The 132259-nt window shown below is 52.0% G+C and overlaps 39 protein-coding genes across 39 annotated transcripts; 20 read left to right on the top strand and 19 right to left on the bottom strand.

The window, feature by feature from the left end:
• Positions 1–3672: 3672 nt before the first annotated feature.
• Positions 3673–4594, bottom strand: B0T26DRAFT_763598 (uncharacterized protein). Its single transcript, XM_060446425.1, has one exon. It carries the CDS (start codon positions 4170–4172, stop codon positions 3765–3767), a length of 408 nt encoding a protein of 135 aa, XP_060304179.1. The 5' UTR covers positions 4173–4594; the 3' UTR covers positions 3673–3764.
• Positions 4397–4685, bottom strand: B0T26DRAFT_747109 (uncharacterized protein; the record flags this gene model as incomplete). Its single annotated transcript, XM_060444795.1, has 2 exons — positions 4397–4528; positions 4665–4685. 2 exons carry the CDS (start codon positions 4683–4685, stop codon positions 4397–4399), a joined length of 153 nt encoding a protein of 50 aa, XP_060304178.1.
• Positions 4686–8892: 4207 nt separating this feature from the next.
• B0T26DRAFT_691416 (uncharacterized protein) lies at positions 8893–9647 on the bottom strand. Its single transcript, XM_060441128.1, has 3 exons — positions 9071–9647; positions 8978–8989; positions 8893–8911 (listed from the first exon to the last, which is right to left on the bottom strand). The coding sequence occupies exon 1, from the start codon at positions 9636–9638 to the stop codon at positions 9381–9383; it is 258 nt and encodes an 85-aa protein (XP_060304177.1). The 5' UTR covers positions 9639–9647; the 3' UTR covers positions 8893–8911; positions 8978–8989; positions 9071–9380.
• Positions 9648–35998: 26351 nt separating this feature from the next.
• B0T26DRAFT_798898 (uncharacterized protein) lies at positions 35999–37473 on the top strand (the record flags this gene model as incomplete). Its single annotated transcript, XM_060446959.1, has 2 exons — positions 35999–36983; positions 37036–37473. 2 exons carry the CDS (start codon positions 35999–36001, stop codon positions 37059–37061), a joined length of 1011 nt encoding a protein of 336 aa, XP_060304176.1. The 3' UTR covers positions 37062–37473.
• A 7388-nt stretch (positions 37474–44861) lies between these two features.
• Positions 44862–46051, bottom strand: B0T26DRAFT_816943 (uncharacterized protein; the record flags this gene model as incomplete). Its single annotated transcript, XM_060447387.1, has 1 exon — positions 44862–46051. A coding segment is annotated over exon 1 (1056 nt), but the record flags the coding sequence as incomplete, so codon positions are not given.
• A 1046-nt stretch (positions 46052–47097) lies between these two features.
• On the top strand, positions 47098–47698 carry B0T26DRAFT_691372 (uncharacterized protein; the record flags this gene model as incomplete). Its single annotated transcript, XM_060441127.1, has 3 exons — positions 47098–47227; positions 47285–47456; positions 47562–47698. Coding segments are annotated over exons 2-3 (233 nt in total), but the record flags the coding sequence as incomplete, so codon positions are not given.
• A 1098-nt stretch (positions 47699–48796) lies between these two features.
• On the top strand, positions 48797–50344 carry B0T26DRAFT_763535 (uncharacterized protein; the record flags this gene model as incomplete). Its single annotated transcript, XM_060446424.1, has 5 exons — positions 48797–49231; positions 49327–49484; positions 49590–49841; positions 49909–50048; positions 50118–50344. 5 exons carry the CDS (start codon positions 48797–48799, stop codon positions 50183–50185), a joined length of 1053 nt encoding a protein of 350 aa, XP_060304173.1. The 3' UTR covers positions 50186–50344.
• A 3475-nt stretch (positions 50345–53819) lies between these two features.
• B0T26DRAFT_632481 (aspartic peptidase domain-containing protein) lies at positions 53820–55476 on the bottom strand (the record flags this gene model as incomplete). The annotated part of the gene is made up of 5 exons (XM_060436448.1): positions 53820–54072; positions 54135–54645; positions 54712–54851; positions 54912–55289; positions 55349–55476. Coding segments are annotated over 5 exons (1410 nt in total), but the record flags the coding sequence as incomplete, so codon positions are not given.
• Positions 55477–56176: 700 nt separating this feature from the next.
• B0T26DRAFT_671452 (uncharacterized protein) lies at positions 56177–57467 on the top strand (the record flags this gene model as incomplete). Its single annotated transcript, XM_060439326.1, has 5 exons — positions 56177–56249; positions 56315–56735; positions 56809–56901; positions 56977–57376; positions 57453–57467. The coding sequence occupies 5 exons, from the start codon at positions 56177–56179 to the stop codon at positions 57465–57467; spliced, it is 1002 nt and encodes a 333-aa protein (XP_060304171.1).
• Positions 57468–58305: 838 nt separating this feature from the next.
• Positions 58306–60533, top strand: B0T26DRAFT_691365 (uncharacterized protein). The gene has a single exon (XM_060441126.1). It carries the CDS (start codon positions 58546–58548, stop codon positions 60367–60369), a length of 1824 nt encoding a protein of 607 aa, XP_060304170.1. The 5' UTR covers positions 58306–58545; the 3' UTR covers positions 60370–60533.
• Positions 60534–61013: 480 nt separating this feature from the next.
• B0T26DRAFT_671450 (uncharacterized protein) lies at positions 61014–63439 on the bottom strand (the record flags this gene model as incomplete). The annotated part of the gene is made up of 4 exons (XM_060439325.1): positions 61014–61107; positions 61277–62519; positions 62592–62830; positions 63414–63439. 4 exons carry the CDS (start codon positions 63437–63439, stop codon positions 61014–61016), a joined length of 1602 nt encoding a protein of 533 aa, XP_060304169.1.
• A 270-nt stretch (positions 63440–63709) lies between these two features.
• B0T26DRAFT_842109 (uncharacterized protein) lies at positions 63710–66218 on the bottom strand. The gene is made up of 2 exons (XM_060447560.1): positions 64794–66218; positions 63710–64740 (listed from the first exon to the last, which is right to left on the bottom strand). Exons 1-2 carry the CDS (start codon positions 65871–65873, stop codon positions 64087–64089), a joined length of 1734 nt encoding a protein of 577 aa, XP_060304168.1. The 5' UTR covers positions 65874–66218; the 3' UTR covers positions 63710–64086.
• Positions 66219–66850: 632 nt separating this feature from the next.
• B0T26DRAFT_631167 (uncharacterized protein) lies at positions 66851–67804 on the top strand (the record flags this gene model as incomplete). The annotated part of the gene is made up of 1 exon (XM_060436326.1): positions 66851–67804. The coding sequence occupies one exon, from the start codon at positions 66851–66853 to the stop codon at positions 67802–67804; it is 954 nt and encodes a 317-aa protein (XP_060304167.1).
• Positions 67805–68281: 477 nt separating this feature from the next.
• B0T26DRAFT_691359 (uncharacterized protein) lies at positions 68282–69713 on the top strand. Its single transcript, XM_060441125.1, has one exon. The coding sequence runs from the start codon at positions 68487–68489 to the stop codon at positions 69612–69614; it is 1128 nt and encodes a 375-aa protein (XP_060304166.1). The 5' UTR covers positions 68282–68486; the 3' UTR covers positions 69615–69713.
• On the bottom strand, positions 69655–71566 carry B0T26DRAFT_691357 (thiol-specific monooxygenase). The gene is made up of 4 exons (XM_060441124.1): positions 71282–71566; positions 70608–71196; positions 70144–70521; positions 69655–70074 (listed from the first exon to the last, which is right to left on the bottom strand). The coding sequence occupies exons 1-4, from the start codon at positions 71416–71418 to the stop codon at positions 69694–69696; spliced, it is 1485 nt and encodes a 494-aa protein (XP_060304165.1). The 5' UTR covers positions 71419–71566; the 3' UTR covers positions 69655–69693.
• A 1668-nt stretch (positions 71567–73234) lies between these two features.
• Positions 73235–74064, top strand: B0T26DRAFT_691355 (uncharacterized protein). The gene has a single exon (XM_060441123.1). It carries the CDS (start codon positions 73239–73241, stop codon positions 73875–73877), a length of 639 nt encoding a protein of 212 aa, XP_060304164.1. The 5' UTR covers positions 73235–73238; the 3' UTR covers positions 73878–74064.
• A 7-nt stretch (positions 74065–74071) lies between these two features.
• B0T26DRAFT_868143 (glycoside hydrolase family 25 protein) lies at positions 74072–75172 on the bottom strand. Its single transcript, XM_060447854.1, has 3 exons — positions 75131–75172; positions 74750–75053; positions 74072–74691 (listed from the first exon to the last, which is right to left on the bottom strand). The coding sequence occupies exons 2-3, from the start codon at positions 74888–74890 to the stop codon at positions 74161–74163; spliced, it is 672 nt and encodes a 223-aa protein (XP_060304163.1). The 5' UTR covers positions 74891–75053; positions 75131–75172; the 3' UTR covers positions 74072–74160.
• Positions 75173–76271: 1099 nt separating this feature from the next.
• B0T26DRAFT_632284 (KptA family-domain-containing protein) lies at positions 76272–77340 on the bottom strand (the record flags this gene model as incomplete). The annotated part of the gene is made up of 2 exons (XM_060436431.1): positions 76272–76967; positions 77044–77340. 2 exons carry the CDS (start codon positions 77338–77340, stop codon positions 76272–76274), a joined length of 993 nt encoding a protein of 330 aa, XP_060304162.1.
• Positions 77341–80360: 3020 nt separating this feature from the next.
• B0T26DRAFT_737647 (glycosyl hydrolase family 61-domain-containing protein) lies at positions 80361–81916 on the top strand (the record flags this gene model as incomplete). Its single annotated transcript, XM_060443477.1, has 4 exons — positions 80361–80661; positions 80732–80990; positions 81058–81407; positions 81891–81916. The coding sequence occupies 4 exons, from the start codon at positions 80361–80363 to the stop codon at positions 81914–81916; spliced, it is 936 nt and encodes a 311-aa protein (XP_060304161.1).
• A 956-nt stretch (positions 81917–82872) lies between these two features.
• B0T26DRAFT_691351 (uncharacterized protein) lies at positions 82873–85890 on the top strand. Its single transcript, XM_060441122.1, has 2 exons — positions 82873–83821; positions 83890–85890. Exons 1-2 carry the CDS (start codon positions 83250–83252, stop codon positions 85523–85525), a joined length of 2208 nt encoding a protein of 735 aa, XP_060304160.1. The 5' UTR covers positions 82873–83249; the 3' UTR covers positions 85526–85890.
• Positions 85891–86549: 659 nt separating this feature from the next.
• B0T26DRAFT_634409 (uncharacterized protein) lies at positions 86550–86996 on the top strand (the record flags this gene model as incomplete). Its single annotated transcript, XM_060436630.1, has 2 exons — positions 86550–86782; positions 86888–86996. Coding segments are annotated over 2 exons (342 nt in total), but the record flags the coding sequence as incomplete, so codon positions are not given.
• Positions 86799–88339, bottom strand: B0T26DRAFT_691346 (uncharacterized protein). The gene has a single exon (XM_060441121.1). It carries the CDS (start codon positions 88226–88228, stop codon positions 87230–87232), a length of 999 nt encoding a protein of 332 aa, XP_060304158.1. The 5' UTR covers positions 88229–88339; the 3' UTR covers positions 86799–87229.
• A 1566-nt stretch (positions 88340–89905) lies between these two features.
• On the bottom strand, positions 89906–90271 carry B0T26DRAFT_737653 (uncharacterized protein; the record flags this gene model as incomplete). Its single annotated transcript, XM_060443478.1, has 1 exon — positions 89906–90271. One exon carries the CDS (start codon positions 90269–90271, stop codon positions 89906–89908), a length of 366 nt encoding a protein of 121 aa, XP_060304157.1.
• Positions 90272–94479: 4208 nt separating this feature from the next.
• On the top strand, positions 94480–96252 carry B0T26DRAFT_634458 (major facilitator superfamily domain-containing protein; the record flags this gene model as incomplete). Its single annotated transcript, XM_060436633.1, has 1 exon — positions 94480–96252. One exon carries the CDS (start codon positions 94480–94482, stop codon positions 96250–96252), a length of 1773 nt encoding a protein of 590 aa, XP_060304156.1.
• A 1109-nt stretch (positions 96253–97361) lies between these two features.
• Positions 97362–97885, bottom strand: B0T26DRAFT_671439 (uncharacterized protein; the record flags this gene model as incomplete). Its single annotated transcript, XM_060439324.1, has 2 exons — positions 97362–97781; positions 97883–97885. 2 exons carry the CDS (start codon positions 97883–97885, stop codon positions 97362–97364), a joined length of 423 nt encoding a protein of 140 aa, XP_060304155.1.
• Positions 97886–98265: 380 nt separating this feature from the next.
• B0T26DRAFT_631921 (uncharacterized protein) lies at positions 98266–98973 on the top strand (the record flags this gene model as incomplete). The annotated part of the gene is made up of 2 exons (XM_060436397.1): positions 98266–98707; positions 98783–98973. 2 exons carry the CDS (start codon positions 98266–98268, stop codon positions 98971–98973), a joined length of 633 nt encoding a protein of 210 aa, XP_060304154.1.
• A 186-nt stretch (positions 98974–99159) lies between these two features.
• On the top strand, positions 99160–100010 carry B0T26DRAFT_100012 (uncharacterized protein). Its single transcript, XM_060433231.1, has 2 exons — positions 99160–99881; positions 99974–100010. Exon 1 carries the CDS (start codon positions 99346–99348, stop codon positions 99796–99798), a length of 453 nt encoding a protein of 150 aa, XP_060304153.1. The 5' UTR covers positions 99160–99345; the 3' UTR covers positions 99799–99881; positions 99974–100010.
• Positions 100011–100249: 239 nt separating this feature from the next.
• Positions 100250–101545, top strand: B0T26DRAFT_671437 (FAD-linked oxidoreductase-like protein; the record flags this gene model as incomplete). The annotated part of the gene is made up of 1 exon (XM_060439323.1): positions 100250–101545. The coding sequence occupies one exon, from the start codon at positions 100250–100252 to the stop codon at positions 101543–101545; it is 1296 nt and encodes a 431-aa protein (XP_060304152.1).
• Positions 101546–102122: 577 nt separating this feature from the next.
• On the bottom strand, positions 102123–102807 carry B0T26DRAFT_631617 (kinase binding protein CGI-121-domain-containing protein; the record flags this gene model as incomplete). The annotated part of the gene is made up of 3 exons (XM_060436368.1): positions 102123–102329; positions 102387–102452; positions 102517–102807. The coding sequence occupies 3 exons, from the start codon at positions 102805–102807 to the stop codon at positions 102123–102125; spliced, it is 564 nt and encodes a 187-aa protein (XP_060304151.1).
• A 1026-nt stretch (positions 102808–103833) lies between these two features.
• Positions 103834–107253, top strand: B0T26DRAFT_99839 (uncharacterized protein). Its single transcript, XM_060448196.1, has 4 exons — positions 103834–104234; positions 104378–105094; positions 105147–106218; positions 106276–107253. Exons 1-4 carry the CDS (start codon positions 104064–104066, stop codon positions 106974–106976), a joined length of 2661 nt encoding a protein of 886 aa, XP_060304150.1. The 5' UTR covers positions 103834–104063; the 3' UTR covers positions 106977–107253.
• A 343-nt stretch (positions 107254–107596) lies between these two features.
• B0T26DRAFT_747080 (uncharacterized protein) lies at positions 107597–107952 on the bottom strand (the record flags this gene model as incomplete). Its single annotated transcript, XM_060444794.1, has 2 exons — positions 107597–107802; positions 107862–107952. 2 exons carry the CDS (start codon positions 107950–107952, stop codon positions 107597–107599), a joined length of 297 nt encoding a protein of 98 aa, XP_060304149.1.
• Positions 107953–109054: 1102 nt separating this feature from the next.
• B0T26DRAFT_691338 (uncharacterized protein) lies at positions 109055–110285 on the bottom strand. The gene is made up of 2 exons (XM_060441120.1): positions 109688–110285; positions 109055–109626 (listed from the first exon to the last, which is right to left on the bottom strand). The coding sequence occupies exons 1-2, from the start codon at positions 109820–109822 to the stop codon at positions 109201–109203; spliced, it is 561 nt and encodes a 186-aa protein (XP_060304148.1). The 5' UTR covers positions 109823–110285; the 3' UTR covers positions 109055–109200.
• Positions 110286–110722: 437 nt separating this feature from the next.
• B0T26DRAFT_624668 (camp-regulated phosphoprotein/endosulfine conserved region-domain-containing protein) lies at positions 110723–110914 on the top strand (the record flags this gene model as incomplete). The annotated part of the gene is made up of 1 exon (XM_060436146.1): positions 110723–110914. A coding segment is annotated over one exon (192 nt), but the record flags the coding sequence as incomplete, so codon positions are not given.
• Positions 110915–111431: 517 nt separating this feature from the next.
• Positions 111432–113514, bottom strand: B0T26DRAFT_763499 (major facilitator superfamily domain-containing protein; the record flags this gene model as incomplete). Its single annotated transcript, XM_060446423.1, has 5 exons — positions 111432–111872; positions 111963–112175; positions 112240–113101; positions 113242–113291; positions 113393–113514. The coding sequence occupies 5 exons, from the start codon at positions 113512–113514 to the stop codon at positions 111569–111571; spliced, it is 1551 nt and encodes a 516-aa protein (XP_060304146.1). The 3' UTR covers positions 111432–111568.
• Positions 113515–114952: 1438 nt separating this feature from the next.
• On the bottom strand, positions 114953–116766 carry B0T26DRAFT_816887 (aspartic peptidase domain-containing protein). The gene is made up of 2 exons (XM_060447386.1): positions 115920–116766; positions 114953–115854 (listed from the first exon to the last, which is right to left on the bottom strand). The coding sequence occupies exons 1-2, from the start codon at positions 116641–116643 to the stop codon at positions 115340–115342; spliced, it is 1239 nt and encodes a 412-aa protein (XP_060304145.1). The 5' UTR covers positions 116644–116766; the 3' UTR covers positions 114953–115339.
• Positions 116767–122574: 5808 nt separating this feature from the next.
• Positions 122575–123496, top strand: B0T26DRAFT_691326 (uncharacterized protein). The gene is made up of 2 exons (XM_060441119.1): positions 122575–122656; positions 122765–123496. Exon 2 carries the CDS (start codon positions 123028–123030, stop codon positions 123370–123372), a length of 345 nt encoding a protein of 114 aa, XP_060304144.1. The 5' UTR covers positions 122575–122656; positions 122765–123027; the 3' UTR covers positions 123373–123496.
• A 106-nt stretch (positions 123497–123602) lies between these two features.
• B0T26DRAFT_633279 (OPT oligopeptide transporter protein-domain-containing protein) lies at positions 123603–125993 on the top strand (the record flags this gene model as incomplete). The annotated part of the gene is made up of 3 exons (XM_060436528.1): positions 123603–123858; positions 123931–125790; positions 125881–125993. 3 exons carry the CDS (start codon positions 123603–123605, stop codon positions 125991–125993), a joined length of 2229 nt encoding a protein of 742 aa, XP_060304143.1.
• Positions 125994–126289: 296 nt separating this feature from the next.
• B0T26DRAFT_737634 (MFS sugar transporter-like protein) lies at positions 126290–128017 on the bottom strand (the record flags this gene model as incomplete). Its single annotated transcript, XM_060443476.1, has 3 exons — positions 126290–126494; positions 126567–126740; positions 126801–128017. The coding sequence occupies 3 exons, from the start codon at positions 128015–128017 to the stop codon at positions 126290–126292; spliced, it is 1596 nt and encodes a 531-aa protein (XP_060304142.1).
• Positions 128018–129812: 1795 nt separating this feature from the next.
• Positions 129813–131912, top strand: B0T26DRAFT_691320 (uncharacterized protein). The gene is made up of 3 exons (XM_060441118.1): positions 129813–130193; positions 130272–130969; positions 131117–131912. Exons 1-3 carry the CDS (start codon positions 129868–129870, stop codon positions 131425–131427), a joined length of 1335 nt encoding a protein of 444 aa, XP_060304141.1. The 5' UTR covers positions 129813–129867; the 3' UTR covers positions 131428–131912.
• The last annotated feature ends 347 nt before the right edge of the window (positions 131913–132259 follow it).

Here is a 132259-nt window from a genome sequence, read left to right as displayed (position 1 = left end):
TGTCACGGCATGGCCCGTGCATGACGTGCACGTGGCCCACAACCACCTATTTCCCCGCGTCCTGCGCGGTCTCTGCCATAGCTTCCTTCTTCATCTTTAGATTCTACGAATTCAGCAATGATTACTGCAGCCCTGTCTCCTTACGTTGACTGAGCCGTGATACTAGCGCTGCCACGGACGCGAAGGGCGAGACCTCGCATTTCCTTGGCTCCGGGATGGAATGGCTGTAAACCCAGTCTCATGACGCTCAGATTCCCTGCCTTGGAAGGCCTCTACTCTGGGCTGCGTTTGTGGCGTTAAGGTCCATTCAGCCCCTCCTAGCGCCGCCACGATACGAATGCGAGACCTCGTATTTCCTTGGCTCCCGGATGGAATGACGTAAACCCAGTCTTACATGGTGCTCAGATTTCCTGGCCTTGGAAGGTCTCCCAGCGCCGCCACGGATGCGAAGGGCGAGACCTGTCACGGCACAGCACAGGTGGGTTCATTGACGCTGGCCGTGTGATGTCACCATTCCCAAAAGCCCAATTAGGCTTAGCGTGTGGGTCACACGCAAACTTCGCCCACAAACCTTTTGGCACCGGTCGCAATTCTCGTGATCCTTCTTTCTTTTTCTTCCCTAGCTTAGTTTTACACTAATTGTGAGGGCCTGGTCCTCCAGGCCTCCCAGACGCTCTGACTAATCAGACGCCAGTTGGGTGGATCCACCCGACCAGCCAGAGCCCCACCTTGAGACGTCCTGGAAGAATCTCGCGAGGGGAGGCTTTTGAGCTTCTTTTCCCTTTTCCCTTTAGTTTAGAATCTTCGTCTATAGCGCCCAATAGAGGAGTTCTGCCCTCATTCCAAGCCGGCCGTGACACTAATTAAATATGGCATATTAATGGCATTTGTCCGTTAAATCCTATTACCCGTGACAAGAACTCGCATTTCGGCTCCATAGATAGAATAAGCGCTAAGGCAACGCTCATATCTCTGCGACTCAAATCTCCCGGCTAGGATTCTCCACTCTCATCCGCGTCTGTGGCGTTAAAGTCATTTCCCAGCCCCCCGGCCCCGCTACGGATACGAAGGGCGAGACGTTGCATTTCCCGACTCCGCAGATGGAATGACCGCACTCCCAGTCTCACATGATGCTCAGATCCCCGGCCTTGCAAGGTCCCCGGCCTTGGAAGGTCCCCGGTCTTGGAGGGTCCCCGGCCTTGGAAGGCCTCTACTCTAGGCTGCGTTTATGGCGTTAAGGTTTGTTCAGCCCCTCCTAGCGCCGCCACGATGCAAAGGCGAGACCTCGGATTTCTGCCACTCCCGATGGAATGGCTCCCAGTCTCATGATGCTTCAAATGAATAATTACCCCAGTAATATCCTCTCGGCACCCTCCGGGTGGTCTCTAATCTGAATCAGAGAAGAGGTTTCCCTCCTCAGCTCCGCCCCCATTATCAGCCTCCGATCCATCCTCGTCTTGTAATTCGGTGACCCTTGGATTAGGGTTCGTATTAGCTCCATTCGTCACCAACTCCCATACACCCTTGGAATGGAACGTTGACATCTCCCCCGCGTTTAGAAGTGCGAGGCCCAAAGTTGGCGGCAGGTCCCCCTGTTCAAGGATAGGCTCTACCAAGTTGCCTAGTGCCTCAGAGCAGAGGTCGGAGATACCAGGAAACTCCTGCTTCATCCTTGTAATGATTGTGGAAAGCCCTTGCTCTTCTTCTTTTGCTGCTGCTACGGTACGTACCCGACGGAAGCGTACAAGCAGGCTGCTCCGAGGTACGAATGCCAACACTCCTTCTCCAAAATGCCGAACCAAGGTGAGAAGGGGTTTGTAGCGAGAGGCAGTGATGGTGAATTTCTTATTGGTAATGCCCAATTGGTGTGCAACGAACGAGGTTAGTTGTGACTGGCGCGTGCTGCCCCGTTTACCCATGAGGTTCTTGTCGATGAGGAATTTCTGGAAGATATCAGAACAGCGAAGGACTCTGAGCTCGTCTAACCGGTTCGCGTCCTGTAAGTTAATGGATTCCCAAATTCGGACCAGCTCAAGGTGGGCCTTGAGGTGTCGCAAGTCTGTGCACTTTGGACCTCCAGCCTCTTCTACTTTTATGTCGCTCCATAATGTTACAAACCGGAATAATGTCGTACAACCCAGCTCCCGGAGCTTGGAAGTAATGGTTGTCGATATCGTCAATGCGGTTTTGTGCTCCTTGCGCCTCATGTAGTACTCTTTGTACAGTGACCGGCAGTGGTTCCACCCATTCTGGCCAAATATATGGCTGAGTAGTTTGAGGACTGCTAAAATCTCGTCTTCTCGGTCGGCCATCTCGGGCTGCTCCAGAACCTTATCGCTAACGGTCTGGACGGCAGAGCAGGGCCGATAGCACTTCTGGTGGATGATAAGGGGATCCTGGGCTTGAAGATTCTCGACAAGCTGGCTAAGTGTGGACACCTCGGCTTTCTTCTGCCGTTTGGCTTTCGGCTTGATACTGGATATAGCAGTTCTCTTGCGACCGCTGCTTGTACCAAGTTCTTCCTCGTTATTATCATCACTATCGTTAGTGTTGATGTCGTCCTCTGATGCTGCGATGCTGCCGTGTGGAGATGCTGCGATGCTGCCGTGTCGAGATGCTGCGACGCTGCCGTGTCGAGATGCTGCGACGCTGCCTTGTCGAGATGCTGCGACGCTGCCGTGTCGAGATGCTGCGACGCTGCCTTGTCGAGATGCTGCGACGCTGCCGTGTTGAGATGCTGCGACGCTGCCGTGTCGAGATGCTGCGACGCTGCCGTGTCGAGATGCTGCGACGCTGCCGTGTCGAGATGCTGCGACGCTGTCGTGTCGAGATGCTGCGACGCTGTCGTGTTGAGAGGGTTCGTTATGCTGGGTACCGTCCCCACGATCGTCGTACTGGGTACCGTCCTGGGATCCTGGAAAGAACCTGTTATTTTGTGATAGCTAGAAACTAATTTAAAATATACATACCGTTATGAGATTCCCCAATTCCTGATTTCCGCGCGCTTCGTAGGAATATATCAATTTCGCGGAGTGCGGTGGAACGATGTTCGGGCTGTAGCGATTTGTAAACGTGGACAAAAAGACGCTTCAACTCTGAGTTGAACTGTTTGAGAGTATATTGGGGTATTTCGCCTCCACCACTCGTTTGCGTCGTTTGGGTTGCTGGATCCATAGTAGGAGTGGTGGTAATGATGGGTAGGATTATGGTTATGGAATAAAATAAAGAAGAGGAAAAGAATCCGCTTGGTAGTTTATGGCGTCGCTCTGAAATGGTAAGGAATGCGCCAAAATATTTAGTGGCTTCAGTGGCTTTAGTGGCTTCCGTCACTACTGCTTGGCCTTGGTTGTCTTAGAAATAACCCCGCCTTTCTTGGTTCTCTCGATGAAAATTGTCGATTTGACCAAGGAGAAAACCCATTTTCCAAACTCCTTTTCGCTCAGAAGTAACCCCGCACCGTTAAAGAACGCGGCGCGGCGACTGTCCTATTCGCGCGGGAAGCCAGGACCGGGAAGCCAGGACCGGGAAGCCAGGACCTGGAAGGGCAGCATCCCCAACACGGGCCCCCGACCCGCATAAAACGCGTTTACGAGAGGGGCGGGCTTGGCGCTGGTTTGCGAGTCTATCGTGACTACGTAGTGCCCTGTGCCTCCGCGCCTCGCTGTCGACGCAAGCGCTCGCTCCATGACCCATGTAGGAGAGCCGCCGCCGACAAGCAACTGGATGCGCATGGTAGGATTAGCCGGCAGTCTGGATCTCAGAGTCTAGGCTAGCCGACGCTGGTGAAGCTGACAGATACGTTTGTCAAGGTGCCGCTGTTGCTGGATCCCCAGTATTTGGAGTGCCAAGACGGCACTTTGGGGAATGGCAGCCTCCGCCACAAGCACTGGGCACCAGCTGCGGCTGCCATTAAAATACGAATTTCTAGCCCACGTCGACCTCTCTCTCCTTGGCCTCGTAGAACTTGTCGACATCCTCCACAACCTTGCGACCGGCAAACTTGGCCATGAGGTCTCGTTCTTCAAGCGCAGGCGCGTCGAATACCAATGCGGCAGGGCGCCCAACAGGGGCAGGGCGTTGGCCATGGTGGGCAGCAGGAGCTGGCCCGAGGTGCCCGAGAGGACTTGGCGCACGATGGCGTCGGCGACGGTCTGGGGCTCGAGCGCCGGCATCAGCCACGGGCTGTCGTTCTGGTAGCCCGTGAACAGCGGCGTGCGCGTGTAGCCCTAGTTGACGACCACGGTGCGCACGCGCGGCGCGCCGTACCGCGTCTTGAGCTCGGCCGCGAGCCCCTCGTAGAAGCTCTGCGACGCAGCGACCGACGCAGCGACCGACGCTACGGTGACCACCATGCCGTAGTCCGCCTTAATTAGTGAGGGCAAAATTCGCGCACGATCTAGTAGTACGTGAACGTGTTGACGTCAAAGGTGAAGCGGATGTCGCGCTCGCTCGTGTCAAGCAGCGTTCGCCCCTGCACCACCCCGGCGTTATTGATGACGGTCGGCGCGCACACCTCGGCGCGAATCGACTACGCTACGGCCGCGATGGTCTTGGGCGACGTGATGTCGTACTTATAGTAGTGGACCGTAGGTCCTACTTAGTGCATATGTCATGAGTACTTATATATACATTATTATTGTAGAAGGACGTAGATTTGGAATAACGTTGTGGTAATGTTCTGGCATTTTGTAAGGCGATAGGGGTAACGGGGTCTCGGGAAAAACACATCACACCGATATGCAGATGCTTTCTCGTAACTGCAATAACAATAACTACATACGTACAGCTAAAATTTAGACTGCAGAATAAGAGCATTCAGGGCTTTCTAATTTAAAGGAGTACGTTCAATTTAATAAACTCATAGAGTTATAAATGAACATTAAAATCGGGTGTGTTCCTTATAATAGGAGCAATAACGTCAAAGACCACATCAACAAATTTAATTACATATAACACAACAAGCACCGCATACGCGTAGATGTCATTTGGATTAATATAGAAGCTTTGTAGGCCCATTTAAATTTGTAGAGTGTATATCAACCGACCAAGAATTCGTCAAGATCTAGAGATATAGTATGACCACGCTTTTCCTTCCCACTGGCCGACGTATTTGTCGCCGTGGAAAGCCTACCTTGGGTTTGAAGGCCCCCGAAAGATGCGTTATAATCTTCAGAAAAAGACCTATCTTATGATCATTTTTTCATCTTGTGGTTGTTCAATTCTGATTTTTGAGAGCTGAAGGGAATACTTTATGTCAGCTTTCTTAATTCTTCAAGTTTCAAAAATTGATGTTATGTATTTCCAGACCAAGTGGCTTGAAAATTTGAAACAAGGTAAGTCCTACGCCCTGTAAGCCGTCTGTAAAGTTTGAATGCATTCTGATCATAATGGCGTCGTTGATGGTGATGCCGGCGTATCCCAAATGCCGGCCCGAACTCCGGGTGTACCTCCGAGCAACTTGCTGGCTAAGATGCTTCGGGCCTAAGCTAATCACAATACCGACGCCAACCACTGGTCTACGCCTTTAGAGACTTCAACGTTCAGACCTTTTTCTCGATTTACTTTCAATCTACTATATAGCCTTCCTACATCCACGTAAGAAGCGAAATAAAGTACCATTCGAAAGCCCTGAAATACGGCTTTCCAACGATACTACCCGCGCTGTTTCTAGTCAAAGATTAGCCACGATGCAGGGCAAAGTGTACCGCCTTCTTATAGTACCTGTTACGATCCTGCTCAAGAGTCCAGGAGGTGCCGCGAGTCTGCTGCAGATTGGCTGGAGCGATCAGGGGAGCGGGGCTCCCCCCAGGGTTGGTGCGGCCAATCCGGAAGCGCTCTGGTCGCTCTGTCGCCCTGACAGAGCGCACAGTGTTACGATCCTGGCTCGTGCAGGAGGCGCCCCGGGACTGGGTGCGGATTGGCGGGTGCCGAGAAGTGGGGTGACCCCACTTCGCAGCCCCGCGGCCAATCCGGGCGGTGCTCAGTCCGCCTGCGCCGCCAAGACAGAAAAGAGCCACTGAGCAGGATGCGGCCAATCGGGAGGGCGCTCAGTTACCACTGCGAGCTCAGTCGGCCTTGGCAGGCTGAGCGTGCTGTGGAGCACTGAGCACTGCGGACGTAGCCAATTGGGGGGATGCTCAGTTAGCATCGAGAGCTCAGTTGGCCTTGGCAGACTGAGCACATAGACCAAGCACTAGCGTAGGGGCGCTGCACTACTTCCTTCTTTGATTATAGAGATAATGCGTTCCGATTACGTTCTGTGACGGCTCGTATGGGGAGTCAAAGATTAAATGCAGTAACGAATGTGGATTTAAAGCCAAGGAAGGAAAGAGGAAGCTATCGCACGTAGGGCGCAGGGAAATGGGTGGTGGTACGAGCCGAAGGCTGAGCACGTGGGTTACGCACAGGGCACACTCAAAAAACAATGCAGCCAATAGAATCAATCCTGTTAAATGAGCCCCAGTGGCGACCGTGACACGGTGGGTCCTGAAAAATTCGGTATAATAACGCGTACGCGCCGCCTTTTAAAAACAATAACCCTCTCCAACTCCATCACAACTCTTTTTTGATCGCGATCGTATTCGTATACTCGCGTATAAACCTACGCACTTCAACTCAATGAGTATCATTTAATCAGGACGAGAAAATACGTGAAGATAAGTACTTTTAACTTACATATCTTTCTTTACCCAAGTCGTGGATCTCAGCATCTCTTGAAGCCGAGATCGTGGTGGTGCGAGCGCTGCAGCATTTCAGCATCTCTTGAGGCCGAGATTGTGGTAGCGCGAGCGCTGCAGCATTTCAGCATCTCTTGAGGCCGAGATTGTGGTAGCGCGAGCGCTGCAGCATTTCAGCATCTCTTGAGGCCGAGATCATGGTGGTGCGAGCGCTGCAGCATTTTAGCATCTTGTGAAGCCGAGATTGTGGTGGCGCGAGCACTGCAGCATTTCAGCATCTTGAGGCCGAGATTGTGGTGGCGCGAGCGCTGCAGCATTTCAGCATCTCGAGGCCGAGATTGTAGTGGCGCGAGCGCTGCAGCATTTCAGCATCTTGTGAAGCCGAGATCATGGTGGCGCGGGCGCTGCAGCATTTCAGCATCTCTTGAGGCCGAGATTGTGGTAGCGCGAGCGCTGCAGCATTTCAGCATCTCTTGAAGCCGAGATCGTGGTGGCGCGAGCGCTGCAGCATTTCAGCATCTTGTGAAGCCGAGATCGTGGTGGCCCAAGCGCTTGATCATTTCAGCATCTTGTGAAGCTGAGATCGTGGTGGCCCAAGCGCTTGATCATTTCAGCATCTTGTGAAGCTGAGATCGTGGTGGCCCAAGCGCTTGATCATTTCAGCATCTTGTGAAGCTGAGATCGTGGTGGCCCGAGCGCTTGATCATTTCAGCATCTTGTGAAGCCGAGATCGTGGTGGCCCGAGCGCTTGAGCATTTCAGCATCTTGTGAAGCTGAGATCGTGGTGGCCCGAGCGCTTCAGCATCTTGTGAAGCTGAGATTGTGGTAGCGCAAGCGCTGCAGCATTTCAGCATCTCTTGAGGCCGAGATCGTGGTTCTGCTGCGAGCGCTGCAGCATTTCAGCATCTTGTGAAGCCGAGATTGTGGTAGCGCAAGCGCTGCAGCATTTCAGCATCTCTTGAGGCCGAGATCGTGGTTCTGCTGCGAGCGCTGCAGCATTTCAGCATCTTCTGAAGCCGAGATCGTAGTAGCCTGAGCGCTTGAGCATTTCAGCATCTTGTAAAGCCGAGATTGTAATAGTCTGAACGTTCAAAGATCTTAATAAAAGGATATATCTTATACGCGATTATATATGGGATTTTTAAATTTAATATTTATAAATTTTAATAAAAAGTGTCATATATATAGGATCCATTTAATATTATAATTTTTTCCTTCGAAAAATCTTTAAACCTAACCCTAAAGCACCAATATACTTCTCTTTTCTTCTCACCATTTCTAATTTTTTCCTTATTTTTCTTCTTCTTCCCATTTCTCAACCTACTTTTCCTTTCTCAAATTCTTTTAATTTTTTTTTCCAAATCCCACTTTTCAACACTTCTCTTTCAACCTATATCACTACCCTTTTCATTAAACCCTTTTTTTTTTCTAACTCATTTTTTCTTCTTATATCTTTTCTATCTCCCTTCTATCTCTAACACTATTTCTTCTCTCTTCTTTCTTCCTCTACCTTCACCTCCCACCTTCTCTCTAACACTATTTCTTCTCTCTTCTTTCTTCCTCTACCTTTACCTCCCACCCTCTCTCTAACACTATTTCTTCTCTCTTCTTTCTTCCTCTACCTTCACCTCCCACCCTCTCTCTAACACTATTTCTTCTCTCTTCTTTCTTCCTCTACCTTCACCTCTCACCCTCTCTCTACCTCCACCTCTTCCTCACCCTCCCCCTCCACCTCTCACCCTCTCTCTACCTCCACCTCTTCCTCACCCTCCCCCTCCACCTCTCCCTCACCCTCCCTCTCCTCCTCTCTCCTTATCTATCTCTATCTTAATCTTTCTCTCAATCTCCTTTTCAACCTCTTTGATGCCTGATTGAGCGAGGGAGCGCCAAGACAAGGTCATATGACCGGCACGTGTAATTTAAGTACATAGGTACATAGGGAAGCGGGGCTTACCCTGACGCGGTTAGACCGCGTCTGCCCCACCAAAGGACCACATTAAGGTCCTCGGCAGGGCAGTGCTCCCGAGCTTCCTCCCTCGATCATCAATTTACCTACCTTTTCACGAATAGCCTACCGCATTCCGTGATCTAGGTGACGATCACCCTTCAAATGGTAGCAGCGACTGCTCCTGAGTAGAGCCAAACCATTTTTTTCTAGCTTCCGCAACGTCTTTTCTTGTCCGGGGAGATTGTTGCAGAAGGCACCTTTTTGCGGCGGGGCGCTTGTCAAACCGTTGCGAAAAGCCTCACGGTCGGGGCGCTTGTCAAACCGATCGCGAGAACCAACCGATCCAATCTGGGGCGCTTGTCAATCCAGAAACAGATCAACCCATCAGCGAGGCGCTTGTCAAATCGCTGGTGGTTCTCCTCTTGTCACGAAATCAATTGGTCCAGTGGATCACATCCTGATTCCGAATCACTCTTTTGGTCACCGGGGCGCTTGACAAACCGGAGGCATCTCAACACCTGGATCCAGCGGCCGCCACGCTTGACAAAGCCGCCAGTTTTTCCAACCCTCCACAGTCGTCCTCTCACACCACGATCGATCTGGTCAATTGTTCATTGCTAAGGTGGTATGGTACAGGGTCCCCACGACTCTGACGATACCTACTGTACCGCAGCGGACCTAAGCACTGACTCCGAAGACATACCATACCGCCAAGCTCAACTCCTGGAAACCCTCGACGAACTCGAGGAGGAAATCTACCTTGAGAAAGCCGGTCCGTCTGGAATTCGACATCGACCATCATTTATTATGTCGGCGCCACCAGAAGGATCCCCTCCTGACCCAGATCTTAACCGGCTGTCCAGAACCTTGAGCTCGGAGCAATTGTCCGATGGCAGCATTGAGTACCGAATCGCCCGGCCTACCGAACTAATCAATGACAAGAAGTCAGTCCAGTGGCTGGCGCAGGAAGTTCGTAACAATGCCAACATGACCAAGCGCGAAGTCAGTGGCATTCACTCTACTATCGACAAGCACAAAGGAGAGACCACTGCCCTACAAGGCTCCGTTAACAACCTCATGCTTGAAGTATCAAGCCTGAGTGGTAGAATAAGCGATATTCAAGTGAGCATGAGAGAGGACATCGATGAAATCCAGCAGGAAATCTCCTTGGTCAGCAATAACCTCGACAAGCTGAGAGACACAGTCAAGTCTAGCAATGACAATATGAGCAAGAGCATGGCCGATATTCTGTCGAAGATAGCAAGCTTGAAGTCAAACCAAACTATCGCGCCAGCTGCTCCGACCCCCGTGGCCAGTGGCCCCGGAGGCGCATCCTTCCCAGGTCTTGCAGGACAGTACACCTTCATTGACGCGGAGGCCCTGGTGCGGTCGATTAGATCCACATCTACCGACACCAATGTCGCCAGCGGAGGCGCAGTGCACAGTTCCAGCCGAATCAAGTCAGATGATATCGGGCAGTTCAATCTCCATGCCAACGACCCAAACAACGAAGGCATCGTGGGATCAGGCAAGGACACCGTGTACACGGACGTAGAAGCATTTATCGACCGTCTCCAGACCTTCAGAGAGGACAGTGAAACGCGAGCAGCCAATGACAAACAGATCATTCAGATCTGGCAGAACCTATTAGCTGGACCTGCCTCGTACTGGTGGACCAACCAAATCACGTCCGCTCAGCGCATGGACATGCGTTCGCGAGGACTGATGTATATGCTCAACGCCCTTAAGGAACGTTTCCCGCCCAATCCATCCATCGCATCCAACAACTTCGCAACCGTCAAGCTCGAATTGCGAGACATTGCTGCTGACGACACCGCGCTGGAAAAGCATGTCGCTAAGAAGATGCGATGGGCTAGACACATGGGGATCCTCTTGCCAGACAATTCTAACTGGTATGGACCTATGATGAATATCTGGGAACAACTCGACAGCAATATTGGTATCTTACTGCCACCCCCAGAGAGCACCCAGACATTCGACTCGTACATGGCACGAATCGACGCCAAACGTACTATCATCGCCAAGATAGCACGCGAAGAACATCCCTACGTCCGCCGTAAAGTCGACACTGTCCACCAAGCTAGTGCGGTCCTATCCAAGAAAGTCGACTTCGAGTCCGCTCGGACCGATCGTTCTTCACGGCATGACTCGTCCAGGGCCGTGGGCTCATCTCGCTCGTCTGATAAGTATGCCTTGAGTCGTTCTAGGTACCCTGATCGTTACAACCGTGACAAATCCAGCGAGAGAGAGCGCTCGCGGGAGCGTGACGGCAATCGTGATCGCTACAAGGACAAACGTGACCGGCGCGACGACCGTCGGGAAGACAAGCGAGACAACTTCCGCCGTGATGGCCGCGACCGGCGCGATGAACATGATCAGCGCGACAAGCGTGACCGTGATGACCGTCGTCAACACGTCAATTTTGCCTCGGAGGTTGACGGCAACGCTGACACGTCCGACCAAGCCCTTGGCAGCGACGAGACTGAGGCTGACATCGTCTGCTCCATTATCGACCGCCACCTCACTTGTTACAAGTGTCACCTAGCTCTGCCTACCGTGCATCAGAAGAAGGCACACACCCGCCTCTGCACGCCATTTAAGGCAACGCAAATGGAAGGGTTCCGAAGCATCTCACCACTAGACCCAGCCCGACGGACTTGTGGGTATTGCCGCAAGGTGTTTCCTTCCAGGAATAAGCTCTTCCAGCACCTGAAGGTTTGCAAGGACGCCAAATCTGGCAAAACGGCCCCCAAGGGTAGCCAAGAGCTGACCAAAAAAATTGCCCAAATCACCAACATGGAGGACAACCCCGACACTGCAAAGCTTCGGGAAGACCTCAAGCCAGAGATAATAAGGCCCTGGGACGAACTTGACGACGACATTGTAGCGTCCGCCACTCTCTCGCCTCCGGCAAAGGTCAAATACACTATCAGGGAAGCACCGCGATCTATCACGGAGGACATTGACCGGAACTTAAGGTCTAGTCACACGCACTTACGCATTCAAGTTAAGGCCAACCCTGAGGGGGACGACTTGGAACTGTGTGCGGACCCTGGTGCTTCAAGGTCGTTTATCGCTAGAGGGTTCCTCAACAACCTAGAGCACTCAATCGAGAAGCGTAAAGGTACAGCCGACGGCGTGGGAGGCCTGACAGGTATGAAGGAATGGGCGACTTTCTCATTCTATGTGCCTGGAGTGGACAAGCAGGGGAACAATGTGATGCTGAAGTTCACGAAGTCCGCATGGGTCATTGAGCGCTTGACGGCCAACTGCCTATTAGCCAACGACTTTATCGACCCACACGGGAGTGTCATCGACTACGAGGAGCACCGGATCCATATACGATGCCTAGACTTCTCGTGCAAGTTCGAAGTGGTACCGCAAGCCAACCCTTGTGTTCGAAAAGTCACCGCCAGGCAGAAGGTTACCCTGCTACCAGGACAGAAAGCCTACGTGCCCGCCCGCTACGTTCCGTTGCCCAAGGGACGAAACTTCCTGTTCGAAGCCAAACATGGAGCCGCCGTCAACGCTATCATGGACCACAAGACCCCGGCTGTGGTGCAGGTTATCAACACCACAGGAGGCATAATACTTATCCCAGCTAGTGCGGTCCTCGGACACATCAAAGAGAACCTACAGAGCGGGTTCTTCGCTTCCACTTGGTCCAATGCTATGAAAGCACTGACGGTAGGCGTCGCTCTCGCATCTGCCATTCCCACAGCAGCCGCAACGAGCACCCCGTCCGCGGCAAGCGACTTCGCCTACACGCCGAACTCAAGCGTCATAATCGGACATCCGTCGATCAACACCGAGTTTAGCATGGGGCCAATGGTACGAGCAATTGCGCAAGGATACGCTCCCAGCCGAGACCCTGAGAACAACACCACGGCGTACCCGAAAGACACGCCTTCCAACTTCGGAACCAACTCTGCAACTCCCTTCTCTGATACAGTGTTCAACCTTATCCAGAATCCGGCAAGCTACGCTGGGCAGTTCGAAGTCACCATGCCTCCTATGCCGGTCCCTGAGGATCTGACGACCCCTATACACACTTCGCCTACCGTTACGCAGTCGACGCAGCAGTCTGACTCTCCCAACTCCTCCGACTTCGCCGTCATAGACCCTTCAACCATCGATCAGATCCCTCGAGGCGTCCAAAAGCACTCCATTCTCGGCCTACGCATGTCCCCGGAATTACCAGAGCGAGTTACCAGCAACGGGGTTCACATTTACGCCCCATCGGACAAAGTAGCCAATGCTCTCGAGAAGGTAGTCACCGACTTTCCGAAGCTGTGGATCAATGAGGGACTTATTACGGTCCCGGAAGAAGACATGATGAAAGTGCCATTGGTCGAAGGTTGGCAGAATCAGAAGGTTGCCAACAGATCCTATCCTCTGAGCCCCAGAGATAGAGAGGTATTGGACAAAGTCTTCGGCGAGCTTCATAATCAAGACCGTATGGAATGGGTACGAGAACCAACGCCGTTCGCCTCACCAGTGTTCGTCGTCTGGCGACAAGTGCACGGGGAAGCCAAGGGACGAGTTGTGATTGATTTGAGATCGCTCAATGCCGTTGCAGTCCCCGACAACTACCCGCTACCACTGCAAACTGAGATCATAGCGTCCTTGAGAGGCAAAGGGTACCAAACCGCAGTAGACGCCACCTCATTTTTCTACCAGTTCGGCGTCTACCCTCCGCATCGTGATCGATTCACGCTCATTAGCCCGAGGGGCATGGAGCGATCTAAGGTTGCACTAATGGGCTTTCGGAACTCCCCAGCTTATACACAGCGATTCATGGATGAACTGTTGTTCCAGCACAAATCATACTGCAGAGCCTACATTGACGACATCATTATCTTCTCCGATACTCTCAAAGACCACGTCAAGCACCTGAGAACCGTGTTCAAACTCTTCCTTAGCAAGAATATCGCCATTTCCCCTACGAAGTCCTTCGTCGGCTATCCCAATGTCGAGCTGCTTGGCTTCCGCGTAGACGGCCTCGGCATGTCCACCACCAAAGACCGAGTCGAAGCCTTCAAGAACCTAGCATTCCCAAGGAACCTGAGGGCCCTCGAGCAGTATATCGGTGGTACTGGGTTCCTCAGGCACCTCATCCCCTACTATGCTAAGCTCGCCGAACCTATGCAGAACCGCAAGACGGCGTTATTGGCAGAAGGGAGAAAGGAAGGGAGAGTCGTGAACGGCAGCCCAGGGAAACGCATGGCCTTTGTCCGGAACACGTACTACGAGCCCACGCAAGCCGAGCTCGAGTCCTTCAAAGCCCTACAGGGGATTATCTGTGCTGAAGACCCGACAATCCTCCACCATCATGACCCCAACCGTCGTCTGTTCATACAGATAGACGCATCACTAGAGAGAGGATTTGGAGTCATGCTCTTCCATTGCAAACCCGGCTACGTATGGACACCGGGAACCCTGATACCATCCGCACAGGTTCAACCCGTGCTGTTCCTCAGCAAGCTCCTGACACGGGCCGAGATGCGATATGGGCCGTCGGAAATGGAGGTAGCCTGCCTAGCTTGGGCAGTGAAGCGGCTTCACACCATGGTCCATGCTGCCAAGGAGGTCGTCATCGTGCTCACCGACCATTCAGCTACGAAAGATATCGTGGAAAAGCGCACGCTGGAGACGACCTCGATTGATAGGGCCAATAGGCGCTTGCTCAACGCATCAGTATACCTGTCACAGTTCGGCATCAAAGTCTATCACCTGCCAGGAAAGAAAAACTTTGTGCCGGACGCCCTAAGCCGTCTGGCAGCAGTCCAAGACCCGCCTGAGAAGCCAGAAGGCGAGGCATTTCTCGATGATGTGTGGTTTGTGCACGCTGAAGCACATATGGATCCCGAACTGCGCGACCAATTCGTGCACGGCTATAATACCGATACCAAATACGCCAAAATCATCAGCGAAATCAAGAAGTCCCCTACCAACGAGGACGCTGGTACCCTTTCGCGCGCCGGATACCCGTTCGTTATCATCGACGAACTGCTGTATAACGTCGCCGTGGATGGAACACGAACCCTTTGCATTCCACACTCTATGGTGAAAACCATATTGGCCTCATCCCACGACGAAAAACACCACTTCGGCATCGAGAGAATGCACTATGACCTACACGGAGTGTCTATCCACAAGAAGACTCACGCAATCAAGAAATATGTCAAGCATTGCCCTGTCTGCGCACATTGCGCAAATAGGAACACCGCAACTCCTGGGGACTATCAGCCAATTCGCCCAGCAGACCCACTGCCAATGAGAGTCATCGGCATAGACTTTATAGTCGAGCTACCGACAATGGCAGCCAAAGGAACTGCGTGGCAAATACCCGGACACGATCACTATGATCAGTTATTGACAGTTTCTGATAAAGCAACAAAGCGCACCCTCCTTATACCCGGATCAGAGAACTACACGGCAGAAGAATGGGGAGAGGCTCTCATGAGGCAGTTGTTGCTATCAGACTGGGGAGTACCACATGCCATCATATCGGATAGAGATGCTAGGTTCACATCAGCATTCTGGCGAGGCATGTGGAAAACCCTCAACACCAAGCTCCTAATGACCACTGCATATCACCCGCAGGGAGATGGGATGTCTGAACGCAAGAACCAGACAGTGGAGCTGGCAATTCGGAAGTACTTGTTCGACCACCCCGACTCGAGCTGGGTGGGCCTACTTCCTCATCTACAATGGAGCCTGAATGCGGCGCATTCAGATCCTACCCGATCGAGCCCTCACGAACTCTGCTTTGGAATAAAGCTCCCTGGACCATTGGACGCTATCACCAAGGCAGCAGAAACAACTGACATCGAGGAACTGCCAGCACTTAGAAACTATTTGCGCGAGGACGCGCAGCTAGCCATGGACTTCGCTGCTGCTGAAGCCAAGCAACACTACGATAGCTCGCACAAGCCCCTGGAATTCAAGGTTGGAGATAAGGTGTATCTCGAGCTTCACAAAGGATACCATTTACCCGGCAAACCTTCTAAAAAGCTATCACAGCAGCGTTCCGGTCCTTGGACAATCAAGCGAAGGGTCGGCCGTTTGGCATACGAACTAGACTTCCTGCCAAATATGAAGATACACCCAGTCATCTCTGTGGCTCATCTGTCAGCTGCCCCTCAAGGCGATGACCCGTTTGACCGCGACGTGCCTCTGCCTGGACCTGTGGAAGACAGCCAGAGCGACTCCGGTCAGGAAGACGGACTACCGTATGAAGTGGAAGCAGTCGTGCAACACCAGAAACTGCGGAATGGGAAGACCAAGTACCTAGTCAAATGGAAAGGGTATAACAATGAGTTTAACGAGTGGAAGACTGAGTGGCAGCTTCGCAAATCCACGGAACTGGTGCAAGAATATTGGTTGCGTCAGGAAGCCGAACAAGATAAGTCGAAGCGACGGGCTGAGGGGGCTAAGGCTGCAGCAAAAAAGGGCACTCGCACAGTCCAGTCCGCGACAGTAGACGGCACCACTGCGACTGCGCCGACTCTCACAAACTCTCCAGAAATTTCGAACGCTGCCGCAGCACGATCTACCGCCCCTAGTGTACCTGCGCCAAAGGCCAATTCCACCATGCGACGAAGCCTCAGACTTGCTACTGCCTGATCGCGTTGGTCCCAGGCAATGAGAGTCCCGTATGGGATGGGATGCAATGACGATGGGATGGGATTACGAGGTTGTAGGATGGGTGGTCAACGAGGACGGTGACATCTTTTAGCGTGCCGGCATTTGATGCCTGATTGAGCGAGGGAGCGCCAAGACAAGGTCATATGACCGGCACGTGTAATTTAAGTACATAGGTACATAGGGAAGCGGGGCTTACCCTGACGCGGTTAGACCGCGTCTGCCCCACCAAAGGACCACATTAAGGTCCTCGGCAGGGCAGTGCTCCCGAGCTTCCTCCCTCGATCATCAATTTACCTACCTTTTCACGAATAGCCTACCGCATTCCGTGATCTAGGTGACGATCACCCTTCACTCTTATCCCATCTCTCTCTCAACTCATTAATTCTCTTTATCTCTTTTTCATCCCTCCTTTCATTCCCTTTTTATTCCTCTCTTTATCTCTTCTTCATCTCTTTTTTTTTTCTTTCTCCTTTTTTCTTTTTTCTAACTTTCTTTTAATTTTCTTTTTTTTTCTTTTACATCTTCTTTCATTCTCCTCTTTATCATCTTTTCCCTCTTCTCTTTATCCTTCTTTTATCTTCTCTTTATCCTCCCTTTATCTTCTCTTCTTCTTCACTTTCTTTTTCTCTTCAATCCTTTTCTCTTCTTATACTCTTCTCTTCAACTTCTTCTCTTTAATTTCTCTTCAACTTCTTCTCTTTATCAATTCTTTTTTCACCTTCTAAATACTTTCTCTTCATCTTCTTTTCTTTCTCAATCTCTCTTTCACCTCTCAAATACTTTCTCTTCAACTTCTTTCAACACTTCTCAAACACTTTCTCTTCACCTTCTTCTCCTCTTTAATCTCTCTTTCACCTCAACTCTTCCTCTTCTCTTTCTCTTCTTTAATCCCTCTTTACTTCAAACCCTTTCTCTTCTCCTTCTTCTCTTTAATCCCTCTTCACCTCAAACTCTTTCTTTTTCTCTTTTTTTTCTCTTCAATCTCTTTTTCACCTCAACTCTTTCTCTTCAACTTCTTATCCTAAATTATTCAACTCTCCAATCCACCTCTTTTTATCTTCCCTTTACCTCCTCTTTCATCATCTTCCTTAACCTTTCTCATCTCTACTTTTACCATCATAACTCTTTTCAATTTTCTCTTTATCTTTTTTTCAATCCATTCCTCTTTTTAACTTCTTCTCAATCAACCCCTATCTCTCTTATCTTAATTCTCATCTTTCTTTTAAACTCACCCTCACCACCACCCCTCACCCTCTCCTAACCCTATTTCTTTAAATCTATCCCTCAACTACTTAACCTCCTTTTTATTCTCTCTCTTATTTTCATTTTTCTTTTCTCCTTTTTATTTTTCTTTTCTTTTTTTCACTTCTCTCTTCCCCTTTCTATTTCTCCAAACTTCTTTTATTTCCCTTCAACCATAAATCTATCTTTTTTTCTATCCATTTTCCAACTCTCTTTCACTTTCCTTTTCCTCTAACAATTTCCCAATATCTTCACTTCTTCCTTAAATCCCTTTCAATTTCTTTTCTTAACCCCATTTTTATATCCTTCCTATAATCCTTTATCTTTCAACCCATTCTTTTTTTACCCCTAACCCTCAACTACTTCACCTCTCATTTATTTTCTCTCTTATTTCTAATTTTTCTTTCTTTTTTTTTTCTTCTTTTTTTTCTCCTTTCTCCTTTCTTCTTCTCTTTTCTCCTTTTTATTTCCTTTCTAACTTTCTTCCCAAACCTCCTTTATTTCTCTTTCAACTATTTCTTTAATCCCCTTTTATTTCCCCTTTTTTCAACATTTCCCAACTCTCTTTTATTTCCTTTTTCTTCTACCTATTTCTCAACTCTCTTTTCTTTCCCTAACTCTCTTCTAATTTTTTTTCCTTTACCTTATTTTTAAAAATTTCTCCTTATACCCACATCACAACCCTTTCTTATTAAACCCCTTTTCTATTTTTTCTAACTCATTTTCTCTTCAAAACTCTTTTCATCCTCATTCTATCTCCCACCCTATCTCTTCTTTCTTTTTTACCTTATCTCTACCTCTTTCTCCCCTCTACTTTCACCTCCCTCTCCACTTCTCCCTCCACCTCTCTCTCCATCTCCCTCTTTATCTCCCTCTCTATCTCAATCCTACTCTCAATTTCTCTTTCAATCTCTCATCTCATCTCTCTCTCAACCCCTATCTCAATCTCTCTCTCAACCCTCATCTCAATCTCTCTCTCAACCCCCATCTCAATCTCCCTCTCAATCTCTCAAACAACCTCCCTCTCTATCTCTCTTTTTATCCCCTTCTTTATCTCCCTCTCAATCCCCTATTTAACTCCCTTCTCAACCTCTAAACCACCCCCTCTCCCCTCACCCTCACCCTCACAACCACCCCTCTCCCCTCACCCTCACCTTCACAACCACCCTCACCACCACCCTCACCCTCACCCTCACCACTACTTACCCTCACCCTCACCCTCACCCCCACCCTCACCCTCACCCCCACCCTCACCCTCACCCCACCCTCACCCTCACCCTCACCCCCACCCTCACCCTCACCCCCACCCTCACCCCCACCCTCACCCTCACTCACCCCCACCCTCACCCTCACCCTCACCCTCTCAACCCTCATCTCAATCTCTCTCTCAACCTCTCTCCATCTCTCTTAATCTCCTAAACAACCCCCTCCATCTTCCTCTCAACCTCTCTCTCTAACCCCTTCTTTATCTTCCATTTATCTCCCTTCTCAACTCCCCAAACTACCTCTCATCCCCCAACCCACTTCCCAAACCACCCCAACTACCCCCAACCACTCTCCACCTTAACTTCAACCCAACACTAAACTTCACTTTAATTACCTCTACCTATTTATAACTTCTTTTTTCTCACTCTCTTTCAATTTTTCCATCTTTTTTTCTATTTCCTCTTTACCTCTATTTTTTCAATTTCTTCAACTTATCCTTTATTTTTTTTTCCTTATCCATTTTCTTATTCTTATTTTCTTACCTTTCACTCTTATTTTCTTTTTTCTTCTTTTATTTTCCACTTCTTTTATTTATCTTCTTTTAACCTTCCTTCTTTAACTTCCTTTAATTCCCTTTATTTCTTTTTACTTCTTCTTTTATCTTTTTTCATTTCACTTTTATCTCTTCTTTCTCTTTTTTCATCTCCTTCATCTTTTTCTTCCTTTTTCCAACCCTTTTTCATTTTAATTTTTATAAACTCTTTTTATTCTTTCATTTTCTTTTATTTTTTATTTTATTTTTATTTTTTCATATTCCCTTTTATTCTTCTTCTTTTCCTCTTCTTTATCTTCTCTTCTTCTTCTTCCTTTTCCTTTCCTTTAATTCTTCTTTCACTTCTTAATTTTTTTCTTCAACTTCTCTCTTCTTTAATCCCTCTTTTACTCAAACTCCTTCTCAACTTTTTCTCTTCTTTCATTCTTTTCACCCTCTAAATACTTTCTCTTTATTATTTCCTCTATATTAATCTCTCTTCCACCTCTCAAATCTTTCTCTTTAACTTTTTCCCTAACATCTCTCAATCACTCTCTTTTCAACTTCTTCTCTCCTTTAATCTCTCTTCACATTAAACTCTTCCTCTTCTCCTCTCCTTTAATCTCTCTCTACCTTAAACTCTTCCTCTTCTCACTCTTCTCTCCTTTAATCTCTCTTTACCTCAAACTCTTTCTCCCCTGTTTCTTCTCTCCTTTAATCTTTCTTTCACCTTAAACTCTTTCTCCTCATCTTCTTTTCCCACCTTATTCAACTTTCTACCACTTCTTTTTATCTTCTTTACTTCTTTTCTTATCATCTTTCTTAACCTTTCTTACCTTTACTTCAACATTCTTAACAATTTTCAATTTCTTCTTCATCTCTTTTCACTCTATCCCTCTTTTTAACTTCTTCCCAATCAACTTTTATTTTTCTTATCTTAACTCTTATCTCTCTTTCAAACTCACTCTCACCACCACCTCTCACCCTCACCCTCACTAACTCCTCTAACCCTCACCTTCACTTCTACCCTCACCCTCACCCCTTACCACTACCTCTCACCCTCACCACCCCTCACCCTCACCACCCCTCACCCTCACCACCACCACCACCCCTAACTCTCACCACCCCTTCCCCTCACTCTCATCTTCACCCTCACCCTTACCACTACCTCTCACTCTCACCACCACCCCTCACCCTCATCCTCTATCTCAATCTCCCAAACAACTTCCCAAACAAACCACTCTCTATCCCCCTCAACCACCCTCTCAACTCCCCTCTCCATCTCCTCTCACCCTCCCTCTCTACCCCCTTCTCCATCTCCCATTTAACCCCCTCTCAACCTAACCCACTTCCCAAACCACTCCTAACTACCCCCAACAACCTCCTACCCACCTCACCTTCAACTTCAACCTGAATCTTTTCATCTTCTTTCTTTACCCTCCTTTAATCTCTCCTTATCTCTAACTTCATATTTTCCAACTCTTTTTATTCTTTTTCCCTTCCTCTTACCTTTTCTCAATTTCTTTAATCTATCCTTCAATTTCTTTTCTTTATTATCCAATTTTTAATCTTCATTTTCTCTTTATTTTCATTCTCTTTTCTTTTTCTTTCATTTTCTTCTCCTTTCATTTCTCCTTTCCTTTCCTTCTTCTTTCTTTTCCTTCTTCTTTCATTTCCTCTTTCTTTTTTTTATCTTCTTTTAAACCTCCTCCACTCAACTTCCCATCAATTCTCTTTCCCTTTTTTTTATATTTTTTTCATCTCTTTTTCATATCTCTTTTTATTTCTTCTTCATCTCTTTTTTATCTCCCTTCTCTCCTTTTCTCTCTTTTTCTCAATTTCTTTTAATTATCTTTTTTTTCCCTCACTTCTTTTTTTCCTTTTATTTCTCTATCATTATTTTCTTCTTTTTCTTCTTCTTATAACCTTTTTATTCTTCCATTTCTCCTTATTTTCATCTTCTCTTCTCCTTCTTTTTTACTTTCTTCCCTTTAATCCTTCTTTCATTTTCTTAAATCCCTCTCTTGAACTTCTTCTCTCTTTCAATCTCTTTTTCACCTTAAACTCTTCCTCTTCTCTTTCTCCCTTTTAATCTCTCTTTACTTTAATCCCTTCCTCTTCTCTTTCTTCTTTCCTTTAATCGCTCTTTCACCTCAAACTCTTCCTCTTCTCTTTCTTCTCTCCTTCAATCCCTCTTTCACCTCAAACCCTTTCTCTTTAACATCTTCTCCCACCTTATTCAACTCTCTAACCCAACCCTTTTTATCTCCTCTTTACATCCTTTACCCTTACCTTTCTTATCCTAACCCTTATCTCTCTTTCAATCTCACCCTCATCACCACCCCTCACCCTCACCACCACCCCTCACCCTCACCACCACCTCTCACCCTCACCACCACCCTCACTCTCATCCTCACCCCAACCCCCAACCCTCACCTTCACCTCCACCCTCACCCTCACCCCTCACTATCACCCCTCACCCTTACCACCACCAACACTCTCACCACCACCCTCACCACCACCACCCTCACCCTCACCCCTCACCACCACCCTTACCGCCACCCTCACTACCATCCCTCACCCTCACCGCTAACCTCACACTCACCTTCACCCTCACCATCACCTCTAACCCTCACCTTCACTCTCACTACCACCCTTCATCCTCCTCACCACCCCTCACCCTCACCACCCCTCACCCTCACCACCACCTTTACTACTACCCTCACCCTCACCACCACCCCTCACCCTCACCCTCACCCTCACCACCACTCTCACCACCACCCTTATCACCACCCTCACCCTCACCACCACCCCTCACCCTCACAACCACCCTCACCCTCACCACTACCCTTAACCCTCACAACTACCCTCACCACCACCCTCACTCTCACCACCCTCACTCTCACCACCACCACTCACCACCACCCCTCGCCCTCACCTTCACCTTCACCACCACCACCACCACCCTCACCACCACCCCTCACCCTCACCTTCATCTTCACCTTCATCACTACCACCACCTCTCACCCTCACCCTCATCACTACCCCTAACCCCACAACTACCCTCACCACCACCCCTCACCCTCACAACCATCCTCACCCTCACCACCCTCACCCTCACCACCCTCACCCTCACCACCCTCACCCTCACCACCACCCCTCACCCTCACAACCATCCTCACCCTCACCACCCTCACCCTCACCACCCTCACCCTCACCACCCTCACCCTCACCACCCTCACCCTCACCACCCTCACCCTCACCACCCTCACCCTCACCACTACTCCTAACTCTCATAACTACTTTCACTACCACCCTCACTCTCACTTGCACCTCTAACCACCACCTCTACCACTCTTACTACTCCCTCTTACCTCCTCTACCTTGAACTTCAACTCAATTACCCCTCTCTATTTATAACTTTCTTTTTCTCACTCTCTTTAACATTCTTAATTTCTTTTTATATTTCCTCTTTACCTCTTTTTAATTTTCTTTCCGTTTCTTCAACTCATTTCTTCAATCTCTTTCTTTTATCCTCTATTTTTCCAATCTTCATTTCTTCTCATCTTTTATTCTCTTTTCCTTTTTTTTCCACCCTTGTATTCTTCAATTCCTTCTTTCTATTATCTATTTTTACAATTTTCATTTTCTCTTACCTTTCATTCTCTTTTCTTTTTCCTTTCTTCTTTTATTTTCTCCTTCTCTTTATCTTCCTTTTAACCTTGCTTTCTTTAACATACTTTTAATTCCCTTTTCTTCTTTTTCAACCTTTCGTTTATCCCTTTTTCATCTCTCTTTTTATCTCTTTTTCATTTCTCTTTTTATCTCTTCTTTATCTCTTTTCATTTTCCTTCATCTTCTTCTCTCTCTGTTACCAACCTTCTTTTTATTCCTTTCATCTTCTCCTTTTTTGATTTTTCCATTTTCCATTTCTTTCTTTTTCTTCATTTTACATCTTTTTTCATCTTCCTTTTCATTTCCGTTTCTCTTTCTTCTTCCCCTTATTCTTCCCTTAAACCTCTTTTTTCTTCTTAAAATCCTTCTCCTCAACTTCTCCTCTTTCATCCCTTTTTCATCTCAAACTTTTTCTCTTAAACTTCTTCTTCCCTTTCTTCTTCCTTTTACCTTCCCAATACTTTCTCTTTATCTTCCTCTCCTCTTTCATCTCTCTTTCACCTCTCAAATACTTTCTCCTCAACTTCTTCTCTCCTTCAATCCCCCTTTCACCTCAATCTCTTTCTCTTTTCCTTCTCCCCTTTAATCCCTCTTCACCTCAACTCCTCCTCTTCTTCTCCGCTTTAATCCCTCTTGACCTGAAACTCTTTCTCTTTTCCTTCTTCTCCTCTTCAATCCCTCTTTCCCCTCAAACTCTCTCTTCAATTTCCTCTCTCACCTTATTCAATCCTCTCACCCACTCCTTTTCATCTTCTCTTTACCTCTCTTTTCATCATCTTCCTTAACCTTTCTTATCTTTACTTTAATCATCTTAACTCTTTCCAATTTCCTCTTCACCCCTTTTTCAATCTATTCCTCTTTTCAACTCCTTCCCAATCACCCCTTACCTTTCTTATCCTAACCCTCATCTCTCTTTCAAACTCACCCTCACCACCATCCCTCACCCTCACCCTCACTCTCACCCTCACTCCTTACCACTACCCTCACCCTCACCCTCATCACCACCCTCACCACCACCATCACCACCCTCACCACCACCCTCACCACCATCACCACCCTCACCACCACCCTCACCACCACCTTCACCACTACCCTCACCCTCACCGCCCCCTTCACCACTACCCTCACCCTCACCGCCCCCTTCACCACCACCCCTAACCCTCACCTTCACCCCCACCCCTCACTCTCATCACCACCCTCACCACCACCCCTCACCCTCACCACCCCCAACTCTCACCACCACCACTACCACCACCACCTTCACCACTACCCTCACACTCACCCTCACCCTCACAACCATCCTCACCACTACCCCTCACCCTCACCCTCACCACCTCTCCCCCTCACCCTCACCCACCACCCCTCACACTCACCACCGCCACCCTCACCACCACCCTCACTACCACCCTCAAACTCACCCTCACCCTCACAACCATCCTCACCACTACCCCTCACCCTCACCCTCACAACCATCCTCACCACTACCCCTCACCCTCACCCTCACCGACCACCACATCTAACTCTCACCACCACCCTCACCACCACCCCCACCACCACCCCTAACCCTCACCACCCCTCACCCTCACCTTCACCCTCGCCACCACCCCAAACCCTCACCCTCACCCTTTCAACCCCCATCTCAATCTTTCTCTCAACTTCCCTCTTAACCCCCCTCTCTACCCTCCTCTCAACCTCCCTCTCAACCCCCTCTCTATCCCTCTCTCAACCTCTCTCTCTATCTTCCTCTCCCTCTTCCTTTCAATCCCCCATTCAACCCCCAAACCACCCCCTCTCAATCCTCCAACCTACCTCCCAAACTTCACCTTAATTACCTCCATCTGCTTATGTCTCTTTTTTCTCACTCTCTTATCTTTTCAATCTTGTTTTATATTTCCTCTTTGCTTCCTTTAATTTTTCAATCTCTTTAACTTCTCTCTCACATTTTTTTCTTACCGTGTTTCTGACTTTCATTTTCTATTCATTTTTCATTCTGCTTTCTCTTTTTCTCCTCTTTTATTTCTTCTTTTCATTTCCTCCTTCCATTTAATTTTCTCTCAACCTTTCTTTATGCTCTTATCATTAATTTCCCTTCTTTTTATTCTTTATTTTATAATTCTCATTATTCTTTTTCTCATTTCATTTGTTTTATTTATTTCCTTTTCCTCTTAATCTTTCTGAACTCTTTTAACTTTCTTTCCATTTCTCTTATTCTTTCCTTCATTTCTTTTAATATATTTTCTTTAATTCTTCGTACCCCTCTTCTTTCTTTTCTTTTAATTTTCTTAAATTCTTTTCAATTTCCTTTAAACTTTTTTCTCAACTCTTCAATTTTCTCACCTTGTCTTAACATCTCTTACCCTTTTTCAATTTTTAATGTTCTTTCTAATTTTCTTCACCTTTCCTTCAATTTCTTTTCCTTTAATTTTTCTATCTCACCTACAATTTTTTTGCCTCCTTTTTGAACTCCCTCTATGCTTACTTTTTAAATTTTTTTTCGATTCCTCTTTAACTCCTTGTATAACCTGTTCATAATTTCTTTTCTGTCTTTCTTTTTTTAATTCCTTTTTCTCTTTTCTTTCCTCTTTCTCTTTCTTTTTTCTTCTCTCTGTTTTCTTCAATTTATTGTTTTTTTTAATCTTTTTTTCTTTTTCTTTCTTAAATTCCACATGTTTCCTTATTTTCTATTTTTCATTTTCAATATCATTTTCGTATTATTCTTTCTTTTTTACTTAAATCTCCTAATGTTTTTTCGACCCAATTTTTTTATTTCATCATCTATGTTACATTTTCTTTCTATTTTTTCATCTTCTTTAATTTCACCATAAATCTTTTTTTTCAATGCTCTTTTTTCTCTTTTCATTTTCTAACCTTATTGCATGCCTCTGCTTTTTGATCATTTTTTACCAACCTTTTTTTTTTCAATTTCTTACAACCCATTCCGCTTCCATCATGCCCTATATGCCCGTTAATCCCACCATTGCTCGGCACATTTCGTTACTCTCTATCCCTCCCCACCGCACCTTACGACCCATCCACCTAATTATCTCATCTCTTTCCTTATCCTTTGCCCATCCCATCCCGCTCTGTTGTAATTTCTCTCGGAAAAAAACCATCGCTTCCTCCCCATTTGCTTCCCAAATCGATACCACTGTCCCAATCAATACTCCGCCGTATTGACATTGCCCGCCCTTCACCCTTTGAAACCCCCCGGTCTCTCCCTTCTTCTCGTACCGCTCACATATCTCTTGCGGCAATCCGCAATCAAAACAACACGAATACTTCTCCCACCGTATTCTCTGCTTCACCCTTTTCACCGTCTCTCGAATCCCCTCTGCATTCCTCTCTCTGCATGCCTCCAACCCGTGCCTACCATATAACACTTCCTCCTTCCCCCTTGCTCGGCACCACGGGCAACCCTTCGCCCATTGCACCAACATCTCTCGTAAATGCTCAACCTCCAATGCCTCTTCTGCTTGCCGCTTCCTCTCGTCCCAACCGTGCCTGCGCCTCTTCGTTCGTCTATGGTATATCTCCATATCTACCTCTGTCATGGCTCCTCCCTGATCTTCTTCGCTTTGTACTCTGCTCCCTCCCTGTGGATCTGCTACTCCCTCTTCCGCCGCCTCTTCTGCTTCTTCCGCCTCTTCTGCTTCTTCCGCTTCTTCTGCTTCTTCCACCTCTTCTGCTTCTTCCGCCTCTTCCTCTTCTTCTGCCTGTTCCGCTTCTTCCGCTTCTTCTGCATCTTCCGTCTCTTCTCTCTCTTCCGCCTCTTCTACCTCTTCTGCCTCTTCCGCCTCTTCTGCCTCTTCTGCCTCTTCTGCCTCTTCTGCCTCTTCCGCCTCTTCTGCCTCTTCTGCCTCTTCCGCCTCTTCTGCCTCTTCCGCCTCTCCTGCTACTATTTCTCTTATACCCTCTGCCTCTCCCTCGTCCGTTACCCAACTTATTTCCCGTGCTCGGCACCGGTAACACGCCTCCTCCCCGTCTTCGCAACCCGCCCGCTCTCTCCGCCCGTCCATCTCTCGGTCTAATACCCCCCGGACGCATCTCTGCGTTTCCATAAACTCCCACATCTCCTTCTCCACTCCCTTACCCTCCGCCTGCTCTGCCGTCTCCTTTACCACTCTGCCATCTCTCCCCTGCTGCACCCCTCGCAATATGATCGCCTCGCTTGCCTCGCCATCTCGCCCTGCCCGCCCGCTCTCCTGCGCATAATCCCGTAACCGCCGCACCAACCCTACGTGTATCACGACTCGGATCGTCGGCGCATCCACCCCCAACCCCAACGCGTTGGTTGCCACAAATACCTGCTGCTGTCCCTCTCGTAACTGCCGTACAATCCTCTTCTTCTCGTCCTGGCTGCCCACTCCCCGGTGGTAACACAACCCCCCCAACCTTTTCGCATACCGGACCGTCTTCTTCACCGTATCGCAATATACGATAATCTTCCCCCGCGTCCCGTACCGCCTCTTCTTCTCCTCCACCAATCTTGCTAATACCTCCTCCTCTTCCTCCTCCGTCGCGTTGAACCGTTGTATTTGGTACTGTACGTTCTTCCGCGTCGTCGCGGCTCGGAACCAATGTACCCCCGTCTCTGGCAACCCAACCAACTGACCGAATACCTGCTCGTCCGCCGGCCGTAATGTTGCCGTCAAATATACCAATTGCGTCTCCGCCTTGACTAACCCACGCAACCCCAACATTCGGGACCGCCAACCGCCCCCGGCCCCCGAATCTAACACGACGTGGCACTCGTCTACCACGATCCGGTCCAACCGTCCCATCGCTCGTTGCCGGTTGACGAAATGCCCGAAACTCTCTCCCACCGCCGACTCCGGCGTTACTAACACGACCGATGCCCACTCGTGTGGCCGCCCGCTGTTCCACTCCACGCACTCGATCCCCAACTCGTCGCAACGGTCCTTGATGTCGCCCCGCAACGATACCAACGGTACCACCACCACCGTCAAACCGCTTGAACAACCCGCCGGCAACATGAACAACATGCTCTTGCCGCCTCCTGTACCCATCACCACCACCACCGGACTCTCTTGTCGCATGATCGCCCGCAATGCCCCTTCTTGTACGCCCCTGAATCTCGCCCCTTTCCCCAACATCTTCTCCAACTGCCCCTGAATGTCCACCTGCCTCATTGCCCTCCATCGCTTGTCCTCTTCCTCTGTCGCCTGCCCGCCTGTCTCCCGTATCTGCCGCCTCCTCCCGCCTCCCTCTCTTATGGCCGAATCGAACATGCAAAACCTATGCCACTCCTGGCTAACCCGCCGGAACCCTAACCGCCTTGCTTCCGTACTAAACAACGACTCGCTGATTGACCGCCCATAAATCCCCTCTCCTATGCGTGCCCCGTGCCCGCTCTGCCCGTGGAATGCGTCTCCTACATCTCCCGCGCCGTCTTTCTCCTCCCCGCCATCCGTCGCCCCGCCATCTGCCGTGTCTGCGTTGTTGACAATATCCATAATCGACTTATCTTTGATGAACCGCCGGTAAATCGCCTTTACCGCATGCCTCCATACCATGATTCCTAATTTTTCTCCAATATAACTCAATCCCACCCGTCCAATCTCTCTTCCTACCCGGTCCGTACCCCATCGCTCTGCCTGCCATAAATGATGATGCTGCTGGCTCATTTGCTGTATATCGTCGCCCGTTGTCTCTTCCCTGCTCCTTTCTTGCCCCTCTCGTCGCCATTCTCGCCCCTCTCGTCGCCATTCTCGCCCCTCTCGTCGCCATTCTCGCCCCTCTCGTCGCCATTCTCGCCCCTCTCGTCGCCATTCTCGCTCCTCTCCTGCCCGGCTCGTACAATACCCTCGGCCCCGGGTTGACCGCTCCCCTATTCTCCTCCTTTTCCCAACCGTACCTTGCGGTCGCCCTGCATCTGTTCGCTTCCTCTTCACCGCCATCGGGAACGCCCATGCGCTTTCTTTCTGCGGCTCCCATATGTACGGGCTGCCCCAATCCGACGACCCGCGGCTTGCGCCCCTGACCACTACCCTCCAAAACGGAACCGCCAACCACACGTAATACGCCACCAACTCGCCCACCTCCCGCGGTAAATACCGGTGGATCACCTTCGCCTTTGCGCTCATCCCCATCGTCTTGTTGTACATCGTCACGAATACCATCAACCCGTCCTCGACAAACAACCCACGCGTGTCCCCGTCCGCCCCGTTCTTATACTGGATCGTAACTAACTCGGTCCCCCGCGCCGGCTGCCCGCCGCTCATGTGCATCAATACCAACAACTGTGCCCGGAACGGCTTCATCGCCTCGCCGTATTCTTGCACCCGGTCCATCTTCCACCGGATGCCCTTGCCCGACCCTGTCCGTTCCGCTTCTCCCCCCCGTCGCTCGCCTTCCTCCCGTCGCTCGCCTTCCTCCCGTCGCTCGCCTTCCTCCCGTCGCTCGCCTTCCTCCCGTCGCTCGCTGTCATCGATAAACTGGCCGCGTAACCGCTCCTCGCTCGCCACCCGCTTGGCCAACCACACCTTGCCGTCAATTCCGCCGAATGCCGCCGCGTTCCGCGCGTCCTCTATAAAACTCCACCCCGCCCTCGTCTCGGCCGCGTTGTCCACTAACCGGTCCCATTCGATTATCGGTATCGCCGTCGACTCTTTTACCACCTCGCCCTCGTCGTCCGTCTCCAACAACAACACTTCCCGCCGTAACTGTGCCCTTGCCGTGTGCAACAACCCGTGTATCATCATCCGCAACGACGACATGCTGATCTGCACATGCCCGTATAACAACTCGTCCCCGTGCCAATCCACCACGCCGTCTGCGTTTGTGTTTGCCCGGATCGCTTTGCCGTACGCCCGCAACCGCAATATCGAATCCATTGGCGACGGCCGGCCATTATATGCTATGATGGTCATGAAACGCTGCACCATCCCCTGGACGCGGTCAAAATGGCTCCGCGCCTTGCGCCTCGCCTCTTGCTCGCTCTCGCCGCTCGCCCGGATCCTGTTCTGGATTTCCTCCTCACGCCCCCGCTTGGCCGTATATAATACCAACATACGGGCCACCGTCACGATTGCCGACAACGTGGGCGTATATATCAACGCGCTCTTCCAACCGTGCCCAACGTGGATCCCCAACACGGCCAACCCGCTGTATAATGCGTTCTGGTACTCGTTGTCGCCCACATCATGGTCTAATAATGAAATGAAAAATGCTAATACGCAACGCTCCAACTGTTGCGTATCGTCGCCGTCTTCGTCTTCTTCTTCGTCGCCGTCGCCGTTGCTGTCTTCCTCTAACCGCATATGCGCCATTGTCACTATATACGCGGCTTCTTGCAATTGCGTGAACTTGTCTGCTTGGCGTTGCGTTAAATGGTATGCCGGTCGTTTGTTGCGGATTCCCCCCTCTTGGCTGGCGTCTGTGGAACCTGTATTATCATTTTGTTCCCGCGCGTCTATCGCTTCGCCCTCCCCTCCCTCGGCCTCGCCCTCCTCTCCCTCGGCCTCTCCCTCCTCTCCCTCCTCTCCCTCCTCTCCCTCCTCTCCCTCCTCTCCCTCCTCTCCCTCGGCCTCTCCTTCCTCGGCCACTGCTAAATGCTGCGTCCGCCACACGTACGCCATTATCGATTTCCACGACTCGCTATACCGCTCCATCGTTTGGCCTTTCTGGCCCGAATTGAACGGCTTCTCGTTCGACTGCCCTCCGGCTTCCCGCCTCTCGATGTAATTCACTGCGGCCGACCCGACCACCTCGGCCCGCGATGCTTTTTGTGCCCGCCAAATTACCCTCTCGATGGCCAATAATACCCTGGCCAACGCTTTTTCTCGGGTTGCTTCGTCCCTACCTGCTTCTCCCTGGGTTTCCCCCTCCCCGCCTGCTTCGTCGCCTGCTTCGTCGCCTACTTCATCGCCTGCTTCGTCCCCGCCCCCCTCTACACCCCCCCTTTTGTCGCCGTCTGCGTTTTGTCCACCGTCTGGGTCTGGCCGCCGCGTCGTTCCTGCCAACCACTCGCGATCGAACCCTCGTAAATGCCGGGGCCAACCCGTCCGCCGGATCCACATATTGGCTGACAACCTGGGCTGGTCGTGGATCAATGCTGCCGCTTTCTTGTCCCCTTCCTCTATTGCCTTGGCCAACTCTTCAAACTGCGTCATAATCACCTTATACCCCGTGGTGCCGACTGGGCTGCTTCCCCTGCCGACCCCGCCCTCCGTATCGGCCGCCGGCACAACCTCGAACAACCGCTGCAATGCTCCTGTTTGCCCGAACCGCTGGCAATACACGCCGTCTACCCACACCTCGCCCATGCCGCCTGCTGCTCTCGCCCCGGCTTTCCCGCCCTGCCCCCGCGGGTTGACCCATCCATGCTCGTCTCGGCAATGCTTCTGAATATCTTGCTTGGTCCGCCGGATGTGTCCGCACCGCGTGCACTTCTTGCCATCGCTCCAAACGGGCAACGGCCTGATCGCTGGCACAACTCCGGCCGGGAACTGGATCCCATGGACGCCGGCCACCAACGTGCCACCCTTCTCTAACTCGCCCGCCTCCTCGACGATGCGTTGGCGCACTTTCTTGGCTATATGGCGGTGTTGCGAATGGACGTGATACGCGATCGATCCTGCCGTTACCGCACTACGATGTTCGCGGCAAATCGCCAAACGGTAATCGGGGGAATGTATAAACAAGTTATTAAACAACTCCATAATTCCGTTTAAATGCCGAATAACCTGAATTGGTGGGTACGTGGCCGGTTGGTTGGTATTGAATTGATTTTCTATTTTCCTTTTACCTCCCTTTCTTTAAATCTTACATTTCATTTCGCCGGGGGATGGTTGGTTTTTTTTTTCTCCCTTCATTTCCCATTTCTTTGCTTTTTTTTTCCCGCTTCCCTGTATTTTTTCGAAAGGTCAACCACTCGGCCCGTGCACTACTGTCGCTGAATCTCCATGTGCATAACCAACCATATGTCTACGGGGCCAATGAACCATGTGTTTAACATCGCGGCCTTGGGTTCGACCGGTCTACCTACGCGCAGCGGGTTTTAACCATTATCTCCCTTCCTGACAAGTCAAACTAATTGACAGCCGGATGCTCGAGCAGTTGGACTTGACTTGGTCCGTGCACCTCGAATCAACCGACCAATCAGCGGCGGCCCATCAAGCAGTTCGACTCGAACTGCTTGGGGCACCGAGTTCGACTCGGATCGACTTCTTGTCGGCCGCTTGGCCCGTGCGTCACCGTCGCCAGAAACACACCTTCTGACCTTGAATCGTCGATGCACGACCAACCGTATGTCTACGGGGTAAATGGACGGCGGATTTGATATTGCCGCACTCGTTTTGGTCAATCTACGTGCGCGCAGCGACTTTTGCCTATCGTTTTCCCTATCAAAAAGTCGAACTGATTGACGGGCTCAATCCTCCACCAGTTCGACCAATCAGCGGCGGCCCATCAAGCAGTTCGACTCGAACTGCTTGGGGCACCAAGTTTGACTGGGGTCGACTTCTTATCAGCCGCTTGGCCCGTGTATCACCATCACCAAAAACACACCTTCTGACCTTTGAATCATCGATGCACAACCAACCGTACGTCTACGGGGCAAATGGACAGCGGATTCGATATTGCCACACTCGATTTGGTCAATCTACGTGCGCGTAGCCACTTTTGCTCATCGTTTTCCCTATCAAAAAGTCGAACTGATTGACGCGCTCAATCCTCACCCAATTCGACCAATCAGCGGTGGCCCATCAAGCAGTTCGACTCGAACTGCTTGGGGCACCGAGTCCGACTCAGGTCAGCTTCTTGTCGGCCGCTTGGCCCGTGCATCACTATCACCAAAAACACACCTTCTGACCTTTGAATCGTCGATGCACAACCAACCGTACGTCTACGGAGCAAATGGACGGTGGATTCGATATTGCCGCACTCGATTTAGTCAATCTACATGCACGCAGCCACTTTTGCCCATCGTTTTCCCTATCAAAAAGTCGAACTGATTGACGGGCTCAATCCTCCACCAGTTCGACCAATCAGCGGCGGCCCATCAAGCAGTTCGACTCGAACTGGTTGGGGTACCGAGTTCGACTCGGATTGACTCCTTGTCGGCCGCTTAGCCCGTGCGTCACCGTCGTCAAAAACACACACACCTTCTGACCTTGAATCGTCAATGCACAACCAACCATACGTCTACGGGGCAAATGGACGGCGGATTCGATATTGCCGCACTCGATTTGGTCAATCTACGTGCGCGCAGCCACTTTTGCCTATCGTTTTCCCTTTCAAAAAGTCGAACTGATTGACGGGCTCAATCCTCCACCAGTTTGACCAATCAGCGACGGCCCATGAAGCAGTTCGACTCCAACTGCTTGGGGCACCAAGTTCGACTCGGATCGACCTCTTGTCGGCCGCTTGGCCCGTGAGTCGGCCGCTTGGCCCGTGCGTCACCGTCGCCCAAAAACACACCTTCTGACCTAAATCGTCAATGCACGACCAACCATACATCTACGGGGCAAATAGACGGCGGATTCGAGATCGGCATGCTTGGTTTAGTCATTCTACGTGCGTGCAGCGGATTTTGCCCGTCGTTTTTCCGGTGAAAAAGTCGAACTGGTTGACAGCAAATCTTGAACCAGTTCGACTCAAATTCGTCCGTGCACGGGTTTTGGGCGACCAATCAGCGGGCGCGCATCAAGCAGTTCGACTCGAACTGGGTGTGGCATAATAGCCAGCGAGATGAACAGACAAGCGAGTTGAACAATTTCCACAACCTCACCACAACTACCCTCAATTACACAACCACAACACTAGGAAATAACAATAAATGAATCGGAAACAGATGAATCAGACGATTCTGCAGCCTCCTTGCACGTACGTGCATTATGGCCAGGCTTGCCGCATACGCCACAGCATCGAATCTTCGTACGAGACCCCCCTGCACCACCACCATTTTGTCGTGTTTCCTGGACCAACTGCCCACCCACAGCCTTCTGATCCAGTAGATCCTGTGCCTCTTGTACAGTAAGTGATCCTCCAAGCCGAACACGTGTTTTCTTGGCTCTCCGTCGCTTACTAAGCCCCTCATTAGCCTTCCGAAGTGCTGAGACCTCTGTACGCAAAAGAGCCACCTCGTGCATCATAGCCATCGTACCTTTAGCTAATCGATCCACAGCAGTCAGCATTGGTGTTGGAGAGCTGCCCTGATGGTTGGAAATTCGAGTTTTGATGAACGCTGACTGTGAGGCAGCCTCTCTCGGGTTTTGTGGCGTTTGGGAGACCCAAGGTAGCGATGTAGTTGGGCTTGTAGCTGGGGGTGTTGGAGTCCGAATACGCACATCCAGCTTGGATATCACCCTCTCTGGATCGTACGGCACAAGGCCGGCTCCAGCAAACCCCCCCTGGATATTCCTTTCCGTAACCGAAGCAAAAAACGCCTCTCTAAACCCACAAAGAAACTCCAGCTTGCTAATATGTGTGATGTTCATCCGCATCAGCTGCTCAATCTGACAGCCGTACGCCTTCTTCAACGGCCCAAAGCAACCAACATCCAATGGCTGAAGTAGGTGTGAAGAGTGCGGAGGCATACAGAGTGTGATGATGTTGTGCTCCCGGCAGTAAGTCTCGAATTCTTCGGAGTGGTGGCTATCGTGGCCGTCGAGAATTAACAGTCGGTATATTCCCTTCGTACGAGATGCTGTGTGAAAATCGAAGTGCCGAATCCAATCCATGCCTTTCTCATTAGTAGTCCAGCCATTGTCGGTTGTTGCGATACGCCAGGTACCCGGAAGGTTGCACTCTTGATACCAGTTAGCAAGGTGATATTGCCCAGCTAAGATAATGAATGGTGGGATAGTCCAGCCTAGAGCATTCACTCCTTGGATGACTGTAGCCCACTCTCGATTACCAGGCTGGGCTTGCTTAGCCCTACCACGGCCATCAGAGGTAGTAACTACCATAGCGGGGATGATAATGCCCATCATAAAGCCGGTCTCGTCGAAATTGTACAAATCTTCGTCAAGGATACCGTACTTGGCCTTCGTGTTGTGCACAAGCGCAAACCACTCGCGAATAACTTTTGGATCTTCGCATTTGGCCCTCTGGTAGTCGTATTTACGCGTAAAACGCGTCCGAAGTTCTGGCTGGCGCTTGACGAAGTTGTGAGCCCAGCGTGTACCGACAGAGGGCGCGTCGCGTTCGCGTAGCAATCGATTGGCCATATCTTCTACGTACGAAAGCCGGGGATGAAATGCGCGCGCACATAGCTCAATGATGTACTGAACAATCGTTTTCTCTTCCAAATCCGTAAGCTTACGCGAATTGGCTGGAGTATCACGTCGTGCAGGTTTGCCGTCGCGTCGGTTGCGTATAGTATTTACCGTGACTTGATATGTTGTTGCTGCAGCTCGAATACTGAGTTTTGGGTCGTTTTGAATAGCCCTGAGGGCCAAATTCACCCTAGCTTCGTATGAAGGAAGAGACATTTGAGTTTGTTGAGGAATTTGGTGTTTTGTAGAGAGGAGGCGCGTCGCGTCAAAAGTGTTCAACCCGCTTGTCTGTTCATCTCGCTTATCACACACGTTACTTGCAAACTTAGTATTTCCCATTGCCAAGTACAGTTTGCCTTCGTGTCTCCTTTTTCTCAATCGCCCTCAAAGGGCATTTTTCACATTGTCATTCATCTTGAGGAGGGAGGTGGCTAAGCCCACCAGCAAAACAGATACCAATCACGATGCTTTGACACGCGCAGTTGGCGCCAGCCGTCAGGCGCAAACGCCACCAAAATGCCTGACATGCGGGGTTGGGGATTCTGACAGGCAGTGACAGCGAAACGCGTCGAGCCCAACGTCGGCCACAACAATCACATCACGGGCCAAAGTACGATCGGGACCACTGTGATGTATACTGCGCGCCTTGGCTGCCAATGGTAGGTGGTATTTCTTGCCTTTAGGATGAATAAAGCTGAGCTACTGATGCGTTGTACCTATAGATCCACGACCTTGAAGCCTTCCGTTTGCGTATCCTTTGAGCACCGTACAAATACATGCTGCGAGCCGAAACCGATAACCTTGCAAGATGCGGCTCCTAGAAAGAGGCGATACCGGCGAGCTCCACTTAACGAACCCGATTCCGAATGACGCGATCCCCGAGATCCCCCGTTACGCGATCCTTTCACACACATGGGGCGACGAGGAGGTCTCCTTCGAAGACATGGCGGACGGTACAGCCAAGAAAAAAGCAGGCTATGCTAAGATGCAGTTCTGCGGAGATCAAGCTTGGCTCGATGGGCTCAAATACTTTTGGGTTGACACGTGCTGCATCAACAAGTCCGACAAAGTCGAGCTTGAGCACGCTCTCAACTCCATGTTTCGCTGGTACCGTGAAGCAGCCAAATGCTATGTCTATCTCGCGGACGTCCCAGCCAAAGAGCATAGTGCCAACAGTAACGGTAGCTTGGAACTGGCTTTTCAGAAATGCAGATGGTTCACCCGTGGATGGACACTGCAAGAGCTTATTGCTCCAACCATCATTGAGTTCTACTCTAAGGAGCGCGAGCGCCTGGGAGACAAGAAGTCATTGGAAGAAGAACTACACGCCATAACTGGGATCCCTCTGAAAGCTCTCCAGGGAAGCCCTCTGTCTGATTTCAGTGTCCCTGAACGAATGACGTGGATGGACAAGCGAGACACAAAGTATGAGGAAGATAAGGTGTACGCTTTATTCGGCATCTTTGACGTACACATACCGGTTATCTACGGCGAAGGATTGCAGAAGGCACTGAAGCGGCTACGAGACAAGATCAATGAGGATTACCTCTGCTTGGCAAAGTTATGGCCCACAGACCCGCGGGACCCGCGTGACGAGAAGGAGCGCATTGAGTTAGAAAAAGGTGGCCTGCTGGTTGACGCTTACCGCTGGGTCTTCGACAACTCCGACTTTAACCGATGGCGCGACTCTCCAGAGTCCCGCCTGCTCTGGATCAAGGGCGACCCTGGCAAAGGCAAGACCATGTTGCTCTGTGGCATCATCAACGAGCTAGAGCAACCCATCACTACTAACGGTGGCAACTTGGCATATTTCTTCTGTCAAGCTACCGACTTGCGCATCAATAGCGCAGTTGCCGTGCTACGAGGGCTGATTTACCTCCTTGCTCGGCGGCAACCCCGGTTCCTCTTACATTTGCCAGAGAATACATACGCTTCTGACGACGCAATGGCATGGGTAGTTTTATCGAAGGTTTTCCGGCAGCTGTTACAAGACCCGAACTTGAAGCAAACTTACCTAGTCATTGACGCACTTGACGAGTGCGCCACTGGCTTGCCGGAACTTCTCAAACTAGTCACCCAGATATCATCTTCCCGCGTCAAATGGGTTGTCTCTAGTCGCAACTTACCTCATATTGAGGAGCAATTAGTTGGCGTCGCTCAAAATTACAAGCTCAGCCTCGAGCTGAACGCCGAGTCCCTTAATACTGCCGTCAGCGCATATATCCGCTACAAAGTCCGAGACCTATCGGATAAGAAACACTACGACAAGAAAACAAAAAGGCTTGTGCATGCACATCTTTCTTCTCATGCGAACGGTACATTCCTCTGGGTGGCGTTGGTCTGCCAAGAACTTGCCAACCCGAAGGTTAAGAAGTGGCATACCTTGACAAAATTACGCTCATTTCCCTCGAGTTTGGATGCTCTCTATGCGCGGATGATAGAACAAATTCGTTCCTCCCAAGATGCAGACCTCTGCAAACAGATTCTGGCCATCATCACGATTGTTCGCCGTCCCATCAGCCTTCAGGAACTCACTGCTTTTACCGAGATGCCGGTTGACAGTTCGGATGTTCTGGACTCTACTCTCATCGAGATGCCGGACGACGGTTCTGATGATCTGGAGTCTATCCTGAACGAAATACCAGACTACGTTGTAGATGATTTAGAGCCGTTAAAAACGATTATCAGGCTCTGCGGTTCATTCTTGACCCTTCGAGAAGGGATCATCTATTTTGTCCACCAATCTGCCCAGGATTTTCTACTCGGCAGGCCTAATAAGGAGGCATCTCGAAAGGCATTCAACTGGGTCTTCCCTCATGGGATAGAACATGTCAACCAAATCATCTTCTCACGATCGCTCAATGCGATGTCTGCGGTCTTGAAGCGCGATATATACGGCTTGAAGGAACCGGGGTTTCTAATCGACGGGGTTCAAACGCCATCTCCAGACCCACTGGCTACAGTACGGTACTCGTGCGTTTTCTGGGTTGACCATTTCTACAACTCAATTTCCGATAAGGATGTGCCGCAAAACGACATACTGGATGCAATCCAGACCTTCCTTGAGCAGAAGTACCTTTACTGGCTCGAAGCTCTTAGCTTACTCCAAGCTATGTCGGAGGGTGTCATTGCCATAAGACAGCTTAAGCTCCTACTCGTATGTATAACTTACTACCGTCAGAGAACTATACTAATAGAGATGCAGGAACATGCTGATCAGAGGCAGCTAACGGCTTTTGTTCGAGATGCACATCGGTTCGCTCTCTCCAACAGATGGATAATCGAGCAAGCTCCTCTCCAAGCGTACATATCAGCCCTCATATTTGCACCAGCTTCCAGTCTAGTGAAAAAGAAATTTAAGGCGGAAGAACCTAGCTGGATCAGTACGAAGCCAATAGTAGAAGCGGACTGGAATGCATGCCTGCAAACGCTAGAAGGCCACAGCGGCTCAGTTCAGTCAGTTGCCTTCTCACCAGATGGCCAGCAGCTCGCATCGGGTTCAGAGGACCATACCATCAAGATCTGGGATCCCGCCTCAGGGCAATGCCTGCAAACGCTAGAAGGCCACAGCGACTCAGTTCAGTCAGTTGCCTTCTCACCAGATGGCCAGCAGCTCGCATCGGGTTCAGAGGACCATACCATCAAGATCTGGGATCCCGCCTCAGGGCAATGCCCGCAAACGCTAGAAGGCCACAGCTACTCAGTTCAGTCAGTTGCCTTCTCACCAGATGGCCAGCAGCTCGCATCGGGTTCACGCGACCGAACCATCAAGATCTGGGATCCCGCCTCAGGGCAATGCCTGCAAACGCTAGAAGGCCACAGCCATTCAGTTTATTTAGTTGCCTTCTCACCAGATGGCCAGCAGCTCGCATCGGGTTCATACGACAATACCATCAAGATCTGGGATCCCGCCTCAGGGCAATGCCTGCAAACGCTAGAAGGCCACAGCGGCGAGGTTGGTTCAGTTGCCTTCTCACCAGATGGCCAGCAGCTCGCATCGGGTTCATACGACGATACCATCAAGATCTGGGATCCCGCCTCAGGGCAATGCCTGCAAACGCTAGAAGGCCACAGATCCTTAGTTAATTCAGTTGCCTTCTCACCAGATGGCCAGCAGCTCGCATCGGGTTCATACGACGATACCATCAAGATCTGGGATCCCGCCTCAGGGCAATGCCTGCAAACGCTAGAAGGCCACAGCCATTCAGTTGGTTCAGTTGCCTTCTCACCAGATGGCCAGCAGCTCGCATCGGGTTCATACGACAAAACCATCAAGATCTGGGATCCCGCCTCAGGGCAATGCCTGCAAACGCTAGAAGGCCACAGATCCTTAGTTAATTTAGTTGCCTTCTCACCAGATGGCCAGCAACTCGCATCGGGTTCAGGCGAAACCATCAAGATCTGGGATCCCGCCTCAGGGCAATGCCTGCAAACGCTAGAAGGCCACAGATCCTTAGTTGATTTAGTTGCCTTCTCACCAGATGGCCAGCAGCTCGCATCGGGTTCACGCGACCGAACCATCAAGATCTGGGATCCCGCCTCAGGGCAATGCCTGCAAACGCTAGAAGGCCACAGACCCTGGGTTAATTTAGTTGCCTTCTCACCAGATGGCCAGCAACTCGCATCGGGTTCACGCGAAACCATCAAGATCTGGGATCCCGCCTCAGGGCAATGCCTGCAAACGCTAGAAGGCCACAGCCATTCAGTTTATTCAGTTGACTTCTCACCAGATGGCCAGCAGCTCGTATCGGTTTCAGTCGACAGAACCATCAAGATCTGGGATCCCGCCTCAGGGCAATGCCTGCAAACGCTAGAAGGCCACAGCGATTCAGTTCGGTCATTCACCCTCTCGGAAGATAATCTAGCGAGTAATAGATATAGTTGGGGGCACGACCAAACTTGGATTAATTGTAATGGCCGGAATGTAATATGGCTATCACCAGAATACCGCCCGGTTTGTTCTGACGTCCACGGGCGGATGATGTCTATCGGCTGTTCATCTGGACAAGTCTTTACAATTGGCTTTTCCCAAGATGTTTAGTACAGTACTTTTTAGCCATCTCTACTTCATCCTCTTTATTTCTTTTTCCTAGCTTGACACCAGAAGGGTCCGGGAGGATGGGTTGCTTTATAGAAACTATAGAAATTCTATTGTTTTCCATTGATATCGAGATGACTCACGTAGTTTTCTTTAAGAAGGCAAGATCAACAGGTTCAATTCTCTTGACGTCACATATGATGTGACGGAGGCGAGTTTGTGTCAGATGGAATGGCCTAGAAGGTGCTGGAACCTACTGTGACGGCGGTCAACAGCAGCTAGGAAGAAAGTCGCTAGTATTGCTATACCATTGTCTAAGGATTCTAAGATAAGGAAAAGAAAGGAAGAAATTCTACAAAGGTGTGATCCCGGGCGCGGGGAAGTGGTGGTTGTGCCAATCATGCACGGACCAATAGAGTTCGCGCCCCACCAGGGCCCTAGTCCCGATTTGGGATAGTGCCGGGTAGCGTCATGGCGGGGTTCGGTGCAGCTGGGCGCCGACCGTGACATCACCCCCCCCTTTCCGATAGGGGCTCGCCCTCGAGCCCGAAAAGGAAATATAAAAACAAAAAAAATTGTGGATAAGCCTCTTTCACTTCCTCTTCGTTGCTCGGCTTGTTCGCACTCTCCCTGCTTCTACTGCCAGATTGTCATCGTCGTGGGGAGGGTCTACCAAGTCTCGCTCGCAGGCCTCGCGCCACTGCTGTAATCGTTTTGGGGGGCCTGCATTGTCTGGGTGTTGGTTGTGGAAATCGGCCAGCTTCAAGGGTGCGTTCTTGAACCCTGACGCGTCATACCAGGTAGGATCGGGGTCCCAGCCACGCCACTCGACCTGGTACTGTAGCACGCCTCGGTTTATGCGGGAAGTGATAACTTTCTCTACTTCCCACTCTTCTTCGTTATTAAATAGTTCCCCAGGCGGGTTCTCGGCAGCCTGTCCCGGCACGGGATTGTTTGGGTACTTCCTTAGCCGATCCGCGTGAAATACGGTAGTACCTTTCCATCCCTCGGGCACCTCCAGTTGGTAGGAATGCCCCACCATCTTCTCGATCTTATAGTGCCGTCGAGTAAGCGGGTAGTCGAGCTTGTCGCTAGGGCGGTCCGTTGACCATGACTTTTTAATGATCAAGACAGAGTCTCCGGGGCCGAAATCCGGCTCTCTCCGGTGCCGGTTGGCCTGCTCTGCTTGCTTTTGCTGCGCGAGGCGCATGGTATCTCTAGCGAAGTTGACGTATCCCTGGATTCGGCGGGCGACGTCCCGGGCCTCCTGGCGATTCAGGCACTCCTTATGAGTAACAGGTCCGTCGAAGGCCGTTCTAGCGCTCCAATCGAATGGTAGGTTCATTGGGAAGCCCATAAGGACTTCATGAGGAGAGAGTCCGGTGCTATCATGCGGTACGGATCCTGCCACTGCGTCCATAGCGGGCATAGCTCGTGACCAATTATCTTGGTAGTGATTGACGAAGGGTCTCAATCGTTGATCGATATATTGGTTCATAATTTCCGCCTGCCCGGCGCTCTGGGAGGGCCCGGACGAAAAGAGCTTCCACTTGATTCCCAGTAACTTAGACATCTCGTCGGTGAAATCTGCAGTGAATTGCGGCCCCCGATCTGATCCCACTTCCATAGGGAGGCCGAGGATCCTGTAGGGTCCCTCGTAGTACATCAGGGCCGCGTCTCGTGCCGTAGCGCTCCGATGACAAGGGACGCACCATGGTTGTTTACTTAGTCGATCGACTATGACGAGGATGTTGTCGAAGCCGTACTTATCCTTAGGCTGGCTCTTGAAGTCTATCACCAGGGATGTCCAAGGGCGGAAGGGGATTGGTAGAGAGTGTAACAGTCCCGGGGTTTTATCTCGTGGGTGTCGTGCTGGGCGACAGGTCATGCAGTTAGCCACGTACTGTTCCGAGAAGGTTCTCATCTTCGGCCACCAGTAATAATAGTTCAGGAGTTTGAAGGTCTTATTACGGCCTGGGTGCGCGGTAACAATCCGCCCGTGTATTTCCTTTAGGAGGAGTGTTCGGAGGTTGTCTTTTTCTGGAACCACGAGTTTACCGTGGCAGGTGACGAGTCCCGTATTTGAGAGGGCGAATCCCGAGAGTCCCAGCCGGGCCTTCTCTCTCCAGATACTTAGCTCGGGGTCTTCGCGGTTTGCTGTAATGACCTTGTCGATAACGTCTACGCCAGACATCGGCGGTGGAGGTTCGTCGTCCTCTAGGAGGGAGATGCTAGGGTTTTCCAGTAAAGCGTCATCTTTCTGATCTTCTTCCGTGGCCAATACGCTAATTAGTCCTCCTTCGAGGTGCTTGAAGATCCTTAAGTGACGCTCGACTTCTCGTTTTTCCTTCTGTGTAACGAGGTCTTCTGTTTTACGGGAGAGAGCGTCGGCTGCCACGTTCTCTTTCCCGGGCCTATAGGTAAACAAGACATTATACTTAGATAGGTTATCCTGCCAGTTCGCCTGTCGCTGGCCTAGGTGTCGCTTTTCCGAGTAATATTTGAGGGCCTCGTGATCCGTAATAGCCAGAAATGGGCTTTGGAGACCTTGCAGCATAGTCCTCCAGTTCTCTAGCCCCCTCACGATTGCCATCAACTCTTTATCTTGTATAGGATAAGTATGTTCTGATCCTTCCAGGGTTTCCGAGTAATAGGCGACGGGGTGCTATTACAAACCACTCGACTGTTAGGGTCGTCTGTCTGTAAGGGAGCACGGGCTCCACAGAATGCTGGGGTTGGTAATTATGAAGATAGAACAAAGGGCAAGCTCCTATCGCACGGGTAATACAGTCAAATCGGAATGCCACTCAAAGTGTATGAGTGCAGTGAATGTGTATTGCTTGCTTGAAGAACCAAGCAAGAACTATCTAAGACCGTGGGTACGGTCATCGTATTTATCTAATTGCGCAACCAATCAGGGTTCTCCCTTACAGTGCTCAGTGCCTCCGGGGCGCTCAGTCTTCAAGGACGACTGAGCTCTCAATGGTAACTGAGCACTTTCCTAATTGGCTGTTCTTCCTGCTCAGTGGGTCTTCCCAGTCTTGGCAGCCGAACGCACTGAGCGCCGCCTGATTGGCCGCACCGAGCTCATGTGGGGCCCATCCTGCCCGCCAGTGCTGCCCAATCAGCAGTCGGCTTCCAGCGCCTCCTGCAGACTTGAGCCAGGATCGTAACAGGTGCCACTCGCCATCCCCTCCTTTCTGAGAGAGCACTCCTGCGATCACGCCATTCGAGGCATCTGTTTCCATGCGGGTCTCCGCGTGGAAATCGAAGTATCCAAGTAGTGGCGCAGTGAGTAGAGAGTGCTTGAGTTTTTCAAATGCCTCCTGGCAAAGGTTAGACCAGACGTACGGCTGATTTTTCTTTGTAAGGTCTGATAGTGGCCTAGCGATCCGGCTATATTCTCGGATAAACCGGCGGAAGTAGTTGCAGAACCCTAGGAAGGACTGGATCCCTTTTACCGTAGTAGGTTCCTTCCAATCTTTCACGGCGGCCGTTTTCTCCGGGTCGACGCGGACTCCATCCTTACCGATAATGAATCCCAAGTAGCGTGTTTCCGTAACATGGAACTCGCACTTCTTAATATCGGCCTGGAGTCCACACTCCCGGAGCTTAGCGAGGATCTTCTTGACATGTTCCTTGTGTTTTTCTAGCGAGTTTGAGAAGATTAAGATATCATCGAGGTACGCGCTACAGAATACGTCAAGGTAGTCCACCAATGCCGCGTTAATAACCTTTGGAACGTGGCCGGACCGTTGGTTAGGCCGAACGGTAAGACACGATATTGGTAGGAGCCATACCTACTCTGAAAGGCAGTAAGTTCGACATCGTCATCGTGAAGGCGTATTCGGTGGAAAGCTTGACGGATATCGATTTTAGTGAAGATCTTCTTACCCGCTATCCGTTCTAGCGTTTCGTCGATCAACGGGATAGGATAACGTATTACAAACCACTCGACTGTTAGGGTCGTCTGTCTGTAAGGGAGCACGGGCTCCACAGAATGCTGGGGTTGTAATTATGAAGATAGAACAAAGGGCAAGCTCCTATCGCACGGGTAATACAGCCAAATCGGAATGCCACTCAAAGTGTATGAGTGCAGTGAATGTGTATTGCTTGCTTGAAGAACCAAGCAAGAGTTATCTAAGACCGTGGCTACGGTCATCGTATTTATCTTATTCATGTAACCAATCAGAGTTCTCTCTTTGCGCTCCGTGGGCCCCGGGTGCTCTGCTCACAGAGCACGGAGGCCCCGCAGAGCGCCCGCTCCGTCCGCTCTGTTGGTCTTAGCACCTAATCGAACAGAGCGCTACCTGATTGGCTGTACCGAACCCCTGCGGGGCCCGGCCCGCCTGCCTGCCCTGCCCAATTAGCAATCGGCTTCCAGCGCCTCCTGCAGACTTGGACCAGGATCGTAACATAACGGTCCTTCCTTGTAATCGAGTTCAGCCGCCGGTAGTCGACACAGAAGCGGAGCCCTCCTCCTGGCTTTTCAGCCATTAGGATAGGTGCTGCCCAAGGGGCTGAGCTAGGCTCGATGAAGCCTTTTTGTAGGTGCTCGGTAATATACACCCTGCAGGCTTCTAGTTCTTCCAATGACATCTTATAGAGAGGACTATAAATTAAGTCTTTCTCAGGTGTCTTGCCCTCGAGGAGCTCTATCCGGTGGTCGGCCTTACCGGGGCGATGTGGTGCCCGGACGTCAGACTCGGCCTTACTAAACACATCTAGGAAATCGTGGTAGACCTTCGGGACGGTTGTTGTGATTTTTTCTGCGAGGTCTTCTTCATCCCTGGGTAGTAGCTGCTCCCTACGGTCTTGAATGTAGCAATCTAGCTCGTATAAAGACATAACGTGGATTGAATCCCTCGACTTGCGGGCCGTCCGAAGGAATGATACGGCTCCCACTGTCGCCAAGTCAGGCGTACGCTCCTTATACCAACCGATCGCGTCCCTTTTCATCTTGTAGGGGCCCCTAATGTCGGACTCGGGGTATAGAGATGCGATCGTGATCTTGGGTAGTCGGGGAGAAGGTTGTTTCCTCTCGGTCTCCTCGACATCGGGATCTGGGGTAAAGACTTCCCTCTCCATACGATCTAGCTGTCGTCGTATTGGGTTGCTCGCGAGGGACCTCGTAGGCTTCTTCTCAGTAATGAAGTACACGCGTTGGGGTGCTTTGGGCTTGGGCTTAGGCGGTTCGACTGGGATAGCCTTGAGTCGCTCGAGTTCCTCAATCCTTTCTCGAACGCTCCGTCTATCCCGCCGCCTCTTATCTTCGGCATCCATGGCTGCTTGCCTCCTGATCATATCCTCCTGATAGTCCTGGCTCTTGAGTAGTTTCGTCCTTCCAACTGATATGTCTTTCCAGTGACTAGGGTCGATTTCCCAATCGGTAGGGAATAGCAAGCGCCGTTCCGCGCAATCGAGCCAGATATTGTGGTAGGCGAACCAGTTCTTGCCGATAAGGAGGTCGTGCTTCATCTCTAGGACGATCATCCACTCGTTGTGTATCGTTCGTCCTTGAATCCGGAGATGGCCCCTCACCAACTGGCTAATTTCTTGGGTGGACTTGCCGCGGTAGTCTGAGACACCTCTCTTGCGAAAGTTGTCTAGTTGTTCTGATTGGAGATGCTTCACCATTTTCTTAGCGAGTTTAGGGCTTATGAATATATACCCATCTGCTCCCGTATCCATCAGCACGTCAGAGGTGGAAAGAGAAAATCCATTGTTGGCTATAGTACAGTCGCAGAGGAAGGACCCTCCTCCGATGAGGGGACCGATATCGAAGAAGCCATCACTCAGGGCCTGATCGGCTCGCCGTTGCGGTGTCGTTGCGGTTGGGAAAAGATACGAGCCATGTGCATAATTAAAGTGGAGACACAGCCAATGTACCCCGAAACCCCCTGTAACTAGGCTTTTCCTAATTAATCATAGTCCCGTGTGACTTCCGCCCTGTCTTCCCGCAATTTTTTGACCAAAATACAGCCACGACAGCAACCCACCTATCGTCAAGATGCCCAGAAGACCCCGCATCAGGGCAACCGCAGTAGAGTCTCCTGCTCCTGAGGCCTCTATTGTTGTTCAAGCCGATGACCTACCCTCTGACGACGGCCTGCAAGCCTCCGATGACGGCCCTACTTCCGAGCCGACACCTGACGCGCCTTCGTCGACCCCGCGTACGAGGCGGAGGAAAATCATCTACACAACCGAAATGCAGGCGAAGATTATCGAGTTATTCCGAGACGAGGCTATCGCTGGAGCGTTCCGTATCAACAAGTTGACCGAGACGCGGCCGGCATTCCAGAGGATCTCTGTTACAATGGAGGAATCCTTTCCAGACTTCCACTGGTCAGCAGAGAAGATTAGGGACAAGTACGATAACGAGAAGAAGCGATTCCGAACGATCAAGACCTTCCTTAACAAGTCAGGTGCGAAATATAACGAAGAAGAGAGGATGGTGGAAGGCTCTGTGGAAGTCTGGAATAATTTCCTTTTGCAATATAAGGATGCTGGATGGCTTCGGACTGCTCGGTTTACTCTGTCAGACTATGAGACGATATACGCCAACCAGTCTGGTCATGGCCGTAACATTATCCGCGCGAGTAATGCCTTTGGCCCCTCTACTACGACGCCTGACGACGAGAGCGAGGGCGAGGGCGAGGGCGATATCGAGGATGCCATGGTCCTGAGTACGAGCTCAGCTACTGATGCTAACTCTCGCCAACCCTCTGTGGCGCCTGTCACGGCCGGCTTGGAATGAGGGCGGAACTCCTCTATTGGGCGCTATAGACGAAGATTCTAAACTAAAGGAAAAAGGGAAAAGAAGCTCAAAAGCCTCCCCTCGTGAGATTCTTCCAGGACGTCTCAAGGTGGGGCTCTAGCTGGTCGGGTGGATCCACCCAACTGGCGTCTGATTAGTCAGAGCGTCTGGGAGGCCTGGAGGACCAGGCCCTCACACCAGTCTCCTTAAAGCAGGACAATGCGACGATTGGTCTTATCAAGGTCAGATCTCACGGCAGCTCCTCCCGACGTTTCCAGAAAGCTCTAACGCCAGTCAAGGAGAAGCTTATTGCGTTGAACTCTTGTTACGGATTCATCACCATGTACGGCTTGCCGGAGGGCCACAGGCAGGGGGTGAGGTATCCGAAACACCTCAAGGGTCACATCACAGTTTTCCTCAACAACGTGCAGGAGTTCATGACCAACGTCCTGCCCCTATCTACTCCTGAAGGTTAGGCTCCTAATAAGTGCTACTTTATAGCCTAACCCAGAGCGGCAAAATCATTACAGTCATCTTCTCTCCAAATCACTACGCTAGTTGTCTAATAAGGTTCAGGAATAAGAGCAAGGACCTTCGGGTTCAAAGTTATTACAGGAGTTGAGGCAATATCCAAGACCTTGCCGTGCTCTAGAGCGCGCCGTTACCATAGTTATGTTAATTGAATTAGTCTTATTGCAGAGCTATATTTACACTATATCCTTTAGAAATTACAATACATTTTGAAGATCCGCTATGTGCTCGCGTTATACCAATTAAGGGTATTTGCTAGGCAAAAAAATTCTATCTAGCACCTAGTCCCACATCCCGAATAGCGCGAGGATGAGGAGAAGGTAGCGGCATCGTGACGTCAGGCAGACACTCCCGTTGGGTGCACTGGGCTTACTGCGTATCCGTTGTGGTAAAGCAGACTCCTAGTCTTCCGGGGACGACAGCTGAGGTAAGTTACCTATGGAGACTGACATGCGTGGCCGTTTCCAGGAACCAAATCTTCTCACCACCAGACTTGACAGATTCTCCGAAGCGATTACACACCGAGTGCAGAATAACAGGCGCAACGAGTTCCGCTAGGCGCAGATGTACGCAACATCAGCCATATACCCCTGCCCACTGGGTCGATGTCTCGGCACCCAACAGATGGCAACCGAGACGCAGATGCCGGGTTGCTTTCATATTTAACTAATTCCTCCTTGTTGGCGGTAAGTGTTTGGTCATCAGGCCAATTCGCCACATCTGTTTTCGGGGCTACCTCGGTTCGCCCGTGTCAACCAGCAAGGTAGGAGTCCGTTATACCCATTTGCGGCAACAGGGCGGCCCAACTGTCTACTCTGATGTTTCTAGAACATGCAGCGACCAAAACATGCTTCGGAACGATAACTGCCGGTGTCTCTTCGCCCCCTTCTCTTCCTGCCGACCCCATATACTCATATACTGGGGTCAATAAGCCAAAAAAAATAAAGTTGGGAGGCCTTGATTGCGTATGTTGCTAGAACAGAGATTAAATGGCGCAGGGCCCGGACCAATAGGAACGATTCCATAAACGACATAAATAAGGTGTATCATTAACACCCGGCAGGTGGATAAAAGCGCCAAAAAGCATTCTAGCCTTCTAGGCGCGTCGCTCGGCAGCGCTCGCCGAGAGCGACTGTCATTATAACCGGATGCGGGCCTCCCCACTCCATTCCTGTTTTCCATCATCTTGGCCTCCTTTCTTGCCTTCAATCATTCTTTTCAAGTTCTGAACCTCGAGACCGTCACCGCACAAGTCTTTGTTCGAGAACCGCCCTGCCAAGATGAAGACCTTCACCTCGGCTCTCGCCATTTTGGCCGCCTTCCTGGTCGACAACTCATATGCCGGCCTCCGCTTCCCCTGCTCGACTCTCACAACCCAGCGGCTCGACCCCGCGGCCCAGCCCGGCGCGCTGCCGTCCGCACATCTGCACATGATCGTCGGCGGCAATGCATTCAACGCCACCATGTTGGGCGATGTTGGTGAGAGGGCCACCTGCACGACGTGCCAGATGGCCGATGATTTTTCCAACTACTGGGTTGCGCACATGTACTTCAAGGACCCCAAGAACGGCACCTACCATATTGTCAAGCCGAAGCCGGTGCAGCCGCTCTTGGGGGGCTCCAACGGCGCCCAGGGCGGTCTGACCGTCTACTACACCCAATTCGACCTGTCGAAGGACAATTTGGCGAAGCAGCCTATCAAGGCGTTCCCTCCTGTAAGTTTTTCAGTTTGATGTTTTCATCTTCCCTTTGGATGCTGGAGATATCATTTATTTCATGTTTGCATTTTGCGGACTGTTAAAATTCGTAGGGTTTCCGCATGACGGTTGGCAGCCCCACCGTCACCAACAAGCCGCACGCTGGCCTCAGCTACCAGTGCATGGCCGGACAGAACCGCGGCACGATTGTGTCCGACTGGCCCAAGGGGAAGTGCACCAACGGCATCTTCACCACCCACCACTTTGCCCCGTAAGTCAAATCAAATCTCCGTCCATCTAGTACAGTTTTCGCTCTGGAAACGAACCTGGGAACCCCCATCTCCTCACCAGAAACCTTACTAACAGTACGGCACAGATGCTGGGACGGCAAGAACCTCGACAGCCCCGACCACCAGTCGCACATGTACAACACCGTCACCAGCGAGGGCTTCACCAACGCCCCCACCTGCCCCGCCAGCCACCCCGTCCGTGTGCCCCAGGTGACCTTTGAGATTGAGTGGGATACCCCCGTGTTCAACTCCCTCTGGGACCCGGCCAAGGACAAGAACCCCTTCATGTGGTCTTTCGAGGGCACTGGCGCGGGTACTCACGCTGATTACATGTTCGGGTATGTGATTCCTTTCTCTCTTCTTTTTGTTTCGGGATAGTGTTAGCTAACGTGTGCCCCACAACAGATGGAAGGGAGACGCCCTTCAGAAGGCCATGGACAAGTCCGAGTGCTTTTACGACGGCTGTGGCGCCATCAAGAAGCAGGCTATGAGCGTGGCCGGCCAGTGCACCGTCAAGAACTTTGTCAATGAGAAGATTGACGGTTGTATGTGGACCCTACCCCCTTTTCCCCTTTCTGAAATGAAGACAAATACTGACTTACTCCACCTAACAGGGTCCAAGTACCTCCCTGGCGCCGAGGCGGCCATGAAGGCCAAGGTTAAGAGGGAGTTCAAGGCTTAAGCGGACGTCGTGTTTCGTTCGTGGTTGCGTGTTTTCTTTTTTTGGACATGTGGTTAGCTTTTACCAGTTCTCTTCGGAGGGCCGCACATCATGTTCGTGAGAATGTATCAATGTCACTACACCCCCATTGAAAAAGTTTGTGTGCACAGGCCACCCAACCAACTTTTCCAAATTGACCTTCAATCTTCAACGATCAATTGCGCGCTCAATTTACTAGCTATGAAGATAATAAATACATCAAAATGGAGCTCAGAGGCTGTGCTTTAATATTTCGTATACCGTCGGCGTGGTACTAACTATAAAAGGTCTCGAATAAAGCCCTAGTTAATAGCTACCCACGCCTCCTTAACCTACACAAGGGCGAGTACTCTATCAGCCTCATTATCCTTCAGGTCCTTAAATTTAGGATGCATTTCATACACCAGGTCCTTTAAAAGTTTCTAAACGTACTCAATAGGGTTCAAATCCGGGCTATAAGGAGGCTAATCAATTGGCTCGATCCCGTACTATTACAAACCGCTCGACTGTTAGGGTCGTCTGTCGGTAAGAGAGCACAGGCTCTGCAAGGTTGGGTCGGTTTAGTAACAATGAAGAATGAACAAAGGGCAAGCTCTTATCGCACGATAATCACAGTCAATCTGGAATGCTGTGCAAAGTGTATTGTAAGAGAAGGCAGGTACGCCTGATCAAGGTGGTCACAATGGAAGCAAGTAAGCTGAGCAATGACTGGTATTGGCGTGAGACTTCAACCTGGCCTAAGCTAAAGAGATATGCGAGGGCCATGGTCTAATATACTTAAAGGGGTTATGAGTCATCCTTGCGTAGCCCTGGTGGCGGTGGTGCGTGGCCCTAGTGGCGATAGTACGTAGCCCTAGTGGCGGTAGTGCGTAGCTCTGGTAGCGGTAGTGCGTAGCCCTAGTGGCGGTCGTACGTTGTGGCCACGCAGGTGGTTTCCTTACACTTGCCTATGGCATCCATCTATCCCAATTCGAAGAGTCTACCCAATACGAGATCGACAGTCTAATCGCCCGGGGAGTATTCGAATTCGTCAAGCAAGGCCACAACCAAGGCCTACGCATCTTCAAGTCCCGCATCGTTAACGAAGTCAAGGGCAAGAATACCACAACGCCCTACGAAAAATCCCGCCTCGTTATCCAAGGCTACGCAGACGACGGTAAGGAGTCTATTCTATACCAGTCACCAACGATCCAACGGGCTAGCCAACGCCTTATACTGGCACTGGCTCCTTCGCTCATGCAACGCAGTATGGTCATCTGGCTACGGGACATTACGCAGGCCTACGTTCAATCAGGAACCAACCTCAACCGCTAAATCCTAGCCTACCTACCTAAGCAGATCCAGGACCAGTACCCCGAAGGCACCGTAATGCGAGTAATCAAGCCGTTATACGGCCTGGCTGAGGCAGGGACCCACTGGTGGACTACCTATCATAAGCATCACTTAGAGAGGCTCCAGATGATGACATCTACGTACGACCCCTGCTTGTTAATTTCCAATACGGAGAACCCGGAATTTGCCTGCATCGAGATGCAAACCGACGATACGATCGGCCTGTCAACTAAGGCTTTTTCCCGTGTTGAGGAAGAACAACTAAAAGAGGCCGCATTCAGTGCAAAGCCTAAGCAGATCCTGAATTCAAAGGAACACTAGCATACAACGGAGGGATCGCTACGCTTACCAACGATACGATCGCCCTACGGAAGAAAGGCCAGGCCGGTAGGCTACGACCTATTAACTACAACGCAGTTGACGACAAGCAACAATACGTTGAGCAGCGAGCCCGCGGCGTGTATATCGCTTCCATCTGTCAACCTGAAGCCTGCTTCGACCTATCAACCGCAGCGCAACACCAAGAGCCTACGCTAGATGACTTTAAGGCCCTCAACCAACGTATTAAGTAGCAAGTTGATAACCAAGACCGAGGCCTAGCATCTATCCCCCTAGACCTACCTAACGCAAAGCTCTTCGTCTTCGTCGACGGATCCTTCGCTAATAACCGTGACCTCACATCACAACTCGGCTTCGTGATCATTCTAGCCAACGAGACCACAATCTATACTCAATTCACCATTCGTGGTAATATCATCCACTTCTCCAGTACTAAGAGCAAGCGAGTCACACGTAGTATACTCGCTTCCGAAGTCTACGGTATGGTGGCAGGAGTGGATATGGCCTACGCACTAACTTCTACGATTCAAGTCGTCACTACGCACCTCAATCTACCAACCGTCCCTACGGTTGTCTGTACAGACTCATACTCGCTATACGAATGCCTTGTCAAGCTAGGGACAACAAAAGAGAAGAGGCTAATGATCGATATTATGGCCCTACGGCAGTCGTACGAGCGCCGTGAGCTACACGAGGTCAGGTGGATCCACGGCGACGATAACCCCGCCGACGCCCTGACCAAGGCCGTACCGAACCGGGCCCTAGAACGGTTCATCGACGGTAATAGCCTTACGTTCCGTATGGAAGGGTGGGTCGCCCGGTAAGGAAGACCCGGGTGGAAGCAGTGATCCCGGGGGTGTAGATAGTGGCAGTTATATAAGGGCAGCTTTCCAGCCTCAAAAGAGAAAACTGCCAGTGTTGGAATTTGTCAAGCAGAAGGGCCTCGAAGGTTCTAGATAGAGACTTCGCCACCCACTTCGCCACCACAATAGTAGTGTAAGAAGGGGCTTTCTGGCACTGCCAGAAAGCTAGAGAGAAGAACACACATCTACAATCCATCACTTGAATCACCAGCTTTCGGCGTACAGTTACGCCCTGTTGATTCCAGTACCGGTACCCTGGTGAATCCAACAGTAGGGAAGTGCATCGGCCACTAGAGACAACTAGCTGCTCTCCTTCAAGTTGTTGCCTATAAATCCGAGAGGTATAGAACTCGTAACGAGATGATAACGGCTATGCTCACCATCGCAATGCACCACTTTAGGACGATTAGCCTGGAAAAGAGAGAGAAATTCGGAGGCAATGAGATAAGAAAAGGCCCAGCCAGCTCCTACTAGTTATATTTAAATTTCATAAATCTACTCGTTAGTTACGGCTCGTGGGCTAAACACTTATTGCGCAAACTCGTACTTATAATACGCTATACGGTGATATATACGACTCTTTAATTCTTCTCCATCGTAGAAGTAAGCGGCGATGGAGGAGAATAGCTTTCCTCCTCTCTTCCGTCCCGCGATAGTAGTGAACTTATCGTAGACGCAGTACCTTTATTTATCTTATCCCCGAGACCTTCTATCCTTTGCTGCGTAGGCGCGTCGCTACCCGGGAGCTCATATACGCCTCCCGGACTCTCTGCCACCGTTGGAAGAGGTCTTCGCACCTCATTCCCGTCGAGCTCTTTATTTGGTCGGATCAGAGTTTCGTGACCGTCCAGCTCGCCAATAGACAACGCACCAGTGATACCCACTATCCCTGAGCTGAGTCTAGCGTGCTCGGTTGATGACGTCGATTCTGGCTGGTTCGCGGAGATATCATCTGCGGAGAATGGCATTGATCCCTCTGGCGTTGATGCTTGTCGCGATGGAGAATTAAAGACCGGACCCTTGAGCATAGATTCGTCAGGTGGCGGGTCCCGCGCCGTCACTGCGAAGCCAGCGCTCAACCACTTCCTCCGTTTCCGAAGGATTATCACGATGACGCTGGCGATAACAAGAATTCCAGTAACCACGGAAGCAGCCACGATGCCCGCAATGGCCCCGCCGCTTAGGCCGGACCTGTTTGAAGAAGGCTGGACGCTGGTCAGGTTAGAGTCTTCGAACTCTGTAGAAGGGATGGTTATAATGGTCTGCTTTGCACCCTGGTCCCAAATGCATGCCGATACGTTGAATGTCTTGCGCTCATAGTCAGCGGATAAATAGCTAGAAGATTGCTAATTAGTCACAGCCAATCTAGTGAGCCGTTTGTGTGTTCGTTCACGTACGCTTCCTGCAAGAACGTCCGTCCAAGTGTGTACTGCCCCGGATTGTTGGCGCGTCGTAAGGGAAAATAATAAGTGCGGTTGTCGACGAGGGGATAGTCTGCCGTAAGGTCAAATGCGTCGTAAGGGAAGGTTATCGTCGCTGTATCTCCCCCTGACTTCACGTCTGAAAGCCGAAAGGACACTTCCGCCTTCGAGTCGAGCAAGGCGGCTCTATGTGTGTCGTTTACCAAATATAATCCAGACTTGCTGTCAAGTCTAAGACCAAAGGCCTCTTCAAAAGCGTCGCAAGCATCCGCCGGAAGCCATATGTGTGGATCTGTCGAGTCAATGAAGATATCAATGGGACTGGAGAGCAACGTGGCAGAAGTTGACCCGCTATAGCTAATGGATTGAAGAGCGACCACGAGATCCCGAGTAACATCATCTACCATGGTAAATGAGACGGTGTTCTCTTTGAACCGAGACGTGTCGTAACCCGAAAAGATTAACTGGGCCAAGACTTTCTTGAGGCCTAAGCGGACGAGAAGATTTCTGTCAACCACGAGTAAGAGGTTCGCCTCGCCGGGGATGCGCTTACGATACTTTGCACCAGCCGTGTAACTCCAACTAAGGCTCGGTATCTTCTTCTCGTCTTTGAGTGATGTAAGGAATGAAGGCGACGAGTGGTTTCCCAAAGTGCTAAAATTGATGGGTTGGTTGTTGAGCCCAAAGATGCCACTGCAAAGTTCGAGTATTAGTGTCAATAGAGGAGAGAACTAAATATATCCTGGTCCCTACAGGTAAAATGGCTCGGGTGTTGCAATGCCGCCGATATTTTGGTTGTCGAAGCTGGGTCCCTCGAGCCCAATTCCCAAGTGCTCCAGACCGAACTGGGCTGTCTGGTTGTATCCTAAATTTGCTTCGAGACCGACCCCATTTTGGTTGATTCCGTAGACACCCACGTCATGCCAGCTTGAGGTCTGTGTGAGATTGAACAAGTTGCCTCTGGACACGGCACAGTCTGGACGGACAGCTGTGAAAACCGAACTCGAGCAAGCAAACTCGGATAAAGGAACCAACGAGTGCGGGGAGGCCGTCGAGACTAGCGTTCTAATGTATTGCTCTGGGGTACCGACGCGAATGTCGAAGCTGCTCCAAGGCCCATCATTGCCGTCACTAAAAATCAAGTCAGCAACGTCGCCAGAAATGCACTCCGGGTGGATGGGCAGAATTACAAGTATTGACTTGGGGAAATCACGAGAGGCCCTGGCTGTGTGTTTTGGGAGGAAGACATTGTGATTGAAACTGCAATCACTAATAATATCGCAAGAGACATCATTTTGTGGTGAACCACAAAACCCATGCAGAGAAAACGGATAATTAATCTTCAATTAAGGCTTATGCTCGGGGTAGGATAGAGAACGGGCACTGCCACCCACGCCAGCTTCTGTCCCAAGCTAAGAAGTAACATAGAATAATCGACAATAATCATTTTTACTCTGGAAGAGGACTGTTAATGAAGATGATATCAACTTCACCCGTTGTGTTGGCGGTTATTGGTCAATGATCCTGTTCCTGCGCTTGCCTGATAACCTGGAAGTCTATGACGTGAGATAGGACATGGGGTTTGCTCTCGTTCACCCTGTAAACGTCACCCCGCAGTCTTGCTTCTAGATTCTTAGGTCTGATCATTCCTCGTGGACCAATGAACGCGCGCATGTACCGTGACATCGTGTCTTGGACCATTTGGGGAAAGCTTGCCACCACTAATTAGAGGCTCGAAGATTTGGTATTGCTACTCCTTCCATGCTTCCTAGTGCATCATTGCCAGAAAAGGAATACGAGTACCAAAAACAAGATGCAGAAACCAGAAACAGGAAAGGGGAACTGGCAGTTGACGTTTTGTGGCAATAGCTACAGAGAAATTAAATGCAAACCCATTTGCGCTGATGCCCGAGTTTTTGTCCAATCTTCTATTCATCAATGCTTCAATCGCTCGTTTTCTTTCACTCGTTATTATTGCGCTCGTTTAACCCCAACGTTGCTAATCGGGATCCGCAGCCATGTTGCAGACTTGGAGAACTTTAGCAGCATTCGGGCTGCTAGTCCAATCAGTCAAGGGACGGCGCAACGGTGGTACGTTATGGCTGCTGAATATCTTCGGTGCTGAGGAAGAATGACCAACTCCCGATTGCCTATAGTCGATGTCCAAGTCATCAGCACCACGATCTTTGATCCTGTCTGCACAGCCAATGTCACAGTCTATGACACCACCTCTGTGAAGATAAGTCACTATGTGGACGTCGTGTGTACTGTGAATATCACCACAACCAACACCGTCTCGACGTACATCATTGAGGACATCACAACTACTCTACTATACTCCGTTTCGGTGACTGAGACCGACTCGGCAACAACCACAACTACTGAGGTAGACTCAGTGACAATCACAAACACAGAAAAAGGCTGGGTGACGGTAACAAACACAGCCACGAGCTCTACGACCATCACCAACACGGAGACCACCACCTCCACAGTCCCGGCGACAATCACAACATATACCACTACCACGCGCACCATTTTCTCCACTACCGTTGACCCGTGTCCAAGTTCTTGTAGCATGTACGTTCTCCCAAGGCCTTCCGCTTCTGGCTGTCGCTTGATGATTAATTAACCTTGAAATGTCCACTTGTAGTTCTGTCGAAACTGTCAACCTCTATTTTTGGCCCACTGACAGACCCGCAACGTACCCTTCGACTTATGTCGATCACGATGTGGGATATACATTGTCAGTTCCTTCAGTCTCTATTCCTGCATCGGAACGGAGTGGCGGGATAACGGGCTAATGATGAGTTTGAAACAGCACATGGCCGTCAGTGTACATGTTCATTCCCACGGCCGTGGGAATAAACACCGAGGGTGAGACGGTCGGGCCTTCAACGGCTAGCTGGATGCTTCCTCTCAACTTAAACGAGGTGTCTACCATCGCCCAGGGTTCATCCAACATCACACGGCAGCTCACGCTTAGCGATCTGGGCACCGATTGCCCACGAACGGCTGATCCTTCTGCCATTGCCACCATAGTCGATGCGCACTGCGACCCTGTTCTTGCGGCGCCGAGTCAAGTCCGGTCATGGGCTTACCCTTGTAACGCTTGCGCCCGGTTCGGTCTCTTCGACCCGCCGTATGCACTGCCCACCGTCACAGGTGGTCTCATTCCGCCAACGACTACCGTGCTGCCCCCTCCAGAGACCATTACAGCTGTGCCTCCAATCCCGACCCCCACCACTCCACCTGCTCCTCAGATGGGCGTTCTTTTGATCATTTACTGTGATGCAGACGGAGATCCGCTAGCTACTGCGATAGTTACCGTCACGGGCATTAGCGGAACGTTGACAAGCTCCGTGTTTGCCCCACGAACATCAACGACCAGCCCAGTAATCGACACAACTTCCGACTCTACAGTACCTACAACGGCTGCGCCATCCATTGTATCATCCTCCGGGCTGGTATCGCTAATCTCGACGTCAGTGGTAACTGCGTCGGCTTCGAGATATGCGGCGCCAGAACGACTCGGCATGTGGCTAATTCCAAGCGTTCTTATCACATTTTGTTGGTTATAAGTGCCAGAACGTCATAGAATAATACTTCTGAGTTCATTTTAATTATACCATTCTGTTCTACTGTCTCTCAGTAGTTTGGCTCTGTTTATTTGCGATGTATATAACATGTGTGCACATCGAGATGTGTTTTTTGGGGGTTGTCAATAATAATCTTAATACCAAAAAGTAGATTTTCCAACGCCGTGCGGATACTCACTTTACATCCCCATTGCAGCCAGCTGTCTCTTCAGAATTCTTAGTTGGACAGTAGCCTGCAAAGGGTTGTGCGTCAAATCCGGCATGCAAATATTAATAGCCCCAGCACTCATCTCTTCTGTATGACGTGTATGCCACCATCAGACTGGTTGAGCCAGAATGATGAGGATCTTTCATATACCTAGGTATATGGTTGTTGAGTCTAAGGATGAAAAGGTTTGTTGCAAACCCGAATGAGACTGCCCTCGGGGTGTGGCTGAGCGGGTCCCGCTCGGTGGTCCGTGCAGCGGGTCAGCCCCTGCCCCTGAGGCAACCTAGCGGCCTGGTCCAAACCCCAATTGGCTTTTTAACGCGTCTGGCAAACTCGCCAACAATCTGACTGCTGACCGTGGATGGATTTCTTCGCCAAACAGGAGGCCTTGGAATTTTTCTGGATTTCTTTTTGCTCTTGGTCATTTTCTTGCTTTTACGACTTCCCGATCCATTTACGCCGCCCATTCTTTTCTTCTTTTTCCTCTGCAGCAAGCAAATCTCTCTTCATTTCCCTCGGGGGGTTTTTTTCGGGTGCCGACGCCGACAGGAAACCTTGAGGCGCACATGCCGCGGCTTTCTACATGACCCAACATTCCCCAACTGCGATACTTCGCAATGGCCTGCGACTGCTTGTCCCGCTTTCGGTAGCTGCCACAATTTCCCTTTATCTCTACCCTATCTTCGCCGGCTGCGCGTTTCCCCTACCTCCAGACCAGTATGGCATTAGCTCGGCCGACACGGGTCGGGCTGCTTTTGTCGAAACTGCCAAGCTTCACTGGCCATTCTCGAACACAACCGACAACTCCTCCCTCTCCTCCCTCTCCTCCCTCGCCGACCCCCTTCGAAGCCATGCGCCGTTTCGTCTGCTTGCGCTCGGCGATCCCCAGCTCGAAGGCGATACCTCGATCCCGACGGACTACCTCGGCGTCTTTCCGCATTTGAGGAGCCTGGTCCGGCGTCTGACGTTCCGGTCGAGCCATGCGTCGTTTCGCCACCGCGTTCGGGACAGCCTGCACGACGTGGTTGACATTCTGCTCGAAGATGTCTTCAATGCACTCGAGTCGGTGCGCAAGCGTATCGACCTGTTCGGCAACGACTTCTACCTCGCCCATATATACCGTACATTACATTGGTGGACGCGCCCAACCCACGTCACCGTTCTGGGCGACCTGGTTGGAAGCCAGTGGCTCGAAGATGCCGAGTTTTTCCGTCGCGCCAGCCGCTTCTGGAGCCGCGTTTTTCGGGGCGCTGAGCGAGTCCCTGATCATCTGGCTGCGTACCCGGCCGATGAATACGATCTGACGGGCCATCTCGACGGCGGGGCGTCAAACGAGTCGAGAGCCTGGACGCGCCGCGTCATCAATGTGGCGGGGAACCACGACATTGGCTATGCGGGAGATATAAACGAGAACAGGGTTGAAAGATTCGAGCGTGCGTTTGGCAAGGTCAATTACGAGCTCCGCTTCGAGCTGCCTTTGACCAACACGTCTCTGTTGGAGACAGCATACGACGCAACCAATAACCCCGATTCAAATCGCCTCCTTCCCGAGCTGCGCGTCGTTGTGCTCAACGACATGAATCTCGATACCCCCGCCGCCTCGGCAGAACATCAGGATGCCACATACGCCTTCATCAATAGCGTCATCAACACGGCTGCTGCTGTCGAGTTTAAGGGCCACTTCACGCTCGTCTTGACCCACATTCCGCTATACAAACCTGAGGGTGTCTGCGTAGACGACCCCTTCTTCGACTTTCACGGTCACGATGGCTCCCTCAAGGAGCAGAACCAGCTAAGCGCCGATGCCAGCAAGGGCTTTCTGGAAGGCATCATGGGCATTTCGGGCGACGTCCACGCTCCGGCCCACGGGCGCGGCAGGCGCGGCATCATTCTGAATGGGCATGACCACGAAGGCTGCGACACGTGGCATTACATCAACCAGACCATTGCTGATCGGGAAAAACGAGGCTGGGAAGTCAAGCGTTGGCGGCAGGCCACCAAGAACGCCATAGTTGGACAGCCCGATGTTCCTGGTCTCAGAGAAATCACGGTCCGCAGCATGATGGGCGAGTTTGGCGGAAACGCTGGGTTGCTAAGCATTTGGTTTGATGAGGCCAACTGGGAATGGCGTGCCGAGTACGCGACATGCCCACTGGGCAAGCAATACTTGTGGTGGCTCGTCCATATTGTTGATCTAGTTGTCATTGTTGGCATTGTGCTCTCCGTCTCTCTCGGACTACTTGCATCATCGGGCGTGGACGTGGACCAAGCAATTACCAACCTTGCGTTGCGAATCCTCCGCATATTTTGGGGCGGCCAAAATCCTGGTGCGATACATCCTGGTGCTCCGACGTCTATGGCTAAGAGAGAGAGAGAGAAGGCGGCCATGAGGTTGACGCCTTCCTAAGCTTGTATATTTGTTCCTTTTTTGTTGGATAGGGCCGTTTTTACTGTAAAATAATTGTCGAGTTGGATACCACTGTTCCCTTTTGCCAATGACCCGCCCACACCACATAGTAAATAGATAGAAGTGTTAGGAAATAACATAAAGATCCAGAGATAAAATCTCCTCGTCGTCTGCGACTAATACTAGGATGTCTCGAATTTTTCGGTTAGAGTAGAATGTTGAAGACCTGAAGAGCGCGAATATAATCAAATGACGCGTCTCTAACATAGCAAGACTAAAGGACCAGAGAAAGTATAAAGGAGTGATATATTGCTAAACGAGTGACGCTGTAGGGTAAACTCATAATATCGAAAAAGACTGGCAAGTGGGCTTCACCCCATAACGTGAAATGGCACAGGTGCGAGAAATCCCTAGAAATGCGACCGAATATTGTCTAGCGATCCATGTTCCAAACAATCCTTCACTTTGCCAGCCCCCTTTTCTAATTCTTTTCTCATCTTCCTCCCCTCCCTATTCGTTCTTTCCGCCAGCTTCAAGTTGTTCGGGTTCAACCAGTGAGCTTGGGCCTCCTGAGTGTAGAATAGCTTTCCCTATAGCCTCACTAGCTACCTTGCCGCAACTTTGTAATTCGTATTGTGTTTGCCCTAATTTGTCTTCACACCGGCATTCTTACGAGTGTGGTCTTCGTCTTGGTTACCTTGATCAAGATCGGCTGACTCGCCAATTTTCTCCCATGGCCTTCACTTCATTGTTAGCATGAAAATTGAGAGCGAAGGGGGGAGTAGAGGGTTTAAGTAGAAAATCCAAACACGTTCAAACCCGAAACCAAGATATTCCGAGGCGCGAGACTTCGGAATTAATCAGGAGAAAATGACAAACATGAAATTGAAAAGATGAAAAAGCGTACTTATCGCCATACACGCTGCCGGCCTCGCACGATCCAACACACGCGTACTGTTTTTGGTGATCCTGATCGAGATTGTCCCCCCTCTGTGCACCACTCATCGTCCGGCTTGTACCTTTCGCGCCATGTTCGATATCCTCATCGTCTCTTTGAGCTCGAGTTTGGAGGACGCTCTTCTCAGTCATGGATGAGTCGACACCTGGCATCATCATTTGCGCTTGCTTCATGGCATTAAACTCCATGTCTCCGCCGTCACGCTGTGTTATTTGGCGCCAGTTGTTGATGATCTTCTTGTCGTTGTTGTTGCCATTGCTGGTGCCGCTCTCGGTTTTCCGGTTCAAATTCTCTGACCAGCTGTCAACCTTGTCAGATTCCTTCATCTCACCCTTGTTTCCAGTTTTGCTCATCGTTTGGCCATTGCCTTCCCAGGTGAAATCAGCTTTCTGGCCAGACATGAAATTGCCGATATGACCAGCAGCCTCTTGGACATGAGGTTGGGGCTTGGATTGGAATTGGCGCCGTGAAATTGGGCGAGTAATTTCGTCGTGCTTTGAGATTGACACGGGCCACAGTGTGTTATGTTGCATATCTGACACTGGGTCTTCGCTGATAGAGCTGCGTCTCTGGCTGGGCGAGCTGCAGTCACATTCCTGCACATTGCTTCCTTGAAGATCATGCATCAGGGTCTTGTCGTTTTGCTGGGAAGGCATAGAGATACTCTCCTTGAGCGATAGGTGGTTCGGAAAGTCTTCCGCCTTCATACCCTCTCCGTGCGAGACAGGAGTGGTGTCCATCGTAGCCCCGAAGTCACTCTCGTGGACTCGGTCCTCCCGGTCAGAGGGTTGAGACTGACCAACGCTGTTATCAGAGTGATCCTGACCAAGCCCTTTGACGAAGTCTCGGACTTTGACCTTGAACCCAATCTTCATGTTGGTGTTTTGGCTGTGGCCAGACCCTTGGGAGTCAGCGTCGTCAATGAGAGTTTCCTTGGCGGCGATGCTTGTGTGCTTTCCGTCTTCACGCGACTGTAGCTTCGAGTTCCAGTCTCCATCCATGTCGTGGATATTATGGTCCGTGTCCGACAGGTGCTCGCTTCCTTTGGAAATCTCCGGATCCAGGAATAGCGCATCAGCCTCAAGTTTCCCATTGTCGCCCTTCTGTGCCACTCGAGTCTTGCCCACGTCCATAAGAGTCAGGCTAGACTCCTGCTCGACGGAACGGCGCTGGGACATCATGCCGGAACCAGCTATATTAAACACAGAGTCAGCTATTACTTCTTTCTGACGCAACGGAGACAATTTATCTTGTTAAGGCTTACAATGGCCCTGGGTCAACTTTCTGCCTTGGCTGCCTGTGTTGGCATTGTCCAGTTTCTCATGGAACGACGTCTCTTGACGATCTTGGCCCTCAACGTCGGAGATGTCAAGCTTGTCATGTCCACGTGATTGGATGGCTTGGCATGCCTCATCCGCTATATTGCCCGGCTTGCATCTGGGCAATGCCGTAGTCGTGGTAGCCGCGAGGGCGATGGTGAGTACTGCACGAGTGAGATGCATCCTGTAGTTGCTTGGTGTTAAGCTGGCAGTGAGGCAGTGGTGGTGATTTGCTCCGTCCGTGTTGGGTGAGGGATGCTTCTCTGGTTTCGAGCAGAGGAATTGAAGAGAAAGACGGTCATATTTATGCTCTCTTTCAAGTCGCCGAGTCTTGACGATTACATAGGCCTGAGCTGTTCTCACTTGACCCGATGCCGAACCGTAACACATCAGTCCAGTATCCCAACAAAGAACAAACCAGAAAAACAGAAAGAGTCAAGGACAGAATATTGGATTGAGGGGCTGGCTACCTGGGTACCAGGCTTAGCGGTTTCACAGTGCCGTGAGATCAAGCAAACACATGTGGCATGGGCAAATTTTTGTCGTATGACGAAAAACAAACAGGTACAAAGAACTTAATTCTGAGTAGGCGGGAAATCCTTGTAGCAACGGGGCCTGAAGAATCCAGAACTGAACTCTTCGCCTTCGGTCACCAGCATTCGTGGCATCCGCAGAGGCTGGGTGCAGATTTTGACAGCAAACACGTCGTCAAACAGGACGTCGGCAGTTCTCCGTTGATCTCTTTCTAAGGAAGCTGGCCGACATACTTCTGCTGGCTGCCATGCGGAACCATTGCGGCAGATGTTTCTGTCGTCAATTGCCAATCATCCTCGTCATTTAGGTTGAGCAGATGGAAGTCTGCGTCAGTATACTACTGTACCTCTCACAGATTTTTTTCGACACCTTCTATCCCAATATCACGTCATCTGGGGAAAGGGTCCATGACCTTGATGATTGGGGACAACAGACATTCGGTTCATCTGTCAGACGTTACGTGCGGATAGCATTCCGGGACCCCCTGTAAGATAGAGGAGAGATCTCACAAGGGATAATGTTAATCATTGTCTGCTGCTGTCTTCTAGCCTGACACATCTCCCGTTCTATTGGAAGAGCATGTCAATATCGAAGCTAGCAAATGGCATCGCTCCTTATACACCCATGGGAACCGTTGAACTTAACGAATATGTCCTCAACCGCGCATATTAGCAACCGTTAGTCTAATCTAAGTATTCTACAAGGCTTTCCAAACAACCCGTTTGCGCATTGTGGGTGATTATGTACGAGGTGCCCAATTAACGCGACCTTTAAATTCCACGCCATAGACGAAATGGCCCGAAATAGAGGAGAGAGGACTAGCATCAGTAGTGGGTACTCCAGTGAAGTGATGGAGAGAAAAGAAAATTGTGTTAGTACATGTTTAGTATATAAAAAAGACGCCTGTTACGTCTTCTTGTCGGCACCATCCGTAGGGGCAGACTCCGGTTTCGTCTCTTCTCCCGACTTCACAAACCAGCCAGTAAAGGAGCTCTGCATGTTCTTCATGGCTTCCTTTTGGAGCTTCTCTTGGGCTTCAGCCTCTTCCTTGAGCCATTTCTCACCATTCGTGCGGATCATCTCCTCCAGCGCAAGGTAATTGCGAATGCCGCGCTCGCGGGCAATGTCTTGAAGCATTTTACCCTTTGCTAGGGCTTCAGCTGGGTTCTCTTCACCTCCTGGTTGTACCATCAAGCTCATATTGTTCGGCTTGAGGCCAAGGTGGCTGCTAAGCCAGCCCAATGCTCCGGCTCCCTTTGAGCCTTTTCCATGGCTAGCTTCAATTCGCTTGTTATGCGCGGCGCGCGCGATAGCTTCCCGGCGCGCAAATTCGGTGGGGATATGGTTGCCGTCGAATGACTTCAGAACCTTGCGCACGTCGTCGTACTCCATCGTGTGGATGAACTCAAGGAAAGGGACCAGAGATACAAGTTCCGTGTCCTTGGGGTCACCTGTCCACTTTGGCAGAATAATAGCGTTGTCAGGCTGATCACGAACATGCTGGGCGCTAGTATCCACCATGATGACCTTGGATAGATCTCTGTTGAGATAAGAAAGGTCCTGTGCCTGTGTTAGAATGCAAAAAAGAGCTGCAGCTAATGGGAAGCTCATACCTTGACGACCTCACCATCTTTGTACTTTGTAGCCTCCCGATAAAGTGGCCACATGATGAAGTGATACGGATCGAGCTTGCGCACCAATGGCTCGGCAATGGCAAAAGGTACGGTCGTGAAAAGGACGATTTCGTAATACTGGCTGAGATAGTGCAGGAAGTAGTCGACACCAGGCCGCTTGGCGACCCGCCACCCGTGCTCGCGAGTCCATTCGCTATGCACGAGCATGTCCTCCATACTGATGCACAACGTGTATGGTCGCTCAAAGGACGGGTCGGGATCCGGTAGTAACTTCTCAAAGGCCGGCTCTTGGTAGTAGGTCATCGTCTCACCGAGTCTTGCCGTGACACGATTCCACCACAGCGTCAGACCCCATCCGTTGGGCACCTCTGGATGTTTTGCCAGGTCGTCTTCGTCCCAGTCCCTGCCGAGATATACCGTGCCTCCGACGATGGATAGGCCCGCCAGCGAAAACATCCAATTGGCCACTTTTTGACGGCGACGCTCCGACGAGGATATGTATGCAGAGGCGGGGAGTTCGCCTTTGGCCCTCCCGCCGCCGCCGCCGCCGCCGCCGCCGCCGTCGCCTTCCGATGCAGAAGCCCCCTCGTCTTCTGCAGAGGCTAGCGACGAGCGATTGGTGGCGCCGGCCGTCTCGTATTCCAAGGTAGAGGGGATCCCCTGCGTGAGATCGGGGAGCTTGGAAAGGTCAGGTATCGGTTCCGTCTCGGGCTCTAGTTCGGGCTGTCGCTGCTGTCTTTCGGTCGCTCTTGACGTGGCAGCCCCTTGGGCCTCGGTCTGGGCGTGTGCTCTGGCCGAGTCTTTGGGAGCAGAGGGTCGGACGGGTGTGGAGGGTGAGGAAGCGGGTGTCGTGGCAGGGTCGCTTGCTGGAGGGTATGATGTCTTGGGGGCGGCCGAGTTTGGCGGCTTGGCGAATCTCGGGTGCTGCTGTTTGTTGTCTTTGGCCATACCTCGAGTCCAGACGGCAGGCAAGCTGCGTGATGCCCGGGCATAACAAGTCCCCGAGGATGCAGCTCTCGCGCCCGCGGCGGAGCGCGCAGCGGCTCTCGACAGCATCATGAGCTCTGGCGTCGCCGGGCAGTTCGCAGTGAGAATTCGGCGCCAGTGGCGCTAAATGGGAGGGGAGGTTATGGTCGTGGCACTGACAAAGTCAAGAATGGACTGGATAGCTTGGGCTGGGCTCTGAGCTTCCTGGCCAAAAATTTCCACAGCTCCTGATTAGATTTTCCTCGAGTTGTCGTGCACGGGCCAGTACCCGAATTCCTCAACTTGCTTCACGCGCGGCACGGGCGATGTGGGTCCCGCCAGCAGTGGGCAAGGGGGCCTTTCCGAGGCGCTGAAGCGGGGTATTTCGTCATGGTGAGAGCGCAAAATCCCAGCACTCCTCACGTGCCGCACCCGCCCGTTTTTTGCCGCTAGACGTGTCAGCGATGGAACTGTGGGAGATTGCAGCACGAGGAGAAACCATAAGGTATACGCATTGTCTCGACCGTCGCTTGCTCCCTTCACCAACCCGGCCTTCCCCTCACTTCCGGAACTTTGGCCTGGCCCTTATATATTCCTCCCCATTTTGCCTGCACTGAGAGACGCGCGGTTTGTGAAACCCACCAGTGGTCTGAATCATTCTCCGAAAGCCGCCTGTCCTCGGCCATATTGCAACAACGTTCAACCCCGCCCAAGCCTGCTTGCCCGCCATGGCCGCCTCAAATGCATTCTAGAGGGTGGTTCAATCGGTCGTCGCGCATCAGCACTCACGATGGAACCACCCTCAGAGTTCTGCATTCTCGTCAGCCCGAGTCCCAAACCCGAAATCAGACGTCGATATCTTCGACCTTAATCGTGCCCTTGAGGTCAGCTCTTCGTCGTGTTTTGGACCCCAAGTGTCAGTTAGGTCGCGCTTGCAGAGGGTGGCGACCCTTGAACCCACATTCACGCAAAGCTGACATTGCATTTGCAGGTCACAAGCCCCGTCCTCCGTCGTCGTTGTTTCCCCCGAACCAACCCGCCTCAACTTTGCTTGACAAGGTCGCCACAACATGCCGCGCAGACCGACCACAAAGGCGTCTCGCGCCGTCGGGCGAACACCCGCCATTCCAACGCCGATCCTCTCGACCTATACCACGCCCACCAGCTCCGCATACCCGTCTACCTACGCCTCCGAGGCCGAGTTAGACCCCGACGATGATCTATCCAAGATTGCCATCGGCGCCTTGTCTCTTGACGGCCCGGTCGAGAAGCCAAAGGCGAAGAAGCAGGCGTTCTGCTTCCTTGCTCTCCCGACCGAGTTGCGCCTCAAGATATACGGCTACCACTTTGCCGGTATCGGCGTAATCGACCTCGACACGGACAACTACAAACGTATTCACAAAAAATTGGCAATTCTCCGTACCTGCCGGACCATCTACAACGAGGCCACCTACTTGTTTTATAGTAGTCACACCTTCCGCATCTTTCCTACGCATGCAGGCCGCTTCTTCAAGACCAAAAAGCCGTTGCTCGCGAGGCTGAATACCCGCCAGCGCAGCCTGATCACGTCGCTCGAGCTGCGTCTGGGCCCTGGCTGGGGTCATAAACCCCCACGCGGCTGGGTGGTGAACTCGGCCCTCGGCCTCTTTGACTGTACCAGTGTGCGAAGACTGACAGTTTTTGTTGAGTGCGACCCCAGTGATGGTGTTTTCAACGGCTTTCGTCGGGATGATGACTTCTATGAAGGATTTTGCCGTATCCTCCTGAAGGACGTCCTTGGGGACATGGCTTTTGTCGATCGCGTCTATTTTGACGCCTGGAGCAGCGTGAAGAAGTCGGGCGCCATGATGCGTGGTCTCATTGACATTGCTTTTGCCCAGGGAAGATCTATCGGTTGGGGGCCGGACAGAGGCTGGACCGATAATGACTGTGAGGAGAAAACGTTGGACGCTGGCACTCAGCGTGACGCTACTGCGACCGCTCTCTTAAACGGTGTTGGACTGGACGTCTTTGTAGTCGCCTAGGGCTTTCCAAGGGAAATGGGTTGGTGGTTGGCTTCACCCTTGTGTTTCGCTCCCTTAACAATACTGTGATGTCTGCTCAGTTCGATATCGCAAGATAGGAAATGTATTGCGATATCCTTGAGTCTGGGCCGAATATCCTTCACAGTGCCTCCTACAGCCCTGGTTTTTACAGCCTTTCGAAAGGAAGATTAACCCCGACAATATTTTAAGTGAGCCAAAGCAGTCCGTAGAACATTTTTGTACTACCCTTGCGTGCCCTAAAAGTGATGGAGAAAAGGGCCAAAAGAAAGTTACACCGCCCCACGTGTGCGTCTAGTGGGAGCCCTATGGAGGTTGGCACTTTCTTTTGGCCCCATGCTCCGTAGTCTAGTGCATTTTATGGTTTAAGAGCTGGATCAAGCCTCGGGTGACTTGCGTTGACTTTACCTAGCGTTGGTATTTTAATTAGTTACGCCCCTAGGAGTAGACATGTTCGGGATTGTTCGGCCATCGGGAAACTGCCGGGCCGCTAGTTTGTCATCGATCCCCGCATTCATCACATCTCCGCGGAGGACAGGGAGATGGAGCCTATGCCAGCTCCGTTAGGGAACAGTCATAATTGAGGGATTCCATTACTTGGCAAAATATGAAGGAATTTAAGTAATGAACTATTGATTAGCTGACTACCAACTGGCGTGTGTTCATGGCAGGCACGAGCAAAATGCGCCACATCATCCATTCGATCGAGTTCGGAAACCAGCTCTCGGCAGCATATCCTTGGACTTCAAAGCCTCTGCTAGTTGCAGCTCCGATGCGTGTTATTTCGGGCCCTCAACTTGCAGTAGCCGTCTCCAGGTCCGGCGGTCTTGGTTTCATCGGACCTGGCGAGAAGCCGCAGACGACAGCTGTTGACCTTGAATCGGCCAAAGATATGCTGTCTCACTCGCCCATCTCGCAGCCCGCTTCCAACAGTTCTAGCCTCGACCAGAGCAGCTCTCTCCTTCCAATTGGCGTCGGGTTTCAGTTATGGAACGGCGACATTAATGTGGCCGCTTCCACTGTGTCACGGTACAGACCGGCTGCGGCATGGCTCTTCGCACCTCGCCACGGGCAGGCCGAAGTCGACAATTGGGCAGTGCGTCTTCGTGAAGCCTGCCCAGGGACAAAGATTTGGCTTCAGGTCGGCACGTTCAACGAGGCGGTCGAGGCGGCAGCAAGCGACACGGCATCTCGGCCTGACGTATTGGTTGTGCAGGGTACTGAGGCAGGCGGACACGGGCGTGCTTCGGATGGAATGGGATTCATCACGTTACTGCCTGAGATCTCGGATGCTACACGAGGTTCGGGAATCCCATTGTTTGCAGCCGGCGGCATTGCGGACGGACGTGGAGCGGCTGCTGCGCTTGCGATTGGGGCCGCTGGTGTTGTCATGGGCACACGTTTCCTCGCTTCGCAAGAGGCTCGCGTCAACAAGGACTACCAGAACGAGGTTATTCGGGCAGCAGATGGCGCCAGTACCACGGTACGGACTCAGCTTTATAACCATCTTCGCGGAACGTTTGGCTGGCCTGAGCAGTTCAGCCCACGCACCATCATCAACAAGAGTTGGGTTGAACAACAAGCTGGGGCCGGATTCGAAGATCTCAAAAAGAGCCACGATCTAGCAGTCAAGGAAGGAAGAGGCTGGGGCCCCGAAGGCCGGACAGCGACATATGCTGGCGCGGGTGTGGGTCTCGTAAGGGTCGTTGACGGTGCGGGTGCAATTGTGGAGAAGACGAGGAGTGAAGCCGTAGAAATCATTCGAAGACTACAGGAGCTTGGAAGGGATTGATTGACGTGATATCCAGAGAGTGGAGAAAGGGGAAAGAAAAAGCAAGGTAGAGAAGCAATCTGTAGCCTTGAGCTTATATTTACAGCTTTGCCCTCCCTGCTCTCTTCGCCTTGGCCTGTTCCTCGTGCTCGGCTTTCCTCCTCGACTCTTCAAAGCCCTTAATCTTTGGCTCGATCATGCCCGCCCATTCCTTCAGCCACTCAGGGTTGAATTTGGGAAGACTGCGCCCTGTCGTTCCCGCCACTGACTCTCCGGCGAGGTCGCGTAGAAACTCAAAGAATGCCTGATAGTCAGGGGCAATGGAGTAGTAGTCTTTCCCACCTCGCTTCGCGGCGACACGCTGGGCTTCCCAGGCCTGCTGTTCCGCAATGTGGGGCAAAGCCTTGGCTCGACCGGCAAGGTGGCGGGCTACTGCCACCGCTTGCCATTCATAGACACGGAAAGTGAACCCGCCGCCGAGCTTTCCGCCGTGCATGTAACCGTCAGCGTTCCGCGCGCAACGTGACTTTGATGATAGCTGGGAGCTTACCATGCCGATGAAGGTCAGCGACGGGTCCAGAATGTCGAAGGTGTGCTGGTACACGCCAGGTAGGCGGCGGTATGCCTTTTGGATGCGGTCTTGAACATGAGCCAGGTATGGCAGGCTGAATGTGTAACCGGTGGCAAAGATGATGTGGTCAACACCGCTCAGGTTTGAGCCATCCGAGAAGTGCATGTCTCCCGTTGACGCATCGAGCCTTGTTATCTCCTTCCGGAGTAGAGAAATATGTGGGTGTTGAAATGGCGTCCATCCAAACGCCGGGATCGGCTCACCTCGGACTAATGCGTAGACGGGATGTTGGGCGAATGGGAGCACTTCGTGAACGATTTCGTGTGCAGAGACAGAGCCGCCAATTACAATGACTCTCTGTAATCACCCGAGGAAATGCGCCCTTTGTTAGCACATAAGATGTTCAAGACGCTTAATACCTTGTTCAGGAGGCTTTCACTTGCTTTGTTCTTGAACTGATCGCCGTTCCTGAAGTGCTTGCTGTGGACAATACGGCCAGGAAAGCGCGTGTCAAAAGACAGGAGGCCGGGAATTTCTGGTAGCCATGGAAGATTGTAATGACCAGAGGCCACGACCAAGGCGTCAAAGCGTTCTTGCCACCAGTAGTCGCGGCCGGGATTCTCTTTCCGTAAGGTTAAAATCCACTCACCGTCTCGTTTCTCGGCTCGTTCGACAGTGGTGCTGAGCTCAAGGAAGCGATTGTATCCATCACGTATGAAGATAGCTTCGACCCACTCACGGATGGTCTCGCGGTGGCGGAAGGGAGCATTGGGGCCGTACTTGGCCAGCACCCGCGGCGAGAGAGTTTCCGGGAACGGCTCATTGGTATAGCTCATGATGGAGGGAATGATATTACTGTGCAAGTGTTCGTGCTGGGCTGTGTCAGAGAAGCGCCTCTGGTGACTATTCACAGTTTCCGACTTGGCTGTCTCTGCCGGAAACTGCACCGGTATGGGGACCGGAACATCGGCTTTCCCTTCGAGCAAGTCGCTCAGTGACGGAATCGCCGCAGGCAGATGAGGCGTATGGATCCTAGAAGTAGGTCAGGCATCTTGTCCCATTTCCCCAGCCGCAAGTCCAGACCACTGAACTGATCAAGGGGCGTCAAAGTCCGTACCAAGTCCCGCCGGCGACCGGCCGCCGGTCAAACACACGGATTGTGTCGAAGACCTGCTCCTTGGCAAGTGCATCTGTGGCAATAGCTCCCGCAGGCCCCGCGCCGATAACGGCCACTCGCCGTACTTTGACAGTCATGCTCTTGGCCAGCCCGGATACTGTGGTAGGTCGGTTAAAGGGCCATGTGTGCGCTTTCAGACGGTAATTGTTGTTGAGAAAGGAGCAGCCCACCTGACCTCTGCTAGAGAATTGCAAACCAAGACTTTAAGCCCAGCTAATAACGAGGTGCCACCGGTTCTGACGTGATAGGATGGCGTCTTTGACTACCTGCATTACGCAAGCCTTAAAGATCACTGGCTGCAGAACTCGCTGCATGGCTTTCCAATTCCATTCCTCCACGTCCCACTGGGACTAATGCACATATCCCCCAATTTCCAGTCCACCTCATTGACAAGGGGCGATGTCAAGATCCTACTGGGCATGGGAGGTTGTACTAAACGTCGAGAGCAAAATCAAGCGCAAATTGGATTACTTATGCTTTTCTAAAAAGCATGGATATAAATAACAAGACGTAATTAACATCTAAAATCACCATCGCAGTTCCCACAATTTAGATTAATTAGTAATTAGGGCTGAAAAGGGATTGCATAAAATGAACCCGAAATACCGACGTGCTATCCACGGAGTGAATCTGGGATTGAGGATTACAGACTATTTATGGCTACAACGGTTGCTTTATTTTAGATCTAAATAAATAAAAGCTACACGTACTATCCTGCTACACTTACTATGCCAGACTCCAAACTCGTCAACAGGTCATTGCCACATCATATCGCTAGGTTAATTAAGCTATCTAGGTCCCTAGTTCTAATTGTTATAAACATTTCTTTTTCTTTTTCATCTAGCCTTTTATTAATCTCTCGTGCATTACTTTGGTACCTTCTTAACAACAGCAAGATAGAAACTTCGGGTCTTCTAAGGCATTAATACCTATCAGTAATACTTGAATACACAACCACAATTATGCATCTTTCTTTACTTCGAAACAATCAAATTATATTACAAAAACATCAAAGGAGTATTGAACCGCTGACGTTACTCTAGACACATTTTTACTCGGCAAGGATTATGGCAGGCCCGGTCCCAAAACCGTGAGGGCTTCCAAATCTTTTCGTTAGTGCTGATTTTGGACGGTTGCAGAAGTTCGGGGTTTCTCGGGTTCAACCCGGACCTGGGTCGGGTTGTGGGCAACCTCGTTCCTCTGAAAGAGAGGGAGTTAGTAAGCGGCGGTGGCGCTACGCGACAGTTTGGGCGGAGGCGTGCGGAGGCGGAAGTAATACGCTCTTGCAGCATAGGACCAAACAGATACAAAATGCACAATCTGTCTTGTGCATTTCTTTCATGGCGTGCCGAAAATGAAAAAGCTGGACCTTGTGAGGAGCACCACGCTGGCCAAACAGAGAAGTGACGCGCTTAGACGCCTTGGGATCCTTGCATCTGGGCCACAGTCCTTCGCCGTCAGACCGTTGCACCTTTCTCGACGCTCCGTATTCCAAGCCCGATTCGGTCAGAGCCTCCCCCCCACGGCCAGCATGCCTGTGAGCGCAGACAGCCACGCGCATTCCCTCGTCGAGCCTCAGCGTGTCGACGCCCCTTTGACTCAGTCGGCCACCTTTCTTGTGCTCACCCTGACGGACTCGCCGGGTGCCGCAAAGACGGTTCGCTCAGTGCTCGCCAACATCGCTGATCTTAACAAGAATGTGTCCATCCGCGACCCATTTGCTGCACTCAACTGCACTGTCGGTATCGGAGCCGACGCGTGGGACAGATTCATGGCGCCTGTGGGCTTGCTGAAACCGCCCGAGCTGCATCCCTTCCGCGTCGTCCGCGGTGCTGTCCACACGGCTCCGTCGACGCCCGGCGACCTGATATTCCATATCCGTTCCGAGCGGCGTGACATGAACTTTGAGTTTGAGCGCCAGCTGCTTGACGCGCTCGGCGATTCCGTCTCGGTGGCTGACGAGACCATCGGTTTCCGCTATTTTGACGTGCGGGACCTGCTCGGCTTCGTCGATGGCACGGCGAATCCGGCAACCGCTACCCAGATCAGCAAGGCTGTTCTCGTCGCGTCTGACGATGGAGATCCGGCGGACTTGGCTGCCACGGGGGCAGTGGGCGGGAGTTATGTAGTTGTGCAGAAATACGTGCACGACATGAAGGCCTGGTGCAGTCTGTCGAGCGAAGCTCAAGAAGCCGTCATTGGGCGCACGAAATGGGACAATGTCGAGCTGGCTGACGCGGACGACTCTAAGCAAAAAGCGCACAAGACGCTTGCCAACATCACTGATGACGACGGAACTGAACATTCTATCCTCCGCGATAACATGCCATTTGGCTCGCCAGCTTCGGGCCAGTTCGGGACCTACTTCATCGGCTACTCGCGCCACCTGTGGGTTATTGAGCGCATGTTGGAGCGCATGTTTATTGGCGATCCTCCTGGTTTGCACGACCGCTTGCTCGACTACTCATCCGCATTGACCGGTTCTGTGTTTTTCGTCCCGAGTGCAACGACTCTTCAGGACTTGGATAAGGACTGATGCTATGATAAGGACAATATTTAATTCGAAGTGGAGCATAGGTAGCTGTAGCACGGTTTAAGTCCTGGAAGCACATTATAACGAGAAAAGATACCAATCACAGTGCTTGAAGCTGATCACCCAGCATCGGCACCCATATGTCAAAGCTGAAGACAGTCAAAAGCAGATATATTCTATTACTAATACTGCTTTCCCAACTTTCCCGGAGTGAAAACATGACATGTCCATTGTGTGATTGTTCCAGCAAACCAGTTGGCAGCCGAACTGTCAAAGCCACCCATCTCTATCCTGTCGCGAGCTGAACAAGCCCGGTCATTGCGCCGTTGAAGATATCCGAGTCGCCACCATACGTGTACGTATCGGCGTTTTGCCAAATGGTCTGGTATGGCCAACCGCCGGGAATGGTGCCGGGACTACTTGCGTAGCGCGCGAGTACGAGAGGGTTCGTGCTGACAAAAGCGTTTGAGTTGCCCGTACACGTTGACCACCATGATGGGTTCGTGTAGAGCATTGGGAAGCGTCCCGTGGTGCTGTGGTACCGGTCGCTGAAGGCCTTGATCCAAGCGACCATGGATGTTGTCGACAAGCCCCAGCACTGCGACGAGCTTGACGACTCCAAGTCGAGCATGCCAGGAAGCGTGATGCCATCCCCGGACCAGCCGCCCCCGTGTGCGGTGAAGTAGTCGGCTTGTGCAGCTCCCGTGGTTTCGCCTGGGTGCGCAAAGTGGTAGCCGCCTCGAATGAAGCCGGCACTAGTCGCTGCCGTGTATTTGGAGCTAAACGTGGGATCAATGTAAGTGGTACCTTCGGTGGCCTGGATCTTGTTAGTTAGCTGGTGGATTGGTTGCAGGTTGCATCCGTCCAAAACCTGCCTTGATAATGACAAAACGTGCGCCGGACGAGTATGCAGCTGCAAAGTTGACGCTTGACTGGTAGTGCGAGACATCAAATCCCTGCACGCTAGCTCTGGCTCCCTCAATGAGAGCCAGGGCCGCGATGAAAACAGGCTTCATAGTGAGATGTGTGGAATTCGCTCCGAGGTCCCACGTGTCATAACAATGCCAGTCAAATCCTAACAGGCACCAGCATGAAGTGAAAATGGGCTACGAGGACCAGGTGCCAATGGCTTTATAGGCACTCACCTACGTACAGATCAACAAGCCCAAACGCCGTAGACTGATTAAATACAAGAGTTAATCATGCCCACCCATTGACGAAAAAGTTGGGAAGAGGGTGGGAGGCGAACTGCGTACCCCGCTGATCGTACTCGATGCAAACACCTCGGCGCCGCATGGGGAAGGAGATGCGGAAGCTCCAACGGGCAGCGCCTCCAGTTCAAGTAGGTAGGTAGGTAAGGTATCGATAACCACCTCAGCAGCAGCAACACCCACTGCATTCTCCCCACGCTCCGGCACAGCCCACATTCAGGCCAACCCCACCATCCACCAGCAGAAAATCGCCATTCAACAGCTTACAATCAATTCTGCCGACGCAGAGCCTAGAAGCTGCACACAAATACTGCTCCTTGTGGCCTGGCCTCGACTTAGTGTCCTCACCCCCACGGCGCCTAAGGGGATGTTGATACGCTGAAAGTATTTGATCGACCCGAAACCTAATGGGAATTAACAAGTCTTAGTCGACTTTGGACTTGAGGCCAATCCCGGAGTGGAAGGTGGTTCGCGGCTTTGCATGTTGAGGGTCCGGCACTGATTGTTAGTCGCGGGATGACCCGTGGCTCCTATTAAGATTACTAGGTATCGCCTCTAGAAACACGCCGGGCAACTGGTAGGACTGGGAGGAGGGGCGACCAATGCGATGATGGATTAGGCGAATATTGCACAATACATAAAATATATCTTGGTATAAGTGAGCTCGGGAGTCTCCGGCTTGGCCCACATTCGACCACGTATGCCTGCCCAACTAGTTGAAGACAAGTCGTTGCCTTTCATTACAATGGATGTACTTTAAGTCACACTTTCAGTGTACGGTACCTAGATAATTGAGTACCTGCACCTACCTATTCGGAAATCAACAGGATCTACTCCGGGACTTGGTCACAATGTTACATCATATCGCTAGGCGGGGGATCAAGGTAGATAGGGAGCCATGAGTTGACTATTTTATTTTATTTTATTTTTAGCGAGAACTTAAGAATGGATGAAAATGAAGCATGATGCGAACGGGTAAAGGATCTGCGTGGCAATCGCTGTCTATAACCAAAATAAACTACACTTGCTTGCATGGGCTGGCTATCCTGGGCTGGCTATCCTGGGCTGGCTATCCTGGGCTGGCTATCCTGGAAGAGCGCTTTCGGCTTCTATCCGTGGCACAAACCCCGAGCTGCTCAAATGTCGTGGTTAAACACAGACATAGGCCTCGTACGCCCCTCTTAATCTACTCTTGCTCCTCGCTCGCACTGCCCGAGTCCTCCCCGCTACCCTCGCGCTTCAGCGTGGCCTTGTTGCCCTTCTTAGCTCTGCCTTTGCCACCTCGGCCACGCAGACCGGCAGGGACCTCCTTCCGAACCTCGCCTTCCTCGAACAGTACACCGATATCGGGCCGACGAGCCACTGCCTTGTTCCACAGCGTCTTGGGTACCTCGTCAGCTGTGAGGATAGCACCATTCTCGGTGCGCCGCCACACAACACTCGGCTCCGTCTCTAGGGCTGTCCGCAGGTGAATCCAGATGCTGACATCTGCGGCCTCGCCGCCGGCCGACGACTGGCGAGACTCGGTCCCGTCTTCGCCCACGGTGACGGGGTAAAACACGAGCGACTGGGTACCACCAGGAGCACGTGAAATAGCACCCGAAGACAGGATTAGAGGGTATCGCTGGTACGACGTCTCGTAGACGACAAACTCTGGGAGGTCTGCCGTCTCGACGTTCAGCTTATCGCCCACAGGGGCGGGCGCTTGGACGCTGTCGCGATTGTTTCCAATCCGGCGCACTTGCCACGACGCAGGCTCGTCGGCCTTGTCTGCTGTGCCGAGAGCTTGTCGCAGGTTGAAGCGGGCCTTGGTTGCGTTGGCTACGACACGTTGCACGTCCTCAAAGTCTGCCTCGAGGACGGTAATCCTGGGATGCTCGAGCTGTGCAGCAAATCTACCCGTTAGCGGCATGTTCCCCTAGGAAGAGACGAACCGGGCGGGGCAAGCATAAACATACTACGTCGTCGACACTAACCCAGCCCTCGGCATCCGCCACAAGGTTCTCGACCTCTTCTTCTTCGTCCACCTCACTCTCCTGGATAGTGCGCTTCAGGATGAACATGAGGGCCTTGGCAATGGTGACATCCCGCTCCTCGACCACACTGTACCCGCGGCCACGGCCGCCCTTCCCCTTCATGCTCATCCCCCTGCTCCGCCCATGGCGGGGCGAGTGCTGTACGACGGCGCTGGGCGGGAGAACGCCCCCGAGGTGTTCGCTAATAGCGGAGAAGGGGACGGCAACAGCGGCAGCCATGGTATGCTTCGGATTTGATATTGACTGGCAAGGTAGCCGGTCGTGGTTGAAAATTTGGAGGGCGTCTACGTGATCTGTCGGGTTGTTTCGTGATGGTCTCGTGGCGAGTCGATAGAGAGGTTTTGAAGGCGAGGGGTAAAGGAACCAGAACCAAGTCTGGACCCCGGCAAAGGGCGCTCTCTCCGCTACTTAAACCATGATCCGGCCCGCGTTAGAGTCGAGAGGAGAAGCCAGACCGAAATCGGAAGGCCGACCTCGATCCGCCGCCTCCCAACTTGCAAGTTCCTTGTCAAGTGACATTGTGACAAGGCATACTATGGGCAGCGGACCCTCCTCGGGCACTAATGAGGCGCGTAATGAATCGGGCAGCGACCGCCGCTCGTGCAGAGCCGAGAAATCATCTGGCATATATCCGCATTCTGTTGCGGTGGCACTGTGATGTTGGTCGCGAAGGCTCGCATGCCTAGCTCTGGACAGGCGAGGAGCACGCCAGCTTGGCTAGTCTAGAGAACCCCCCCCTTGACCCCTGTTCATTAGCCCCTGTTCATTAGCTGCCTGCTAACTAATGGACTAGCCCGCCAGGCGCTTCCGTCACCTGCCCCGCACCCATCCGGGCTCGACTCCACCACTCCACGTCTTTACCGCTTGAATGAGGTGGCGGAAGTGAGGAGTTGTTGCGTGCCATGCCAGTGTGCGAGAGCAGGAGTCTAGACAGACCATGGTAAGAACTGCTTCCAAGTATTACTAGGTAAATTGAAACCATTGTTGCGTTAATCAGCCGCGAAGAAAAAATCGAATTCCAAACTGTCCTTTGTGAATCCGACTTTTACCAAGGAATGATATTAGATAGGGCAAGGTATCTAGCTGAGAGACAGATGCAATGGCCTCGGTTGGCAAAAGACGGAACGAAGTGTTGGTGTGTGATTGGAGCGAGGACCCGCAAAACGACGAGGGGAACTGGGAAAGGTGACCCGCCCTGCTGCCAGCTCCCTCACCGCCTGTCTGTGTGTGTTTGCCTGCCTGCTACGTGTCTCTCCTAGATGGCAAGTCGAGCTGGCTTCGGCTCTGCGGCCAGAGACCGGGAGCATGCAGAGTCGCGTGCTTTGCAGCATGCGCTCTCTGAAATTGCTTCGTGTCACCGCCTGCGAACCTGCTTTGCGTGTCACTGACCCGCAACCGATTTGTAAGGCCGAATGAGACATCCACAAATTCTCCGCTCGACCCCAATCTCCCGTAGCTAAGGTAGGCATTATCCACAAGTTCGCCGTCTTCGTGTGGATCCAAGGAGTTACCATGATGTGTTCCTTGGCAACCGGGAAAAGGTCGTCACTCCATTGTGCCGCAGGATGACAGGGTCGTAGAGAATGAAGAAAATAGAAGATAGGTACGGAAAATATATAAAGAGCATTATCATGCACCCTACCATCTTCATTCGTGAGCAATAAGTGATAGGGTCATTATACAGAGCCTACAGACTGCATTGGCGTTAGTGAGCTATGGATCAGCTGGGAATGGTACTGAGTAGCGAACCACCTCCTTTTCCTCCAAGGCTAGTCACATTAGTACCGCTATACGAACGTTTCGCAGTGGGAAGGATCCTCTACAGCCTTCAAGAGACCATCTGTTATCCCTAGTGATAGAAAATAAAATAAATTACAAGACTTAATTATGAAGAGAACGTCTATTCAATTTATTAATCAAGTCTATCCCCGTTATAATACTTGAAACAGTCGGGCCTGACCTTGTTTTGACCAATGAGTCCATGGTGTAAAAAAGAGACAAGGCTTCAGGTTTTTCTATCATCAGGCCATGAGATAATTAATATCCAAAGTACCTTTTGCATACCTTAAGCAGGCTTCAGTTTTGAGTCTACGCAGACGCTTTGAAGATTTCTAATGAACCTCCTCTTCGGAAATCATTATTCTTCAATTTGGGGGTTTTAATTAGACTAGCTAAAGTTGAATGTCTATTCTACCCAAGTTCGATGAAATTCCTTTGTCTCTAACATCTTGACTTTTAACCTTATCAAAATCCATCTTGGTCAATCACTGCCTTCGTGATTCCCAGTCCAAGGAATGATCTTTCCACTCTGGCTACCTGGATATCTACCCAGCTTTATCAGATATAAAATGATTATTTCGAGGCATTATTAACAGGCGGAATTACGCCACATCACCAGTCCCTACTCGTCTACCTTGTTTAGAATAATTGACAGCGGCCCCATTCGACCCCTTCTGTGACCAAGGATTTTTTAAAGACCTAGAGCATCGCCTTCTTGCGGAACGACATACGCGCCCCGACAGCAAGGAAAGCAAAATACCTGTTTTAGTTATAGGTATGTGGCAGTGTTCCTGTTCGGTGAACCATAACTCCCCTCCCGTTCCCCACATATAGATCGAGATGCAATTGATTGTACAGCTAATGGTCTGCCCAGGTATAATCTTTCCACGTAGTAGGGTCCCAATGGTGCTACTACCAAGACTATCGTTTTATGTGAACAATGCAGATAGGGTGCCACTCTCTCGGAGCCCGGGCCGACCGCAACTCCCCGCGAAACTTGGCGTAAACACAACCCCGGATTCGTGCAAACCCTGCCGGATTTCCTGACATTCCTTTGGTACCGAACTAGGCTAGCAAAATTCCCCTCAGCGGTAGACGTTGAAGAGACCGTGGCACGGGTTTGAAACCCGGCGAAGGCGAAATCGTAACTGGAAGCGGACCGCAAAACCCCACACGTTTTGCCACTACTCCTGAGAAGTTATTGGAAGCATGATATACTATCCCAAGCCCGCGTTACATTCGTTTCTGGAAGCTGTGTTCCGCATCCACTTTGAGAAGTTACAAGGGCCACGGGCACCGTCGACCGAAGACAGTACGTGTATTGGAAGTGCGCCACGAAGAAACAGTACCAACGCCATAAGCATGATTCAAGTATATAAAGCGTTGAGATATCTGCCCTGTCTGTCTCATATTCTCTTTTGCACTTCAATGTGGCCTGGGCATCTTCGACACTGTCAGACATGAAGTTTCTAGCACTCCTTACGATGGCTGCGGCCGCTGAAGCTCATACTATTTTCCAGAAAGTTTCAGTCAATGGTGTTGATCAGGGCCAGCTCAAAGGTGTTCGCGCTCCTTCGAGTAACAACCCGATCGAGAATGTCAACCACGCAGAATTTGCTTGCAATGCAAACCTCAAGTTCAAGGACAGCAATATCATTACAATTCCGGCTGGCGCCAAGGTTGGAGCATGGTGGGGACATGAGATCGGCGGCGCATCTGGTCCTAACGACGCCGACAACCCAATTGCAGCCAGCCATAAAGGTATGCAGGTACCAAAGGTATATATCTCAACCAGAGAAGTTGTCTTGGCTGATAAATGCAACTTGTTTAGGTCCCATCATGGTATATCTTGCCAAGGTTGACAATGCTGCCACGGCCGGCACGACGGGTCTCAAGTGGTTCAAGATTGCCGAAAACGGACTGAATGGCGGCACCTGGGCAGTGGACAGCATGATTGCCAATCAGGGCTGGCACTATTTTTCTATGCCTTCGTGCATAGCCCCAGGAAACTACCTCATGCGTGTCGAAATTATTGCTCTTCATAGCGCCAGTACCCAAGGTTTGGCCCAGTTCTACATGGAATGTGCCCAGTAGGTTTCCCTTGCCTCTCTTGAAAATGCCGAGACGGTCGAGGCTCATTCCCCTGGCTCTTCCTAGGATTCAAGTTACAGGTTCCGGCACGACGACTGGTTCCAACACGGTCAGTTTTCCGGGTGCATACTCAGCAACCCACCCAGGCATCCAGATAAGCATATACGATGCGGGCGGCAAGCCTACGAACGGTGGCCGACCCTATTCAATCCCCGGCCCTGCTGTACTTGTTTGCACCGATGGCGGCAATGGCGGCAATTCCGGTTCTACGCCTACGACTCTGTCCACAATTGCAACTCCTGCGCCCACGAGCGGATCAGGCTCCGTCCCACTATATGGCCAGTGCGGTGGAAGTGGCTGGACTGGGGCCACGGCCTGCCAATCAGGTAGCTGCAAACCCTCAAATGAATGGTATAGTGAGTTGACCCGGAATGAGATTGGCCGTGCGAGCCGAGACGAAAGCTGACACTGCGAAATCAGGCCAATGCCTTCCGTAAATTGAGTCTTGAATGGCAACCATAGCTTGTTGATGTCAACGTGCGAAGCCAACCCTGTCCTGCCTATTGGGTGTGATTGGCATTGTATATAAGATATTCATATTTCGTGTGCCCCGAGAGACGTCTTGGAGTTCCTTTAAGGAGAGTGTTATGCTTATCACGATCGTTGTTGTGTTCTATGAGTTTTTGCACTGGCAGAGACAAGTCTACCTCACTTTGGGACTTGTTCATTGCTCTTCAAGGCATGCGAAAAGAGAAGTGACTGGGTGCTTGGAGGGAATTTAGCAAATATGCCGAGTAGACAATTCGTTTAGTATTTTCACAGAGGTTACTAAACAGGTCCTGAAGTTACCAGTCAAATACTAAATAAGGCAAGCTTATTACATGTACATACCTACACAGAAATTCCAACGCTGGTCGGACCTTAAGAAGCAATAGCCACCCTGGCTAATTAAATATTGCCCGGTTTCTAATGAATTAAGCAATCCTAGAGGTTGGTACCGTAGTTTCAAGGATCTGGAAATATTTAGATAACTACCTAGGTGCATACATTGGAACTTATTTCTTCAATATTTCCTATTGGCTGGTCCATTTTCAAGGCGGAGTTTCGGGGTTTCTGGGCTTGCGAAATGCGACCCCTCCGATTCCCGAACTCAAGTCATTGGCGGGTAACTGTGAGCGTCGCTCTAGTAGAGTACTTAGGTAGGCGAAAGAAAACATCATTGGTTGGTGAACACTTGGTCATTTGATATCTTCGAATGCTACCCAAGACTGTGATCAAAGCTCCTGGAAAAATTGTCCATTATCCTTGTCTGGGGTGGGAGGACGTTGTAGCCCGAACTCGGTAACGTTTCACGCTATTAACCTGTATTTGGTGGTTCTGGCCACATTATGCCTGGTTGCGAGATTGAGGTGCTCGATAAGGGGACTGTGCCAATCGTGCCGCAGCACACCGCATCTGGCCCGCCGCTGCAGTGCAGTAGCAAGTGCACCCAGATTCCTATGCCCTAGCCAATAGCGATGCTATTTTTCTGATATTAGATCGCCAGAACCTTTAACCTAGCTGCGGATAGAACACACTGGAGCCTCGAAGTTCAGGCACTTTGGCCCCAAACAAATCCTCTCCGATTCATCTCAGTACATGAAAAGCATGTTCCTGGCGTCGCCCCGCATCCCCGCACCGCAGTTCAGAGAGCTGTGGCTTCTAGCGCACCCAATGGGGGCGGGCGGGAGGGGCTCGTGCGCCAAGAAAACCAGGATTGGGCAGGCCAAATATCGACCTGCTCTCCCCGAAGTGAATAGGCGCTAAAGGACAAATGTAACCCCACTTCCCCACCTCCCGTCACCCGTCACCCCCAAAAGTCCCGGCACAGGCGCTGGCAGTGGGATGGAAAAGAAGTCGGGCAGGGGCAGGATCGACGCTCTCGAGGCCAGAGCGATATCCAACAGGATCCAAGCGCCTGTTCCATCTACGTGACCAGATACAGGTCAATAACTGGGACAGGCTTGCGAGATGCTTGTGCGTCTACTTTAAATTTGAGCTCGTTCGCTAGCAGCAACCTAACTATGGATGCGCAAACTTTCTTCGACCTCCTCCCGTCATCTTCACTTGCGTCGGACGGCTCGGGGCTTGGGTTCTGGGCTTACGGTCTGCGCCTTTCTGCAGTGCAACCAATTTGCGCGTAATATTGAGACGGGGGCGAAAAGGGCCGCTGCCACGATGGACTGGATGCAAGTCACTCTTCTTACTACTCGTTCTTGATGGCAGTCAGCCCCGAAATCGCGGCGCGATTCTGCACTGAGCAGTTAGCTCGATCGCTCCCTGATCGCTACTCTAATCGCTCCGCTGATCGACCGCTGCACCGGTTGATGCACCGACCACTGTCATCGTTGCATCTCTTCAACATGGCTGATTCTAATCCCGAATCCGTGCTATCTAGATCGATCAAAACGGGCTGCTTTGCCGCGAGCAATGCCATCGCGAAGACTTCCCTTGCCTTGAACCGATTTGTCCGCGACGTGCGAGAATCGCGCTCCGACCTCGATGCCATATCCGGCGAGCTACACTCACTCGAGGGTGTCCTCGACCTGCTGAAAGACGACGCAGACTCGTTCCCGGCCCAGCTGGCCAACAAGACCCCCAGAGTGCTGGAAAAGTGCTTGACCATCGTCAACGAGCTGGATGGCTGCATATCGGTCCTCGGTCGCGAGGGCGTTTCTAAAGCGGACAAGAAGTCGAGGTGGATGGCTAGCCGAGACCACATCGAGAAGCTCAGATGGACACTTGAAGGTTACAAGTCCACACTTGGGCTTGCCGTTGACCTGGTTGCTTTGTGAGAGCCCCCCCGCCTAGTGCTTGGGTGTCAAGGTGCTTGGAGGCTAACGTATGCCTCCGTGCCAGAACTTCCTCTTCCACCGAGCCCAACAGTGTCGACTCGACCCTCGCAAGAGACCCGAACAAGGCCGAACACCCTGTCGATTTGGACGAAAAGAGCGAGTTGGCAAAAGTGGCGGCCCGGATCAGTGACGTTACGGCTAGGCTACGGAATGAATCCCAGCAGAACGGGGCCGTGGCTAGCATCCAGCAGTTCCTTGATGCATTATATACCCATGCCGTGTCTGCGGTCGATACGGAGCTTGAACAGCTTGAGAACCGCCGTCCTGACGCCGCGTCATCCGTCGGAGAGGCTCCCGACAGTGCTATCGAGATGAGCGGGGACGAGACAAGCTTTCCAGCGATAAAACACGGAAGATCATTGAGCGCACCTCATGGTGGTGGCAGTATTCCCGTCGACGAGATTGACGAACTTCTCGATGAGCTCAGAGAGATGCCCCGTAGGGCCCCTACTCCGCCGCCAAGGTCTCTGGCAAGGATGGGTGTTCCCTCTGTTCGCAGCTCTCCTGACATACGCCCCACAATGTCTGAAAGCTGCCGCGGGCCCGTCCCTGGTACAGGCCAGTTGTCTGGTCACTCCCGCAGTTGGAGTTTCTCACCCCAAGGCTCGCAATATCCGGCTTCCGAGTCCTTCCTTACCGCTGTGACTGAGGTTGCTCCTCCCCTGAACCCTGAGCCTGTTGCTGGCGGTACCAGCAGGCCCAGCAGCCGAATGGGTCGAGCCTTGAGCCAGGTGCGGCGATCAATTTGGGAAAACCCTGGCGATGATGGTCTTGCCTCGCCTCGTCCGTCTACTTCGGGCTCGAACATGCCAACTTCCGGTCCGGTCAGACATGGTCTGGTTCGGCGGAGCAGTTCACGCCTCTCAACCACTTTCAGAAGCTTCAGCCACAAGGTACTGCCTTTCTCAAAGGCCGACGATCAAATCACCACACCGGCCGAGATCCTAGAACCAGATGCCATATTTGGGGTGTCACTTGCAAAGAGCATGTACGTCGCAAAGGGGCTCGCAGGCACTCACCACGATGGCGGCAGGTCTTCGACTCGCGAGTACCCGCTGTGTGTTCTCCGATGCATATACTTCATCCGAGACCAGGGAGTAAGTACGCCACACGTCTTCGGCCAGGACGCCGACCCGCAATGCCTCGACGAATTAAAGGAAGTATTTGCCTCGGCCTCGACAAATTTCGGCAAGGACCTCGATTGGCGGCGCTATACCGTCTTCGAGGCCGCCGACCTTATTCTACTGTTCCTGTCGGAGCTCCCGCAACCGCTTGTGCCCGAGTCAGTTGGCAAGCGGTGGATCACACTCTCCAGGCAAGCTACCATTAGCGGGTCGCTGGCCATGCGCCTCGACCAAGGCATCGATTTTTGGGAAGAAGCTTTGTTAGGCCTTCGCGGGCCTGCCCGATCACTCTTCAAGCTACTACTTGACCTGTGGGGTGACATTGCGGACGCTGCTGAGAGCAATGAGATGACGGCTGAACGCCTTGCCGGCCGTGTAGTGCGCTCCGTCATGCATGGCCCCGCCGGCCGCTACGATACCGATCTCCTTCTTGGTCTGGCCTTCATGATTCGGAAGCGTTCCGAGTATAGCCTCTCATTGCGAGGCGACGGGCGGAAAAGCAATGCCGCATTTTGATGGACTTGACGCAATGGACTAGTTATGCAAACCGCTTCGCTGCGCTATTTGTCGTTCCAGGATTGCATATATCACGCTCGGGCAACAAAACAAGTGTTTGTTTCTTTACTTTTTTTTTAAAATTTTTTAAAAAAATCCTCAGCAACCTGTTGCAATTAGGGCTTGGGGCTGATTGCCCGCCACGCGGCCGTAAGCTGGATATCGGCGTCCGTTATAATGATACCCGGAGTAAAGACGGATTTAATGTATTCAACACGTCACGAATATCACATATTTATCAAGGAACCTGCGTACTTTCAGCACAAGGCGACGTGAAACGGTGCTAGATAGTAGTATTTTTTGCTACTAGATGCCCTTGACAAAGGCCTTTTCTTTACGAATGTAGGTCAAAGCTTCAGTATTGGTCAACCGACTGGTCCCCTTTACCCATTCGGGTAGCAACTGACGGCGTTTGGACTATAATACTTACGGAATCCTTCAAGTGAAGAAATTTGAACATAGGGCAACGGGCAGTTGTCCACCCAGTGCCAAGTAAATACCTAATTAAGTACCTTGACGACCAATATGGCGTCAATATGCCATCATCCATATGCAAAGGTAGGTGGGTAGATATTTCCTTTCCGCTCCCCAAATTGAAGAAAGACTTGGTAATACCTTTGGCTGTACCAGTTTTCCGCCCCTTGTTTGCCAGCGTTCATAACGAAATTGACAATAAGGACCGCTGTTTGCAGTCCATTACCGGAGTGCTTCACGACGAGTAACATCACGATCAGCGACGATCTTCACTGATCGTTTCACACCATGTCTCCCAAACCTGCCGACGTTCATCGGCCGTATCATAGGCTGCCCTGGAGTACCGTCATCCTGTATGGCGCTAGCGCCGGGTTTCTCAGAGTGGCCGTGTGAGTCTCTTAGACTTTACAGCCCCTCGATGCTATCAGCCTAGAAGGCTGACGAGGGTGACTTCACACCCAACGCAGCATGACCGCCAGCGAGAAGGTCGAGCAATTGTTCACGGGCCGAGCTGCCCGGAAAGACGCTGGCATGCCTGCTCGGTACAAAACCGCGATCGGCTGAGCAGCTATGGCGCCTGAACATGGCGATGCACTACGGGCAGGGTGTTGTGGTTGGCGTTGCCCGTGCGCTGATGAGTTACCATGGAATCCGCGGCCCGTTTGCAGATTCAATGTTTACAAGTCTTCGGCTGCTAGTCGACCAGACTCTGGAAAGCTGGACAGGCGTTGGCGCCTTACCTTGGTAAGCTTCGTCCTGTGGCTCGGCCGACTATGGTCTCACCCCTCCTGCAACCAACGGCACATCGATACGTAACGCACTAACTAGCCGATCAAATGGTGGTGCCAGGACGTGGCCGTTTGGGGAGCAGATAATCGACTTGGCGCATAAGGCGGTTTATGCAATGGCAACGGGATATTTCAGAGCTTTGGATTCGGTAAACGTCTTTTGGAGGTAAGCTTATTGCATTGAAATACCTGCGAATAACCTCGCAAATGTCAAATTGATATGCACTAATTTTTTTGCTCATCACGGACTCCTAGGCCTAGCTGCGATTCATAGAGTTGCAAATTGCGTGCTACCGAGAGGAATGAATGCTTGATGCGAGGATTTGCCAAAGGGGCTGAGAATGATTCATGTGGGAAAAAGTATAGCTAGACCAGCGCTCCGGCGGCTTTCGGCTTCGCCCAGTCAGTGGATTAGCTGTGACTTGTAGCTCTCCCAGTCTACAATTGTCAGCACATCCGATATCTTTCCCTGCTCGAGCCAGTAAAAGGCGTGCTCGGAAAAGATAACTTGCTTGCCATTTGGGAAGGCGCCCCCAAACGGCTTAACGGGCGTCCCTATGAAATCGATTCGCACAGCAATCTGTTGCCTCGCCTCATCAACCAAGACTGTGTGCGCGATAAACTTGAGGCCGTCGATAGCGTCAAATGCGCCCTCCATCAGCTTGCGGTACTGGTCCACGGCCAGCTTGGAACCATTCCAAGTGACACCGGTCGACTTGCAAAACCTCTGTAGCTCTCTGGTCATGTTGCCGCCGTTGATGCAAGCGATGTAGTCGGTGTAGAACTGTCCAAGGTCGATTGATACGCGAGGAGGCGGCGGTCGCAAGCCAGGAGGCGGCAGGATGTGCTTCGGCTCGCGGCGCCTCTCATCCTCGTCGGGAATGTCGCTGATCTCACTGATTTTACCAGCGGTATACTGCACGAACATGTGACGCGCATATTCAAAGCGTCGTCTGGCTGCCGAGGTTAGGTAGGGACCCTGGACGACTTGATGCTTTACGCGGAGGCGGGCACCAATGGAGCCATCCTCGTCAGTTTTGCCGCCGACAAGAGCGACTATCTCCATTGTGGTGTGTGTCTTGGGCGCGAACTCTTGCTTCAGGTGCTGGATGAGTTCGTATTGAGACATGTCACGGCCATTGTAGGCGAGCCGGCGGTGGATGCCTTCCCCCAGGGTTTCCCACTGGCGACGGTTGATGCGATCGATGAAATTCTTGAAGCGCCTGCGACTATCCAGTTTTCGGGGCGGTTTAATGCCGGTCCTCGCATAGCGCGCCGCTTGGAGCGCCTCCTGGGCGGCGGCATCGGAAGGCTCTGAGGCGGTAGGTGGTGACGGCTGCGGTGCTGGTTGCGCCAACTGCGGCTGCATTGTTTGGTTTGCGTCTGTGTTGGTCATCGACATGGATTCTAACGCCTCGATGTTTTGGGCCAAAGCAGAGGCCCCAAAAGGCACGGATGGGGACCTCGCGGAGTAGTTTGGCGGTGTGGGTTAAAGATGGTGGTGTGGAATGACCCGGACACGGTTGAGAAAGTGGAGGATTATTCTCGGGGTGGTCCGTCGCGTGCTCACGTGCCGCACTTTGGGCCGGGCCACTCACGAAAGTCAAAGTGGGTCCTGCCGCTCTCCTCTTGAAGAACTTTGCAGACTTTTGATGGAAATTTTCAAATTGTCAGCTGTACAGATTTTTATGCACCAGAGGTTGGATCTGTACCAAATCAAATATTTAACAATCGCAAAGATATTCAAAGATGGCCCCAGGGATCTTACATTCCCTCTAATGATACAGACCGAATACGTTTATCGCCTACCTAATCAACTCGGGCTACCACCACTTCTACTGGCGCTGAATGCGCAGGCACATGACCCAAGATACAATAAGAGCCATAATTTCCCACCATAGCCCCTATCGTTTCGGGAGCTTATAATACATGCGCAGGGCTAGGAACATGCCGGATAGGCCTGTCAAAGTCCAGACTACACCACTGAGCAGAGTACTAGTATTGTTGTGTGGCAGCGCAACCAGCTGCTCGGCCGTCTGAGGCGCTACTGGGCCGGCATACTCATCCGGTTTGGCCATGGCGGCCACCTTTGTGGCAGTCTAGTACAGCAGGAACTCGGCGCAGCCAAGCTGAATGCCCGGCCGCACGGCTCGGAACCCGGAAGGGACAGTAGAGGCAGTAGAGCAAATTGCGAATTCACGGTCACGGAGACCAGGGAGGCAAGCAGAACACAAAAAAGAGCACTCAGATGTATACCTGACTGTAGTTATGGCGGTTCTAAACTATCCTCCTCACACCCCCTATTTGTAGCTGGAGGTCATAGAGGCATGTAAACTCATCAAAACTATGCCTTCCGCGGCCTCTTTTGCGTCAGTGCCCGTGTCGTCTGTCTGGGCAATGATCTCCTAGATCTCTCCAATCCCGAGAATGCTGTCTTCATCTCAAACTGTGGCCTCAAGACCATCAGCGAGAAGGTGCTGTCTACCTCCGTGCCACTATGGCAGACTACGTAACCAGCCAGGAAAGTAGGCCCCCAAAACCCGCGTGGTGGGGAATGTTGCTGGCCACTTCGGTAACATTGTCGTGTGATCTGCAAGTTCAGTGTACCTAGGCAATATGCTATGCGTTATCTCCGTTGTGCACCACATGCCGCGCGAGTGCCGCTCGCCCGGTGTCTGTGTACGGAGAGAATGAGGTAAGAGGATTTCGCAACTTACCTAGGTAGGGGTTTAGTAGTCTAGGGGCACGAGTTCTCAAGAAATTCGTTGCACGCAAATCTCCCTTCTCAACATGTCGACAAGGTAGAAGATCATTGGAGTGTCGATCAAATCGCCGTCGTACCTACTAGATTTAACACTGCGAAGCAGAATAAAAGGATGATCTTCCGAGCTGGGCTGGGGATATTAATCTTGATAGCAGAGCGCAAAGTTGAATCCATTCAGAGAGAGCAACCCAAAAGAGTCGCCAGTTCTGTAGAAGCTGGTGAAGAGAAGGTAATTACAGATGCTGAGGGCCGAACACTTTTTCCAATTTCGACCCAATGCCGCCAATCCCGTCCCGTGTCCCACCACCCAGTTCGTCAACCGCAGAATTGCTGTGTGCAGAATCCACCAGGGGGGGTGCAAATCCCGCAGCTCGAGTTGCAGCAAACCTGGCCTGTTGGGCACAGTTTTGTGCCGCATTGCTTTTGTGGGGGGACTTCGCAGACTTGTTGCGTGCACGCCATGTTCGGCCTCGTGCAGATACCGCAAGACGGGTTGCAGCAGACGAGATCCGCCGCGCAAACAGTTATGCCGCATATCTCCCCCTTGTCAAGAACACACTTGGCCTGGTTGCCGTTAATAACTTCGCATGTCGTGTTGGCCGCGCAGCGGACTGTAGCGCAAGGGGAGAGGTCTTGGCGGATTTCGGAGGCAATTGGGTTACCAAGCACACCCAGTGCCATAGCCGAAGCGAGCAGCCCCCTGGAGAGAAAGGAGGCGGACATCATTTCATTTATTGGTATGTTTAGAGAGGTAGGTTGTGTTGGACCAAGAGGTTGTGGGATTGCGAATATCCAAGGTCGCTCATCATGGAAGTTGAATGTGGAGTATTACAGTGCAAGAGCCGGCTATGTCAAACTCAATATATAGCCAATTTTGACTGTGCCGGAAGTTTCCTTCTCCCCAGGTCCCGAGACTGTGTTACAGCAGCTGAACTTTACGCTGGCTATGGATAAATCCCCTTTCGGCTACCATGCTGTGCAACGTATGGCGAGGCCTTGCGACGTCAATGTTGGCTTGAAGGTAGAGAGAAGCAACCCTAGACGGTAATTAGACTCCGGTGCGACTTTCCGTGTGCTTGCTGCGGGCCCTTTCTGCCCAGGATTCAACCTCGGAATACGCACTAGGTCAGCCAAGGCGGATGGAATGTAGATCGGCCCGGAGTCGCTAGGGCCGTAGCGCTTTCAAGTTTGTGAGAATGTTTGCCAATGAAACACCGTATTTGGTTGTGGAGAAGCCAAGACAAATCACGTTATTAGCCAGGCTTGGCTACCGGCCATGTTGCGCCGTACTGAATCGAGACCAGAGGTTGGGGAAGCAGCATTTCTGTGGTCCAGTATCTACACAATAACTACTACAGAAGTACAGTGATTCAACTCGCTCTGTATTGTTGTTTTATTGTATTGGCTGATTCCTGGACCAAACTTCCTCTTGCGGTCTCTTATGCTTCTCTTCTAAGAACTGGTGCTGTTCCTGGTAATTAATTGAAGCATCGATATCGGGTGAAAGTCAGGTACCTATCTAGAGGCGTACATAGTCCCACGGCCATGGACAATTCCGCACATCGTGGTTTCCTACACATCTCAAGGCACTACAGACACGTAAAAACAAGGAGTTGCGTGTAGTTTTGGGAGTGGAGGATAAATTTAATCTTCCCTATTCGTTTTTATTTTTTCACATCTCCTCTTTCATAGTGCAACTACCTTTGTTGCGGGCATGCCTAGTAAACTTGGATCGGACATGAAGCGATCTATCATAAAGAATTTGCCTCGGTCTGCTCACACGTTTCATAGTGCGCGCTTATATCATTCACTCTACAGGTTTAACTAAATTTCTAAACGCTGAACGCAGTTTAGAATAGATTCTAAAAACTACGACAATCAGTATAAAGCCACTACATCCATCGTAGCTCAGTGTGTGGTGGGAGTTGCGACTATATAGCTGCTGTTGCCTAGAATGCTAGGCAATATGTATTTGTTTTACGCCAACAGGCGCAAAAGAGACACCTGTGGTAAGATAGACATCCCACACAGTATGGCTACTCGTCAGCTAGCTGATTGGTATTCTGTCCCGCTACAGATGTTTCACTCCTACTATAGTTCCCAGAGCCGCCCCACAACAGAAGGAAATCTTGATTGCATTAGCTGATAACGTCAGAGTCTAGAACTTATTATGTCGAGACATAACCTTGCAGCCTAATATGGTGGCTCGACTCACAATCAAAGCATTCTAAAACATACGGGTTGCTAGTCTCGGCCTGAGTACCGAATACCAAATTCTGACAGCATACCTACGTGACGAGTATCGTGATGGATATCTTCAACTAGACCGTGGTTTGAAGTTGTCGACACCTATACTATCAGATATTTGCGGAGGTCCTTCTCCAAGGCAAGCCATATTGAAGCAGATGAATTAGAATATGCTATTAGATATACTCAATTTGGTGTACTGTTGGTGTTATGGGAATTGATAACTAATAAACCTTCTCTAAATCTTTGGGAGCAGAAAAGATCAATCAGGCTATTATCACAAGTGCCTTAGTCGTGCGGTCTCTTCTGACCTCTGGCTATATTATCGGCACTTTGCTCAACCCAATGAGCACCTACGTAGGTAAGGGACACTGGTACAAGGACTTTTAGAATTCATGCGCTTCCCCTCAGCAGAAGCTCAATCTGATTGGAAAGTTTAACTTCATCCGGTGCTAACCGGCTCAATAATCCCTTGCCTCTTCAGTTATTATACAGTAATGGCACTTGACAATTCAATATTGTCAACTAGCAAGGCCAATTGGCTGCTTTCAGCCGCCAATTCCATCTGACAGCTCAATTGACGAGTTTCGAAATAAATGTAGAATGCGAACTTGTCTCAATAATTCCTAGTATCTGGTTGGATGCGGTCTGTCAGACACTCCGATCTCGGGTGTTGGTATCACGCAGTTACGGAGCCGTTGCAACACACAATGCGTGATACCCCGATGTAAATGGCAATTGGGTTCAACGTGCTCGGTATCAGTTGGGTATTACAGGTCTTCCCTTCATACGAGTCTAATTCTGTGGCTGGGGGGCAGAGACCAACAGATTTCCGCATTCCTAGCGACAGGGAGCTGGCACGCTACCACAGGCATGGGCATGGGAGCCCAGTTCCATCAAGGCTGACGAATTCCTCAACCTCACTGGCTCAATGCAGAGTTTGGACACGCACATTGCTTGTGGCAAGTTCTCTGTATACATTGTGCCCTGTTGTTAAAACCGCACATGGAAAGGAAACCAAGGAGTCGGCCGAGGTCGGATCTTATTTCTATCAAGGTTGGCCTCATGTGAGGGAATTGCTACGAGTTAAGAGTAACGACTCAAAACAAAGTAACTATCTCGTGGGGTCATGAGAGAACTTGCTGTGAAACAAATAGGAAAGCAAAATTGCAAATCATCTGTCGTGAAGGTCCCGAGTGGTGGGTTTAAAACGGCGCTTTTTGCTCTAATATGGAGAGTGGCAACTTTGTGGGCGCGGCCGCAGCTGAGCCTTTCCTCCCCGCCGGCATGAGACGCGACGAAGAGAGCAACATAGTACGATCCCAACGCAACCGGATGTATGGGGCCGTTGGGTATGTATGGGATCGGCCATGCGGTGCGAGACTTGATGTTTCATGCGTTGTATCTCTTGGCGGCCACTTGATACGGGTACCTGGGTAACAGATGCGGATCGAATTGAGTTTTGCAGACGTCTGTGATAAGATTTGTAGTCCAATCTGCTGAAGTCTATGACGCCAAAGCCCAGCCACTTCTGAAAGAAAATATAGAGAGGGCATGTTAAGGAAAGTACCTCCCTAGCTAGCCTGTGCTAGAGTTACAGCGGGCTGCATCCCGCGTCCCATGTCGCAGCCGCTGGTGTACGTGTGGTGCAATGACTTCATGACAAGAGATAATGCTGCTGTCAACGGGACCGCGGCGTGCACAAGCCCGTGACAGTTTGCCAGTGGGGAAGCTGCGTGTAACCAAGCGAGCCTGGATTGTACGTCTATCCAGCAGCGCAGCTCTGGATCTCGTAGACGTTGCACGCCTCGGCACGCTACGGCCTTGGAAGGGGGGACAGTATTCGAAAGGCCCTCGCATCCGGCGGCAACGCGAAAGAATCAATCTGCGAGCTCCTCAATCTGCACAAACTAGGAAGCCAGTAGGACATTGGAATGGGACAACATCAAACAGTCCGGGAGAGTAGAAGATTTTAGCTCTGATGTCTCACATTTCAAATCCCCAAATTCCCAGTGAAATGCAAGTGGCAGGATAGTAGGGGCACTCTGTAGTCATGCCAGGTTCTGTGCCGAGGGCTCGGGGCGTGTCGTGAGTCGTCGGACTCTGAAAACCGTACGTGGCCCGATCAGATTCCGATGATTGCACAAGGTCATAAAGCAGGGGGGGCAAAATACACCAGGAACCTTGCAGACCTTGGACCCTAGACAGGGAGGGATCTTCTCGACGGCACACAGAGAGCGAGCGTGACAGATAGCGTGTGTCTTTCTGCGGAAAGGGGAGTGGGGGAGATGGGGGATGGGCCAAGCCGGCGGAAGATCATCACAAATTACTCACATGATGGCTTGAGAGCAAGTCCTTATAAGGCGGTAGAATGGTCGCGGGTGCTTGCCAACATTGGTCGGTATCCTGCATTCTCTCATCTCATGATCAGCATCTCGTTCAACTAACCAATTTACCACTCGGGCACTTGTGCCTACCTACGTTAGGTATTTGATACTAGTCCGGACGAGAAAGGAGCTCAAGAGTCCGGACAGGACATCCACACTCACTACAACTTGTTTAAAAAAATGCGACACTCCGACACGCGTAACTACGACCAACAGGACAGCATCACCCGGATAGCAACCCACGGCTCGGTCGCCATGGAGTCTCACTCGGCATCTAAAGAGCAGACAGCAGACGACAGAAGGTCGAGCCCGAGCCGCTCCATTACCTCGTCCCAGAGCGCCACCATAACTCTGTCAGATGTCACATCACTGGCGATACCGCCGTCCCACTCTCCGTCCTCGTCTTCGTCATCGCTGTCGGACGAGAAGGGATACGCTTGCCAGAAACCCCCAACGGTCGAGTGGGCCCGAGGCGAGGGGTTCTGGAGATGCTTCATTGCCGTGTGCGTTCCCATCCTGCTCTCGGCATTCGAAGGGAGCGTGGTCAGCACGGCACTACCGACCATCTCACAAGCGCTAAACCTCGGCCCCGACTCGTCGTGGGTGGCGACGGCGTTCCTGCTCGCCTCCATCGTGTGCCAGCCCCTCTACGGACAGCTGGCCGACATCTGGGGCCGGCGGCACCTGATGATGGTGGCCGTGGTGCTGTTCGGCATCGGCAGCGCCATCTCTGGGGCGGCAATTAGCGGCGCCATGCTCATCTTCGGCCGCATCACCCAGGGCATGGGGTCGGGGGGCATTGACCTGTTCGCCGAGCTAATCCTCTGCGACATCATCCCCCTGAAGCGGAGAGGCCATTACGTGGCCATCAAGGCCGCCGTGTACGCGCTGGGGACGACGGTCGGGCCTGTCCTCGGTGGTGTCTTTGCCGAGACGAGCTGGCGGTGGTGCTTCGGCGTCAACATCCCCGTCTGTGTTGCGGCTCTGGTCATGATATGGTGCTGGCTTCAGGTCAACACTGGCCAGCGCTGGGACGAAGTGCCTATCTTGGAGCGGATAAAGTGCATCGATTTCACGGGCATCGGTCTGCTGACGGCCTCGGTTGTCCTGGTGCTCTTCGCCCTGACCTCGGGAGGCGCGGCCTACTCGTGGTCTTCGCCGGCGGTTGCGGGAACCGTGGCTCTCGGTTCGTCGGGCATCGTCGTCTTTGCCGCGTGGGAACGCTGCCGGTGGTGCGCACACCCCATCATGGCGCCGCACGTCTTCTCGAATCGCACCACCATTGCCGGGTTTGTCGTCACGGTGCTGCACGGATTCGTCACGTACGGTTTCCAGTTCTACCTACCGCCCTTTTTCCAAGCCGTCATGGGCTCGTCGCCCACCGAGTCCGGCGTGCTCATCTTGCCTTGCACATTGACGATTGTGGTCATCGCTGCCGCCGGTGGGCCGTTGCTGGCCAGGTTTGGAAAATACCGACTGATGCACCAGGCCGGCTTTGTTCTGATGGCCGTCGGCTTTCTACTCTGCACCGTCTTCGATCAAGCAGACTCGGTAGCCTTGTGGATAATGTTCTCCTTCTTGGTCGGCATCGGCTCTGGCATCATTGTCTCGACGACGTTGCCCACCGTCCTGGTCGAGCTGACCGACAGAGAGAACGCTGCGGCAACGGGCTCGTGGGCATTCCTTCGTGGCCTGGGTTCTCTCCTTGGCGTCGCCGTCCCCAATGCCGCCTTCAATGCTCAGTTCTCAACCACGTTGCAGACCATTCACAGCGCGGCCGCTCAGGACCAGCTGAGAGGCGGCCGTGCCTACGAGCATGCAACGGCGGCTTTTGTTTCGAGGTTCGGCCCGCAGGTCAAGACAGAGATCATTTCGGCATTTTCGTCGAGTCTGAGAGTGACGTGGATTGTTTTCTTGGTTCTCTCTTGCGTTGGCATTGCAATCACTTTCTTGGAGAGACAGGTCAAGCTGAGGAAGGGACTGGACAGTGACTACGATCTGAAGGCAAAAGGCGACAGTGAGTTTTGAGTCAGAGGACTCTGCGACTAAAAGTAATGAACATATATGTAGGTACATACCTAAGGTAGACACCAGGGGGAAAGCAAAAAGGAGACTGTGCGTGGTGCTGAAATCCGGGGTATTATCTTAGCATCTCATTATCCCATAGAGCCCACTCCGGCTTATACGATATCGTCTGTTGGCGTTCTGAAATTAGAAATGTTTACTCCTGTAATTGCTGGTTTGTATCGAACTTATCAGCATATCCTTGGTGATCCTGCGGCATTACCCACTTCCCTAGGTAAGGGAAGGCCATGAGAATTTGCTAGAGAATTTGCTAGAGACGATATAACAATACAAGCCCAGATCACCAGGACAACCATTCATTATACGTGCCACCATTCTCGTTCCCCAGTACTCGTCAGAGCTACAAAAACGACTTGGCCAGGGCGTTTTTGTAGCCCTGACGGGTATGGAAGTCGTTAATTGGTAGATTTGACGAAGGGATCAATGTCGTCGTCTGAGATATTGCTTATCACTACTCTCTCCAAAGACCGCACCTTCCAATACTATTTGAAGTCTGCCCAGGGTGTGTATTAGCTACCGCATACCAGTCTTTCATTCCCAGTTGTGTAGTGAATATCCCCAGCACAAAAATACCCCCCTATCCCGGATGAATCGAAACAATCAGGGGGAGATACAGTCTATTATTAATGAGTAGACCGCGTGCGCCAAACTGCGATGGATAGAGTACTACGGAAAAGTGAAAGAATGATAACTTGGGTAGCAGACTCTTTCCTTTGAGACAGCAGTCTCTCCTCGGTCTAGTGGTGTAGTGAGACAGGCGTGCGTGTATGCTTCGGATAGGGACCCGCCAATTGAAAGCAAGTGAATGCCATACCGTCCCGGGCTGCGATGAATGCATGCTCCAGAACCAGACTCCTATTGATGCACATAGAGTTCGTTTAATATATAAGCCATATTAATATAGTGGTGTGAAGTATTCAGGACGCTGTCTCCCATATCTTCGCGGGTATTGCTTTTCCAGCCGTAAACGCCATCTTGAAATGAGCCCAGTTGTGTCTCCCGCTTCTCCAATACATACGCAAATGACAAGCATGAAAGAGGTATGCTCTTTATTACGCCCCCTCTTCTTCCAAGATAGGTAGCTCGACGTCAAAGTCGGCCTCGTCGTCTTTGTCTTCCGGGTCGAGCAGAGCAAAAGCGAGAATGGACATATCCTTCAGCCTCTTGTCGGCTAGCGTGTCTGTTCCTTTGACGCGAAGTCGCGACCATCCCTCCGATAGGTCGTTGGTATTGTTAGGTAGCGCGTATACGACCTTCGCATCGGTGTCTGAAGCAGGAACAGGTGTGGTTTTCGGCGGGGCAATCGATGTGGTTAGGCCACGCGGGTAACGTTCTCGCAGTATGTCGAGAAGGTCAGAGGTGACGCGGGAAAAAGACCATTCGACCATGGCAGACAGGAAGACGGTGTGGACGCCATGTTTAAGGCGGATCGTGATGTCCGAGTCGTCGGCCGTAAGGGTCGCGTTGCGGGGCTGCGTCGCGTAGGGGAGCAAGATTAGCAACAGTTCAACGGCAAATTTTTACTATGAGCCCGATTTCAAGCAGCAAAATAGGGCGACAGGGAAATTCTCACCATCTTGGCGCCGTGGTCACTGTTACAATGGAAATGTTGGTTAAAGGCTCAAAATAGCCTCCACAATGGCACGCGATCCGCGTTTGGGCGCGTCTGAAGGGTGCGGGGGAGGCTGAAATTAATTTAGCGTTCAACCTGAGCTCGAGCCACACCGCCTCGCGTCTGTGGCGCTTTCCCGCCCGGTCCGTTCGGTGGAGTTCTGGCCTGGGAAATAACCCCCCGAGGCTCCACATTGCGAACCGGCCGCCTGATATGGATGGAATTGTCGACCGCCCTTTCAACAATCCTCTGATTCAACCTAGCTTACGACCTCTGGCAGCCCTGCGGTTTCTCCTCCAGCGAACTATAACAACCAACTTCCGTCTACAGACCGAAGTACCCAAATGCCTTCCCTCGAGGAAAGGGAGCGAATCCGGGCTTTAGCCCGGCCTCGGACTCGAGCAGAGATTGACGAGATCAACCGGACCTTGCGGCTGTCCCTCCCGCCCACCGTCCGTATCCCCATTGCCTCGGGCTTGTCATTTCTGGTGGGACTCAGCTTGGGAACGACACAGGGCAGCATGATGGCCGGCCTCCGATTCCGCGCCGAGCATGCGCATAAGCTGCCGACATCATCGCCAGGGTGGTATCTTTATCACAAGAGCAAAAACTACCATGTCGCTGCGGGGGGTCTTCGCGAGGGCCTCCGAATGGGAGCCAAGATATCTTTCTGGACGACGGCCATGGTTGCAATTGAAAGCATGTTCGATACCTACCGCGAGACCGCCGATCTCTTTAACACAGTGACGGCTTGCGTTACTGTCGCTGGAGGCTTCAGTCTTTGGAGTATGCAAACCACACATCCCCAAGCCAATTGCCAGCCCTACTGGTGTGCTAACGGCTGTAATTGCTCGGCATTAGATCGTTTCTCGTTGCCAATGGCTGCCCGAACTACAAAGACTGCCCTGGTGGTCGGATTCATCTATGGGGGGATGCAGGACTTTGCTGGAGTGGCTAGGGGTCGGCCGATTGGATACGTCGACACACTCAAACGCACATTAGGACACCGGTCGAAAGAATCGAGCGAGAACATGTCAGGGCGGACGGCTTGAGCAAACACTATACGCTTCATCGGATAGCCTGCCGCAAGCTTCCCGCCCCCCCTATCGGACTCAATTGGAGCTCTTATCGCATGGCAAGCCCAGGTGGTGTTTTGGGGCAACCCACTTGCGCATGGCTGCGCAATTGGTGCATTCGCGGCCGGTCAAAGCCGCCTGGATCTCGGCCGGGTCCCAGAAGCTATTCGAACCCCCGCCAGAAGCAATCGCGTCAATTGGAGTTTGAAAGCCCCTCAATGGTCTGGTTTGCTCTTCGGGATAGACCTGCGACATCTCCAATCACTATTCAACACCATTCCCGTTTAACTTGGAATGGGCAGCTAGCTAAGCCGGCGTCGGCTCAAGGGTGTAGCGCCCGCTTGATTGATGCTGACGCATTGGCTGCCGGCTTCCCTTATCGTCTCCACTAGAACCCGAATCGCTGGAAATTCCTGGCCTGCACTGCTGGCCTTGAGCTTTATCGAGTCGTGGGCGCTGCAGTGTCAAGCATGTTGCATGACCGGTGCCGATTGTCCCGCCTCCCCGCACTCATTTCCCCCACAAATCGCGGTTACCCACGGCCTTTCCTACGAGACTGGGGCAGTCCACGTGATTATTGATAAGAGATGCTGCAATAACATCATCGGTCCCTATGGATCTACGAACCTTTCGAAAAAGAGGGCGTTCGCTGTTTGGCTGGAATGGGCCACAATGGGCCCCTCCCCGCGCAATTGCGCCGCCTGTTGGCCCATGCCGGCCTTGAGCTTGCCGGCCGCAGCAAGAATGCGATGTCGGGGGATAAAAGGCAGGAGACGGCTGCTGGCAACAATGTCCATCTAATCACCCTTTGACTACTTAAAGGTCCGATTGAGCTTCGAAACTTGTCAAACTGACTTCGTCAACGGCTTTTGCGGACCTGTCTTGTTTGTTTTTCTCGCCGTCTCCGTCTTGACGCGTTTTATCCCCTGCCACAAAGCCACCTTGAGGGTTTCGCCGCTTACAAGAGATGGCACAGATACCTACCTCGTTTGTTGGCAGGTCATTTGCATGTGGCATCGCACATTTACGCCCAAGAAGCGTTGTTGCGACTCCAGTGTTTGCCTCCATTTGTACTACAGCCCCCCGGCGACGGCTCTTTCTTTCGTCTCAATTACTTTCCGTTTTGGCAGCCATGACTTCCTCACGGTCAATCCACACTTCTTCTTCCCACCCCTCGCCTTCCGGTAATCTCAGTCTCGACGACGCTTCCAATGTCTTGTCATCACGGGCTCCAAACCCTCAACCAGAAGACATGGCGAAGCTCACGCCGCTGGCGGTCTTGCCTCTGGCCAATGTAATTCGCTCGCTCGTAACGACTACGATCTCCTCCTCTTCGTTCCTCCTCCCGCCGTCGCTTGCTATTATGTCGGTTCTCGCCAACACCACGAACCCGGCTCTGAACCCGGACAGGAATCCAGTGATGAAATATCTCCTGAAGAAGACATTTTACGCCCAATTCTGCGCCGGAGAGACACCGGTCGAGGTTCGACAGACGGTCGAGTCGCTAAAGAAGATCGGGTTCACCGGTGTAATTCTGGGGTACGCCAAGGAAGTCGTGCTCACGGATGCGCAGAGTAGGGATCTCGCGTCCTCCGCAGGCGGTGTTGCTGCTGAAGATTGCATCCGTACCGAGGTAAACCACTGGGAGGCGGGTACCATGGAAACGGTGCTGCTTGCCTCGCCGGGCGACTTCGTCGCGCTCAAGTTTACTGGCGCAGGCCGGCAAGCCTTATACGCCTTGTCCAGCTGCGTCCCGCCGTCCGAGGCTCTTGCCGCCGCCATCGACAACATCTGCAAGCTCGCGGCCTCGCGGGGCGTGCGTCTACTATTCGATGCCGAACAACAGGCGGTACAGGCCGGCATTGACGACTGGACTCTCGGGTATATGCGCAAGTACAATACTCATGACCGTGCAGTGGTCTACGGCACCTACCAGGCATACCTGAAGGCAACACCTTCAACACTGAGTAACCACCTCTCTATTGCCCGCGACGAGGGCTTTGCCTTAGGAGTCAAGCTCGTGCGCGGTGCCTATCTAGGGTCAGATCCCAGGCATCTGATCCACGACACCAAGGCCAATACGGATGCCGCCTACGATGGTATTGCCGAGGCACTACTGCGCCGACAGTGGAGGACACCACTCCGGGGGCCAAAGAAAATGGACGGGGAAAAGGCCCTCTTCCCGGCTGTGGAACTGGTCCTGGCGTCGCATAATCGCGACACGGTCCTCAGGGCTCGGGCAATACTTGAGAGCGGCGAGCGTGGTACCGCGGTGGCCTTTGCACAGCTGCAGGGAATGGCGGACGAGGTGAGCTGTGAGCTGGTGGCCACTGGTGCCGCCGGCGAGGCTGATGTTTCCGGCATCGGCCTTACAAAAACACAGGTTTACAAGTATCTAGTCTGGGGCACGACAGGCGAGTGTATGAAGTACCTGCTGCGACGTGCCCAAGAGAACCGAGATGCGGTACAGCGAACACGCAATGGCCGGGATGCCATGCGCGCTGAGCTGCTACGGAGGGTCAAAGGCTTGTTTGGCTTCGCGGGCTGAGTGTGGGTTGGAGGTTTGGAAGATCGCCAAGGGCACATGAAGACACGCCATTTAACGAACTAACATTTTCATAAAGCGGAATCACGGAGCGAGCACAGCGGGCGAAAGCTAGGATGTAGTATAATAAAAACTGCATCTCTTTGGTTTCTTCGTGATTTGGCTCAATTCAGTGTTCGCTATTCCTCGCCCTGTCGCGATATGATCAATGCATGGCTTTTCAGTTGCTGCGATGTTGCCGAGTCAATGTAACCTAATAAAACCACCGCAGTTATCACAAGACCATTCAACGCCAATACCGGCTACCTGTTCCCTATCCACAGATGCAATCCCACACTCTCCTAAAGTACCGAACAAGCAAACGAAGAAAACATGCCTCTCTTGTTGTTCCCGTGTTCCATATTGGAAATTGTTTCTCCCAAACTCCCGCCTACTCGCTGCCCGCGTAAAGCTTTCTTAAATCCCCAATCTGATCATGAGCCCATTTCGTCTAGTACGGTCCCGAGCAGATGTATGATTAGATTGACCTGTCGAGTCCAACCCAAAGGGACCCTGACATTTCCAGCCCGGTATGGCTGGGCTAGACTCCGCGCAGGGCCATAGACATTATAGCGAGGCGCTCCAACATGACCCGGCGCGCTACAGGATCCTTTTCCGCGTCGACTACTGGCAAATCGTTGAGCTTGTAGTACTTGCAGACCTTGGTCCAGTCCGTTGTCTTGCTAATCTCGTCATCCGTAAGACGCACGGGTTTGCCAGCAACATTTTCGCTCAGGTGCCCCCACGTCTCGTCAGCCAGAGCGTTTAAGCGAAGGAGGTGCGTGAAGTTTTTCGGTGCTAGGACTTTGACAACTATAATGTCCTGTGTCAATCCCGGCGTAATTCCAAATCGGCGGTAGGCATCGGCAATCTGGGGAGAGGAATAAGTGAGCATTTTGAGACCAGCTTGCATGCAGCATTCAAGAGCAACGAACATTGTTGTTTGGGCTCAAGGACAGCACGATCTCGGAGTGCACGTTTGGAGTCGCTAGCCGGCCGTTAATTAGACCCGTTAGGGCACGAAAGATGGCCGACAGAAGTTGTGTGCGCGAGAAGATAGCAGTAGCGTCGACGAAGGCATACTCGAAGCCGCTGTTCCGCGCGAGCAGCTGCTCGTGCAGGAACTTAGCGTTGGTCACGTCACGGAACAAAGCCGCGTGAACATGGTACGTTGGGGGCACATTGTCGATATGGAGCTGCTCAAACAGCAGACGCTCTAGCTCCATATTTTCTCTTGTCGCCTTCGTCCCCCAGAGCGTATGGGTGGTTGTGGGAGGAGTTGTGGGAGGAGTTGGATTGCCTTGTCGGCGAAGAGCTCCGTTGGGCTGCGACGGCCTTGGAAAGGTTGGTGGAAGGTAGCTTCGGGATTTCGGGTGCACAGATGTGCAGGTGCGACTGGCTCGAATAGAGGTTAATTTTTGTCGGTTGGTTGAACACTGGGCAGCCCAACGAGCTGTAGAAGCATGATCGTGGCGAGTTGGAGGGGCGGAGGGGTAGCTTGACACTTGACGGCTAGTGGACCGCTAGTGGACCTCACTCGCCAGCCCTTACCGACAGGCCATATCCCCGTCTCCTGGTGGATTGACACCAACCAGGTGGAAGAAAATAGCGTCTAGGTGAACAGCAAATAATATTCCTTGGCTTGAGAAACGCTTTAAAGGTGCTTCACATTTTGGTTTATACGTTCATTATTAGCTTGAAAGACAGCTAACATTGGAATTAGAGGGCCTCTTCCACTAATTACGCAACAAATATTTCCAAACTTGAAACGGCTGCAAGCGTCCACTGTTGTGGGCACTGGGGTTCTGGCTGAAGGAGTCGACATACGCTGTTGGTACAGTGCCCCACTTTTGTGCAACTAGTGGCACTCGAAGGCCTCTGCGATTCATTAGGGTAGTTATGTAGATGTCTTGGACTAAAGTTCTGAGAAGGAGGAAGATATATAAAAGCAAATCGCAAAATAAGGCGAATTTTATGAGGTGGCCAGGCAAAGAGAGCGCCCCATTTGCCCTGGTCATTTAAAGCGCCAGTGTACAGTACAATTTTGCAGTGCAATACAGAGCCGTACGGCTATTACGTTACCGGACGAAATACACAGCACTGTATCAAGTACCTGGTACAATATCTGTATAGAATACGGATACCGTACCTCCAAGTGCCGCCGTCCCTGCGCGCCGTTGCTGGAGCTTGTCTGCCGTGCCGCAAATCCCGATTCCCGACGCTTTGGACGCGAGCTAGCGACAGGGCTGGGTCTGCGCCGCCACGGAATTCTCTATTTCCTCGCTGATAGGTTCCATGCGGCGGCGAACCCCGTGCACTCGACCCCGATTCCTCCACGCTCCAAACAATCGCCAATTCAAAACAAGACAGCCCAGCGAGCCCACTGGTCGCAGGGACAGCCGAGTTGAATGCCGCCTACGCTGCCCGTGTTGGCGCGGCACAGCACCACGACAGCCGGTTGAAGGTTGTCGACTCTGCGGCTATGATGCCGCCCAAACGGCCCGGCGACGGCGACGACAGCCCTCTCGATCCTGCCTCGGGCCCCAAAGTTAAGCTCCCGCGCCTCGAGCGTGGGCCTGAAGATTTTTCCAATGTCGTCAAGAGCAAATTGCAAACCTACTCGCGCACTGGGCAAGCCTGCGATCGATGCAAGGTAGGCGGGAACCGCGCACTCGCAAACACAGTCCCTCCCCCAAGTCCCGAGCTTGTGATTGCGTCAATTGCCGTCGCCGTCGCGCGCGCGCATGCGCAATGCGGCTGCTGAAGCAAGGCCGTGCTGACAATTCCTTCTTCCAGGTTCGGAAAATCCGCTGCGATGCCCTTCCCGAAGGCTGCTCCCACTGCACAAACCAAAACCTCGAATGCAATGTTACGGACCGTGTCACAGGCCGCACTGAGCGCCGCGGGTATCTGCAACAGCTTGAGCGTGAGAAAACCGCGATGCTAGATCACATCCGCGAACTAGAGAAGCTCCTTGACAGTAACGGGGTCAAGGTCAGGCCGTGGCAACCTTACGGCACCAGCTACCCGCCCGGGGTGACGCTTGACAATATGGGCAACCCAGTTCTAGATCCAACGCCCAGTGAACAATGGCAGCAGATTGGATCGCTATGGGTCAAGAAAACGAACCAGAAACCACATGTATCCTCGAGCGGATATACGCGATACCCGCTCCTAGAATCCCGACCGACCGACAGCTATCTCGGCGTCTCGTCCGACAGCGCTCTTCTAAGTTCTATCAAGGGTACGACGCTGTCCATCCTCGGCACAACCATTGACATTGCGTCGTTTGATGCTCCCGACATAGACGAGCCGCCGCCAGGGACACCAGCCATGTCGCCTCTCTACAACAAATCTGTCATGGCCTTCCTACAGTCCATCCTCAACGTCAACCCTCCCCTAGAAAACGTCGAGCTGCCCTCCAAGCAAGATGCATTCACGTATTCGGAATGGTACTTTCTCATGATCTCGCCGTTCCTCCCAATCCTGCACAAGCCATCCTTTCTCCAGCTAGTAAGTCATTCCCGTCGTTTATTACGCAATTGGCTGCTGACTCCTGGCTTAGTTGACCCGTATCTACGACGAACCCTCGTTCAAGGCGTCGGTTCCAGAGCTAGTGATAGTTCATATGGTATTTGCGACAATTTATTTCCAGTACGGCATCAGGAATCGCGAGGAGCCTGAGAAGCATGCGCAACTCAATGAGCTGTCCAACAAGCATTATCATTGGTGCCTGAGCAAGTTCTATGATCTTGCCTCTTCCCAAACGGTGACGGCTGTCCAGGCCCTTGCAATGATTGTCTCACATACACGGAACTTCCCGAAACCTGGCTGTTCGTCCGCAGTTGCCCACTTTGCCATAATGAAGGCGATCGAGCTAAATCTCCACAGGGCAGTAAAGATGCCCGGCGGTGGGACAACGCTGAACAACGAAATTCGAAAGAGGGTATGGTGGGCTATCCTCGGCGTTCTCACAACCTTGAATGGCCGGCTCGGCAGGCCAATGCCAATCACGCTTGAGGAGTTTGACGTCGAATTCCCAATGGCTATCCCCGACGAATATCTTGGTGAGGAAGGGATCTTGGACCCTTCCAAGATTGGCCACTGCAACTACCATGTTGGCCTCATGGGCTTTAAAGTGGTGCCTTTGTACATGGAGATGTACTCAAACATCTACAGCGTGCGGCGGGATCCAAACAAATACGTCGACGTGGTGCGCGAGCTTGAAGATGGGTTGCGCAACTTGCTCGATAATCTCCCTGACGAACTGAGAATGGAGAGGTGTAAGCCCGGGAGTCAGATTTTTGCTCTCTACACGCAAGCCTTTTGCCTCGAATTCACTCTATGCCTCAGGCATCCGTCGGTTTGTATGACCGACGACGCCAAGATTTGTGCCGATAATACCAGGATCTGCGAGGAGACCGCGGGTAAGCTGCTCAAAGTGGTTGGGGAGCTATTAAGGATGAAATCCCTTGATACTACCTGGTACCAATTGGCAGTATATGTCGCCGCAATTTTCTCAACATTGGTGGCCCATTGGGAGAGACGCTGCGACACCTCGTCGGCAGAGATAGACAAACTGCGGGAAGAGATGAGACTATGGTTGACTATTATTGGGGAGATTGGTCGACTTCTGGGTAAGCCAAATTACTCATGCTTCGTGGTTACCGGACACTAACCTTTTTGGGTCGCAGGCGCGGGTGGCCGCCTGGCAAACGAGATCAGTATTGTCATTGAACGAACGATCAACTGGATCGAACGAGACACGAATCGGGAACTCGACACTCCAAAACAGCAATCGCATAACCCTTCTTCGCCCAATAGCTCAGACAGCCCAAATGAGCAGCGCAGCGCTAGTACGATCAACGGCAGCAGCTACTATGATCCAGGTCTCCCTGGGGGATCGGCACCATACCCGTCCCTAAACTACCATGAACAGGATTCTAGCGGGCCCGCTTCCCATCAAAACGGCAATGGCATGGGGCCTGGCGCAGTTTACGAACCCGCAAATGGCACGCAGTATGTTGCTGCAGTTGATCAAGTATCATCGACACCGAACCCACTGATAGCATTCGCTTCTCAGGCAACACAGCATGTCGCCGGCCAAGCTGGCGAAGATTGGCGCCCCCAAGCCCAGCAGCTGATAGGACAGAACGCCACCAATACCTGGCACGACTGGACAGCTGCCATCGCCGACAGCCAGGACCGATACAGCGCAAATGCGTTGTTGACGCTGGGGTCGGGACGGGTAGGTGATACCGGCTTAGGGCAGCACGTGGTTGGACACGTCAACCAGGGAGAGTCGATGGACATTGCACCCGTACCGACTTCGCAAACAGGCCAATGGCCGCTCTTGCTGTTTAATGACGGAACGGGGGGGATTGATAGTGGCTAAAACCACATGGTTCCAGTCTCTCCACGAGGGGCACAGATCACCTACATCCGGTCTTGTACAACAATCGGTTCGATTGGCGGTACATATGCTGACTGCTGCTCCAGCCTTGTCCTGGTTTCGTACCGCCTGTTTTCTCTTTGTCTTCTTTTAATTTCTGCTCTAGTTGGTTGTAATTACTGGATGATGCAAGAATTGAGCGCAGGAGTCGGGAGTCGATGGGAATAGCACCATCCTCGCATGTTTTGTTTTTGGCGCCCTTGTTTTTTATCAATTTTTTGTTTTTCAAAACTAGCTATTCTGACCTGCCGACTAGAGCCGGAAAAGTCTGGCCAGGTCAGGGGCCCAAGGGGTTTTCTCGGGAGAAGTCACTTATACCCAAAGCATTTGTGGCTTTGTAATACCAGCAATGATTTTGATGTGGTTTAAAGTGGTGGGCATTGGCAAGCCATGTTTCATAATTTCAGCTATGATTATGTTTTCCTTTAGGCGTGGTACAAGTGCTGGTTTCGGCACCTTGTGGGGCTTGGTGATGCTAGCAAACAGAGGCTTCCTGTCATGGTCTCGAACTCGACTTACTGGGAAGATGAAGAGCTCTGCTGCCTGGGAACGTACTTGGTATGTCACATCCACATGTATCTGCCTCGGGTCTTCTTCCGCTGCACGCACCGGAAAACGAGCTGGATCCCGCAGCTGCACCGAGACAGGGACTTGGGGTGTAAGCTCTCCCGGTAGTGCCGATACTTGATGTTGATGCGCGTGCTCTTGGCCAGCGGGTGCTGGTCAATGGCTTGAGCGGGGTCGATGCTGTGCTTCCACTCCTCCTGCACTGCATCTCGGCGTACATGACAAGGGGCGAGTTGTGCGGAAGGCGGATGGAGACTTGACCCTGCGCGACCGCCAGAGAGTCGTCATCCTTGTGGTAACGCCTCGTCAGGGCCACCATCTTGCGCACCCGGAACTCCCGCGGCAAGCCCATGCTGAGACTGCTTATCATGGCTCACGGCACCAGACAGGTGAGCTGGTCCGAGTGGTAGCTCAGGCTCTCCTGGGGCCCGACGTAGCAGTTCACGAAGGCAGTGTTGAGTTTCCGAGGCTCAGGGAACTAGTGTTTCAGCTCATCTCTGTTGTCTCTGTTCGGATACACGTCCCGGATGCGGCGCCGGATCTGCCGGTGTACGGCTCCTTCTCGGTTTTCTCATTTCTGGGCGAAGACAGAAAACGCCCTAAACCGGTGTCAATTTCATGATCAAGCACGGGAAGTTCGTTGAGTGGAAAAACGCGAGTCAAATAATAACCCACCTCGACATGCTTGCCGTCATAAACATACTCGGCCTTTAGTCTTCCTACTTCTTCCGGCCTGTCAACGTACAGGCAACAGCTTTGCGAGTGGCTATCTTGTCAAACAGCTAAAATGTGGGTTTATGGTAAGTTGGCGCCTCGTTAGGAAGTTCCCGTAGAAGCGCATCGGCCTCTTCTATGGCAAGAAGTTGTGGATGGCGCAGGGACATGAACAAAACCATACGTCAAGATTGAAGATTGATGTCCCATGGTCGAGTTGAGAAACATCTTTATACTTTCCTCTCTGCACCCCCCTCGCAATGCTGTCTTGGGTCCCAGAGTGTGAGAACCTTCCAGGCGGTTGTGTATTTTGGTATCTTTGACTTGGAAGTCATTTTTCTCCCTCCGCCCCAAGGTTTACAATTTACATGGTGAGATTAACTGATTTAATTAACGAGCTCTTTTCCACGGTAATTAGTTCTGTTAGTTGTTAGAGATTCTTTGGCATATTAAGTACTAATTACTCCGTAGACGGACAGTGTTTGATCCCGATCACGACTTTTTAACTTCACACTTGGCAGTCTACCCACCTAGACCCTTCGGAGTCTCGCCAACACCGCGACAGAACACCGCCGTGAGAGGCGTGACCACGTGACCATGAGACGCGTCTCTTTCAGCGGGGACATGCCATAAGCAATTGTTGTTGGCGATAAGTAAATGGCAAAAGATCCACGACATGATGCAAGCCGCCTTGATGATCGGGTTTTGCACCGCCTAGAAATGAGTGGTGCGTAGAGTATATAACCATTGCACAAAATTAGTTCTACATTAACTGCGACATGAACGGCTTCACAAAGTCTAAAGCCTACGCGAAGCTAGCTTGCCTGAAATAATAGTTGATTACCTACCTAGATACCTAATTATTACACACAGTATATCAACGCCCTCATTTACGCTTCACTCTGTCAAAAACGCCCAGCAACAAACTTCCGACTATTGTGATGACGGGTGCATAACCCCAGTGGTTCCACTGGCCGTCTCCGTGGGCGTAGCAAACGAGACCGTCCGCGAACGCGACACCGCTTGAGGCGACTAGAGTCCACCCTAGCGACTTGTTGGTGCCGACAAGGGCCGCAGCGTAGATGGCGAGTCCCATGAAGATGTCGCGCACACCGTACACGGCCATCAGGCTGTTGACCATGCGTGCATCGGCCGCGTTAGCTGGCGGGCTGAATTCAAAGAATGTCAAGGCGTGTGCTGGACGGAGGATGGCGTTGACGCCGAAGCTAGTGAAAATGGTGGCAAAGGCGTGGGCAGCTAGATGGAGAAATGGCAGTTGAGAGAGCGCCATCTTGCCTGTGCTTGGTGAGGTCTGTGACCACGAGTCAGAAACTGGCGTTCCAGGATTTGGCCGTCTTGGCTCCTCTACAGACCTGGTTAATTGAACCTTCAACCCGAACAAAAACAGAGATCAGTATTTCGAGGGGCAAATGTGATGGCGACTGAAGAAAAAGTACGAGAAGTATGTGCACGGGAAGTGAGATTAAATACCACGAATCTCCCCTCATGATGCCAGTTCGGACGGTGTTGAACGCCGAGGCCGAGGACCGATGGGATGGTCTTTAGTTGGCCCGAACTGCGCGTCGCGCGCTACTCCGCAACCTTACACGTGTAGACCCAAATAAATAACGGAGTGGTATCTCGTGTAGCTAGGACTCTTGGAGCCAAGCAAGATACCTGGAAAGAAAGAGTGGAAGCCAATTCGGGGTCTGGGGGAGCTGTCCGTGACTCCGTGTTTGGAGGGCAGATGCCATGCAAGGAAGGATAAAGGATTGGCCAGAGGCGGCCGTGCGTGCGGGGTGCTTGGGCTTTGCGACCTTGGGCAACCACTCGAGTGACGAGTGGGGGTTAGGGTTAGCCAATCGGGTCTAGCCCCCGTGTCTCACGACATGACACGGAAAGGGGTGGAAGGTGTCAGAAAACAGCAGATGGTATTTAGTATGGCCTGATGACACCCGCCGGCAGTTGTGCATTTCACTCTACAATATACCCTCGTCCTCTACCTGAATGCCTTTATTATGGTGCTCTCGGCCCCCCTTCGACAAACTGCATAGAAGTATCATTCGAGTCTGAATGAGAATCCGGGAGCTGCCTAATTAATATGGAACCTTAAAGCAAAGATAGCATCTGGCGCAGATAGGTATATGAACCTGCCGTCATCCTCTTAAATAACCGCCCAAACGCCCCAAGCAATCACCGTCTGCCGAATACCGTAGATCACAACAGCGTTTTCAGCTTAAGCACCTCTGTATTATGGCGGGCTCCTCAATTTCGCCAATGTCCAAGACCGGAGTGAACGTTGATATAGGGGTAGGTGTATTGCTCCTCTCTGCTCTGTAGACCGGAGTCATTGCGGGGGAAAGGATTTACTGACTCTGGACTCAACCCATACTTCCCTATTCTAGGCTTTGTCGCCCGACGAGCTCCGCCTCTTCCGCCTTTACGGCAGAGTGCCTTCGCAGTCTCACCGCTTTGCACTTCACCTCAAGGAGCGCAAGTACTTTGACTCGGGCGACTATGCTCTGTCCAAGGCTGGCAAGGGCAACAGTGTCGACGTCGGCATCATTGGCTCCCTGCATCCAGCCCCGCAAAACATGCCCCGCCCGTCGCTATCGTCTCGTCGGCCCTCCATGACTACGAGCATTCGACCAAACCCTTCGGTATAATAAGATCAATACGTGCGGTTGCGACATGTTGACGGGGACTCTTGACCTCCAAGCTATTGAATATTGCCGTGGTGACGACGATGGACACCACTTGGGTGAATCTAACTTGGCATCTATCCTACAGGGAGGGAGCGAGCGAGATTGCAACCAAGTTGGTTTACTATTATCAGTGGGATTTGTACCTAGCTCGATTGTTTTGCTTGTTTTGCTTGGGTGGCTTTAGGCTTTGCGAGTTTGCTCGGAGGGTGATCCTTTTGGGTTAGTTATCGCAACACTTCCTACCGAAAGACAATTAACAAATATATGACACTGAGGACATTGTCATCTCACTTTCATCTCCACCAGTCAAACAAATGGGTTAGGTTAGACCCAAGTCGCTATCAACAAGAGATTTAATTATAGGGTAGGTGTAGATTCAGTATTAAGTATAGCTATTGTCATTGACTGATAACTCTCCCGACACAAGCTACCTAGGCACTCAACAGAATAGAAGTTGCTAGAAACTACATCGTGGCCAGTCTTTCACCTTGCAGGCACATGCCCCTTGACGTCCCCGATAAAGGGACTGACAAGCTCGTGATTAAACGCTCACAGCCTGGACGATACCTTTTCTCCATTTGGGCCCAAGTCGAATCCTTGGACCGAAGTGGGCACACCCTTGGCCTCGACCTCGGCCTCGACCTCGTCGCTCACCGAGTCCGGATGAAGCTGAAGCTGGTTGCGTTTCTTGCGGCGCTCAATGATATCGGCGATATAGCGGATTATGGCAAGTGACAGGCCTGATGCAAGGATAGCAATGTTGATACTGAAGCCGCGGCGGTAGAAGGGTCTGTCGTCCTGGCGGAAGATCTGCGCCCCGTAGATGCCGGCAATGTTGGCGCCCATGATGACCCTGCTCCTTTGTCAGTAAAGTGTGAAGCGGGATGGCAGTGCAGCACGAGGACGGGAGTGGGGGGGGGGGGGGGGTCTGGTTTTCGCTTACATGGCCATGGCAAGCGCGCGCACTTCCGAGTCTTCGCACGTCAACGACATCCAAGTGATGTTGAGCGGGTGCGTGAAGGTGCCAAAGGTTTGTGTCCAGACGACGCCAAAGTAGCGCACGCCGCGCAAGTTCACCTCGGTGAAGCCGCGGTTGAAGATGTAGCCAATCATGTGCATGCTCATGCCGGCTATAACGGTCTCTCCGCGACGGTCACTATGAGGTTGTGAAGCATTCGTGTTAGCGCAGTCCCGGCTGACGCGGGTGGGACTCTACCTACTATCGATCAGACACCCAGCTGAATGCAAAGGACACGGGAAGCTGCAGAAACAGCCCGACCGAGGCCAGGGCGTTGCTGGTAAGGGCGCCAAACCCGAAACTGGTGATGATGGAGGGCGAGTACGTGTCAAAGGCGCGTTGGGGTCCGTTGTTTGCTAGCGTGATGAAGAAGTGCAACCACAGGCGCCAGTTGGTGAAGGCGCGCTTAAAGGCACCCCAGTTGATATGTCTCTTCTTCTTGCCTTTCATGGGGTCGTCGAGGAGGACTCGGTTCTTTAGGATGTGCAGCTCCCGCGGGGTGAAGATGGTGACTCTGGGTAGGAAGGTTGAGTGCGGATTGCGGAACGAATCCGGGAGGAAGAAGCCAAAGATGAAGCCACTGAGAATGGTAAAGGCGCCCATCAGGGTGAAAAGCCAGAACCAGCCCGGCTGTCCGCCCACGCCACGCATGTGCAGGATACCATAGGCGATCAGCTTTGCAGACGCCTGGCCAAACTGGTTGCCAAAGTAAAAGAACATGACGCGCTTAGCCGTCTCACGACGCGTGTACCACGTCGACAGCGTCCAGAGGCCACCGGGAATGAAGCCGGACTCTGTCAGGCCGAGTATGAAGCGAGTGGCCAGAAAGGCGCCGTAGTTCCGTTGGTACGACTGAAATGTGCTGACAATGCCGAACAGGAATAGCTGCAGCGTGAGCCACTTGCCGGGCCCGATGCGATAGAGGGCCATGTTGGCGGGGATCTCAGTGAGCACTATTCCTAGGGACAACATCTGCTGCCCGACATTGAATTCGTCCTGGGTGACGTGGACATCTTCCATGAAGCTGTCGGTGATGGCATTGGCGATATTGCCACGGTCGAGCTCTGCGGAACCACGTCAGTCAACATGATGCCGGCCGCCGGGAAATGAAGAGGCAGAAGGAGGCAGAAGGAGGGAGACTCGAGGCAGACTCGAGGCAGACTCGAGGCAGTTGAAAAGCGGCAAAGGCCGGTTGGGTACGTACGCAGACAGAAGAAACCGAGAGTGAGGATCGGCATGATGATCAAGTCCAGCCTGCGAAAGTGGAGATTCCTCGTGTAAGTCAAGTACCGCGATAGTTTGTCTGTATGGTGTGCATCGCGGCCTCAGTTCATGTCACTGCCACCTAGACTCACTTGCGCTTGGCCTTTCGCTCTTCCTCCGGTGTCCAGTCCACCTCCAGGGCGAGCGCCACTTCATCCTCCACCGGGAGAGGGAAAGGGTCTGCGTTAGCAGACTTGGAGTCAATGAACCCCATGATTAGGTAAGTGCTTCAATCAGTGAAGCCTCAAAAGTCTTTGTTTGTAGGAGAAACGACGGGGGTTCCACTCGGGGTCATGGATCCTGGCCAGATTAACTCCCATTCCATGCATCGGGAGGCTTCTGGGTGCTGCATCTTATATTAATCTCGGACTCTTTCACTTGCCAAGTGGCCAAGGAAATCACCTCATGTTGATTTCTCCCCCTTCCTCTCTTCTCCTGCACCTGGTTTATAAAATTGGCCAAGTCTGTTCCGTCATCTTCGTCTTCGCCGAATGGAATTCGTGTCCCCTCAGAATTGTTCACAAGTGTCTGGGCGCGGGTGAAGGCGCGTCTTGGCCCGAGCACGCAATTGCCGGATGGCGTTCAGCAACAGGCTTGATAGGTGTCTTGGAAGTCTTGGAGTCTCGGCGGGCCCAGTTAGCCGCGAAGCACAGTCGCCTTTTGGACTTGGCGCGCAACTTCCCGAAAGGCCAAGAGACTTCACCGCGTGTTCCGAGGCCTTTCTGTGAGCGAATTCAAAAAGGTTTTACCACATCATCAGAACATCACTTACGGTGGTGGGGGTTTGGCAAGGGTTTGAGAAGAACGTGCCTAGAGGTTAGGTGTCTAGCCAAGAAACAATGACAATACAGCACCAGGACGGAAGAAGCCGAGCGGCAAACTACGGGCTGAAAAAGTCAACTCAGCTCAAAGCAGCAACCGGGGCTGGCTTCGCGGTCGCAAATGAGCGGCGAAGGCTTCCGAGGTGGACGTAGCGGCCGTCACCCCAGGTTAGATTGGAAGGTGTTTGTACGTACGTGCCAACTATTCTGTAGTCATGTAAACCTCACGGTCTACGCAGTTCAACCTCTGGATATTTGTGATGGCAACCTATTGGTTCATTCTTTTCTCGACACCAAGATGGCTTGCTATTGCTCCCCCCTATCTTGATTTATGCTGCAATGTGACTTTACCACGGTTTGTGCACTGCCTCCCCAGCTAAGTCTAGCTCCGCCAATGACAGCCCAGATTGGTACTATCGTTCGACAGAATAATTCCGATGTACCCCATGACTGCCTGTCGCTTAATATCTTGGCAAGTGTCTTCTTCGAGTCTATTATCTCAGCTGGTCATGACCTTGGCACTTGGCAATACACCTCGTGGGAACGCCAAGGTCTGTCGTGATCAACGCCAAGCAGCTCTAGAACTTAAGACAGCAAAAAGACTGATGTGAAGCTAATCGTGCAGCCACGAACATAGTGGGGGCCACCAGATGGTAAGGTCTGAATCACACCAACTTAACATGGAATGCAGCAGGCCCGCCCAGTCACCATCGCTGCAACAGGGATAGTGCCAAGCGCCCAAGAGAGACACCCAAGGGGTTGGGCTGTCTGAGCGAGTTGATTCACACCACACTACCTTGGCTGGGGACACCGACTTGAGCTGGAACATCTGTCATGCGGGAGTGGTATTGCAGTAGCGGATGAGATCGCGAATGGACAATGAATAATGCAATCAAGGCGCGCAATTAATTAAGAAGATCTGGGTCTATGGACAAGCCACTGTTTGGCCCATCGCACACCCCAGACCGTAGACACCTTCTCGCAATATTCCATATTATGTGCCAAAAGAATGGGCTTCGAGGGTCTAGGAAAAACAAGGGAGGTGATATTGCAATCATGTGCTCAAGAGTGGTAGGAAAGGGGGGAAAGCCATGCCAAAAGAAAATAGAAAATGAAAAGGACTCGCCTCGGTGACGGTAAGATCGGCGATACACCTTTCATAATATCCGCTCCACCCAAAACGCCATTTTCATAAACCTCAAATCCCATTCGAGGCCCTTAATCATAGTTGTACAACGGCTTCGCTGCCCAGCCAAGCTGTTGGTTGGGACCATCGAAAACAACAAAAGCTGCCTTCAGAGCAACGTCCCCGAAAATAGAGAAGCCAATGCCTATGTCTTTCTGAATACCGCCGAAGCAGGTTGTGCCACTGGAGTCAGTTGGGGCGTAGTTGATGTATTTGCCGGGCACAGTGACCCTAGCGTTGTTGCCCACGGCGAAGACAAAATCCGGCAGAGTGGCGCTGCACGCGAAGATGTATCCTCCCTGGGTGCCTTCGTATCTTGCTCCATCGACTTGCTTGTAATAGGCTACCACCACGCTGGTGGGCAGGAGGAGAAGGGTCGTACCCGTGTCCGCGATGCCTTTCATTTCGGTGATCTTATAACCGCCCTTCCCTATCGCGTATCCCGGAGAGGTGAACATCCAAAACCCTTGGCTGCTGTCAACAGGCAAATACGATATGTTGCCCGTGTAGACACTCGAATCGATATAGCCAAAGTTGTAGCGGCCCGCTGTGATCAGCTCACACCATGTCAGTTCTTGCACATCACAACAGGCTTGGGGTGGCATGGCTTACGAGCATCATCTTTCAAGTCGGCGGTGAATACCGGTGCGTCAAGAATCGACTGCGCGTTGTCATAGAAGGTCTTCTGCCGGGTAGGCTGCACGGTGTTGATGGTGTTGAAGGCGAGACCCAACAGACCGTCGTCATTGGTGTCGGCCGTGAACTCAGCCGACACGTTCTTCGCAGCCTGGACGGCCTGTGCCGTCACTGTCAAGTCGCCAATCGCCACACTGTCAATGTAGACATCCCCTTCCGACGAACTACCGTCACCGTACTCGATCTCCCATGTCGCACCCTCTAGCTTTTTGGCAGAAGTACTCTTGGTTGGATCGTAGACGGTCTGCCCGTTGATCTCGCTGGGGGGAAGCTCCGAGCTGAAGACCCAGAGGTCACTGGAGCCGGTGTCAAGGTTGAGATTCAGGACCAGAGGCGGGGTTCCAACTGAGATCGGGGTCAAATATTCGACGTCGTACTGCTGGGGCGACGCCACACCACTGCCCGTCACCCTCTTGTGGGGAATTCCCCCGGCCACCGCCAAGCGAAGGTCGTCTGAAAGAGGAACGCCATACTTGTGGTAGACTTTGGCCAAGGCGGAGGGGCCATGGGGGGAAAAATGAGGATTGCGGACCTGCTTCAGCGAGGCGGTGCCCGTATTGGCAGAATCAATTCGAGGCGAAACCGCGCTTGCGAGCCGGCTGGCCACAAGGCTGGCGGCGAGAAGCAACAGCGCCAGCATTCTGGGCAATGAGTAATGGCGCCTGTAACGCTGCGCCGTTCTTTGACCGAGTTTTAGAGAGATGGTTGAATGGTAAGATTTTGAGAGAGTTGGCAGTTTTCGAAGGGCAGCAGCTGCAGGGAGAAGGCAGGAAGGATCTACTGGTCTTCACCCGCGGGCAGTTTGGCCTCGGTTTTGCGAAGGAAAGGAAAAAACGACCCTGCAGTTTCCTATTTGGGAAGATCCGTTGAACGATCGTCGTAGCTTCCATCTGAAGGTCTCACCTCAGGCTCAGGTGGTACGTATTCACTGACCGCCAGCTCCCTACTACTGCAGCGGTGGGGCCATTGGGCCTTAGGAAGCTTTCAATTCGTGATTTGGTTTGCTGCTATCTGCACTGGCTCTTATCTGAGCCCTAGAACCAACTACCACCATCTGTACTCCGATGAACGAACTGTGCGAGCAAACTGAGCTTAGTGCTTGGACTTGTGGTGCCAGCTTGAACTTGTGTTACGCCTCGAATGCCATGTAACTTGAAGTAAGCTTGCTTGGCCAAGAAGCTTACCTTTCATTTGGACGGGGAAAAGTAATACCAAGGATAAACATGTCCAACTTGGAATGGAAGCGACGTACATAGTGGTTGCAGGTACGGACACGTGGTAATGGTCCTCTCCCGGTTTTCCGGGGGCGGGAACGATGCAGACGCGTAACACCGGCTTCAAGAGTGGGCCCAGCTTGACCAGGTTAAGCCAAGTTAGGGAAGGCGCGACAAAACACCCACTCGACCCCTGCAGCTACTGGGCCTACCAAGGCGAACATGAAGGCCGCTAAGGAACGGGCTGTACCCGGTGCCCGACGCTGGGAAACACACGACCGAAGAAAAACCCGGGTATGACTGGAGACGGGAGCAGATATGGGGCCTAAAACCACCTTTTAGAGGCACCTGCCTATACCCCGGTACCTAGTAACATTGCTGAAGTATGTGTATTCTAAATGATGGGCAAAGCTCGCCAATGCTTCGACAGTGAGGGGTGCAGGGTTGAGAAAGGCTTAAAATTACTGGTTCAGTGTAGCGGTCCTGTGCGGATTTTAACCTTTTTCTGGCCCCACTCCACTCTCCTGGCGAACCACCTTTCTGGTGATTCTTCTAGTACTGTGTATTTTGTGGCATACCGCTTACGGACGACACGTTGGCGCAAGCAGCCGCTGGCTGAGAGACTATGCCGCATTTGGCGCATTTTAACTTGATATACGGAATTACATTCTAAAAACACATAACATCTTTCCAAGAGCTCCCCCAAGTTGGCCCCTTTCTTCCTTAAACCTTTAAATCTATATGCTGTCCCCGAAATTACTAACCCTTCACGTGTCTATCGCTTTAATATTATACCTCCCGCTCCTCAATATCACCTAAAGGGTTTTAGCCGGCGCTCCCCCGTTTAATCAGTAATAAGCTAATACGAACTATCTAATACGCGTAGTTAACTTCAACGACATATATTATTAAAAGTCGTGTAAATTTTTTCGCAATCAGAGACATGAATCATTATTGTAAATAAATATAGCGCCGGGCTCAGATCATCACTATAGGCATATCGCCTTCTGACACCTAATATCTCAATATCAAGATGCCCGCGGAGTCGTTACTGGCGTGGGAGTGAATTGAGTCGAGAACTTTTAAAAGGGTGTGGAGTTTATGTCGGTCGATTCCGCCTACCCGGCTGGGTTTCAGTTAACGAATACCTAATTATGCACCCCCTTCCATCTTTCGGACATAGACATGGAAAGAACTCAAAAATGAGATGGAGCCCGCAAATGATTACCCGCTACCATCACACCCGCTAGGCTCAATCTACAGCACGAAGTGTTCCGCCTCATCCTCAATAACCAGCTTTTAACGACGCCGCTCTTTCGTAGCCTTTCAGGACGGGTTCTGAACGTTGGCACCGGCGCTGGCATTTGGGCGGCCGAATTTGCAGCGGAGAATCTAGCGGCATATATTCCCGGGATTGATCTCTATGCGCCTTCTATCACTCCCGTGCTTAAAAACTGTGCTCTCTGCGTGCTAAATGCCGAAAAGGGCTAGGGCTTGCCACCAGAAACATTCGACCTCGTCCACGCACGCATGTTTATCTTCCTGCTCAAGGACCCACGGGCCGTACTTCGGAAATACTTTGAGCCCCTTCGTCTGGGCGATATGGTCGAGTTCTAGGAAATGCAACAACTTTTTTGCAAAGATCTAAACCTAGCTCTCGGGGGCACGCGAGATACTCCTATAGTGCGTTTCTTTGAGCTCCGAGTCGAAGCAGCATCTCGCTGTGGATTTAACAGGTCCATCGTGGACAAATTACATGAGGCCCTGGTAGGGGCGGGGTTTGAGGACTTGCGGGTGGCTGAATACAGAGTGCCGATCGGGTCATGGATGGACAGCGATAATGAAGCAGGGTCTACACGTCTGACGCTGACCCGTGAGAAATTCTTCTAGAACATACGGTGGGGGCTGCTAGGTTTCGCTAAGACTGTATTCATGAAAGGACTCGGTTGGACAGAGGAGCAGGTCGTGGAAGCATGTAAGGAGGCTGAACATGATCTTGGAAATGGGCAGCTCTACGCGCTAATCTGTGTTGGGGCCGGGAGAAAGCCTGTTGCTGGTAATGCTACCGACTGAAACGATAATGCATTTCATTATTGATCAGGGGTTCAGGGGACCAGGCAACAAGGGGGTTGTTTACAACCTTACCTAAAATAATCTAGTGTACTTTTTTTTCTTTTTTTCTTGGCCTACCCACCTCGTATAAAGTGGGTAGTTCGCCCCCCCCCTCTCAGATCAGAGGGAGGGCATCGATCTTCCCCCGGGGCCCTTGATCTTTAGGAAGAAATCACGTCTTTTTACCATGAATTGGGATCCCTAGACCAGCGCACGCGTTAGTGCCTTTTTCTTTGTTTACGTTTGACTTTCCGGCTATGGGACTCTGTACCTTTACTCTGCTTCAAGCTCACCAACCTATCGAGCCTACAGCTCGATCGCTTCCATTGATCCTGGTATTGTTGTTGTTTTTGGTTTTGTGGTGTCTTTTCACCGCCTTATTAGCAGACTGACTTTCCATATTATGTGTTGTGTTCTATAACTGTGCTACTTTCGTGTTGGTGAAATTGTGAATTGAGATGAGCGAGAGCATAGCATGATATATTGCATGTAATCCTCTCCTTGTACGTTTTTTCTATTTCCATTCGACTACATGCCATCTTCAGCGAAAGTAACGCGCGACTGATTACTTGTTGAATCTAGCAAGGTGGGTAGCATGATGTGGTTTCTTCTTCTTCTTCGTCTGACCTTGTAGCGAGCCCCTTTTCTCAATGGAAGAGGATTTCTTGAAATTAGCTTTGGGTGGCTCAAGTTTTCTGAGACTGCGTGTGTAAACAGGACGCGGGGTTGCCGAGCCGAGACCATGGCATCGGGTGGGCTCGCCACGCGCGGGCTTTCCGTCTCGTCTAAAGTGTTTTAACCTACTAGTGACTGGGCTGCCATGTGCGACTCTGCCACCTCAGGCAACAATGGGACCTTTCTCCTCACACATGGCATGTGGGAAACGGTACCATTCTACCTAGACTTACTACTCCGCACGATACTACGAGACCAATGTGACCAGCCGCTCCCCGTGCTGCTACCCACATCGGATCGGCTGTGCAAGAAGCAGAGATAGGTGGCACAGTAAGGCTTCGTGTTATTCATCTTTAGTTTCACAACACTTTTAGGTTTGTGCAGAACACTCACTGTGATTCCTCCACGAAGACAACGTGTGGCCGACATGGGTTCGCGTTGAGGGAGGAGGATTCGTTTTTGGCCTGTGTTGGCCTTTCACCTCTACTCCATAGGTAGGTACCCACCCACTGACACGTAAGGATCCATGGTTGTATCCGTACTCCACATCAAATCACTAGTCATGTGTGGCCACTTGCGTACAACCTTCCCTATCGATGTTGGTTTCATGCACTAACTACTTCGAGTTTTTGAACTGAGGCGAGTGAATCTTGACTTGATTAGTACTACTCGTCAGGGCGTTTTTGGAGCCCTGACGAGCGTTTTTGTAGCCCTGACGAGTATGGCCTAGCGTTGCACTTTAATCGGCAATCTAGAGCATTGAACGGCGCAAATCCAACGGGCCTTGATCAAAATGAGAGACGCTGTGCGCAGTACTATTAAGTTACCTACCAACTGCCAATCTACTAAGAGACTTGGTCTGTGTTCGTTTGGAAAAGCACAGCATCTTCCCTATAGCTCGAGTCGAGACCGATCTCCCTAAAGTCATTGGGCTTTGCTTGATGCCTAGCGAGTCGGGGGAACTTTAGTTCAGTATCGTTGCGCGGCTTAGGTGTTCCTGGGGTATGCGCAATGGTCGTTTGCTGATTTGTCGAGAGGAACCTGTATGTTGCCTTGTCGGTCCGACCCTGGACGAGTCCAGTCAAGAATGGCAGGAGCTGCTGTGACGGTGGGGAGACAAGCTTCTTGTGGTGGGGCTTTTGTGGGCCTTGCGTGTCTTGGCATTGATTTTAGTTTCAGGAGGCAATGGCGTTGTTTTTAGGCTTTAACGGCAGTTGGGATCACGGGCACGCACGGGCCCCCACGTTTTCGCTCGGCGTGGAATCTTTGTAGACCTTCGAAAGGAGGACTTCAGCGGTCTTATGTAGGCTGAAGACAAGGCGCCTAGAGAGCACTTAGCTAGGCCTAGGCTGTCTTACCTAGCATGTTTTTGGATCGTACATTGGTTATATCCAAGAACAGATGTAGCCAGGCTGAGTTTCCACATCTCAATATCGGCCGTGAGATCCCGAGGCACTTTGCTACCGTTGCATATATCCGGAATTTCTGGCTTTGGTGGAGCGCGCCAAGATCCGGGACAAGCACAAGCCAATTACAGCACGGATTTGACACGTTCACGGATGACCTTTCTCCAGATTAGCAACCGCCAATGACCTGCTACATTTGGCCAAGTCTCGGCGACTGATAATTAATCGAGGAGTAGGTACAGTAAATATTGATTATGTCCTAGAGTTGCACCCGTTTTCGGGTGGTCCAGGGTGCAACACTCGCGTGGCATTCCAGTCATCCTGGGCGCACCTACAAAACGGACAGTGCACGGAACCGGACAACGATGGCACTCTTGGGTAGCACGTCTAAAGTTCTATCGAAGTATGATACAAAGTGATTGGCCCCCATTTGCTCCTCACGCGATAATAGGCGAAACTACCTAAAGTAGGTAGCTCGAGTTATCGCTGGGTGTTGATGGGATTGGGAGGTAATATGCATATGCCGGGCGGTTGGATGAAAGCGTGCGCCGAGATGCACCTGCCCATTTAACACAAGTTGGATCAGTCAGTTGCACTATGTAGTCCTCCGTCACTGTCAGAGGCCGGATTTGTTTGCAGAGGAAAAGGCATATATTTCTGGAATAGGTAGGTTCTCCCTAGACCTAGGACTATTTTGAGATAATTGAAGTCGCTGATTGCTTTCCAGAAAGCTATTCCTCTCAAGTTGTGCACTACCTACCTACCTAGTAATGATCTGTGGCAGCTCGGACGCGGAGAGGTCGAGGTAGGTGCCTGGTATTGCGTAGTGTTCTGAAATTTCGATGGCGTCGATGGCGTCGATAGCCGCGGCTTCCTCCCAACCGACGGCCAAGAGCGGGGGGCCGTAGATAGCGCGCTGATGAGCGTCTAAGCTTCCTGCTTCATTAGGTAAAGCGGCCTCGGCAGACTCAAGCCACTGACAGCACCCAGCATATCGCAGCTTAGGGGGGAAGGAGCAGTGGCTTGGCGCTTTAACTTCAGTGGGGTGATTTTGGGGCGCCTTCCAGGTTTGCGGTAGAATCGTGCAACCTCAAGCGAAGAAGCCAAGGACATTTAGGAGGGTTTCCTACCGTCCAATGCGACTTGCCGTCTCCGCAGACAAAACACCAACTAAGTTACGCGAATGGCTGGGGCAATAAAATACGTGCATCCAGTACTGATACTATACTACTGGTGTGTTCGCAAGGCACGTATGGATGCATGTCTGTACATGTACATGTGCCGTACAACCCCTCCCGCCCGCGAGAATCCGTACTTTTGGGACTTCGGATAAGATTCACGCTAATGTTAGTAGGTTGGCTTTCTGTTGGCGGGAACTCCCTATCGAATTGGCGATTACAGTCTATGAACGGCATCCGCAAACAAGAAATGCCTGCCCACGGAGATGGCATGGCTTGCCACAACTGCAGTTCAAGAACAACAGCGGGACTGCCTTTTTCTGGGAGCACCACCCGACCTGCCTAATACGGACGTACCCTCGAACCCGTCGAATCAGCAGGCTGGGGACCCACTTCCGTAGTATGTACATTCCTAGTGCGGCAGGGTTGGCTTAATTGAATGGCAATCAGAGACACCGGCATCACAGCTTCCCCAGTGGGTGGAGCGCGAGCGGACCGCCCGCCCCTCGTCTCTCTATCTGTCTTCAATCCTAGCAGAGCGTTTCATTCCTTATCGCTGGGCTGCACAGAGCGCCTCACCGTAAGTGGCAACTTAGCACGGGCGAGCCTGGCCGCTGGGAAGATCGACTACTTCTGGACCATGCAAAGCCCTGTCGTCCCATGGATGGGCAACATTGGAGACGAGCCCCTCCTCGTGCAACACGGATTCGGTGCTGCACTGGGAAACCTGTTAAGGCGAGAAGCTCGGGCTGCCGTGACTCAGCTAATTAAGTCGACACCTTGACGGGACGGGCATCCAAGTTAAATACTGCATGCACGTCGCGTCCCGCCCTCCTGGTGCCTTTTTGTCTCTCGCTCCCATCTCTGTGACATCGCATCGCCAGACCCTTCCCCCCCCCCCCCCCTCCACGCCCTGGCCTGGTGTCTCTAACCCCAGCCAGCGCATCGCATCGCATCTCCGTGAAACGCGACCCACCACGAGGCATCATGGAGGAAACCAAAACCACCGCCACCATGGAGGAGAAGCAGCCCGTCCATGCCACAGCAACGGGCACCGTCAAGCCCTTCGCCGAGAGCACGCCGCCCTTTGAGAACGTGGGCGACATGAAGGATGAGGGCACTGAGGATGGCGAGATCGTCGAGGAGGATCTCTACATCCCCCTGAAGATGGACCCTGGTATCCCCTACGAGCCAAATCCGTTGACCATCCGAGCCGTCGTCACGGGCATCGTTCTCGGCTGCCTCGTTAGCGCCTCGAACCTCTATCTCGGTGAGTCCCTACTACGCCCATACAGCATGGCGTGCCTTATGCAGGGGGGCTAACTCCCAATCCTCGTCACAGGCCTCAAGACTGGCTTCACGTTCAGTGCCAATATGTTCGGCGCCATCTTCGGCTATGGTTTCCTGAAGCTTCTGGAGAAGGTCGGTGGCGAAACACCCATCATCGGCGGTCTCTTCGGCCCCCAGGAGAACTCGATTATCCAGGCTGCCGCCACCGGAGCTGGAGGTATCAGCGGGATCTTTGTCGCTGGCATACCTGCCATGTATCAGCTCGGCGTCATGGGCGAGGGTCGCACACCCAAGGATGACATCGGTGCAATCTTTACCATTACGCTAGTCTGCTCCTTTTTAGGGCTCTTCTACGTCACCCCGCTCCGCAAGTTCTTCATCATCCAGGTCGCTCGTGAGCTCAGACTCATGTTCCCCACCCCCACCGCCGTCGGCCTGACCATCCGGTCCATGCATGCGGGCGCCGCTGGCAGCATCGAGGCCATGAAGAAGCTCAAGTGCCTTGGAATTTCATTTTTCGGCGCCCTCATTCACCGCGTCGTTTCCTACTACGCCGTTGGCATCCTCTACGACTGGCACTTCTTCACGTGGATCCATATCTGGAGTGGCCATACTAGCTGGGCTATGAACGTCGAGTCCTGGGGCTGGTTTTTTGAGTGGACCCCGGCCTTCATTGGCTCGGGCATTCTGATCGGTCTCAACCCGGCCATTTCCATGTTTGCCGGCTCGGTTCTTGGCTGGGGTCTCATTGGGCCTCTTCTGGTCCACTATGGCGAGTGCATCGGTATCGACCTCTCGGATGGTGACCCGGACTGGGACGGCTACTACTCCTTCTACTCCCTCAGCAAGCTAGGGCAGCGAACTCCCTCTCCTCGATACTGGCTGCTGTGGCCTGGTGTTATGGTCATGGTGTGCGCCTCCATGGCTGAGCTCGTTGTGCAGTACAAGGTCATTGGAGTTGGGTTTAAGTCGCTCTGGAACCAGGCGTGCTCGAGCGCCAACAACGCCCTGCTATCCCGAGGCAAATCTAGTGCTTTCCTAGCCAAGCACGGAGCTCCGCGTGAGAGGACCGAGTTTGAGGTTGAGGATCCCGCGCCGAAGGAGCAGCAGGTCAAGGACTGGATGTGGCTCACTGGCCTCCTTGTCACGCTGGTGGTGGGCATGCTCATCTTCCACTTCCTCTGGGAGATGCACCCCGGCTTGACCATCTTGTCTTTCCTCCTTTCCTTCCTCTTCTCGTTCCTTGCCATCCAGATCGGCGCCGTCACCGACAACACGCCCCTCACCGCCGCCTCCAAGGCATCGCAGCTCATCTTTGGCGCTGCCACCTCACACTCGGGCTACACGGTCCAGCACGCCCAGAAACTCAACCTCGTCGCCGGCGGTCTTGCGTCAGGTGGCGCTGAAGTAGCTAATGCTCTCGTGAGCGATTTCCGAACCGGTTTCCTGCTTGGCACCCCTCCGATCAAGCAGTTCATTGCGCAGGCCTGCGGAACCTTTGTCGCCGTGTGGCTTGCTCCTGGTCTTTTTGTGCTCTTCACATCGGCATACCCGTGCATCTATGATCCTTCCATTGAGCACTGCCCCTTCCAGGTCCCGTCGGTGACGGCGTGGGCAGCGGTCGCTCAGGCCGTCACAGACCCCAACGTCAAGATTCCCCTCAAGAGCGGAATCTTCTCCATTGTTATGGGCGCCGTCTCAGTCATCCAGGTGATCATCCGTCACTACTATTTGGTTGGTGAGCGCGAGAAATACCGCAAGTGGCTGCCTAACTGGGGTGCAATTGCGCTTTCCTGGGTCATTCCCGCTACTGTTTACGGCACTGCTGCGCTTCTTGGCGCCATCATTGCCGCACTCTGGAGGAAGTGGGACATGAGGACCTGGGACATCTATGGCTATGCCCTTGCTGCCGGTACGTTTGTCTCGTCTTCCCTCTCCCTAGGAAATTCCTTGCCGGCTCCACCTCGACTTTTTTCTGTTTCTGACAACGTATGTTATTTAGGTCTCATTGCTGGCGAAGGCCTTGGCGGAGTTGTTGGCGCCGTTCTCACACTGGCTGGCGTAGACGGTGCCGTAAAGGGCACCAACATTGCCTGCCCGATGCTTCAGTGCTAAGGGCTCCCGGTTTGACTACCGAGGAACGGACGGCGCTGGGAATGGTGGTATATTCATATACCCATCAACACGTAATTACTACTTTATGGGTCTTTAACAGACTCTTGTGCGATGATACCACGAAGCTAGCAGAGTCGTTAGCTTGATTCGACTCAAGAATGAAACCTCTTCTACTTATACCATCCAATTTCGCAATAGTCGGGCTCTTTTCCGGGATTTCTTATGGACTATGTTCGATTACAGTGCAAGCAGCGTGGGAAACATGACTATCTGCAAAACCTCCAATCATGCATACCCTAAGCCACAACATCGACCCGCTTCTCCGTGACATGAGATTCATCCTTGACATAATCCTCTGTCGTCAGCGACTTTGCCGGTGCAGCGTCTGTCACTCCAAACAACTGGTCCATGTGCTCGAGCGAGACGCCCTTGGTCTCGGGAATGAAGAACCACACGAAGAAAAACATGGCGAAGCAAAAGCTTCCAAAAATGAGATATGCTCTGTATGTGAGGGCCATCGTCAGTGTCTGCGACAGCAGTGCCTGTAATTTTTTGCTGGAAAGGGAGACTTACCCATAGCCGTTGCTTCCTACAGTCACCAACATCGTTGGCACGGCGCGTGCTACGACAAAGTTGAAAAGCCACTGCGTTGCCGCAGCATATGACACGTTGAGGGACCGCAACCGCGCTGTGGGGATCTCACTGGCATAAATCCAGCATGCCGGCCCCCATCCAAACTGGAAGAAGCTGTTTTCGTGTGTTAGTTGCCGAGTTTTAAAAATGGAGATTGGTGGGGGTAGCACATACGCCGCGAACAGGAAAATAGACACAAGGGCAAAATAGCCCGCCGGTGGCACCGGTTGTCCCTTTATGGGCGGCGAGATGCGGATGTAAAGGCCAATGTAGAACATGGCAAGCCCTTGAGCGATCGACGTCCACAGCAGACTGCGGCGGCGGCCTAGCGAGTCGGCCATGAAGAGGAGAAAGATGATGCAGCTCGTGACCTTGACGATGCCGTAAATGCCGGTGCTAAAGAGACTGGTCGAGGGGCCTGTCAGACCTAGGTTGAAGAAGATCAGGGGCGCATAGGTGTTGATGGCGTTGGTCCCCGTCATCTGCTGGCAGATCATCAAGGTGATGCTGATGATGGCGCGCTTGCGGTTGCCCTCTATTGTCCACATCTCCCTCGTTAGGGTCCAATACGAGGCGTCGCCGGTGATTCGGCGCTCGTGCTCGAGCTGGTCGACAATCTCCTGGAACTCTTCCTGCATGTACGGATGGTCCTGGTCCAGGTTCCGGGTCCGCGACAGCACCCGCTTGGCCTCCTCCCAGCGGTCCTGGCGCGCCAGCCACCTGGGCGACTCCTCATTGAGCAGCATGCAGCCGCAGAGTAGCAGCGCCGGCAGCGCCTGGACGGCCAGCGGGAACACGTACATTATCTTGCCCGAGAAGTGAATGCTGACCGAGTAGTTGATCCAGAAGGCAATCATGCCGCCGGTGACGATGAAGAGCTGATACAGACCCGTCAGCAGGCCGCGGATGGCACGCGGCGCGTTCTCGGACACGTAGATGGGGTTGATGCAGCTGGCCGCGCCGACGCCGAACCCGGCAATGAAGCGTCCTGCGTACATGGCGCCCAGACTGCCGTTGGCGGCGGCCTGCATGATGACGCCGACGAGGATGATCATGGACACGCCAATGAGGCACCACTTGCGGCCGAAGCGGTCCGTCATGGGCGAGGCAAGCAGGGCCCCGAGAAAGCAGCCGGCTTGAAGTGTCGAGACGATGTTTGCCTGCAGGTTGGCAACGGCGACCGAGTCGGTTCCGCCCAGGCCAAAGTCTTGGACGAAGGGCGGGAGGACAATGACGCCGCCGATGACTGCTGAGTCCCAGCCAAACGACATGGCGCCAAAGCAGGCCGAGCAGGCCAGGAGATAGACACGCCAGCCGTAAATCTCGGGCGGATCCGAGGCCATGGCCTCGTTCCGCACGATCTTCTGCAACAACCTCGCCGAGAGCCCCATTTTGGCCACTTGTTTGGTGCCGTCCTTGAAGAGTGGGAGAATTAAAACTCCAAGAAAAGAAAAAGAAACGAGTTAATTAATCGACGACAGAAGCAGTGGCCGGGCCCCCAGTTGCGTATGGTGAAGCGAATCAGGCCGTTTTATCACGACCTGGTACTTCGGCCCACAAGAGACGAGAGAAGCACTGCCAGCATGAGCTCTCTAGGAAGGGAAGGTGTGGAAGGTGGCCAGGGTATTATCCCGACCTTTTGTAGTCGTACCGCATGCATCTAAGCACAATATACCGTGATTGACACGACGTCCTCTCCCGCGGGCGGTTGATGAGACCCACCCCCCGTCTCTAGTCTCGGCGCCTGATTGGAGATGTTTCTTGGGTTCCGGGCCGTTTCCCATTCTCGTCACTCTCTGCCCGCATCTGTGGCACCCATGCGAGCGGGCCAGACAACGATTACCCCAACGGTCAGTATCGAGTTCCTTTTTTCCACCAAGCAGCGGCATAGAGTTCATCAAACCAGCTCACGCGGACGGTGAAATGTGATAGCTACCTAGCTAGTCTGGTGCAGGTCAAGCAAGGTCAGTATTGTTATTCGACCCACATAACTAGTAATCAGATATGCAGTCCAGAGCATCAGTGGTTTCAAAAAGAGGCGACAACCAGGGAGCCGGTTGGGTTCCCGGAGGGCAGATTTTGTTGACTAGTCTCTTAGTGCGTGCATGCATGCATGCAATATTCATACCTCAGTTACCCAGCCGACTCCAACTTGATTTCGCCACCCGCCTCGCCGGCCGGCCGTGCTGATGCAGTACGACCTCTCTACGTACATTGCCCGCCCGCTCTACCAACACATGCCACCTACACAAACATTCGAGAGCGGGGGCAGAGACGAGAGGATCGCCGTATCGCTGCCCGTTTTGCTCGCCACGTCGCTTTCAGAGTTATTAGCCTGTTCGTAGAGGTGTGGGGAATAGGTGCATAGAACCGAGAGCTACATACCAGGATACCCCAGCCACCGGCCTCCCCAGTCCACCCTTATTGATCCTCTGCTGGAGGCCGAAGGAACGGAGCCCACTTTATTAAAGAGAGGAGAGTCTGGGGAAGCCGACAAGTTACCCCACGTGAGGAGGTGGGGTTTGGGGTTTGGGGTTTAAAACATGTCGATGAGAGGAGAAATACGAGCCATGCGCGCGACGGCATCAACAATGTGCCAGGCAGCATCGAAGAGGGCTGGCGAGAGAGCATGTGCAGCTTTCGTTCCAGCAAAAGGCACCTAACGAGATAACACAAGCTAAGATAAGATGCCTTAGGTAGGCAATTGAGAACAAGCCGTCGCTCCGCGCGATTTAATTCAATTCGATCCACCATTCACATTGAATCCCAATGGCTCAAAAGGGACATTTGTTTTTATCCAACCCACCCCGTCGCCCGCCCCATAGGTGCAGCCAGGAACCCAGCCAGCAGTCAAAACCCTCACATGGTCCTGGCCTGGCCAAGCTCCCTTAACCCGACAGGCTCGCTACTTGTGCCAATATGCAACCATTCTGTATGTGAAAAAGCCGGGTTTCCCAGGCTTTGGGCCAGTAATTAGCATGCCTGTCCGCACCCGTTCCCTGACACCCCTAGCGGCCCGCGGCCAGGCCAGGGGTTCATCCGGCATCATTTTATCCACAAATCAGGTCTGCGGAAGGAATCCCCAATCGGGCCACAAATGTCTAGTTGGGTCCATCTGCACGTTGTAGCAGAAACGTGATCTAACTCTACTTGGACATGCTAAAGCTTCTTTCTTCGTCAGTGTTTTGGGATTCTCGCACCTCACACTGAGCCGGTCATTAATTGCCAACCAGGTTCAGCCATGCTCGCCAAACCCAGCGTTTCGGTCTTGGGTGCAGACCCTGCCCACCGCAGATGCATACTCAACGGCAATGCATTCCAGCAGGACGCAATCACGACGTTCAACGGCTGGCAGTACGCCGCGTTCTATGGAAACCTCGGCCCCGGCGCCCCCCCTGAGCCCCTTTACGTCCATCTGGCGAGGAGAAAATTGCCATATGGGCAATGGAATACGTTGGTGTTTGGCGACTACCCCCAGACAGTAGACGATGGACACAACACGGTCCAGCTGGGCATCTGTCCAGGGGATGGCACTATCCACCTGTCCTACGACCACCACTGTGACGTGTAAGTGTGTCCGAACAGGTCGGGTATATATGGCCGCTAGCATGGCAGGTAACCTGAAAAAGAAATACCCCGTTTCAGTCTAAGGTATCGGCGATCGATTCGCAAGGTTGCCAGCTTCCCGGCCCAGTTCGCATGGACGCCGGCGCTCTTCACCCCAACTCTCGATTATTTCCCCGGCCTGCCGCCGACCCACAAGCTCTTCGGGTACGTGACGTATCCGCGCTTTGGTGCCATGGGGGACGACAACATGTTCTGTTCCTTCCGCGACGGGAAGGCCGGGCTCGGCAACGACCATCTGTACATCTACCACGGAGGCAGCACGGGGCTCTTCACCTTCGCGGGGACGCCGCTGACGGGCATCCGGAGCAACCCATACGTGCACGGCATAGACTACCGGGCCGGACGCCTCCACGTGACGTGGGTCTACCGCGGCTTCGTGAACTACGACGGCTGGGACGACCCGCTCGACACCAAGCACAAGCAGCAGGCAGGGCCGAACAGCGCGGCCAACAACCACGACATATGCTACGCGTACAGCGACGACCAGGGTTACACGTGGAATAATGGAAGCGGCAAGGTGGTTGCGGATCTGAAAGACGGCGGGACTATCGACAACAAGTCCGAGGGTATCGTCGCGTTCCGTATTCCCAAGGGGTCCGGGCTGATGAACCAGGAGGCGCAGGCCGTCGACCACGACGGCGGGGTGCATGTGCTCAATCGGGACACGCTGGATGGCGGAACGTACTTGTGGAAGCATTACTATCGGTCTCCGGAAGGTGAGCGTTCAAACGGTCCTTTGCCCTTTTTTCTTTTTTATATGCATCTACCTACCTACCTAGGTAGTTGTCCGGATTGAACAGCAGATCAGGAATTTTTTTCTCTGCCAGTATATGACAAAGCTTAAAAAAAAACTCAAACTCTAGGGACATGGAGGCAGCAAGGAATCCAACCAATTGACGGGACCAGGCGCGGCAGGTTGGCCATCAGTAAAAACGGCGATTTGTTTCTTATTCTGCCAGAAACGACAACGCCGAGAATTCGAATATTGAAAGCGACCAAGGCGAGTGGATACTCCCACTATGAGAAGGTCTGGGAGGGGCACGGGTATACCGGAGAGCCCTTGGTTGATACGGCCAGGCTCGAGCACGATAACGTCTTGTCTGTGTTTGTGCGCGCTGATGTCGACGGTGCGACGGATAAGAAGAACGTTGTGGTTTTGGACTTTCGGCTCTAGAGAATAGAAATAGAAAGGCAAGAGTAGGTTTGGTTCCTGAGGCCTCTGTTTTGAATGCTCCAACTCGGCCTCCCTGTCTCACGCAAATGCCATGCCTATTTACGGTGATGATGGGAAAGCTCTTGACCTGCACGGGGAGGAAAAGACCGGTAGGAGACGGTAAAAGGATGTTCTCAAATCGTCAAAGTGATTAAGCAACTGAGTTGGAACTAGGAGTGGTTCATGACATGAGCTCACGGGGTATTCGTTGGGGAAAATACGATCGAAATGCTGCCAAAGCCACATGTTAACATCACGCCCTAGAACCGAAGGATCCGACGCCACGGCACAATACGTGACTCACAATCCCTAGGTGCTTGGGCTGAGCTCCGGCTCCGGGTTACTACACCCCTTCCCTTTTGCTAAAGGGTCGGTCCATGCAACCATCACGATACGTATCGGGCGCAACGAAATGCATTATCATTATCTCATGCAGCAAAACCCGGCCGGAGGAAAGAGTCCAGATGCGCTCGTCGGCCAGAAGTCCAGACCAATGGCTTGATCACTAAGGCAGGTGTTATAGGCCCGGTCTTCGCCGATGCATAGGCACGTACCCTAGCTACGTGTAGTGAAACCGTTGGCACGATAAGTCGCCGTACTGTCGGCGTCAAGCGTTCCGCAGAAGCCACCAAGTCCAAGTCAATCGATGCCGCACCTTCAGGAATGTAGCGGAAGACATTGGGACCCCGAGAGCAAACAACCATAATTACTACCTGGAAGAAGATTGGGGTGTAGCGATGCTAAGAGGGGGTCATGGTATCATCTTCGGGTCTCGGGGCCTTCTGACTTCTGC

The sequence above is a fragment of the Lasiosphaeria miniovina genome, assembly GCF_030549165.1.
Source record: "Lasiosphaeria miniovina strain SMH2392-1A chromosome Unknown B0T26scaffold_1, whole genome shotgun sequence".
Lineage (NCBI taxonomy): Eukaryota > Fungi > Ascomycota > Sordariomycetes > Sordariales > Lasiosphaeriaceae > Lasiosphaeria > Lasiosphaeria miniovina.
Note: the sequence above shows the minus strand (reverse complement) of the source record. Positions and strands in the feature narration are given on the sequence as shown.

Coding starts and splice junctions, on each gene's coding strand:
- B0T26DRAFT_691357 (XM_060441124.1), bottom strand. CDS start 71,418: ATGACTGTCAAAGTACGGCGAGTGGCCGTTATCGGCGCGGGGCCTGCG. Junction 71,197..71,281: donor CCGGTCGCCGGCGGGACTTG/GTACGGACTTTG, acceptor ACCTACTTCTAG/GATCCATACGCCTCATCTGC. Junction 70,075..70,143: donor CGCTGACCTTCATCGGCATG/GTAAGCTCCCAG, acceptor CACGGCGGAAAG/CTCGGCGGCGGGTTCACTTT.
- B0T26DRAFT_691359 (XM_060441125.1), top strand. CDS start 68,487: ATGGCAGGCACGAGCAAAATGCGCCACATCATCCATTCGATCGAGTTC.
- B0T26DRAFT_691320 (XM_060441118.1), top strand. CDS start 129,868: ATGCTCGCCAAACCCAGCGTTTCGGTCTTGGGTGCAGACCCTGCCCAC. Junction 130,194..130,271: donor TACGACCACCACTGTGACGT/GTAAGTGTGTCC, acceptor ACCCCGTTTCAG/TCTAAGGTATCGGCGATCGA. Junction 130,970..131,116: donor TTACTATCGGTCTCCGGAAG/GTGAGCGTTCAA, acceptor CTCAAACTCTAG/GGACATGGAGGCAGCAAGGA.
- B0T26DRAFT_691326 (XM_060441119.1), top strand. CDS start 123,028: ATGGCAATCAGAGACACCGGCATCACAGCTTCCCCAGTGGGTGGAGCG.
- B0T26DRAFT_816887 (XM_060447386.1), bottom strand. CDS start 116,643: ATGCTGGCGCTGTTGCTTCTCGCCGCCAGCCTTGTGGCCAGCCGGCTC. Junction 115,855..115,919: donor CGACTTGAAAGATGATGCTC/GTAAGCCATGCC, acceptor AGCTGATCACAG/CGGGCCGCTACAACTTTGGC.
- B0T26DRAFT_868143 (XM_060447854.1), bottom strand. CDS start 74,890: ATGAAGCCTGTTTTCATCGCGGCCCTGGCTCTCATTGAGGGAGCCAGA. Junction 74,692..74,749: donor CACGTTTTGTCATTATCAAG/GCAGGTTTTGGA, acceptor AACAAGATCCAG/GCCACCGAAGGTACCACTTA.
- B0T26DRAFT_691355 (XM_060441123.1), top strand. CDS start 73,239: ATGAACTTTGAGTTTGAGCGCCAGCTGCTTGACGCGCTCGGCGATTCC.
- B0T26DRAFT_763598 (XM_060446425.1), bottom strand. CDS start 4,172: ATGCCGGCGCTCGAGCCCCAGACCGTCGCCGACGCCATCGTGCGCCAA.
- B0T26DRAFT_691365 (XM_060441126.1), top strand. CDS start 58,546: ATGACCCAACATTCCCCAACTGCGATACTTCGCAATGGCCTGCGACTG.
- B0T26DRAFT_842109 (XM_060447560.1), bottom strand. CDS start 65,873: ATGATGCTGTCGAGAGCCGCTGCGCGCTCCGCCGCGGGCGCGAGAGCT. Junction 64,741..64,793: donor AAGATGGTGAGGTCGTCAAG/GTATGAGCTTCC, acceptor ACACAGGCACAG/GACCTTTCTTATCTCAACAG.
- B0T26DRAFT_691338 (XM_060441120.1), bottom strand. CDS start 109,822: ATGAGGGGAGATTCGTGGTATTTAATCTCACTTCCCGTGCACATACTT. Junction 109,627..109,687: donor TTGAAGGTTCAATTAACCAG/GTCTGTAGAGGA, acceptor TCGTGGTCACAG/ACCTCACCAAGCACAGGCAA.
- B0T26DRAFT_99839 (XM_060448196.1), top strand. CDS start 104,064: ATGATGCCGCCCAAACGGCCCGGCGACGGCGACGACAGCCCTCTCGAT. Junction 105,095..105,146: donor AGCCATCCTTTCTCCAGCTA/GTAAGTCATTCC, acceptor CTCCTGGCTTAG/TTGACCCGTATCTACGACGA. Junction 106,219..106,275: donor GGAGATTGGTCGACTTCTGG/GTAAGCCAAATT, acceptor TTTGGGTCGCAG/GCGCGGGTGGCCGCCTGGCA.
- B0T26DRAFT_100012 (XM_060433231.1), top strand. CDS start 99,346: ATGCTGACGCATTGGCTGCCGGCTTCCCTTATCGTCTCCACTAGAACC.
- B0T26DRAFT_691351 (XM_060441122.1), top strand. CDS start 83,250: ATGGCAGTCAGCCCCGAAATCGCGGCGCGATTCTGCACTGAGCAGTTA. Junction 83,822..83,889: donor GCCGTTGACCTGGTTGCTTT/GTGAGAGCCCCC, acceptor CCTCCGTGCCAG/AACTTCCTCTTCCACCGAGC.
- B0T26DRAFT_691416 (XM_060441128.1), bottom strand. CDS start 9,638: ATGCCACTGACTTCGCGCTTGGTCATGTTGGCATTGTTACGAACTTCC.
- B0T26DRAFT_691346 (XM_060441121.1), bottom strand. CDS start 88,228: ATGTCGATGACCAACACAGACGCAAACCAAACAATGCAGCCGCAGTTG.